The sequence below is a fragment of the Diadema setosum genome, chromosome 5 (assembly GCF_964275005.1).
Source record: "Diadema setosum chromosome 5, eeDiaSeto1, whole genome shotgun sequence".
Classification (NCBI taxonomy): domain Eukaryota; kingdom Metazoa; phylum Echinodermata; class Echinoidea; order Diadematoida; family Diadematidae; genus Diadema; species Diadema setosum.
Window position 1 is genome coordinate 45,837,017 of NC_092689.1, and position 144,179 is coordinate 45,981,195.

Genomic DNA, 144,179 nt, shown 5'->3' on the forward strand with positions numbered 1-144,179 from the left:
GTGGGAACATCGATATATGCCGTCAAATTTGTGTCATTGAAAGCCTTTCTTCTTTTCATGTTGAGGTTGGTTTTTTTTAATCGTTATCTTTCGCACTGGGAATTTATTTGCTAAATACGTCCCAACTAATAAGATTAGGTACATGAGAAAGGAAAGTTTATTATAACGGAGGTTTCAGATGTCATCAACATGGGATTTTTCTTGAAATCATACTCTCCACCCTAGCTCCACTTTTATTCCTAGTTTTGGAATTGTCAGTCTGAACATCAAGTGAGACTTTAGAAAAGATAAACTCCAAACTATGATCGAAATCAAGAACGATCGAATTACTTGCATAAGATGTGCAAAGGAAGTGACAGTTATTTGTCAACAACTTTACAGTTTGCCCACTTGGTAGGCAACTTTGCAGAATGATGTCACTAGGATCGTGATGGTGGCTGTATTTCACTTAGATAGACAGACTATTACGTTAAGTTCCGTTGACATTGTGTACTTGTTTATGGAAACATCAATTTTACAATTTCCATCATATTATCTGTAAAGATTGTATATTCTTTTCTCAAGTCCTTCCATGCCCATGGATACAGGATACATCAGTCATTTTTACTGAAACACATTGTGTAGTAGCTCTTTGTTCCTGTGCGTCGCTGCATAATTTGTACATTTTGTTTAAAGCAGATACTGATTAAAATTTGATATGTTAAAATCTATGAGTATGAGAAGTACATGCATTGAAAAAGAATCACATTATTCATAATGTTTTATCAGAGCTATTTCTAAATATATATTATATCATCTATACTATATTATCTTTATACATAGCATATTCATTACTTTGTGGATTTAGTTGCTGGTTTGTGATTATTTGCCCGCTTGTGCGTAGCAGGCGCGGCGCATCGTAAAGCAATATAACGAAAACGAAATGGCAGTCAAGTAACATTTTGAAGTATACGTGTCCTTATTTCTAGCGTTGATTTCTTTTGCAACAACAGTGTAAACAATAGAATAGAATTGTACCAAGCGAAAGAGACGTGTACAGAGTTAACCAATTTCCTCGCATGAATTTTGGTGTGTAATTCCGTTGGTATGTTAGTTGTTTCTGTGAACAGAGGTGATTTTGTTCGCATGATCAGTGGCAGTAAATCTTTTGTTGTGATTGTTAAAGCGGATTTTATGAGGTAGAGACAAAGAAACATGTCACCCAACTTCGCCCATGAGTCAAGGCACACACACACACACACACACACACACACACATACACATTAGCACACTATTACACACTTGCACACTATTACACACTTGCACACTATTACACACTCACGTGCCGAATCAGACGTCGCCATACGTTGACCACTAACAACAACATCAATCTTGTTAAGGACTATCATACGATAAATTGGTCAAGACAAACGACTGGTTTAGATATTGACAGGCTTCTATTTCTCAATAAATCGGATTTTTACACATCTTTGAAAAATCGTAGGAGTTTTCACAAATCGATCTTCGACAGTAAATGTCATCTTCAGTGGCCCCAACATTCTTCATAAACCGTAAGAAAATGCATGTGGCATATAAATGACTGATACCGAAGAGGTACGTCATTTACGGAGTCATACGAATGGATGGTAGGGTGAATTAAATTTCAATGATCCTTCACTCATTTTATGAACAATGGAACATTGACTTCATGATTAGACAATGGAATATACAAACTTTAATATACATCATCAGCCCAAGACATAAGGAAATGAGATTCCGTTGCCATATTTCTTTCTCGGTGTTGTTTCCTAACTATTTCTATGGGTCTATCTCTACATGGTCGTGCGGGGTGCTGCTCTCTAGGCCTTGTTGAAGAACCGTTTGCCCTCCACGCCCTCAAAGTTGAAGGTAACGACCATCTGTCCACCGACGATCTCCCTAGAAGCAAAGTTGCCTTTGTCACCGGTCAACACCAGCTTGCTTCCCTGCCACGACGGTGTCACGTTGATCTCCTTGCCCCTCAGTTCCTTGATGTCCTGGTCAACGAAGCTCTGTCCGATAGTAAAGGTCACCTGAAAAGAAACATAGAATATGTAAGTCATTAATATCATTCCTCGTATATAACACCAAACACTAAATTGTACAATATAGAACTGCAAGGAACGTATAATTTCATTACTCACAAACACAACTAGTATTGACATATGACTTTTCTTCAATTTGTCTCCCTCTGTACAAATAAAATGCGTTAGATCGCAACTGCTGATCTTCATTTTTATCAAATATGTCGGAAATGGAACCAGCGGGAATCTACAGCTTTCCGGATAGCAACTCTACCACCAGCACTGACCAGGCTATCCCTAGTTGCCGGCAGTGACAAGATGAACTCGGAACAAAAACCAAGCCTCGAAATTCCAACATTGCTATATTTAGTAGTCCAAGGAGGACAAGGCGTATAAGATGAAGGCAAGAAATTATTAAGCAGAGGGTTGTACCACTCTGTACCAATGAAATTTGAAAGATCGCAACTGCTGATCTACCATTCACGCTGTGACTTTTAAATATGAGAAAGAGGTTATATCAGCTGCGTAGGATAAAGATAATCTTATATATTTGTATTTTCTAGCCGTCATTTCACGACCAGCCAGTTTTCGATAAAGAGCATTGCAAATTTTAATTTCAATTTCAATTCTATTTTCGTATTTCTCGATGAAAAAACCCCCCATAAAATAGGACAAAATATGATAATACATAATGTCTAGCTTGGATATATGCAAAATATATACAAACATAGTGTAATAGCGGTCGATGTGTCTGCATCAAAGTAAAAGAATGCTATAGTGAAATACGATGGAACCTATAAAAAGCAATCCTTGTTGAGTGTAGGTCTCAACAAAAACCTATTGTGAAGAACAAGATGAGGAGCACGGGTACAATTAAAGAACAAACTAAAAAGTAAAAAAAAAAGACTATTGATACTCGGGAGTAGAGAAGATTATCTATCATTTAACGATTTAATTAATGCACATGGAGAGCTGGAATGAAACAAAAAGTGCAAAGAATCTTACGTCTCGTGTCCGTCCACCACCCACGGTGACGATGTGGAAAGTGTCCCCATTCTGCTGGATCTCGATGGTGGAGCTCTTGTCATCAGGGATCTTGGAAGGGTCAACCTTGACCTTCTCCACCAAAGCCTGCATGTTCTCACCGTGGTCAAAGACCCATTTGCCGGAGAAGTTTGCCATTTTGGTTCTGTGGGGTTGAGCGGCGACTAGATTAAATGGGGAGAAAATAAAATGGGAATATCTGATTACATAATTGTTTCACATCAAATTTCAGACGTTAGTGATAGGAGAATGAATTCATGAAACATTTTCAGAATCCTGAATGAACCAAGTAAGTTTGTTAAGGTCATTCAATCTATTCTTCTCTTCCGAATCATTTGTACCATGTGTTCTGTTTTCTTGGGAGGAAGGATTGTACCCAACGCCTCATTAAAACTGGGTTTGATATTAACCCAAACTGGTACGCATATTCCGTTAAGACGATACTTTCAGATGTCAAATCCTGAGATACTGTTTGCATACCAAGGTAATCATTTATAGCTGAGGAAGAGTTGGGAGGGTCTGATGGGTGACGAATGAAGATTTGCAAAGGGGATTAGACAGCAAGCACGAGAATGATGGCTTGAGCCAAAAGTCAAACATCAATCCATGTGTACACAAACATGCATCGAGATGGATGTGTATCGGTGTATCGAGATGGACTATAATGGAGTAAATATTATTGAAAAGCTGTATGCAAGACGTCTTTTCCTACAGTTATGAATTAGTGAGTAACATTCGAGTTATGGTGCTTAGACAAAAAAAAATGTGATTTTTTTTTTTAAAGAAACTGCTCAACTATAAAAAAAAAAAATAAAAAATCACTATTTTTTTTTCAAAGAATGAAGCGAAAGGTAAAAACAAATTCAAAGACCAGAAAGGCAAAGACATGACTGAGAGAAACGGACTACAACAACAAAGTGACAAAGATTAGGGGACATTTCTGTGCTCGAATCGGAAAAGACAAGATTAGATTTTAAGGATCTTGAATAAAATCTATTGTTCACTTAATTGTCACTGTCAGAAGAATGAAAATTAAAGATATGTTTTAAATCATCGAAGCAGACATAAATGTTTTCAAAGAGTCACGATGAGTGGAATAGAAAACATGTTAACAGCAGCTTTTTTATTAGTCAACACATAATAGAATCGTTCATGTGATCAGTTATAAGCGTGTTAAAATTAAGTCAAGTTCTGTAGGAGAGTGTATGATGATGTAGAAGAAGTAGTGACAGTGACTCACCTGAGAGAAGCAGCAAGACGACTGAGGTGCGCAAGTCAAGATTGCCTGGACAGAGGTGACGAAGAACGGACTGAAACACGGGAATTTATAGGCCTCCAAACCAACCTCTGGACTCTGGTGTCAATAAGTAATGTGTGCAAGAAAAGGGATGAAAGGGCAGTGGGTGAAGAGGTTACTAATCCACGAACCTTTTCTTTCTCTTTTCTTTTTGTTATATCTATTATAAGCGATCTTTCAGTGCACTCATTTTAGGATAGAAAGGAGGAGTTTGTGAAGAAGGCGTGGCTTAATCAGCAGTAGGTGAGAGGTAGCACACACGATTGGTTCAGCTGGATGATAGAAAAGATTACCGTGCTATCATAGACACACATTTGTCGAGTGCTGACTGCTCGTTGGTTGTTGACACCCCTTTCTTTACATTGACAAAGATTCTCGTGAGATAGTATCCCTGAGCATTACTTTTTAGGACTTATAATGTTCTTTCAATTTTAACATATCTACCTGGCAGCAACCATGTGATAGCATGATAACCTCGGAAAGCGTGACTCATATAGCTGATTATCATTGTATCTCAGATTAGAGCTCTTATTTTTTTTTCCTTTGCTAAAACATGATATTCGATTCGAACATGATGATTCAAGGCAATGGTTTCCATTGACCTGTCGTCTTAAGCCATTTGAACCTATATGTAGATACCATCAGAAGATGTTAACGTCCGGAAAATGGTCAATCGACTTTTTGAACAGAACCTTGGTTACATCGTTACATGGAATATTCTGAGCATCTCATAAGAACTTACTTTGTTAGGAAGCAAACACTAATCTTTGAAACTTCTGCCAAAATCAAATTTCTTTAGAATTTAGTGTCCATCTTTTTTCATGCACTTGTAACACCGAGTACCTTGTTATCTACAAATAAGTCCGTGCACCCCACATTTTTATGTATAGTATACCATTTGCTCGTAACAAGCACTACATTGATTGTGTTGATAGCCAAAACTTACTGATGAACAGAAAGGAGAACTCAAACAGCTCTGGGAGAATATAGCAAAAGGCAAAGATTTGGATTTCTCTCTTTGGATGAATGAGTTCGAACCTCACTGAGGATTCTCTCACCCAACTTCAAACACTCTTTATGACGTCTCTTGAAAAACCATAAAAAATCAGCTTTACTTGTAGCACCTCATTACGAACACCTCTTTATGGTACCAGTCAGACAATAGGCAAACTGAGCTGGGTATCCGGATGATATCACTGACGTGCAGCCACTCATGCTTGATGGCAATAACACTTGCCGAGCATTTGCTCAATTGGACAATAATTGTCATATAATTGGCCACTTTTATGGTTATGATTTTCCTTTTGTTTGCCTTCACAATGTTAAGTATAACTCTTCATGAGAATCAATTTACGAGCAGCTAAATTGTGGTGAATGAGCTCATTTACGACTTGATAGCCACAGCAATATGAGGATAGGACGCCATCAAACTTTTTGTGTGTTCAGTATAAAGGGCGGACTGAGCTGTAAAGACGAGGTCAACACCGCTGATAACATCGCTGGGATTTAAATTTTGTCCGTTTTTTTTTTATCCTAAAGAAATCTCAGTCGTGTGCTCCTATCCCCATTCAAATAGAGATTGTCCATCACAGCTTTCCCTACGATAACATCATTGAATTGTTAATATTTCTTTCTTTCTTTCTGTCAAATTAGAAATAAATGATTATTTAACATTACAATACACACAAATATCAATTTTGTAAAGAACAGCGGTTACTAGTTTCTATATGCCAGAGGTAGACTTTCAACCCTCTCCTTCTACCATTCATGACCCCACATATCATTTTCTTTAGAAAAAATGTCTGGAAGGACTTGGATTTCATGGAGAATGTTTAAAAGTATATTCCAGAGTAAATTGTGTAATGATGTAATACTTCTGGAATATTCTGATTGCTTCCCCATCTCGTTGAATTTTGCCACAACACCACGAAAAGCTTTCCATAGAGGCAGCTTGAATTGATGCAATATGTCTTCTGGCTGTAAAAGGATGATAACTTCACATTGCAATAGGTTGTGACCTTACATCACTCTTCTACTATTTTGTTACTTCTATATACAGGTCTGAAATAAGTTCGTTCAGTTCACTTCCCCGATACTCATTCAATAATCATTTGCGGCAAACCAAACAGTCATGTCAAGATAGAAAAGCAGTTGATAGTATGGACACAATTCGTTATAACACCTGTATGGCTTGTGATTTTACTACTAATAACTGTTGTTGATCTAGCTTTCAGGTTCTCCTCAACTGATTTCAAAAAGTGGAAAATAAGACAAATATAGACACCCAGCGATATATTCATCTCGTCACAACGATCAGCACCAGAGTGAAACAGTCTGCAAGAATCTTCAGCTAATACTTGAAGGAGCCAGATTTAACCAGGTGAAATACTCTGCAAGAATCTTAAGCTAATTGAAGGAGCCAGATTTAACTAGGGTAAAACTAGGAGTCAGTAGTGCGCACAGAATACAACAATGTTTACTCGACTCGAGTGGTGTTTCCCAAACTAATCTATCGACTTCAGACATTTTTATCACATGTGATAACGCGTTTCAAAGATAGCATGCTGTGTATCATTTACAATACGAAAGATGAAAAAAGGCAAAGCTTTGGGTTTTAATCATGGATATTGCGATATTAGTGGCTCTGTACTATTGAATAAAATCTAAAGATGAAACGATGCAATTCAATGCATTAAATACAAATACAATTTGATAAAATAATCGATAAGAATTGTTATCTTTCCTCTTAACCCTCCGTTCCTTAATGAACCATAGAGATGTACAGTAAGGTTTTTTAAACTGCCATTGTTGTAAACACATAAATGGGGCAGTCATTTTATTATATGCTGCTACAGTACCAACAAAATTGTGGAAATATTCTGCCTCGTTTTTTGTGCTTTTTTGTGTGATTTCTTCACAATCGTTTCACACATTAACATTACAGCCTGTAAATTTGACTCTGTCAGATGGCCGCTTCACATGTACCCACTGTTTCATAGAGTTTTATATAGTTCAAAAGTTTTCATGGAAGAGCTTATTGATCGCAACGATGCTTCCTGCAAGTTACCAGAGGAGATGTTGTTAGCACATTACATCTCTGCAATCGGTTTGTGCATATTAAAGAGATTACATTGAAAAAGACTACATAAGTATCATACATGAGGTTGCTTCCATTATTTTTGTCACTGTCACGTGAAAACAGGCAAAAACGATAACCCGTTTTATGAAACCTCTTCAATTCTTTTGGTTTGACATATATAATTTTGATCAGAGCTAACCTGGACATGGAGTTGACTGCAGCACTTTGATAGCCAGTCCACACTTTTCAGAGTATAGCATTGTCAAGTAGGCCTAACTATTTTCACATCTGAGTGAAGAGAGAGGAGGCGCAATGGTGGCAAGAAAAAATATCAAGTCCGAGGATAAAAACACCGCATGAATAATTACTCTCAAGATCTATTGTTTGGAAGTCCAGACCACCAACAAAGAACTGTGCTCTTATCCACTCTACCACAGTACTCCAACTTTGTAGAAGGTGTAACAAAAGGAGATTTTTAAACTTAATCAAATTTATGGACACCTCGGATTGAAATCGAAGAGCTCCATGTGTCAGCCAAATCATAGAGCGTCTTAAACATTTTAAAAGCTTGGAAATACTTCACTGTCAATACTTCACTTGGCTACTTGTCTCGAGTCAAGATATGTAAAGATGGGTTGCTTTGTAGAATTATCACAAAAAGCAACAATCGACCTGTACTTAGTTGTCATAAAAACATTACTTCATATAGGTTAGAATCAACTTGTAAGATTCTATTTTTGAGATAATGACATTGATCGACGTGTGTATTCCTTGTATGGTGTGATTACGAGCCTGTATTGATCAGAAGTATCATATTATGAATACAAGTTTTGTTTTGTTTTTTCCAAACGTATTTCAGTAGTCTGTGGAATACTAATAAATGGATAACAAATCAATAAAAACTTAGCATCTACTAAACCAAAAAGTTCCTATATGCCCCCTTCCCCCTATCAAAGACGAACATATAGTGAGCTTTCTGCCGAGTGAACTAAAAAGAAAATGAGCATGTCATGTACTACATTATCTCCTGACAAATCATGTCCTAAGCCGGGAATATCCACTGCTTCCCATTGTCTCAAATAGTGTGTCAAATGTGAGTGATTGAATTACTTGGAAAATGGTCAATCTGATTATAGTCCGAGTTGTGTCGACCCTTGAAGAAAATAGTAAGAAGAAAGAAGAAAAAAACCAACACACACAACTAACTAACGCGTTAGTCGAAGTAACTTCTCAGCTCTTGAGGGTAATCACAATAGATTTCCTACAGAGTTGGCAAACAATGGCGGATTGTGATTCGTTGTCTGCAGCAAACTATATTTGCGGACCAGAGATTAGTCTGTTTGATGTTCTCATTGATACGGATATGCATGTTGTAAACACAGTAACCTTTTCTCTGCAAGTTGCCAACCACCAAACCTATTTCTCTTTCGCCATTAAGTATCCATTGGGAAGAGATTCAATTCACTTTTACCCCATATATTACAGTGGAAAGTGAGAGAGAGAGAGAGAGGGAGAGAGAAGGAGAGAGAGAAAGAGAAAGGGGGTGGTGAGGGACTGAGGGGCTATAAAAGCAACAAAAAATATAAGAATTCATAGCTCGTCACATGTTGCACGTATAATTTCCTAGGACTAATGATAACTGCAGAAGGCTTTCCCAGGTAAGTGAGGGTATGATCACAGCATTACACAGGAAATCGATCGCATCTGTACACAAGACGGTCGATGCAGGACGGATGGACGTCACGAGACCGACACCCAAGAGTCATACAGCCAACGATTCATACAGCTTAAAGGCCGTGTCACCCCTATCCGGGCAAGCCTTGCATGCGTCTTGCGAAAAAACAAACAAACAAAAAAACAATTTTTACTACCCGGAGGTCCCCGCAGATCACCCGCACATTACAGTACCTAGCACGTATCTCACCCGTAGTCGCCCGGAGGCGCGTGGGGGCTGACAACTCAGCTACTAAAGGAATTCCTCTGAAGGAATGGCAGAAGTCCCACAGAATGTCATTATCTTGGCAGTATACGGGGACTGCGAAGTACCTGCGTGGGAGTTGCCTGCGAGGTGCTGCTGCTAAGGGCCTCCTTCTGGCGTTCATTTCATTTCATTTTTTTTTTTAATTTCCACATTAAAAACAACAATCATTACATTTTCAAGTCATAGTATAAACATATTCATTGTGGGGGACCAATTAAAGCCTTTCTGGCTTGTTGGGAATAGGCCCCAAAGTAAATACAAGACTTTTAAAACTTTAAATATATAGATATTAGATATATAGAATGGTACACAATCAAGCAGGCTGAAGAAGGAAAAAAGTGAAGAATAAAATACTGACAGAATATATTTCGCAGTATATAGTTCTGCGTGGACCTCTGCGGGCAATCCCCGCGACTCACCCGGAAAAGTTTTGGTCATGCTCAAAACTTGGCTCCGGGCAAATCGGACTTGCGTGCGTACCTCCGGGCAACTACTGGCGAGATACGCGCTAGGTACTGTCAGATGCGGACCAACTGCGGAGAGCCCCGGGTAGCAAATCTGTTTCCCCGCAAGTCAACCCGCGAAACTTCCCGAGATAAGGTATGACAAGGCCTTGAGCATGCTCAAAACTTGATCCGAGTGAGTCGCGGGGGTTTGCCCGCAGAGGTACACGCAGAACACCAGTAGGAGACTCATACCGGCAGCACCTCGCAGGCAACTCCAACGCAGGTACTTCGCAGTATCCGTAAGTCGCTCGTAACAGAAAACGGATCGGTTTCAAAGCTCTCACGCAGGTCACACGGAATACACGCAAGCAGAAGGCACGTAGCACGCGTCTAGCAGGTAAGACACAAGTGCGAAACTCGCCAACATTCTTGTCCGCCCGCAGGAAATTCTCCTGCGTGCTGGAAAATCCCTTCTCCCAACAAGCCCGCGCAGCTTGCCCGGAAAGGTGTGACATAGCCTTTACTAGTCACACAGCCCGTGAGTATACAGCTCACGAGTCATACAGCCCGTGAGTTACAGCTCACGAGTCATACAGTCTGTGAGTTCGACACTGAGCTAGCGAGTCCCACGAGACCGACACATTAAAGCCCCGTGTTGTATCTGTCGAACTCGTGAGCTGTTTTTGCCTAGTGTCGAACTCATGGGCTGTATGACTCATGGACCTGTTTCAATGTCGAACTCGTGGGCTTTATGACTCGTGGGGTAGTCGTGGGTGTCGGTCTTGTGGGATGCCCCCACTTTTTACTTTCTCAACACATCTGTAGGTTTGGTATGGCATGGTAGTTTAGTTCCATATAAAAGCAACGAAGACATTGTAAAGCAGATGATAATAGTTTTATGATAGCATAAAATACGTGTGGATGGCCCTACTCAGATCTCGACACGACAAAGTTTTTTTTTAATTTTTTAGAGGGAAAAGAAAGGGTATGGAATTTGAATGAATTTTGTGATTTGTATAGAGCTACAGAGCCTTTTGAACTTGCAATGTACATATTACATGAATATCATTATGCTGGTACAAAACAGGAGAATATTCCCGCTATCGTGAAAATGTGGGACTTACAAGAATTAATTTTTGATCTGCATCACTTTTTTAGAAAAAAAAAATGCCGGTGAAAATTGTATTGCTTTGGGTTCATTGTCCATGCTTAGTGATTAATAATTCATGTGCCCAGAAGAACGATGCGAGTGTAGTTTTAAATCAATTTGTGTATACTCCTTATGATGGAAATTTACATGGCAGCTGGAGTTGTGGAAAAAGCAACAGGCATGACAGGTGTTGAGACGGATTGCCATTGATTTTTGGTTGAACTTTTATGGGTACGAAGGCAAGAATTAAACAGCAATGTGCATAACGTTAAAAAAAACAACAGCAAAATGTTGATGCATACTATAGAATCAGCCGTCGTGGTCGGACAGCCAACAAGGGGACTATAGAAACAGGCTGTTGGTATTTGGTATAGAAGAATATCATCTTCAGGAACATCAGTTATAGTTACCAGAACATGTAATGGTAATGGTAGTGGTGGTTTATGATATTTTAGTGGTGGAAATAAGTGTCAGAGTTGCAGTACAACACAGTGATACATGTATTAGAGAACGAGGTATGTGATTCATGGCTTTTAGGGAGTTAAGGTTGTATGATAAAAGACTCGGGATGTGTCAGGGAGGTAGGGGAGCTCCATATGACTCTCAAACCAACTTACCATGCACCTCTGCATACCAGACATGGGCTCCAAACGGCTGCTCTTTCGAAACGTGGGCTGTGCTCATCTTATCTATCAGAAGACAGTTTTGAAAGATTCACGTTATAAGTCGTTAATAGTGTAGTAATGATCTGACTGTGATTTGACATTACATTACTGTATTATGCGACAATCCAGTGCTGTGTAATGAAAACTCGTTGTTTTGGTTCCCTTGAGTGTCTTTAAGGTTACTGACCTCTGCTCCCCCGTTCTCTCTCATTTCGTATCGCTCTCGTCTTCTCTTCTTCTCCGACTTCTACTTCTTTTTCTTTCTTTTTTTTCTTTTTAGCCGGAAAGTGAAAGCATAATTCTTATGCCTGCAGAACTGTCAATTTCTACACATGACATGCATGAGAAATATTTGAAATAACTATGTAATAACATGATTCCAGTTGGAAAACGACGAAATTGCACTAAAGTGTCATCTTTAAAGGTTCACCGGAAGTATGCAATCTCAGAGCATATCAGAGCTCTAAGTATCTAAGTATTTTTATGCCTCCTCCACGAAGTGTCGCCGGAGGCATCATGTTTTCGGGTTGTCTATCCTTCCGTCCGTCCATAATCAATTTTGTGGACAGCGTAACTAAAAAAACCGTTTGAGGTATCCTAATAAAACTTCGCATGTATATGTATGAGGGGGTGAAGTTATGCCTATCAACTTTTGGGTGCACATTTATTATTCAAAGTCAAAGGCCAAAGGTCAAGGTAAAATGCTCAAAATTTCTCTATTTCCCCCATATCTATGCAATGCCTAAAGTTATTTTCTTGAAACTTACTGTACACATGTACTACCTAATAAAGATTCTCTAGTGAGAGTTTCGGGTATGAGGTCAAAGGTCAAAGGTCAAGTGAAAATATTAAAATTTCACTTTTTCTCCCCATATCTCGGAAATGGTTAAAGGTATCTTCTTGTCACATAGCACATAATGCATGTACTGACTGGTAGTGATTATCTAGGGAATTTGGGGATCATGGGTGAAAGGTCAAGGTCAACCACTAAAAATTTCACTTTTCCCCCTCATATTTATGTAGTGCTAGCAGGATTTTTCTTGAAACTTGGTGTATCATATACATGTATTACCTAATAGAGGTTCTCTGCAATTTTTCTTTGCCCAAAAGATCGAATGTCAAAAGGTCAAAGGTCAAGTGAAAGTGCTAAATTTCATTTCTTCCTCCATAGCTCGGAAGTGGCTCAAGGTATCATCATGAAACTTAGTACATATCTATGCGTGTTCTGCCTGACAGTACTGTGATTCTTTTGGAATTTTAGGGTCATTGTGTCAAAGTTCAAGGTTCCAAGACCAGGTTAAAATGCTAACAATAATGCTAACTATAATGCAATGCTAACTATTTAATACAAAAATTACACATTTTCTCCATACCTTGAAAAATATTCAATGCATAATCTTATAAAGGGTCAAAAGTCAAGTTAAATCCTCAAATCCCCAAATACACCCTTTCTTAGAAAATGATATAGCCACTCATCCAATTAACCTAGTTCAAGGAAAGTGAACATTCAAGGCATTTATGACAAATATGCCATTTTATATTTTGCCAATTATGTGAAATTGTCATCACACATTGTCAAGACGTAAGCTTACTATGGACCTTATTAGGAGAATCATGCATTATCATGGCCTAGGCATTTTTTTAATCTATTATCGAAGATTGACAAATTTGGCTATAGCAGTATCCACCCATCTTTCGGGCTAAAGTGGATCGAGCTGGAAAATCTCCTCTTAATCAAAATAGCGTTAGCTGTGAATGGATAAATTTTAAGTTAAATATTTTGACAGGAGTATTTCTACACTATAGTCGTACTGACTTCCTGTGTGAAAATTAGATTAATCTGTTGAGTCACGGGTGAATGGCGCCAATGCCTGAAATTCTTTCATGTTTCTTTAGAAGTTGTGAAAATTTAGACAAAATGATGCTTTCTCCACTTTTCGAGGGTGCTGAATCCGAATCTTGATGATGCAATTTTTGTATTACGGTTTTGAGGATTGCCAGCAGAATCTGAAATTCTCTTTGGCCTATTTTTGTCTTTAGAAATGGTGGAAAACATTGTGCTCTAGCGTTTAGAGACATTTCATGTTAAAATGCGCTATATAAATATTGTGAATTATTATTATAATTATTATTATTATTGTTAATGAAAACTCATCTGTTCTCGCGTGACATGTAATTTGTATTGATTTATTATATATATATATATATGTGTTACGTTCGTTCTATAAGTTATAAGTCACAATGTGTATTTTATGTATTTTGTATTGTTTTATCGTGCTACAATTTGTATCTACTCAATGACTGACTTTCTCTTTTTTAATTTTTTCTTCGAGACGCTCAGTGCTTAGAAACATTGTAATAAGCGCTTTATAAATGATATTCATTATTATCATTATTTATTGTTATCATTATGGTTATCATTATTTTAATTATAATTATAATCATAGTTATAGTTATTAGTTATTATAGTATATTTGAGTTATGGAACCAAGGATTTGTGTTATATTTACATTTCAGTTGAGCGAATTTTCCAAATCAGTAAGAATGATGTCCAAAATGGCTTCCGCAATATAGTAGTCTCTACTCAGATATCCTAATAATGAATGTATGAAAGGATGATATTGATAATGATAATGATAATAGTAATAGTAATAATAATAATGATAACAATAATTATAATAATAATGATAACAAAAACAATAATAACGTCTTATTTACCAAGGGAAGCCTCTTCAGTGTTGCCACTGCTCTACTAGAGGGCCCTGCCATCATTCTTACCCTAGCGTTGCCAGGTACTCATTTATACACCTGGGTCGAGAGGGACATGGGGGGGGGGGGGGGAGTAAAAACATTTTGTCCAAGGATGTAAGCACTGGGCGGGATTCGAACTGTGGTCCTCCGATCAGAAGTCGGGAGTCCACTATGCCACAGGATGGCTTCATGCATATCCTGAAAAGTTTGATATTAGCATCCTCTTTAAGAGATGACTACAGTCTGACGCCTACGAAGACTTACTATGACGAATAGCTTTATTCTGCTAAAAAGACTTACAGAAAGCCATAAAAATGGTTCCCAAAATGTAAAGTTATTGGGCTATCGGGTATATAGTGTCAGCTTTGTAACTTTTTGAAACTCGTCTCGAAACTTGTTTTTTTATAAAACTTATTTATCCTGATAACATCATAAGAAATGGTTGCAACGAGCACTGACAAGTGGTTAGTGGCGATGATTTTATGTACGGAGTAATAAAAAATAGCGCCAGAAGATTTTTGCATGTATGGGTACCATCTTGAATATCTCAAAACGCTCAGCACCCTCCAAAATAGGGCAAAACCATCAAGGAACATTTTGCTAACGGCGAAATAAGGTTATAGGCTCAAATCTGGCGTTGGCATCCAGTGTTCTGTTGATTGTTGTTATTGTTGCTGTTATATTACATGTACATACTGTATTTTGATGTAATATTTTTTCGTATTAATGAGCCTAGAAACGTCAGTATTAAGCGCTATATAAGTGTTATTTATTATTATTATTATTATTATTATTATTATTATTATTATTATTATTATTATTATCATTATTGTTGTTATTATTATCATTATTATTATTATCATTATCATTATTATTATTATTATTATTATTATTATTATTATTATTATTATTATTATTATTATCATGTTCTTGATGGTGTTGTATTTATAGCAACATAAGTACGACTGTTGGGGAAAGCATGGGTTGTGGTGGTGGTGGTGGTGTGTGGTTGCTTACCCAATACATACATACTGTGTATATAGGCTTATACTGATATGTTCTGATTGGTAGGTAGTCCTGTCCATAGAGCCGAAATCTGTGTTATCTACTTTGCCACAGCGCCCCCAATTTCTTCTTGGTGTGATAGATATAGATGCAGGCACAAACTTGTGCAGCGAGCCTATCATATTCTTGATTAGATGAAAGGTAGGCCAGTGGCGGATGGAGGGGGGGGGGGGGGGTTCGGGGGTTTACCCCCCCCCCCCTTGGGCTGCCAAGTAAAAATTTAATATGAATAGGAAAACGCCATCATTATGTCCACAGACTCACTAACTTATTAAGTTAATAACCAAACACATGATAACTCTGGATATAACTGTGTATTAAAATGTTACTTGATCTAAAAAGATGCTTTTTATGGTCTCAATTGAGTGAGTAGATGACAGGAATGGAAAACATCACTTACGGGGGTTCAAATAGAAAAGAAAAAAAAAAAATCGGCGCGCCGCTACGCGGCTCACAGACATCGCCGCTTCGCGCTTTATGGACGAAGCTCTGCATCGTCGTTGGGTCAAACCCAGGGACCGCGGAGCGGGGGTGGGGGGGGGTGGGGCTGCAGTCTCCCCCCCCCCCAATTATTTGGGCAAAAAAAAGAGAGAAAAAATAGAGCACGTATGCTTAAAATCGCAAGCTGGCAACCCTTAAAATGAAAAAAAAAAAATCTCTACTGTGGGAGGGGGATACCCCTCTCCCACACCCTCCCCCCCCCCTCGCTCGCTTCGCTCGCTCGGGCTCGGTCGCTACGCCCCCTCGCAATACCCAGCTCAGCCCCTGAAACCCCCCTCACTTACAGTTGGTCTCCAGATACATCTGGGCCAAACGGCAGTGAGTGTCCTAGGTATGTACTGATCAGTGGGAAAGAAAAGCGTAATGAAAATGCCTTTTGATCGTCGTCAGGCCTAAACAGTATGGAGGGATGGCAACCTTAAAACAGAAATTGCAGTGTTTGGAGGGCTGAATATAAGGAATATATCTGGGGGGAAAACCAGTAGTTTACCTTTTCCTGCGATATGTGTAGTAGGATATGTGTAATGTAATATGGGGAAATATGGAAAAAATAGAGCATGTAAGTAAGCATGCAAGCTGAAATGAAAAATCTCCCTACTGTGGGAGGGGGATATACCCGGCCCCACACCCTCCCTCCCCCCCCCCCCCCTGAAAAAAAAAAAAAAAAAAAAAAAAAAGCTAAATCCGCCCCTGGCTACTATAGGGATGTTACCAGTGACCTAAAATGCCTGTACAGTCACCAATGACTGAAGGATTCTCGTGAGAAATATCACCCTATTATATACGAGTATGAACAATCACAACTTGGACATAATGACCTGTCGATGAATAGGCTGGGAATCCCCAGTTAACTCATAACTCGTGAGCCAGGACAAGGAGGATGTCGCTTGGAAATGTTGCCCCTCGTAGTCTATATCGTTTCAATAGGTACAACATAATTTCAGACAATGTTGCTTACGTATTCTCCCAAGATATCATTTTTACCATAAAAAAAATCATCTTGAGCTTTAGAAGACAAAAAACGTTTCTTAGTCCTTAAAAAATTATTCTTCATTTCCTATTTGGACTCATTCCAGGATGATCACACATGTCATAAAGTGGCAAAGAAAACAAGGGTCCATATTCGTAGACTAGTCTATTTAGGGAATTCCCACCGTCTGCCTGGTGCAAGCAACGCAAAATCGAACTGTATTGCGCAGTCAAGTTCCTTGTTCGCTTCCTATACTAGACTATAGCCCTGTGAGTACAACGCCTCACCAACAAACTCTGAAATTTAGAGGAGAAACTCACTTCTAACGGTGTTTTAGATTTGCTAGACAGAAAGGTGTGGCCTGTTGCTGCGTTATTTCCTTCTTGTTTCTTGTATTTGTTTTTGTTTTTTGTACCGTGGCGTGGTACTCGTCGAGCGCAACGTGTTCGCCAGCCTGCAGGTAACAACAACTTTCACGGTCCCATACCTTGGCTTTCATGCATGTGGAGTGACAGTAAGTTTGTTGTGTGATAAAATCAGCTCAAAGAGTTTTCTAGACTGTCTACAATCCTGCCGAACAGATTATTTTTAAGGAATTTACTCATTGAGTATGATTGGCTAGTATCTTAACAGCTTTTTGTCATTTAACAGGCCTAAAGGGTGTGTACAGTTCTGGTTGAGGTGAGGATTCCGACTGATTTAACATTTATTTGTTTTGTGAGATACTCAGAAACCACTCTATGACTATGAGATGTCAAAGAGCATGCAATTCTAAGAGGAATAAAAAGTTTATTTGATGAAAATCGGTTTTGAAATGGCTAAGATATCTAAAGACAAGGTGATACAAAGAGATCCTAATAAAAGGCATGGCGTGTCGCCTTTTTATTATTATCACTTTTTTGGATATCTCGGCCATTTGAAAACCAATTTTCATCAACAAATGTTGAATCCTTCTTAAATTACATGTATGCTCTTTCATATTTCATAAGAGGTTTCTCATTATCTCGCTTAGGAATGTTCAAAACATGAATCCCCACCTCAACCAGTACTGTACAGTCCCTTTAACATAACATTGGGGGGGGGGGGGGGGGAATCACAAATGATGATCTGCTGTATTTCAATAGCACACTACTTTTCTACAACCCAACTAGATGGTTCTATTTTTACAATGATTTGTGAATATTAATTTCACTATACCCACCTGGACCACAGTTTTTTTTATAATCTAAATCAGACCTGTAGATATGAACCTATAAATCTATTTCAAAGAAGAATAGAGTCTAGAGACAAGTGTTCTGAGGCTCTGCCACCATGTGACTGCTCAGTTGCTGCCTATCTGTACATTGTAGCAAGTACAAGATTAAGTGCATGCAGTACCTACGTAACCTGCATTGTATGGAGTGTTACCTTCTTTCTTTTGGTTGTAGTGCAGTTGGATTGTACACTGTGATGCAGGCTTAAAATTGCTTAATATGGTGTGCTGTGTAGAGGTCGACCCCTTCTACTGACTAATGCTCCAAAATTAATCCGTTGAGGATGAGTTCCAAGTATACTCGGGCAAGCATCTATGGAAAATGTGTGTTGTAGCAAAATCAAACCATCCCCAATGGGTTAAGAAGTTCTTTGTATGAAAGTATTGCAACCCAGCAAACAGTGATATCTTCTCCCTTGTATGCATATGTTATGTAATCAAAACATACAATTTCAGGCATATTAGTAATACCAAGATTAATTTACTGATCTTCAGACTTTAAACATCAAATGATAAGTCATTGATACACAACTTGTAAAATCTGATAGTGCAGCGTATTCGTTCAATTTCTGTCAACAGATTTGTGGAGAGAAGGATAAGGGTACAGACTGGAACCAGAATGGCAGCAGAGCCAGAAACATGGCAGTTGGATTCTGTCGGCAAAGTTGAAGATGGAGAGAAAAGAGCACTGACAGAAATAAGTGAATTGAGGAAGAATATCAATGCCTATGCTGTAATGGCCTATGTGGCTGTATCAGATCGCAATGCCATGCTGGAACGATTGAAAGGACTTGACCACCTGAACAGTGCTCTGGCCGAGGCACAAGAAAATCTAGAAAGAGAAAAGGAACGGTCAGAGAGCTTGCAGCTTGAGGTGTGGAGGAATGAAGCGTTTGTGACAAGAAGTAGACTACAGATGAAAACAAAGGAAATGGAGATACAGATGCTGAGTGAAAAGCTTGAACAATACCAGAAAAACTTGGAGACCCATGAAGGAAGAATACATGCCGAGAAGGTTGAGAGTGACAGCAGTAATGATAGTTTGGCACAGTCTGAATGCAAAACCGAGGGATCCAACTCAGAAGGATCAATGTCTACAACACACAAAGAGGAGCAAGTTAAAAATGAAGGAGTATGTAGTATGTTTATGTGGGGAATTGTAGGCCAGTGGATAAGAGCAAGGTCTCAATCATGAGGTCCTTGGTCTGGGTCCCTCCTCCTCCTCCTCCTCCTCCTCCTCCTCCTCCTCCTCCTCCTTCTCCTCCCCTCCTCCTCCTCCTCCTCCTCCTCCTCCTCCTCCTCCTCCTCTTTCTTCTTCTTCTTCTTCAGTACAGTCCACCTTTGGTGTATTGTCTTACTTTGGGTCCGTGGTATGGGTCCTTGGTCTGGGTCCCTTGTCTGAGTCCCATGGCAGCAGCATTTGTGCTCTTGGGCAAGGCATGTTATCCTCTTTGCCTATGCCTTTAGAGTGTCCTAAATTTGTTGAATTTATGGTTGCGTTCTTGCATACATGCACTTGATTACTTCTAGCAGCTTATTAAACATTATCATAGAAATTGTAGGGCTGAAACTCAGATTCACATATCAAGTGATTATCAATAACAGTGTCCTTAATTTCAATTTTTTCTAATTTTGGTGTATCTTTTTAGTCCAGCAAAATTCAATTGATGTTACACTTGAAAACATGTGAGGAAATGTGATGCTTTATATTTCAACCAAAGTATTATTGTGTCATCACACAGAATTTCAACTCCCTCCAGTGTGCCAAACTTTATGATTTATCTTTAAGGCTCTTATCATTGTTGATGACGTTTTCAAGTTTATGATTCATTGGTGATGATATTCATTGTTTTGTTTTCCAGACTTCAAGGGAAGATAGAGCAAGCTATGTCATGGGAGCAGGAAGTGTGATTGGAGTGTCGAGAGAAGTGCATGAAATCATTGTCCAGGAAAATCTACACCTCAAAAAGACAGTCCAACAACTAATAGAGAAGCAAGGTGGAAATATCAAAGACATTACGGTCAGTGCTTGTCTAGATTACCCTTTTGTGCTTTTTTATGCTTACTGAAATGATGAAATGATCCACAATTACTGAAATGATATTGCTTTGTGCACCAGAAACATACTGCAATGTATTATGAATTCATATGAACACACATACACATGCTCACAAAGACATTATACAAGGTAACTGTGTCAAATCATTCAGTCAGTTCACTGTCTCCCTGTATCATCTAGTGTATCATGTATTCAAAGATTTAAATTCCTGTCAATTTGTATGAAAGGTGAAAGGCAATCCACTGTACTGTAAAATATTTGAGATGGTGTACCAAAGTACTGTACATGTATTTGTGCAGATTCTCTTGCATTAGAATTTAGACATTGAATAAGATAAGAGATATCCTAGGAATATGCAATTCTCATACTCTCCTACACTCATGATACAAGAATTTTTAAAAAGTAAGAGAGTACATGTATTCTCTACTGACTTGTTAAGAATTCTTGTATCATGATACATTATTGATGTGAACTACAAATGTACCAATATCACAGGAACAGTAGGAAAAGATGAGGTTATCATTATCATTACATGACAATTTTCTTTCATTTAGTTGTTGTTTTTTTTTGTTTTTTTTTAGTGTTCATGACCAAGTTTTAGAGTATTGACTGACAAAGTCTTTGGGAAGTACAAAGCTCGGCAAATTATAGCTAGGAACATGGATGATATTAATCTCCATATATTGTACAGTATATGTAGAATGAAATTAAGTGTCTACATGAGGATTCCATGTTTAAGTTGCCCAAAGGTGCAAAGGATTGCATATAGTGAATCCATCTGCAGAGTGTTTGATAAACTGATCATCATGCATAAGGCCTTATAAATTGTATGGCTAGGCACTTTGCTTTGAAATCCACAATCTGCAATAGATTTATAAGATTCAGGAAGGATTGGAAGTGACATTAAACTTACCAATATAAGATTTTTTTTAATGATAAATTGCAGGACACATTACATCTCAAGGAAGTCATCAGGCAACTGAAGAGAAAGATTGGAGAGAAGGAAAAGGAGCTAGAGAAGGTGCAGAAAATAATAGAAGAAGCAGAAGGACCAAAAGAGCAGACTGCTCGCAGAATCTTGCATATGGAACTCCAGGTAATCTAATGGTGCACAGAGCTGAACTTAAGTATTAAAATAGCATATAAGCACATAGTTGATACTGAAATTTATTGCTTTGGTTTTTTTTTTTTTTTTTTAGTATAGACAAAAGACATTATACATGTAGCAGCTTGTTATTCATTTTTTTTCTATCTTTCATAAAAGAAAATAAAAGTAATGTGTCATTTGATATTATATGGTATGTCATCTTTAATAATGTTTTGAGTTTTAATTGTAAATTTTCTATTTTTGATGGACACCCTTTGGTAAGCTATGGAGCCACAAATAGTGCTAAAATCTGAGGACAAGTTGAATTACAGATGTTGTTTTTAGATGTGGCCTTTTTAGTTGCTGTCTAGGTTTTATATAATCTGTGAATGATTGCTTTTGAAATTTTTAATTGTTTTACTTCAGCAACTTTGTGATTTCACATTTTGCTCTTTTTTTTCTATTTTGCTTTTGAAATGAGAATGTAATGAGACACATTTTATAATTGTGTGTGTGTATGTGCATGTTTTGTTTTATTATTATCCTTGCTGTCATCTTAACATAAACTACGAATGTTAGGAGAAAAAAAGACAGGGTAATACAAAAGATATTGCTCCAACTTGCCCAAATAGTGGGGCAGGTATGTGAAAAGGATGCTCACATCTGGCGGAAAGCATGAAATTTTGCACATAGGGATATTTTGGGGCGCTGATTTAAAAAATTGCCGGATCCAAGAGGTCTGACCACTGGATTGGCTGCCATTTTGAATTCCAATGTGGCCGCCATCACAAAACATTTAAAGATCCCTATCTTCAGTTCTGAACAACATGGGCCATTGAAATTTGATAAAAACATGGTGATATGATGACTTCATTAATAGACCTGTTTAATATGTCTGACAAGCTACACGGCAGCCAGTTTGAATTTTCCTACTTAGTTGCCATATTGGAGTGTTGAAAATCTCTATTTCGGGTTTGTAAATTAGGCTACCTGATTGAGCGCGCCTTTGTAACTGATTGAGTGCGCGCTGCTGTATTTACATTGTGACATCAGTGAAACGTGCATTATGCTTTATTTTGCAGCACTTTTTGGCATGCCCGTGAATGTTAGTCATGATGTTTGTCTTCGCAGCCATATTGGAATTCAAAATAGCGGGCATTGGGTTTATCAGACACATCACATTATTCCATTTTTAGCTCACCTGAGCCAAAGGCTCAAGTGAGCTATTGCGATCACCCTTCGTCCGGCGTGCGCCGTGCGTCGTGCGTCGTGCGTAAACTTTTTACATTTGCATCTTCTTCTTGAAAACCCCAAGACCGATTTTCATCAAACTGGGCAGGTAGCATCCCTAGGGGGTTAGAAACTCAATTTGTTAAAATGGGCACCATGCCCCACCCAGGGGGCCCCCAGGGGGGCCCAAACCCCCCAAAATTAAGGAATCTGTAAAAATCTTCTTCTCCAGAACCAGAAGTGATAGAGCTAAGTTAATACTATGAGTTTGTACATTGATGACTGTGGTTTCAAGTTTGTTCATGGCAGAATCAGGGGTGCCCCCCTTGGGACCCAGGAGAGGGGGGTGGGGAAGGGTTCTAATGGGGCCAAAATTGTACATTTTCATCCTCTTCTTGAGAACCCCATGACCCATTTTCACCAAACTTGGCAGGTAGCATCCCTAGGGGGTTAGGAACTCAATTTCTTAAAATGGGCACCATACCCCACCCAAACGCCCCAAAATTAAGGAATCTGTAAAAATCTTCTTCTCCAGAACCAGAAGTGATAGAGCTAAGTTAATACTATGACTTTGTACATTGATGACTGTAGTTTCAAGTTTGTTCATGACAGAATCAGGGGTGCCCCCCTTGGGACCCAGGGGAGGGGGGTGAGGAGGGGTCCTAATGAGGCCTAAATTGTACATTTTTATCTTTTTCTTTAGAACCCCATGACCCATTTTCATCAAACTTGGCAGGTAGCATCCATAGGGGGTTAGGAACTCAATTTCTTAAAATGGGCACCATACCCCACCCAGGGGGCCCCCAGGGGGGCCCAAACCCCCAAAATAAAGGAATCATTAAAAATCTTCTCTAGAATCAGAAGTTATAGAGGTAAGGTAATACTATGAGCGAGTACATTAATGACTGTATTTTCAAGTTTGTTCATAGGAGATCAAGGGGTGCCCCTCTTGGGGGCAGGGGGGGGGGGGTTGGTTGGGAAGGTCCAAATGGGGACCTGAATTGTACATTTTCATCTTCTTCCTGAAAACCTCATGATGTATTTTCATCAAACTTGGCAGGTAGCATCCCTAGGGGGTCAGGATCTCAATTTATAAAAATGGGCACCATGCCCCACCCAGAGCGCCCAATCCCCCCAAATTAAGGAATCTTAAAATATTTGGGCCCTTATTGTACAGTTTCATCTTCTACTTGAGAATGCCTGGTCAAATTTTGGTAGAGCTGTGAATAATTTAGATTAGTGACTGCGTGAAAGGTGAACTTGCGATACTCAGGTGAGCGCTAGACCCGCGGGTCTCTTGTTTTAACTTAGCATGTTGAAATACCAGCTTGCACCTAATTTCGGCGTCACTCGTCACTGAGAATTCAAGATATGGATTTTGAACATTTCGTCGAGGCGACTATATTGGAATTCAAAATGGCGGCCATTCGATGTTTGTCAGGCACTTCAAATTAATCTGTCATCAAAGTCAACATGTCAAAACGTTCTTGTGTACCAAATTTTGGTGCCACAGGTCAATTAGAACTGAAGATAGGGATCTTCAAAGATGTATCGTGATGGCAGCCATATTGGAATTCAAAATGGCGGCCGAACCCGTGGTCAGATCTCTTGTATCCGGCAATTATTGAAATCAGTGCCCCAAAATACCCTTATGTGCGAAATTTCATACTTTCCACCGGATGTGAGAATCTCGACCAATTTTTGCTACATATCTGCCCTACTAAAAGTTTTGTTCCTTTGCCAGTTTGCTTGCTTGTTTCTTGTAATCTTTTATGGATATTACCTTTCTGGGGCATCTAGGCAAGAGCCCCATACTTTAAAGAGGTATAAAGTGTCCATTGATTTAAGCATTTGCTTTCCAAACTAAGTTTTAGTGGCCATTGGCAAGTGGGTTTAATGCATTTTTCAGGAGATGTTTCTGAGAAGACAGGGGAAGTTATAGTAATCGTTGATGAAGTCTTTCTGATGGCTGTGTAGGTGAAGGATGCAGAACGGACCACCAACATGAAGCATGTGATGATTGAGGCTCTGTCTAGCCGGTGTGAGGAGCTGGCTAGGGCTTTGGAACGGTCACAACAGGAGGAACACCAGCGGCAGCTCAGTGTGAGATCTACCTTCAAGTCTGCTGACAGCTTCAAGAAATCCCCTGTAAGTTCAAGGTGATTTATGCCTCCGCCACGAAGTGGTGCTGGAGGCATTATGTTTTCGGTTTGTCTGTCCTTCCGTCCATCCGTCCTTCCATCCTTCCATCTGTCCGTCCGTCTGTCCTTCCGTAATGAATTTATTGGACAGCGAAACTAAAAAACCTTTTGAGGTATCCTCATGGAACTCGGCATGTATGTGTATTAGGAGATGAAGTTGTGCCTATCAACTGTTGGGTGCACATGCTCAAGGTCAAAGGTTAAAAGGTCAAGGTCAAATGTTCAAAATTTCACTATTTCCCCCATATCTATGCAATGCGAGAAGATATTTTCTTGAAACTTAGGGTATACATGTATTACCCAATTAAGATTCTCTGGTTAATGTTTGGGGTCATGAGGTCAAAGGTCAAAAGGTCAAGTAAAAATGTAAAAATTTCATTTTTTTTTCCATATCTTGGAAATGGTTCAAGGTATCTTCGTGGAACATAGTATACATGTATATGTATGTACTGACTGACAGTGATTATCTAGGGAATTTTGGGTTCATGGGGTCAAAGGTCAAAGGTAACACTTCAAAATTTTACTATTTCCCTTGAGCATATTCATGCAATGCCTGGAGGATTATTTTCTTTTAAACTTGGTGTATTCATGTTTGACCCAATAGAGATTCTCTTGGATTTTTTTTTTTTTTTGGACCAAACAGCTAAAAGGTCAAAGATCAAGTGAAAGTGCTGAACTTTATTTCTTCCTCCATATCTCAGAAGTGGCTTAACCCTAAAAGGGGGGGGGGGGCGGAAACCGCCCCCCCCCTCGACGTTTCGCGCTATAATTCTGTAACGCGAGAAGGCCTCATCGTGAGGCTTCTTGACTTTCTTCGTTCAAGTCTCGCGCAACTTTTGAGACCAAATTTGCAACGTCCGCGCATACTTTTGCGAAGCCACGCCCATTTTTGTAACGGAATGTCACTCCAAAACAGGCACAATTTTGTGATTTTGTGTACATTTCCTATGGAAAACAGTGCTCTGTCATGAAAGGCATAAAAACCTGATTATTTTTACAATTAATCACTTTCATTGATTAATTTTGTGCTAATTATGGTAGATAAGTGGTCAGTGACAATTTCCAATGAAAAAACAAAGAAAAAACAAAAGTTGAAAAACAGAGAAATACATAAGAAATTCTGAAAACAATAAAATACATAAGAATTGAAATGAGTTTTGGAAGTTTTTGTGATGTACAATTGTTGAATATGCTAAAACAGATTTACAGATCAAAAATTAGACTCTCAATGCTTTTAATTAAGCTAAAATATCACCTTGAGCTTAATTTACATAATTAATTAATCAAAATTAGAAATTGATTGTTTCAAAAAAATCTTATAACACAATCTTGTAGATTATGACGCGAGTCTCACGCATGCGAAATTTCATCGCGATTGCACCACCGATGGCCGAGATCTCGGGGTTGGGGGGGGGGGAGGGCGGAATTCGCCCCCCCCCCCCCGGTCTGAGCATAGCCAAAAAAGCCCGGCCCCTTTAGGGTTAAATTATCTTGAAACTTAATATTTATGCATGTTTTGCCTGACAGTGATTCTCTTATGAATTTTACAGTCAAAAGTCAAGGGTCAAAGGCAAGATCAAAATGGTAACAATTTACTATCTAATACAGAAATTGCACTTTTCTTCGTACCTTGAAAATTACTCAATGCATAAACTTATGAAAGGGTCAAAGTCAAGTAAAAGTCCTAAAATCCCCAAATACATGCTCTCTCATTCATCCAATTAAACCTAGGTCAAGGAAGGTGAACATTCAACACACTTGTGACAAACATGTCATTTTAATATTTTGCCAATTTTGTGAAAATGTAATCACACATTGTCCACATGTACTATAGACCTATTAGGAGAATCATGCATTATGGCGGAGGCATACCAGTGGCCATAGCGACATTTATACAATGTGGTTTATTCTTTTGTTGTTCCAGACTCAACCGTAGCAATCAACAAACTTTTAATCCTGTCAAGATTATCAAAGTGTTTGACTGTATATTCTTTTTTTCATTTGTATATATATGTATATATCCAATTATTCATCTTGAGGAAAATCAGTTATGTGTGATTTGACATTCCCACATCAAGTGTTGTCTTAATAACAAATCATCAACTGTTTGATGTTGTCTTCTGTCTTGTTCTCTAGGGCAAGTGTGATTGGCCTGTTGAATATATCTCCTCCAAGCAGTTGGTGTTTCCATTACACCAGTGTAAATTACGTACACAAATACATCACAAATAGCACTTTTGTGTTTCCATTACCAGGTTGAGTCAGTGTTACCTTCTGTGGAGATTGTGAAGCTGACAAAGGAGAACAGTAAGTTGAAGCGACTTCTGGAGGTCCAGTCTAAAGACAACGAGACACTGACAAAAGACCGAAATGCAGCTTTGCTAGAGAAATCGGTGAGTGTGACCCCACACTTTGGTTGTACTTCACATTTATGACTTTAATATCTATTCTTTGTTGGTCTGTGAATAAAATTTGCTGTGTATGTGAGCTTTATTTTGTTTGGGGTTTTGTTGGCATTTGTATGATTGTGTCATTCAGTGTTAGATTTTATCAAGAAATCTCTTCATATTTTTCAGAAGTATTAGCATCTTTGAGCAGTTTCATTGGAAGTCATCCCCGTAAGAACATTTGAAAGAGTTCAGTGATAACTTAGACTTCATATATAGTCTATTTATGATCTAAATTTATTTCTTGATTGTTCCTATTGGTTTTTGTATTTATCTACACTGATGGCAGTTTACATATCATTTCTTTTTTGCAAATGAAGGCAACCTTTCACCCTTTCAAAAGAGATGGTGATTGATTACAAAGTTAATTTGAAGTCAAATTTGAGGGTGGGTCCTTTGCTGCCAGTAATGCTTCAGTGCTTCGGTGTTGACTGGATGGAAGAAGAGAAAATTGTTTAGTCTGATGTTGATATTCAGTCATTAAGAACATATTTCAAATGTCGTTTGAATGGTTAATGCTTCCCCAACTTAAGCAAGACCAAGGTTTAAAAGATATATCACTCTCTGCTGATTTGTGATCACACTCAGTGCAGGTGTGTTTGGTAGCAAGCATTCAGTTTTCCTTCTCTCGTACAATAGGAGCTACAGCAGCGATTGAACAGTCTCGTTAAACTGAAACTACAGCCATGTTCAACCTGTGCAGCTACGGAGGCCAAACTGAAGATGATGACTGAGAAACAGTTGCAGAATAGTGCAGAACTCGAAGCAGCTCTCCTTCAGGTAGAAAATAACCTTTGCAGCATTGACTGTATCAGTTGGTGCTTGAGTACTACATCTTTTCTGACTCATCATTTTTATAACTTTATGATTTGTTTGAAGGGAGGATGTTTATGCACCATTGTAGTTCTACACATTAAATTGATTTCCCCTGTTTTCCAGGCGAAGAATCATAAGTAATAGTAATGCTGTAACAGATAATATGCAGTGAGATTAAGTACTCCCAGTCATATCTCTATCATACACAAAGACAACTTTCTATGTTGTTTGAAAGTTTTCATGGTAATGTTAATGAGGGAGAGAGGTTTATGGTAACACCATGTGTATGTAGTCCGTGAAAAGAATTGTGTGGAGAAAGAAAACCCAACAAAGGGGAGAGTGGAGAAGGGAAGTGACACATAGAGAGCATAAAGAAGGCAATAGTAACTGTCCAAGGTTGGGGGTTTGCTGGGAGTTAAGGTTACACTGTGGAGACAGAATTCATGAAATGCCTTCCAGGAGTCCTGATGATAACTGTACCAGTCTCTTATTCTCCTATCTCCACCAGTACAACCTCAATTTCCAGGTAACCGCTGCCCTTCCATTGTCACTGTTTGCCTTCCTTACACTCTCCTTATGTTGCTTCACTCCTCCACTCTCTTCATTCTAAATCCTTCTTGTTATCAAACAATAGTCCTACATACACATGGTGATGCACCAAACCTGTCTTCCTGAAGAAAATTTTTATTTAAACAGCGATGATAACTCCTGTAAGTTGCAATCTATTTGTACAGACTAATAGAGCCAAGAGATTCCTATCTATTCAGACGATATATCTACAAATATCTCTGCTTCCTGCAGGCTGAAATGCACAAGAGAGATTTCCAAGAGCAATGTGCCGAGATGAAGAAACAACGTGAAGTATTGAGGGAAGCTGACATGTGGAAAAAGAATTTTCAGTCTCTTAGCTTACAGGTATGGCATTAACTTGTTTAGCAATGGATGTTACAGTTAGAATGCAATGTTTAAAATAAATTAAATGTCTAGAAGTAAGTGTTCCATTTTTCCAACTCAATAGAAGCATGTACCTCTTGTTTGCTTTTTAAAGGGGTTATTTGATACCACAAGTCAAAATCATATCCCTGATATTTCTTGACCTTATCTTATTGAATAGAAAATTATACAAACTGTACATACAAATACTGGCTTACAAAAATGTTCATGCATACTGTATATTCAGTCAAACTTCATAGCCTTATGTGCATAATAATGGAAGTCTGTCGGGTTCGACAATGATGTCAGTGACGGCGAAGGTGGGAGCGGAGCCCAAAGGAGGACGCGCAGATGCGACCACATGTTGGGCAAGCAACAGCAGAAGTAGGGTTTGGAATCCTCTCTTTGCGGGCTTTTTACTTCTGGTCCAGGCTCTTGAGGTGCTTTTCCTCAAACAGTCTAACACCCTTTTGGACAGCTTGACGCCAGGCGGTGTTGTCAGAGGCAAGCGATTGCAAGCAACGGGCTGAGATGCCACAGGCATTGAGGGAAGTTTTCTGGCTGTCCTTGTACCGCTTCAGAGGCCTTCCAATGTTTCTTTCTCCAGAAGCCAGCTCGGAGAAGAAGATCATCTTTGGTAGGCGAGCATCATCCATTCGGACTACATGTCTGACCCACCGGAGCTGGGCCTTCATGATGAGGGTTTCTATCTCAGGCATTTTGGCTCTGCGAAGCACCTCGGTGTTGAAGACTCTGTCCTGCCAGGAAATTCTCATGATTTGTTGCAGGCAGCGGAGGTGGAACTGGTCAAGTACGTGGATTTCACTCCTGTACATCGTGTATATATATGCATATATGCACATAAACATCATAGCCTTATGTGCATTATACATGCATGAATACATACACACATACATAATATGTATTGCATACATACAAGTTACATACATTCATATGCACATGCATACAGACATACATACATAATTGATTAAGTAATTTTTCAACTGATCCCTATCCCAAACCAGAAAGATTTGATGTAGAATACCCTTTGGGCAAGAAATTAACATTAACTAGTGTAATGTGTACCAGATACATGTTTCAGTATTGGACTGAAGACTATAAAACTTGTGTCAACTGTGATTTTGGGGTCCATGCAGTGCAAGCGATCAAATAGACCCTTACAAGTCCTCCTGATTGAGAATAGGGTTAAAGAGTAATTCTAACATATTGATGTGATGATTATTTTGAGTTCAGACAGACAAACTGAAGAAGGAGTTGGAGAAGCAGACCAGGCTAACTGTAGAACTCCAGGCACAGAGCAATTTTCTCAGCCAGCATCAGCAGCAGAAAGCTGTGGCCAGGTAAGACAAGTTTAAAAGCATTGTGTCTTATTTAAACCCGTTGAGGACGAGTTCCGAGTATACTCGGGCAGGTGTTTATGGGAAATGCGTATTGTAGCAAAATCATTACATCCTCAATGGGTTAAAGTCGAGTGCAGACTAAGCCTAATCAGCGGCAATCCCAGATGGCTGGAAACTTGCCGTAGTTTTGGAGGGATTGGTAATTTTATCATTTGTGTTCAGTCTAAAAACCTTGTCATCTGAGCCCACCTTGAAGAGAAATTCCACTCCATGTTCAGGTTAACTTCAGAAAAAAGTGTCAAGTTGCACATACAGGAGAGTGACAAGTTCATCTTGTCCCGAGGGGACAGGACCTCGTATCCCAAAAACTATAAATTTTGAGGAGAGCTAAGAACTATTTTGTGATATTTAGATATTTATACAAAATTATGTCAATATTGATATCAAATATTGTATAAACATTGATGATTGTAATGTTTCAAAACTCAATATCATTAATTTTGATAAACAAAAATAGGCAAGGGGTTTTGTTGAATATATGCTACATGAGATAAGGGATTCCATCAACCCAGGGAAGATTTGTTCTGAAGGGAACAGAAAGATTTGTTCTGAAGGGAACAGAAAAGGTTTGTAGTTTCTTAAGTTTTTACATACTTCATGCAGGTCATCTTGAGATCAGAGATAAAGGTTGAAATGATCGTAAAACTGTGCTTGCCCACTGGCAAGCTTACAGTGGCCTATAGACATTCATGTGCCCAGGAAGCAAGCTTATCTTGCCAAGCTTTTTCATCAGCATTCAGTATTCCATCCATTCTTGATTGAGTTACTGTAAAAGTGGATATTTTCGCGCGACTAATTTTTCGCGCTTGGCCGAGTAAGAAGAGTTTCGCGTGTTTTTAATTTTGCGGAATCAAGACGTCAACTACCAAAACATATGGCACACACAAATATCCGCATGCTTTTATTTTCGTGCTAGCGTCTGGTTGCACGAAATATGCGAAAATTTCAACACCGTGAAAATTTCCACTTTTACAGTATGAGGTTAGCAAGTCCAAGTAAGTATAGCAATGTGCCTCACTCCAACAGAAAGGTAATGGTGACACAGTAGGGATTAGGGGATCAGGTTTGATTTATTCATTGACTCTTAGTTTCCAGACATTAGTGTGAATCTATGAAGACAACACAGTGTAAAGAGTTAAAGGTGTTCTTGAGTTGTGATGTGTCATTTTAGGTCACTTTTTTATGTTAATGATTTTGTGAATGATCCTTCAGTGAACATATCAATAATATTCAATTATATAGGGTTACTGACAATTCTTTGCACAGTTTGCACATAACGTTTATCTTAGAATAATTCATCCCCTACCAGTTCATGTAAAAGAAGATTGATAAATGTTTCTGTAGCACATGGCATTCAAGACTGGCAAAGTAGTGTAAAAGTGGATATTTTCGAGCGAGTGAGTTTTCAATGTCTGCTGAGTAAGGTGAATTTCTTGTTGCAGTCTCATATGTTTTCAGTGTGAAACCGTATTACAATTATACAAAACAGTAATTCTCTTGCAGACAATAGGCAGTGAGAAAGCTGTGTGACATACTGTAAAAGCTGTTACTTTTGCGAGGGCTTAAATTTTCACAGATTTCAGGAATCACTGTTGGGCCACAAATTTAACAACATGCAAAAATATTGACACCTGATCTTGATTGCATTAAATTTACAGTAGCCTTAGTGTCAAATTGCAAAAACAATGTTTTGTGTAAATGTCTGTGAACTCAAATATCTGTTTGCAAAAATAACAGCTTTTGCAGTACACTGTATGCTAATCACTTTGATAGAATGTATAAGATAGATCATGAGATAAAGAGCTACAAAAATTCAAGAGGTCACATATCTCTAGAAAGTGAGTCTTCTGTAAAAAAACAAAAAACAAAAAAACAAAAAACAAAACTATCATGAACTTATAAAATCTTAAAATGATGAAATTTCATTGTGTCATTTTAAGTCATTTAAAGGGAGGTTTGTTTTTTTTTAAATCGTAATTGTTTTATACTTAATGGACATTCTTTTTTGTTGCACAAAATTGAACTTTTTATTATGAATAGGCAATGAAATGTTGCCTTCAATAAGTCTTTAGAAAAATTATAAAACATTTTCCTCTCAAATCTTATCAGAATCAGTGTCATTTCATCCTCAAAACAGTGAGTTGTCTGCAATCACCTATTAGTCTTTGTCAGACAGTAATTCTTATGCCAATCCAATACATTGCACAACAGCAAACTCCTGACTTGATTGAGAGGTTAGTAGTCATACCTTTCTTTTTAAGTCTGCTTGTAAAATCAGGCAAGTGATAGGAGGTAATGTAAACTGATGTGAATGCAAGACTATTAGCAGACATGCAACCCCATTTACAAATTGAGATATCTCTTCTTATAACTTTGTTTCATCTTCCAAATGATAAGAAACACACATCTTTCAAGTGTAAGAAGTTGCCCTCTTCTTTCTAATCTAGAAATCTGCAAGCAATTGTGATTGTGATATGAAATAACCAATTTTAGCATGTACATGTTGGATCCAGTCTTGTTTGGAGGCCTTCTATTTTGCTATCTTTAAGGTATCCCTTCAGACACGGCGCATCCTTTGAGAGTTTTTCCATGCAGCACTGTGGGTCAAAGGTCAATCCATGGCAGGAGAGTCCAGATCATGCCAGTATGCCCTCAGAGGTTGCTGTTGGCAGGGATGAATGTGATATGGTGTCCCCAGAAAATGTAAGTCATTGTGCTCAACCAGGTACTTAAATAACTTTTTAGCAGTAACTATATTAATTATATTCTATGAATGTAAGTGTTATCTTTAGAAGTTTTGGAACCTTTCTCATCATGGGCATTTTCATTTCAAATCTTTAGGCCCAAGAACTTCTCATAACAGTTTTGAAAGATATTTGATTAGTATCCTCTAACTTGTGTCTGTGCAATTTCTATAGTAATCATAATTGTAGCAAAATTGAATTAAAATCATAGCAAAATGCAGAAGATAATGTATTCTGCAAAGTAAAGAGGTACATGTAGTTCAAGTCATAGAGAGGACTGTTTGTGTTTCTTTTGGGAAGGATCATTTTGTTTCCTAAGGAAAGTTGCAAATATTTAATAATCACAATTTTCTCCTTAAAAGATTTTCTTCTTGAGTCTTAGTACTTACATGCATGGCATATTATGTGTTGTCATTGTTTTTTTTAATAATATTTATCTGGTGATTACACATAGCTTTAGATACATGAATATTATGATATTCCTTTGTAACATGCACAACATATTTTAGCCCAAGTTTAGAATTCTTTTTATGTTACACTTTGGTAACAATGTTACTATACATGCAATTGGTCAAAATTAAGTATGTATGATGTGTCAATTTTCTCCTCCAAGGAAACAAACATGATCTGTACATGTGACATAAGTTTTCACCCAATGTATCTAGGACGTTGTCAAAGTGCAAACAACAAGTGCTGAACTAATGCTTGCCAGGCGAATCCACACTGTGTTACATTCAGCTGTACTTTAATGTACTTTGCAACAAAAAAGTCCTGTATAATCTCTTAGAAATTTACTCCAGTAGAAATGTAGCATGAAGATAAATCACCAAGCAGAGAAGAAAATCAAATTGGGAAATTTCTGATTCACTCTCATCTGTGTTGCAGGATTCAAACCCCACCAGCAGACACCAAACTCTGACAACTGCCCGAACCAGGGAGCAAAAGAGATCCCCACGTAAGCTTCAATGTATTCATTGCTTCCGGGAATTTAATCGTGACAGACAAGGAGAGTTTGAGGAGCATCAGAGACGATGCCAAGATGACTCTTAAGGGAATCCAGAATACAAACAAGGGATGAGGCTCCAAATTTGAGGTGGAGCACAATGTGAAATAATAGGAGGTTACCAGAATGGGTTGTGTTGCCATGGCAATCATCAACTTTCTCATCCACTTCCACTGCCAATGGGAGGTGGTCACATACATTGTAGTACTTGTCAGAGTCAAATGAGATCATGTACAAATGTACGCGTTAACACAAGCCTAATGGTATACTGCCATTATTCTGTACAGAATTAATCTGAATTTGTTTAATTATACCAATATCTTCTTTTGTGATTCGCATTTAAGAGAATAAATCCATCCATCACATTTGATGTTTTTATCTATCATGAAAACTCAGATGCTCTGTATAGTAGCTGCATGCCTACTTTTTAATTGACATTGGATAAGAAACATACAAAAAGTTGTAAGTACAAAAAATGTAAAAATTTGAAAAAAAGAAATATTCTTGGTATGGTGTATTGTTGGTATGTTGGTTGTGCAACCATGTTAGATGTAATGTGTTTGCTCTTTTTACCGCTCTGTCATCAACGCATCCAAAGTAAAGCAACTTGAGGATGCTATAATAGGATAATAGAACACTTCGTTTAATTGAAATGGAGATTGTTACATGATGCTGTACCTGCTCCTATACAGGACGTTGAATTTCTCCAATTTTATCTTTATGTGTCATGACAGAAAGATACTTCAATGTTTTCTTTGTTACTTGATCATGTTATATGGAATGTTTGTTATATGGAAATATGTATATGCTAGGTTCAAATGTACCCTGTGTGTGTAGTTAAATGCCTGTCACAAAATATATGTTAATATTTTGTGATAAGCACCAATCATCTACAAAATGTACTTTGTATATAATGATAAACATGAATTTCTACTATTATTTCACAGTACTCGAGTGTATGTGGTTTGTTCTCTAAGTAAGCCTGCATTGTTTGTTTGTTTACATTTTTGAATATTGGCTTGTTGTGGTTACAATTTCATGCATAATTATTTTGAAAAATGATTTCTCTGCGTCATTCTCTCCAGTCAAGTAGGGAAGAGAGGATGAGTAGCTATCAGCTAAAATTCTGCTCATGACATATCAACGACAATGAAATTAAGACCATTTTAGGACAAAGTACATGTATAGATTGTGAATAATATACACAGGAGTATGAGAATCAAGAATCAAAGCTGTGTTGTTGCATTTCATGTTTTAGTTATTACCTACTACCTAGCACATAAGGTTCACTTTTGTTGGTTATGCTTGTCTTTTTTCTCTCTCTCTCTTTCTAAATCCAAGTCAGTTCTTACTAGCATTCAGATTATTTCAGCTGTCTGAAATGTGCAGGATACATGTTGTTAGAAGAGCTAAATACCCATATCTAGTGTGTATACATCAGTACAATGCTAGTACAGGTGTAGAGATGCATAAAAGGAACCTTAAATCAGTAGACTCATGTGGGAGAATTTTGCTGCAGAAATACCGGGATCCTCTTGTCATTGAATTGGCTACTAACTCTGAATTTAGATGCATATCCTGGGTAGGAGAAAGTTACAAGGAAATGGATAAATTTATTAAATCTGCTCAAAATCTGAAATAAAATTACAGAAAATTTGCAGATGTCAGACAAAAAACAGCGGAATATGTTGTTATCAATTATAAGGATCAGATAAATCTAATTGAAGGTTTAATTCTGCAACCAAAACAGCAATGATATAATATGGCCAATACAGGGCTCTGAAGAGAGCAATTTGTGTATTCTATCTTATTAAATACTAGCAATTAATGACAAAGATGTGATAATAAAGGATAGAACATCAAACCACAGGAATGTGCCTTCTAGGATCTGACAGTTGAAATTTGTTCTAAGCTTTACATCTTCTATCTGTAATACAATGTTAACTTCTTTTGCATGTTTTGGGATGATATTTACAGCATTTGCCATTGTTCTGATTTCATGTTTTCATCGCCCTGATGTTGTTCATTATAGTAAGCCAGGCAGATTAACAATTTGTGATGATATTGTGATAAACTGTATACATCCTGTACTGTAGACCTTCTGTAAATTGTATCCAAGGAAATTGTTGTTTTATGTTGTAGGCAAGTTTACACACTCATACAAACAGTCATACACATACACACGCACATACATGCATACATAGGCCTACATACATACAGCGATATAAATACAGACATAGTGCATGTTGTCCTCTGTACATACTTACATACATACATATATATACACAGCATGCCTACATTTTGATAAGAGCATTCAGTTGATATCTTTGTCTGTCTTTAAGGCTTCGGAAGATGTACTCAACAAGAAAACATGCAAGTAAAGATAAAAAATCTTGTCATATATAGGACCTATACAGACCAAGATACATGTATCACCTTTTTTTTTTTTGGGGGGGGGATTTGTATCATGTTTATGTCTTAGTGATGATGATAAAATGTCTAATGTACTCAGATGTAGATGCCTATGAAGTGAGTATCCCATTGGCTTGGAGACTAGGTGGTGACCAGGTGACGAGCTCGCCTAGTACCTCCTTGCACTTACTAACTAATGTGTCACATCCATAACATGTTATAGCAATGTGTTGATTGATCTTATACATTGATTGCCAGGTAAAGTATTTAGATCTGTAAACTGCAGCAAAGCATAATTATGTGATGGAAACGTCTATTTACACATGGCCATGTGGATTGCACACAGGGTGGCACTGGAGTCAGTATGAAATACATGTATTGAGAAAGAGATAAAATCTACTTATGCAACATGGCAAACAAACATTCAAGAGAGTGCATAGCATGATGGTTGTATGTCTGTATTATACAAGATGCTGCACATATTCTACTAAATTTATAGTAGAATTGCCTTCTATGCAGGGAAGGCTCCACCTTGTAAATTTTCTTATTTTCGTTTTTAATGACGCAAAATGTGGCCCTGTATAAAGATGCATCGGTAAAGCCCCTGTCCCTTCTAGCCATTTAACAATTCTGTCTGTCTCTGTCTAAATATTCGCATCAGATGGTGTCAATAGCAGCAAATTCATTTTGTTGTTGTTGCTAAGAGCAGTAGATAGAGAAGGACATGTCCAAGTACTGTACTGCACATCTGAGAAATGTCTTCCTATGAAGTACGAGTAATGTCTTTAATCAGCCCAGCTTACGGAACATAGAATGCCCAAGTAACATCTGCATAAGTATACGTAATAGATAAAATGCTGAAATACACATCTGAAATATGTCTTATCAGCAATCAGTGTGTGTCAAATGAAAGGCTAAAGTCAATCGGTATATTACCTCATCACAACAGTCCACATTAACAGTCCACATAAATTGTTTCTGTACTCCAAATATCTATGGAGTACACTTAATTTCATCATGAGAGAGGGGGCTGTGGGTCAATGGGGGGGGGGGGGTGTCAAGGGTCAAATGGAAAGAATCTCGGGGTAGAACCCTCTGGAGTCATTGGTTTGTTATCCATTTTTTTTTTTCTAAGAGCAAAAAAAAAAAGGGAGGGCTGCCTGCCCAACAGCAATTAAGTCTAGAAACCAGTAAGATTCTCCTTAAGTAACAATAAAAATGGCAAAAAAAAAAATAAATGAATAGTAGAAAAGCATATGAGAATCACAGACTGCAGTGGAAGCTGGCTGTTTCAAACCTTGAACATGTCCAACGTCTGATGTGGGTGGTGCTACTTGTCAACATTTAAATACAGTGTACAATGTTGTGTGTCTTTAAACCAGGTGAAAAGCAAGCCATGTTAAAAAGACCAATAAAGCATGCCTTCATTTTTCACACAGAATAATGGCACAGTGGGACAGTAGCTAATACATTGCATATTATCAGTTATTCCAGGAACAACTCATGATCATATAAAGAAGCATATTCTTGAATATATTTATACCCCCGCCAAAAGAAGTTTGAAGGGGGTATATAGGAATCAGCGGACGGTGGGGCGGTCGGGCGGTCGGTCGGGCGGTCGGTCGGGCGGTCGGTCCGTTGCAAATCTTGCGTCGCAAACTACTTCCTCAGTTTTCAACCGATTCCCATAAAACTTGGCACAGATGTGTGCCTTGGGTTGTAGATGTGCAAGACGTATTTTTTGACAGTACCCAAAAGTACGTTGCCATGGTAACGGCATATTATGGGCAAAAATGGGTACAAATCTTGCGTCGCAAACTCCTCCCACAGTTTTTGATCAATTTTTATGAAATTAGGTACAGATGTTCATCTGAATATGTTAATGTGCAAGACGAATATTTCCGCAGTGGCAAAAAGTGCGTTGCCATGGTAACGGCATGTTATTGGTAAAATATAGGGCAAAATGCTTCATGGCAAAACTGCTTCATCAGTGTTCTTCCAATTCTCATGGAATTCATATTGAATGTTTGTCTTAGGATATAGGTCAGCATGACACATTTCTTGACAGTGACAAAAAGTATGTTGCCATGGTAACAGCTCACATATTATGAGCCAAAATGATGGAAAATTTTGTGTTGCAAACTACTTCCTCAGTTTTTGCCCAATTTCCATGAAACTTGGTACAGATGTGTGCCTTTGGTTGTAGATGTGCAAGACGCATTTTTTGACAGTACCCGAAAGTACGTTGCCATGGTAACGGCATATTAATGGCAGAAGATCAAGGAAAGATCTTGCGGATTTAACTACTTCCTCAGTTTTTTGACCAAAGCTTATGAAATGTGGCACACACCTTGATCTTGGTGGGAAGATGTGGAAGACATATTTTTCGGACGTGCCGGAAGCTGCGTTGCCATGGTAACGGCATATAAATGGCAGAAGATCAAGGAAAGATCTTGCGGATTGAACTACTTCCTCTGTATTCGACTGAAGCTCATGAAATGTGGCACACACATTGGTCTTGGTGGGAAGATGTGCAAAACATATTTTTTGGACATGTCGGAAGCTGCGTTGCCATGGTAACGGCATATTAATGGCGGAAGATCAAGGAAAGATCTTGTGGATTGAACTACTTCCTCAGTTTTTGACAAAAGCTTATGAAATGTGGCACATACAATAGTCTTGGTGGGAAGATGTGCAAGACATATTTTTCGGACGTGTCGGAAGCTGCGTTGCCATGGTAACGGCATTTAAATGGCAGAAGATCAAGGAAAGATCATTCCTTGGGTAAGACTGTCGTCACGGGGCGGGGGTATTAATCACCTTTAAAAGTGATATTTTATGGATTTGCAATATCTTGCAACTTAATATGACTTCAAGGGGATATCATACAGTATTTTCATTCATCATTCTCTTCTGTATTGAATCACTAACAGGAAAAATGTTAGAAAGGATGTTCCTTTTGTGCAATTCTTAGTGTTTATGTGACATACTCCAATGTCTTTTCCACATCATCATCCTACCACAGTAATAGATTGTCTGGAAATAGGAGCTGTCTTTACAAGGCCATTTCAATTTACATCAAAATCCAGTTCATATCAGTATCATATGTCAGCAGCAGAAACAAACAAGCATGTCCATAAGCTTCACCTGTGTAGGATGGTTTTGCTGTAGAAATGGTGTAGGTGGCCAATATGTATTTCTTCACTATTACAACACCTCTTATATGCATAGCTGCTACTAGTCTAATTTTTCATATAAAATAGTGCAGCTGCTCATCTTTCCAAGATAGCCTTGTTTATTCAGCAGAATGAAGTTTTGACAGCACTAAGGATGGTTATTTCACGCATTGCCTGTATGTCACCTTTATGTACATGTCATAGCTCACAGTGATGTAGTGTGTGTTTGTGAGGGTAGGGTTGTTGAATTAAATAACATGCTATCACAGCAACACAGCTGTTGGGACACAATTTAAGGGTACATCCACAACCTTAGCAAGTGATATAATAGCATAATGTATATCTGTACATGCATGTCATATTGGCTCATGGCTTCTATAGACTTAAATCATCCTAGCTCTGTGGTTCATCCTTTGAAATTGTGCCTCTAGTCTAGGTACATTCTTCTGTCTATGGAGAATTTTTGTTTGAAATGTTACCATGCATCCATTTATGATTGAAAGATAAAGATGTTATGTTTAGTATCTTGGGCATGTTTTCCCTATTCACAAATGTCAAGAACTTCGCTCATGGAATTCCAAGAGACTACTTTCTTTATGCATTAGGATTAGACTGCAAGATCCTAACATCATTGCTAGAATTATTTTCAATGTGTAAAAGATTATAATGAGGACTTCCTTGCCCCACAAGTCTAAGTAATCGATAGAGAGCATGACAAACACATCCTGTTATAACACCCATTTACAACCTTTATACAATAACATAGTGATCGAGTCATTTTTTGTTCTTGATAATCTATGCAGTTATGTAGTAAATGTCAGTAATCTGTAATGGTAAGTCAGGTGTGATAAATCTCACGTGGGAATAGTGTGTTAGTAGGACACATGACTTCAGGCTAAATTCTGGTGAGATTAGAAACAAAGTCCAGACACACTCAGCACGTAATATTTGATTATGAATCAATTGTTTTCTAGTGCACTATTTTTGTTTTTTCGCTGCAGAAGCAGTGTGGACTGAAAGTTTGATTTTATAGAATCTGATACAAGTTGAAATACAATGTACATGTACACTGTACATGTGTCTGTATATGAAAATTATTTCCAATGTAAATAAAGGTACAACATTAAATCAAATCATCTGGACTTACTGTTTTTAGTTCTGAGGACGGTTTCACGTCCGATCCTGGACGCTTCATCAGCTCATCTGATTTGATGACGGGAAGGCGTCGTTGCCAATCGGCGCAGACGCACTACTGACGTTATTGTTCGAATTTTGACCTTTGACCTTTATTGATTGTTACCTGGATGAATCAGAACTTACACCATTTGATTTCCAGTGTAAAGTAAATCAATCTTCCAACCACCAGCAACCATTTCAAGGGAGAGTATGTTCATTTGTGTATTTTTGGTGATAGTGCAAATAGATGACACGGGTACACAGACAGGAGCACACCCACAAACGTGCACAGGTACACTTGTACACATACACTTGTACACTGTACCAATATTCACACATCACATACAAAATATACAATCATGCACGAGTGTACTCCACATTTACACACTAGCTTCAGATTTCCTGGAGAAGAGGAGCATGTTAGTGACAGCAACAGGTACAATATAACAATTTGAAGCTTTATTTTCTTTATTTACTTCAATTTATTCATTGAATATAAAACTGTAAAAACATGTTTATTAAAACAGACATGCTGTCTACATAATCAATAAATCATGAATACCTGTACTCTTGCACATGTAATCCAACATTTCTCTGCATTAACCCAGTGTATGTCTTAATAATAATACATGTAAGGCAGTCATGGAGCAGCATTATAATTTGGTTTCAATATAATTCTGAGCTTGGTCCATTAAAAAAACACACAAACACCTTATACCTGTACTACAATAAGGCTTGTTATCTTCTTATTTCTTACTTGTGTGTCTAGAGTACTATGATATACAGTCAACCTCGCATAAGTCGATTATGCCACTAAGTTGAAGGTCTTTTCAAGTCCTCTTCTCTTTATATTCTATTGTTTTTAATCCATCATAAGTCAAAATTTTCTCTAAGGTGGTGCTATTTCTCCAGTCCAAATAGATTTGACTTAGGCGAGGTTGACTGTACAGTACAACTGTACTTTACTAATGCTCTCAACTTTTCTCACTACCTTTTGCAGGTTGTATACAGTCAACCTTGCATAAGTGGAATAATCACCCAAGGTGAAGGTCTTTTCAAGTCCTCTTCTCTGTATATTCTATCAATTTTAATCCCTCATAAGTCAAATTTTCTCAAAGTCAAAGCTACATTGTATTTCTAATGTCCAAATTAATTGGGCAAGATTGAATGTATTTTAATGCCTGCAGAAAACACAACGACAAATAAACTGACAGTATGATATAAATATTTTGCTATTTGTTTTGCCCTTTTTGAAGAATTTTTTTATGAATACTGACACACAAAGTACATTTTGAATCTCAATCTGGATCTTTCCCATATGTTCGTGCATCACATGTACATGATGCTCCAAGTAGTACCAAACCTAACTGTTTCAGCATCTATATAGTACTGGCAACATTTGTTGACAATATTCAACTTAATCAATTCATTTTTCAATGTGTATATTTTTTGTATTTTGTATTTTGTATTTTTTTTTTTTTTTTTGGAGGGGGCGGGGTACTTTCTTAGGAGTGCTTGAAAGCTGATTTGATCTACCAATTTGCCAATCCCAAGATGGTGAACGAGTAACACTTTAGAGACTTTACCATGAACATTGCCAACAGTTTCGGCTCATTAATAATGGATTATCGTTAGAAGTAGCTATCAACGTGTCTTGTTTTACTGAAGGCTGAAGTCTGGACTCTTCCACAATAATGCGATATAGACAGTGAGAGAAATGTGCTAAAATGCCAAAAGGAAAGAGAGTAACTTATGCCAAAATAATTCATCAGACAGTGCTCATCAGTCACCGAATGATATTTTAGCCTTAGCACTACTTTCAAGTGATATATATATTGCTTGAAGAACATAAATACATATTGGCTAATGAGAGCACATCACTTTTGACATACATGCATGTACACATAGGTTCATGAGAAACAACAATTTATGATTCTGAGCTCTCGCTCCCATACTTCACGCATATAAATGTGTATAAACAAAGGATATTGCATGACATACATTGTAGCGTAATACAAAATCTCTCCCACACCTTCCCCCCGCTCGATAGCTTCACTCCCTCGCCTAGGATCTCACACTGTTACATAAATGTGCCTCTGTTGAGATTTTGCCCCCCAACCCCCCAAACAAACTAGATATATCGCTACGGCTACTGATATGCCTCCGCCATAATGCATGGTTCTCCTAATAGGTGGTCTATAGTACAATGTCTTGACAATGTGTGATGACAGTTTCACACAATTGGCAAAATATTAAAATGACAGGTTTGACACAAATGTGCTGAATGTTCACTTTCTAGAACTAGGTTCAATTGGATGAATGATTAAAATGTCAGAGTGCAGGTATTTGGGGAACTGATGATTTTTACTTGACTTTTGACCCTTTTATAAGTTTATGCATTGAGTAATTTTCAAGGTATTGAGAAAAAGTATAATTTCAGTATCAAATGGGAAAATAGCATTATCTAAACCTGGTCTTTGACCTTTGATCTCACAGTTCCACAGAGAATCACTGTTAGGTAGAACATGCATAAATATGTCAGTTTCATGATGATACCTTGAGTAACTTTCGAGATATGGAGGAAAAAGTGCAATTTAGCACTTTCACTTGACCTTTGACCTTTTGACCTTTGACCTTTTGGCAAGAAACTTCCCCAAAAATATATATTGGGTAATACATGCCATACATCAAGTTTAAAAAAAAAACAACCTTCAGGCATATTGCATTTTAAGGAAAGTAGTGATATTTTGAGGAGTTGACCTTGACCTTTGACCCCCTAACCTTTGACCCATGACCCCAACTTCCCTAGATAACCACTGCCCATCGGTACAAGCATATATACTAAGTTCCATGAAGATACCTTGAACCATTTGCGAGATATGGAGAAAAACATGAAATTTCAAATTTTTTTTTCACAAAATAAACTGTGACCTTTGACCCTGTGACCCTAAAATCCACACAAAGTATTATCCCCCAAGGATATACCCTCATACCAAGTTTGATGTAAAACCATCACACGGTTCTTGAGATATCGACAAAAACAAAACGGGACGGACGGACGTACTTACGGACGGACGTACTTATGGACGGACGTACACGTACGGACGTACTTACGGACGGACGTACACGTACGGACGGACGACCCGAAAACATAATGCCTCCGGCCACTTCGTTGCGGAGGCATAAAAAACAATAAACAACAAAATAAAACAAACATACACTTTTAGTAGTGCTTCATATACAGTACATAAATATGGGAAGATCATTCACACAAATCAAGACAAACAAAAAGTGGTTTTCTCAAGTGCATAGCAATAATATTATACAATGTACATATAAATGGACGGGAAGATCTTCATATGATGCTAAAGATATCAAAAACAATCATGACAAATGCCCAACACTGCCTGATATGAAGTGTTGGGTACACAAAGAGGCTTTATGCAACACATGAAATTATTGCAGCTATCAAATTGGGTAATTGCTCATCACTACATGAAGTTTTAAAGTACCACAGACTGCATGCTGTTGAGCCATGCAATTTTTGCTGAGCAATTTTGGATATTGCATGACTGATGTTACAAATTTTTATTGAATCGTAAATTATGATCATGATCAACTTGTAGTTTTTGCACCATTGCACACCTCAGATGACACAATATGTACAACCCTCTATGCCTTTCATGCAAAAAGGGTTGCCATTTCTGTACTTTATTCAAGAATCAGTGCGGACCACATTCATTGACATTCGAGGTATATACAAAGCAAATACAATGTAGCATATGGTTTTCACATGTGTGATGGAACAAGATTTCGTACTTGGTGAAAGATGGTACAGCTCTTCATTTTCCATCTTGTGTGAAATCTTTGTACCATTGCACTTGTGACCATTCACTATTAGTATGTTATCTTTGGTTTAATTGGCCTGAGCTCATTCCTTCTCACAATTGACTCAGTTAGACAGGAATGGTGTGCATCCTTTTCACTCTGTCTGGTTGTCTGTACTGTAGAAGGCATCCAGGTAGCCACACACAAAATCTGCTACAAGAGAACGATCTGGTAGTGTTTCTGCCATGCCATAGATAGCAGCCTGCAATAAAGAATGCAAAGCTAATGTTTCTCAGAAGTAGAATTTGATTTGCAGAGGAGGGTAGATGTTGGTCATACGAGAAGAGAAAGCTTCATACAAATTTTGATTCTTACTGACTGATGACTAGTAAAACTCAATCATGAGGTGTAAATTCTTTGCAGTGCAAGAATCTGCCACAGATCACAGTCATTAAAAGCATGTTTGAATCGTACAAAGTGTAGATAATCTTGTGGAAAGATAACACATTGCATCTCAATGTGTGTCTCAAATTGCAACACATATAGAAAATACAAAGTTAAGCCTACTTTACCATGATCATGATCTGCACTTTCAAGAGCAGACAACTTTTTTTATTTTATTATTATTTTTTTTTTGAATGGTAGCAATCATAACCACATAACTTCCTGCTGCAAAACTCAGGCTTGCCTTTTGTTCCATTATATGTGGCACAAAGGCAATCTATCAACACAAAGGTACTCCATCAACACAAAGGTACTCCATCACACACACACAGTGTCTTGAAACAATATACAGGTACTCGAGCCAGCACACAGGGTCTCCATCCAACACACGAAACACACAGATACTCAACCTATATATAGTACTTCAGTTCCTATGTATATTGTATCATACCCACCATGCCTGTTGCTTTAGCCAAAGGGTCCTTCATTATCTCAGCTGTGCATTCCTCAACATCAGAGAGAAGCTGCCTAGCTGTGTGCTGCTGTAGAAGATCAGTCACCACAAGGCAGAGGCTGAAAGAGGCGAGAGCCAGTCAGATTTCATTACAGTCGCAACAGATCACCTCACTCCACTCGTGGGCAATGTACGGAATGTAACAAGTTTTCTTTCTTTCTCTGGAAAGAGATTTCTTTCCTTTGCTAAATTCTAACTGAATTATCAAACTAATTCTACCTGCAGCATGAAGGTAATATGAAAATACAATACGGAATGGCATTAAAAGGGTCATTCCAACTTGAAGATAAAATGTAAGTTCAGCTGATTTTAATGGTGGTTCATCTGACTTCAAATCCGGGTAAATATACAAGTAGAAAACAATACACACACAGGGAGAATAGTAGGTGAAGAACACACACTGTGCAGCAAATAACATTAAACACATACACAGTACACAAGGGACAAGTTGCGGAATGCAGATGGAACACTTTAAAAGATTAAAAAAAAAATAAGACTATTAGTACATTGGTAGTGGATATGGGGGGAGACAGAAAGCCATTGGCCTTGGTCAACTGCATCTACACTTGTATATGTACAAATGTAAATCAAATGTTAAAACACAGACAAACTCCAAAAACAAACAAACAAACAGTTATCAGACATGTACAAACACAGATCAGGCCAGAACTTTTCTGACATATAATGTAAATCAGGGCAGTTTTCATAAAGAAAGAAATTTGATTATTTTTTGACAGTCTGACACACTACATTTAGACATATGTGCAACAAGCAATATCCTTGCAAAATAAGACATACCAGGTAGATATATACAAAGAAAGACACAAATACATTGTACATGTATATATCCAAGAAAAATCATAGGTTTATTTTAGAATAACTTAACATAGGTCACATTTTTGTAGATCTCATGGCAAACTATTCTAAATTTTAGGTCCTTGATATTGCAAACTTGCTCGAGAAACTACATGGATATACACTATACAAAAAAACAAAAAAAATGGGATGAAGAAATCTTTCAAATTTCTCCAGTATAACTGTTGACAGAGATAATTGTATGTGAAATCATAGTTTATTGTAACAGTAAGTGTACTATTGCATACCAAATACACAAGTGTCGTACTTTGTCATTCTTTGCTGCCATTTTTGCTAAATTTACTCGATAAGATGATCCGGGATGAATAAAGACCACATTATTTTGTAGTCAAAAGGGGCCTGAGCTTTTGATCCTAGCAGAATCTTCGTCAGAGGCAAAACTAGAATTATCACTGAAGGTAATTAATACCCCCGCCCCTAGTGTTGCTTTATAGTATGTGATGTCATGAGGGCAATGACGTTAATACCAAGTTTGTGCACTTGTCGAATTGGAAACAGAATAATTTTAGTTTACTGTACAATTACAGAGTTGACACTGAGTATAAAACTTATAGCAAATGGAAACATGCTTTCCCCTAGCATCACTACACTTTAAGACCATCATACACACCAAAGTTGACCTTCATATCTTGAATGGTTTATTCTGATACAAAAATGAGTGGTTACCATGGCAACACATTTTCCTTAAACTGACACATTGGTGTCTTGCAAAACTACACTTCTAGATCATGATACATACTAAATTTGATTTTAATTGCTGGAATGATGGAAAAGTTATTCGATCTGCAAGGTATGGGTAAAATTGTGGTTACCATGGCAACAGTTTGTGTGACAAACACAAAAATTATGTGTTCCACATCTATACCTCAGGGCCATAATGCCCACCAAATTTGGTTTGAATTGCTTGAAAACTGTGGAAGAAGTTCACTCCACAGGATTTTTTTAAAAAATGCGGTTACCATAGCAACGCATTGTCCGATACAAATACAAAGGACATTTTCCAAAACTACACTTAAAGAGCATCATACACACCAAATTCCACCTTCATAGATTAAATGGTTCAATTTGATACAAAAATGAGTGGTTACCATGGCAACACATTTTTATTATATCAACACATTGGTGTCTTGCATAACTACACCTCCCGATCATCACACATACTAAATTTGACCTTAATTGCTTGAATGATGTGGAAGTTATTCAATCCATAAGGTTTTGGTAAAATTATGGTTACCATGGCAACGCTTTGTCCAACAAACACAAAAATTATGTGTTGCACATCTATGCCTCAAGGCCATAATGCCTACCAAATTTGATTTCAATTGCTTCAAAACTGTGGAAGTTGTTCACTCCACAAAATTTCGAAGAAAACATGCGGTTACCATGGCAACGCTTTGTCAAGTACAAACACAAAGAGTGTCTTGCATAACTACACCTATAGATCATCAATATTGAAATTGATTGCTTAAATACTATGAAAGTTATTCAATCCACAAGGTTTTGGTAAAATTATGGTTGCCATGGCAACGCATCGTCCGACAAACACAAAAAATATGTCTTGCACATCTATACCTCAATATCATCATTTACCCTAAGTTTCATTTAAATTGCTTCAAAACTGTAGGAGTTCGCGACGCAAGATTTTGCAACAGACCGACCGACCGACCGCCCGCCCGCCCGACCAACATCGCGGTGATTCCTATATACCCCCTTGACACTACGTGTTGCGGGGGTGTATCGCGGTGATTCCTATAATACTCCCTTGACACTATGTGTGGCGGGGGTATAATGACAAACAGGCAGGGAAAGCAATCACACTATAAGGACTACACACAAGCACAGTCAGAGGAGGGCTAGGGACACAGAACAAAGAAAAGAAAAGGGAAGGGTTGGAGGTCATGGGCAAGGTCCTTAGCCCAAGAGGGGGATTAAAGCAATGGCAGATTTTATTTTGAAGCAGATATAAATCAAAATAAAAGATGTGTCGTCAGTGGTAGCGCGTCAATAACAAAATGCGCAAACTACGACAAGAACAACTAATCCATCACCTTAGCTGCCTGCAACCCAATGGACTGAATGTTTCTTTCCATTCTTTCCCCGTTAAGGAATAATCCTGCTCTCTTTATCTTCTCTGCCTCTGTGTATATCATTTTTATCTTCGTTTCCCTCTCTCCCTCATCTGCGATCTTCTACCTCCTTGCTTTGTGACGTGTTTTCTCTTTGTTCTTTGTGACGTCCTATTTTGTGCGCTTCTTGTATTTTCCCCGCCTTCCTAGTTTTCTTTGTGACGTCCTACCTTGTGCGCTACTTTTGTATGAACACATTTTGTTATGGACGCACTACCACTGACGACGCATCTTTTATTTTGATTTATATCTGCTTCAAAATAAAATCTGCCATTGACTTGACAAAGCCCTATGGGCGAAAATTCGTAAAAACTATGTCTCTCACAGAGTTTTCATATTGAACTACTGTTGTGAATATAATATATACATGCATGCATATTGACATATATGCTTTATATCTCTTCCTTTGAATTTTTTGCTTGCTGCCTGCTCAGTCCCCCCCCCCCCACCCACTCATGCTGTTGCTACATTGTATTTCACCCTTTTCCTTTCTTTATTTCTCTGTTGCTCCTTATCTTGTTTGATGTTGCCTCCCTATTCATCCTTATCCTTCACAGGTTGCCCCTACGGTCCTCCAGATCATCACTGACCCTCCTCTGCCTTTTGTCTGTCCACCCTCCAGCTTTAATCCCCCTCTTGGGATTAGGACCTTGCCCATGACCTCCAACCTTTCCCTTTTGTTTTCTTTGTTCTGTGTCCCTAGCCCTCCCATGACTGTTCTTATTGTGTGTAGTCCTTATATGTGATTGCTTTCCCTGCCTGTTTGTCATTTTGCCTCTAATGAAGATTCTGCTTGGATCGAAAGCTCAGGCCCCTTTTGACTCGCCACTATTGGATAAGCAGTTTTCAGCAGCCTTTTTTGCTACACAATATTTTGTACTAGGGAAAACTTTGAATATCTTATGTCTTACAACAGGCTGTGTTGGTATTGCCACAGAATAATAATAAACCTGAAAAGGATGCTGAGAAGAGGTTTACCCTGCAGGTTTCTGGACAGTGTAAAGTTGCCATCCCCTGGCTGTAAGACTGGCTCCTAGACGATAGATGTCAAACTCCTCAGACACGATGCAAACCTGACTCAGCTTTGGTCTGCCCAGTACCTTGAGACCAGGAATCTTTCTCAGTCTGTGGCAAAGTAGTAAAACAATAAGAATCACACACTGTGTGTCTGCAAACATGCCGACATGTGAGAGGGTACAATTTTTCATTGTAATGAAATCGGTGTTCTGTGTATTCAAAAACTGTGAGTCTTAACCCTTTCCTTGCGGGAGCCTGGTGTTTAAGGTTCCCATGGTGTCAACTGACATACAGGAACCTGGTATACCAGATTCCCAAAATCTAGACAAGAACAAGAGTGCCTGCATTCGTGGCCTAAATTCATGTTTATTTGTGTTATGCTGCCCAGTAAAATGGTTTCGATAGGAAGAATAGAAACTGTTTCTTCTATCAACATCAGTTTTGTTTTTGTATGAAAACCGTGTTTATGATTATCGCAGGATCATTTACACCCTTTCTCCAATGTGGTGTGCATTTGTTTTGATCTAAAACTCATATGAAGATGTGCATAGCAATCATGCTGAGCTCAGTACAAATTCACATTTGCTGACCCTATTCGGGTGCTTACTTTGTGTAGAACAAAAGAGTTTTTGAACCCATCAGTGCACACTCTATTCATACCTTGAGACCAATCAATACGTTCGCTGTTCGACGGCACATGTAGTTGACTGTGAAAAGGAGATACATGTACCACTTGACTGCTTTCGCACAAGTGGATTACCAACCTGCCTATTCTCCATCACCTGCAAAAAAAAAAAAAATATTGTTTTTAGAGCATTGAAGGCTCTGAGAATTGTGGGAGGATGGGTCAATTCATCTGCTAGTTACCTTTCCTCTATCATTTGTCTCCTGTTGACCACAGACTCTGCATGTTGTATGTATCCCTGCACTCCCTGTAGCATCATTGAGGCCCAAGCTGTAGCAGTAATGGCACCAGAACGGCTCCCTGTACATTAAAAGACAATAAGAGAGGAAATGTACATGTATGCCTTTTTACTCTACCATATACATAGGGATGGACTAGTTTTATTGTGCAGATGTGATTTAAAATCTATCATGTTAGACTGCAGCTAGTCAGTTTGTTTAGTAAACAATGCACTGATTTATCCATCTCCTGTCAATACATGATCAAGCAAAGGACGTGCCAAGTAAAAATTGCAATATGTAAAATTTTGTTCACCACGAAAACAAAAAAGACACCATTAAATATCAGGTTCACACTGAAAAAAAAAATAGGAACCCCAAATTTTACAGTTCTTCAATAGGTTTGTAGCTGCCAACTTTACTGCAAACAGACTTCTTCGCAGTGAACAAATTACATTTCATATGTACTCTGGGTTTACCTAAACATCAGGAATTCCAAAATTCCTACATTCAAAGTAGCTGTTATCAGTTTGCCCATATAATGGGAAAAGTGATTTTTTTTTTTTGTTTTTTTTTTGTATGCTTTGCTGGGTATGACAAAGTTTGCATATGTTTAATTCCATGGAATCAAGATGGAATCAATGGAACATTTAACATGCAAAAATATTTGCATGGCCATGCCTTTATTTCCATGCTAGTTTCTGGTCACACGAAATGAACAAAAATATGGCCACTGCAAAAAAATGTCTGCTCTTACAGTACTACAATGCCAAATTATGACTTTGACCAATGAATCTTCAAGGAATCTATTTGTTGAAGAGTCTGTTGCATATGACTTTTAAAGAGATGCATGACTTATGACAAGCCTTGATCAGATCCAGCCTTTAGTCACAGTAGTCTAACGACTTTTAAAGTGCTATACATATAATATACAGTAAAAGCATCATAATAGAATGTTCCAAAACTACCAATATGAAAAGTTGAACATGTTCAACATGATACTTCTGAGAAAAAGAGCTGTAAACTTATGATATTACTCCACCGCACTGAATCATCCATTCTTGTGTGTGAAACTGGAAAGGATTCAAAACTTTATGAAGTATTATCAGATTATCTGAAGACCTTGTACACTATTATAACCTAGATAACCTTTTTATTTCTGAATATGTCAAAGTATGAATGTTACTGCTGATTGTTTTAGAGGTTTCTGTTGGCATTCCAATTAAGCTCCCTTTCAAATAGCTCTTGAGTGAACTAGAATTATCACTAAAGGTGATTAATACCCCCGCCCCTAGTGTTGCTTCATAGTATGTGATGTCATGAGGGCAATGACGTTAATACCAAGTTTGTGCACTTGTCGAATTGGAAACATAATAATTTTAGTTTACTGTACAATTACAGAGTTGACACTGAGTATAAAACTTACAGCAAATGGAAACATGCATTCCCCCAGCATCACTACACTTAAAGACCATCATACACACCAAATTTGACCTTCATAGCTTGAATGGCTTATTTTGATACAAAAATGAGTGGTTACCATGGCAACACATTTTCCTTTAACTAACACATTGGTGTCTTGCAAAACTACACTTCTAGATCATGATACATACTAAATTTGATTTTAGAATTGTGCTTCAAAATTGTGGAAGTTGTTCACTCCACAAGATTTTGAAGAAAACATGCGGTTACCATGGCAACGCTTTGTCATGTACAAACACAAAGAGTGTCTTGTATAACTACACCTACAGATCATCAATTTTGAAATTGATTGCTTAAATACTATGGAAGTTATTCAATCCACAAGGTTTTGGTAAAATTATGGTTACCATGGCAACGCATTGTCCGACAAACACAAAAAACTCCAAAAACACAGAAAGCTCCAATGCCATAAAACCACAGTACAAATTCTCAGGCCTGGTGAAAAAATGAATCTCTGGGAATTTTGATGGGTTCTGTCATGCAGGATCACAAATGCTGATGACTTCTCTTTTCAACACCGTGTATACTTATCATGATCAAGTAGACTTACATGCCTGAATTTTGTTAGTTAGTTAATATTTCCTACATCTTGAACAACATGCCACAATATTGCCTCCCATAGCATAAATACATTGTACAGTATGTCCCCAAAAAATTACAATCAGATTTTTGCATTGATAACACCCAATATGATTAATCTGTCTAAATGCTACTTCAGTGTCTTAGAATATAACATCTTAGCTCTACTTTGCAGAAACCCCCAATCAATTTGGTTAAGCGGTCACAGAGAAATGTGGATTGTTGTAAATCATCCATCCACTACATCCACATAAATAAAAACATGATTAATTCATTAAAAAAAAAAAAAAATGTATGGACCAAGTTTGACGAAAATCCATCATGAGGTTTTCAGAAAGAAGATGAAAATGTACAATTCAGGCCCCCATTTGGACCTTCCCAACCACCCCCCCCCCTGCCCCCACAAGGGGCACCCCTGGATCTGCTATGAACAAACTTGAAACTACAGTCATTAAAGGACAAGTTCACCTTCATAAACATAAGGATTGAGAGAATGTAGCAATATTAGTAGAAAACATCATTGAAAGTTTGAGGAAAATCAGACAATCCGTTCAAAAGTTATGAATTTTTGAAGTTTTTGTGCAGTAACCGCTGGATGAGAAGACTACTGCAGTGTATGAATAACTTAGATGTCACATGCGTACAACAATATAAGGAAAATATAAAGAGAATTTCACAAAATTCCATCTTTTGAAAAAAGTACACATTCCCCTGACTCGTTACCGACAAATGTTATGGGTAATATTATTCCCCCTGCCTTTAGAAAGAGGCGAGTCAAGTACTCTTTTATTATGCGAAAAAAGTGAAAATATGTTGAATTTTCTTTTACATTTTCTTTATACTGTTGTACGCATATGACTCACAAGCTGTAGTAGTTTCCTCATCCAGTGGTACCAACACAAAAGTTTTAAAAATTCATAACTTCTGCATCGATTGTCCAATTTTCCTCAAACTTTCACTGATGTGTTCTACTAATATTGCTGCATTCTCTTAATCCTTATGTTAATGAAGGTGAACTTGTCCTTTAATGTACTCACTCATAGTATCATCTTAGCTCTATAACTTCTGATTCTAGAGAAGATTTTTAAAGATTCCTTAATTTTGGGGGGTTTGGACCCCCTGGGGGCCCCTGGGTGGGGCACGGTGCCCATTTTAGCAAATTGAGTTCCTAACCCCATAGGGATGCTACCTGCCAAGTTTGATGAAAATCGGTCTTGGGGTTTTCAAGAAGAAGATGAAAATGTAAAAAGTTTACGCACGACGCACGACACACGTCGGATGAAGGGCGATCGCAATAGCTCACTTGAGCCTTTGGCAGGTGAGCTAAAAATCATGTTTTTCTCAGACAATGAAATTATGGATGTAGTACCTTTTGAAACCGAACACTTCATTTATTTTTGTACTGTTTCCTTTTGTATACACTTTTAATAAAAGTTTATTGAAAATTTCTGGCACTGATGTGCCCGTTTATTAACTACAGCTGTAAGTATTATGGATTGAATGAACAAAGACATACAAGTGCAAAAATGTGAAGATAAGAAGAACCTGCTAATGTTGGTGATGCATAGATGCCTCCAGTCCAGTCAGTGCTGACAAAGAATTGACCTTGTCGATACTTGGGGTCACTGTACATTAAGACAGAGCTTCCCTTTGGTGCAAGTCCATACTGGAGGCAGGAGAGATGGCACGGTAAGGACAATAACAATTATCAGAGAAAATTATTACAACAAGCCTTCAAGGCTATTCCTAACCTGTTGAGGATGGTTTGATTTCGCTACAACACACATTTTCCATAGACACCTGCCCGAGTACACTCGGGACTCATCTTCAACAGGTTATGGTTACATTCAGATTTGCTAGCAACTCATTGATTCTGTGCTACAGCACAAAATCAGTGTGGTAAATGTCCTGCTATCTCGCTCTGCTACATGCCGTCAGCTCTTTTTAGATTCAGCTTATGGTGTGCCCTCTGTCACAGCATAATGCTTTCTGATAACCTTTCCATTGATATCCCAGCAATTAAGGTAATTAGAACAAGAAACAAATATTCCCTTTGGTCCAGATACCTATAACATTTATTTCATGCACCACTAAAGATGTCTATGGGTAACATTAAAGGAGAACTCTTTTTCATGTTCAAATTTTATCTGATTAAATGAAATGGTTATACACAGACTTTCTTTTTAAAACAAATCATAATATATTGAAGTAATGGGACTGTGAAAGCACATCACTTGCTTTATACATTGTAGTAAAATTGTTCATAAATCACGCATAGGATGGAAATAAATTGATGTTGTGATGATATTACCTCACAGACTTCCATTGACTTGCATTAAAAAACTTCATCCATTCCTTCTTTGTTAAAATCAAATAAAAGAATGTTTTACTATCCTACATACACTAGTAGAAGTGCAATGACACAACAATTAATGCATAGAGTTGGTGGAGTTGTAGTTTTTATTTGCAAAGTCAAACAAATGAAACAAACAAACACACAACTATTCTAAGTGCTTGCACTCCTTATCACAATATGTGAAACATGTAAAAATTTGTTATACAATATGACTATCCTCTAATGAAACTTCCACTGTTCTCTTCATTTGATTTTACTTTATTCATACAACATGAAGACAGAGTGACATTCTCCTTTAAAGATGTAGGTACACCTTGACACAGTCTCTTGCACTTTACACTGTGTGATGCTATCACTTATCAATGATGTCTGGTGAACTTTAGACCTTTCTTGTTGTCTCAAGCTTTAAAAGAAATGATTACAGTTCGGAGACTTCAGCTCATTGGACATACCACTGTAGTACTGTAACCCTATAGAGATTAGACTAAAAAATACTTCCGTATTATATACAACTGTACCTCTATGTGCAACCCTCATGATAATATAATATAGGTCAATATAGCTGCCAGGAAAAACCTACAATATCTGAAATTTCAGCATGTTAGATATTAGCAAGCTGTAGATCTGCAATGGAAATGCTAAGATGTTAATTAGGCAAAAAAATGGTGTACTGCACATGCGCGAGACAGCTATTTCCAATGTCCAACCCGGGAGGCTGCATCGTCCTAGTGTTTGTGTCGCAGAGCTACAGCTCACTATTATATGAAGGTTGAACATTTTTCCAAGCCCCTGACTTGCTGAAAGAAGTGCCATGCTCATTCTTTTCTTTTTAATTTAACATAGAAAATTGTAGGTAGAAAGATCAAGCATCCATACTTTGCAAATCAAGAGGTAAAAATATCTTTAGCATGAAATATTTACAAATATAAATGTCTCTTTTTTATCAAAACTTGCATTGGTACATATATACAAATGAACATATGTGACCCATCGCATTACCTTGAAGCCAAGAAAATTGCAGAATATGGATATTATTGTAAAAAAAAACTGCTGTCTTAACTATCTCCATTGATCAAATTCAAAGTAAAAGAATGTTTTGAAATCTGAAGTTTGAATTTCTAAGAAGCATGTTACTATGATATTATCTGGCCTCTTAATTTTCTGACTGAAAACTTCAAGGCCAATTTTGACTCTCCGCTTAACAGCTGGCTGTTTTGTACAATTTCTGTGACAGTAAAATTGGAATGTTTGAAGTCTACAGACTTGGAAAATACCAAAATCAGAAGATTGACGTTTGGCAACTGCATTATTTTTTTTTTTTATAGATCTATACAACTGTTTTGTCCATTTAAAGCTGAAGAAAATAAAGATTTGTGTATTTTAAATGCCTCTCAAATCAAGGTTTTTATCATTTTTTCTTTTCTCTCTTTTCCTCTTAATTTCTTCACTTCTTTGCCACAAATATTAACATTAGTTTACATTGTTACATCATTTTTCTTATTCACTAATGATATCTGTTTTTTATTCGTGATGTACATGGTGTATGTAGCATGTACTGCACCAATGGGCCGGATGCATAAACGCTAGCAATTGCTTGTGCTAGCCTTTTACTCGAATCTGTATGCATAAAAACAAGCAATTGCTTGCTGGCCGCAAGCAATTGCTTAGAGAACAAGCATTTGCTTAAAAACATATGCATAAAACATACCTTTTGCTAGTTCTTGCTAGCAATTGCTTTATACGATTTTCCAAGCTCTGTAAAATGAGCTTGAGCTTTTGCTTATCTGGGATGTTCCCTTTTAAGTATCATTTTCATATTCATGGAAGAAAGACAACAATTGTGAAGGAGTGGTATAAATCTACAAGAAATTACTCTTTTAAGTAGAATAAGAAATTTTTCATTTCAACAACGGGAATGTCCAGTGGTTAGCACGTACAATTTGATGAAAAACAGGTAGGATGTCTCACTTCGGTGGAGAGCAAGGAGACGTCTCTCCACGTGTGATCTGGCAGATGCGGGCTATTGTAAGCAGTGATGGGAATCAGCCAGTAATGCGAGTGTGTGTATAGTTGTGTGTGTGCGTCTGTGTGTGCATTTACGAGTGTCATTTCATAGCTCTTCTGCTATGTCAGGAAATGTTTCTGAACACACATGCCCTTTCAAATGCATGCTGCCACACTCGCCTTTGTTCTTGTGTTCGCACAGGCGTGACGTCCCTTTTGTTGAAAACGCAAGCAATTGCTTGTGCGGGACAGGCAAAAGGTATAAGCACTAGCAAAAGGTTATGCATATGGATTTAAGCAATTGCTTGAGCTAGACCTTTTGGTAGACAAGCTTGTGCTTTTGCTTGAAGCAATTGCTTACAAGCAATTGCTTGTTTTATGCATTCGGCCCAATGAAATACATACATCTCTCTCACTCTGTAAGAATTAAGTCTAGACATGTCTGGATATCTCTCCTCACATACCTTGTGAAGGTCAGCTGAGATACTCATCACACCTGGTACAGAGAAGTCTGCTGGTGGGAGATCATGGCCTGCCATCCTTAGGAAGGGGTACAAGAAGCCTCCCATACACATGTCAATGTGCACTGGTATTTGGTATTCTACACCAAGCTGGAGTGTATATAGCAAGGCCAGTCAGAGGATAAACACAATTAGTTTTTGGAAAATGTGCATGTACATTTACTCTTGCACAGAGCAGCTGTAATGACAAGTTTGAAAGAATATCATCATTTACATATTTTGTTTTACTCAGCTACATGAATACAAGATAAGAGTACAAGTAGTGACATTGCTTCACATTGTTACTTAATATCAAACAGCAGTAAAAGAAAAAAAAAAGACAAAATATATAATAAAAAAAAAACTGTTAAAAGCTGCCTATTCAATAAGGGACCAATGGAGTAGATGGAGTCAAAAGGGGCCTGAGCTTTCAATCCTGGTAGAATCTTGAGGCAAAATGACAAATAAGTAAGCAAAGTAATCACATTCATGAACTACATACAAGAAGCAGTCTGAGGAGGGCTGGGGACACAGAACAGTGCAAACAAAAGAGGTGGCTCGTTACTTGTTCAGTACCCCCCCCCCCCTTTGTTGTGGCTATTTCACTCTTTTCCTACCCCTTATCCTCCTGTTGTACCTTGAAATCTTGTTTGATGTTGCCTCCCTATTCATCTTTATCCTTCACAGGTTGCCCCCTATGATCCTTGGGATTATCACTGGCCCACCTCTGCCTTTTGTCTGTTCACCCAGTAGCTTTAATTGCCCTTTTTATGATACCTGCTTGGTTCCCTGCCTCTGATTTTAAATCCATCCCTTTTGTTTTCATCGTTCCATGTCCCTAGCCCTCCTCAGACTGTGTATGTGACTTTTGTATGTAGTCCATATCTGTGATTGCTTTCCCTACATGTTTGTCATTTTGCCTCTGACAAAGATTCTGCTACGACCAAAAGCTCAGGACCCTTTTGACTCCATAATATCAAACAAACACTTGGACATAGATAATGTATCTATGTGTATAATACTGAAAACTGTACACACAACTAATGAAAAAAGCAGGATATCAACCAATGCAATCTTTATAGTTCTTCAACTACAGTAACTACAGATATTGCCTAACTCACATTTGGGACAGTTGTTATAATACACAGCACTTTTCCATCATATGATAGTGGTACAGAGCTTAACGATGGATCATTACTTATATCAAACCCACACCTACAGGGACTGTGCACTTACTTCATGTTGGGAAGAATTCCAGTCCCACTGAAACTCTATGGCACATACACTTTGTAAATGATTTTACCATTTCATTATCAGGCTTCCTATCACATATACATTTGGGCTTGAATCCTTCTGTTAAACCTTAAGTTAACCTTCTGTTAAAGGGATGATATAGTTTTGGTTGAGATGGCCGACTTCAGATTTCCCAATCTTTTGTGAGATGAGAACCCTCTTATGAAATGTGAGAGAACATACAATTCTATTCAAAGATGAATTCAAAGTTTATTTGATGAAAATTGGTTTTGATATGGTTGAGATATGTAACCAATGCTATACTATCCCTTCAAAGTGCAATTTGTGATCCACTAAATCTCATCTCTGAAATATGACATCATTCATTATTTTTTTCTTGAAGAAACTGAAGCTTAACAGCAGTAATTTTACTTACCTAGCTCTCATGCTAAAATTTACATTTATCTTTGCATTCCTTTTTGGAATATGTAAGACCCTACTTTACTTCCCAATACGCAGTGACATTCTCCTACTGAATGTATGTTGCACTTTAAAGACATTAAAAACATATATGTGATTATAAGTATGATGAAGAATGGCTGTGCCATCACATTATCACATTATCCTATCACTATGCCTAAAAAAAAATAATGCATGGTCATAATTTCTTTCCTTTAATATCAGCTATCTGCTCAGATGCACATCACAGCTGTGGCATCAAACAAGCAGTCAAGGTATCAACTTTGAATTCTCAGCACTGTCCCAAAAAAAAAAAAAGTGACTTTCAAAGTGACTTTCATATAAACATTTTTAGGAAATTTTATATCACAAATGTTATTTTCTCACTCTGAGAGGCTGTTACCACTCAGGACTTCAAATGAATGAGATTTGCTTTAAAAAGAAAGAAGTTAAAGCAACAAAAGATACAAACTACAAGTTTCATATCCCTAAGATTTAAATTTAACGTATTTCACTCTGTACAAACCTTGGCAATGTCTTCAACAGGGTCAATGATGCCATGAGGGAAGCATGGAGCTGAGATAGCTATCATGCAGGTATTCTTACTTATCAGTTTCTTCAGGGCCTGCATAATAAAAGGATATCAATACCAAACCATGCATCAGAACTGGCATTAATGAGATGAAAGCCAGTGCCAAGCATTCTTTAATTATCATTTTCTCTCACGTGTACAAAAATACTCGCATGTTTTGTTGACAAAGTCTTTCTTTCATACAATATCTACTTATGTGCATGCAAAAACAGCGCACTAGTTGTAACAACACACAGAATTTAGAGTTAAGTACCTTCTATTCACATCAAGGGTCAAGAATAAGGTATTGCTGTGCATTGCTCAGCTCATTAGTATGTATGGCAAGAAATGCAAAAATACCTCCTTTCCTTTACTACTAGGTTTGCACAGTTACATTATGAAATGCTTTGAACAGAAATTGGTTGTACAGTTACCCAGAGCCAAGGAATAATCTGTTGAGGACAAGCTGATATTGCTAAAGCACTCCCAAGAATACTTGCAACTAGTCTTCTATGTGTTAAAGGCTTGAGGTTCTCCCTTGACATGCATTGCATAAAGGAGTACAGTAGTGGGAGTGGAGATTGTTTGTCTTACTCTATCCAATGCAGACTATTTAGATATGATATACATGGATCATATGTGGTCGTCACATTAGTACAGAAAACTTTTCAAATGGCAAATTAATGTCCCGAACCTTGACATCAGCTCTGTAAGACTCCTTTTCCAAAGGTGAGTGAACAATTCTCATGTCAAACATGTGTGCTGCCTTCTCAAATGCGGCATGTCCAGAGTCTGGTAGGAGACTATAAAGACAAGGATAAAATGATCCAAGGACCATAGACATAGAATTCATCTTGCCAGCTTCCTTCAAAGAAATAATCAATAGTTACGATGCTTCTTGAATTGTCAGCAAAAAAAAAAATATATATATATATATATATATATATCAACTCTATTTTCCTTTCAAACCAACCATAGACTTGTTCCTGTAGTGTACCCAACATATACCAGACTGTACTTTTTATAATTTGTTGCCCAGGATTTACAAATGATCCTGTGTAATATGTCTGGTGATTTCAGAATTTCACAAAAAATGTTATCATCAAATGCGGCAAAACTCAGTCTTTGACAAGATTTGCAGACAAATCCATTCTTGATAGTTTAAGACATGCGAGACACAATATTGATCATCTTCATAATGTCACACAGTGAAATGTCTCCACAAAATGCTTTCTGGTATATACTAAGGTGTGGGTCATATCAAACAATGTTTGGCTGTAAAAAATTGAAAGTAGATTGGAGACAAATGTATGAAATCAATCTCCCCAATCTGCCTCTCAATGCTAATACACAAACTGATACATTATCCAGGCATGTAATCTTGGTCAATGTGTATCATGTAGGCCTTTGTTCCCAATGTGTATCACATATCAGCTGACTGTAGTAAGCTTTAATGTCTATGATGTGTTTCTCTGTTAAACTAATAGAGGCTAATAACTTACATTTCAGGTTTGGTGATCCCTTTGGCTGCTGCATACTCTCTGTAGGCCAGACAGGCAAGCAGGAGACTCTCTGTACCTCCAGAAGTTGTCTGTCAAACACATGTGTATGATAAATGATTCTAATACCAGCTACAATACTGAATAACATGTCTACAAGCTGAAAGGACTTCCTGGAGTACCTGTACAAATCTTTCAGTACAGATTTATCCATCGAAGATGAAATAGCAGGAAATAATCAGGCTTCATTCATATCATGGTGAACTATATTCCACGGACGATAAATCACACCTACACAATTTAGAAAATCAACAATCCACAGATAGAGAGAGAGAGCGAGAAACAGACAGACAGAAATATTCGCAGCATGAAACTTTCACAAATTGGGGCTGACAGCCTTTTTTGAAGCATGCAACTCTCATGAAATGGATGAATTTGAGACTCGCATTTACAAGTAATGTATTGTGTAGACAAAAACTTCGATGCATTTTACTTTTCACGAATTCTGGCTCCTTGCAATATTCACAAAAGTTTCATGCTTGTGATCTTTGCTGTAAATATACTTTAAACATCCATCATAGCTTCATCATGCCTCTACAAGATAGAGTAAGGAAAAAAAGGAAAAAGGAGAAAGTATACCCTAATCCACAAATGGGGAAGAAATGGAGATGTATTCTTACATGTGAAGCAATGTATTAAGTTCCACAAAATTCTGGCAAATCTCCTCTCATATAACTACTCTACACTTCATACAATCACAACTTTAGTATTGAAACTTCATTACGGCCAGGAGCTGTACTTATCAGAGCTAAATATGATAGATTAACTTCACAATCTAGGCTGTAGTATTTGTCACACACATGTAAAGACATACTTGTAAACCATAAAGGTCCAATCAACTCACTGTTCCACAAGCATTAGGTCCTCCCTTGAAGAGATTGCAACACATTGCCACAATCTCTGCCTCCATCTTTCGTGGTCCTGGGAAGACACCAGGCTGTAGCAAATTGGCTCCAGAAAACATCTCAAAAACCTGGTGAATTAACAAGGATTATCATCATTCTTCTACATACACTGATGTAAGTGCCACATCTGTATGTTCTAAATAACGATAGATTGCTGTCTTATGGTTAATATGTGCAAGTTGAGGAATAACAGTTTAACAATGACAAAAAGTGAATGTGTTATAAGTTGAAAAGGTTATCAAAACTTTAGTTGGAATCAAGATATTTGTGACTGCAGTACTTGGCAAGTTGTAGAAAATATACAAATAACTCAAGTTATACAATACTGGTAATGTCTTCCATGATTCATGAATATTACTGGAATTGTTATGTCTAACTGGTTCTGACCTTTTCTCAAGTACCCTAACCTTATGGTTTTATAATTCTTTGTTTGAGTATGATGAGTTAAATCAATAAGGGGTCTATTACCTAGAAAGTTACAACTGATTACAATTGCTACTTCAGCCATATGAATCAAATGCAACTTTGCATTTGTTTGCAATTCCATGGCATGAACAGATTAAGTCTGATATCACAGATAAAATGTGAGGTCAATCAATTGCAATTACAAATCTGATGCCAAGATGTGTTTTATGTGTCATATTCAATATGGCTGCATAGATTGTCATGAAAAAAGGCACACATCGTCACCAGTATGCTGATATTTGCCCAATAGTGCAAGACACGACACATTATCATGTGAAGTGCTATTACAAAATATCCTAAAATATTGTTGCAGGATGGTAAATGCTCAATACTATACAAATCTGCAGAGTTGATTGATTGTAAATGGCACATGACCCCTAACCTCAAACAGATAGACATACCAACCATCCTGCAAAGTATTCAGGAATCTTTTTATTATTCTCATCACTACATTTATCACAATCATTATCATGATCATCATCATTACTATATTTATTATTTGGGACTGCAGTACCACTTGACTCTATATCATCCATCTATATTAATCAATTGCATTACACTTCTTCAAGAATACCCTACAATCTCTCCCACTACAGGCATACTGTGCCTGTACGGAAGCAAGCTTACTTTGTGTCTTTGTTTGCGTAGTGTCTGTCTTGTGAGCCTTTTTTGCATAAGTGTTGAACTCATGGGCTGTATAACTCGTAGGCCTATTTTATTTGATGTCAAACTCGTGGGCTGTATGACTTGTGGGCTGTTTCACTCGGGAGCTGTATGACTTGTGGGCTGTAAAACTTGTAGGTTGTATACGACCCGTGGGTGTTGGTCTCGTGACGTGCACCCCAGTCATACACATCACATCAAATTTGTATGTTCATCACACATTTCCTGTACTTCTCTTATATTGTCATTAAATGCATTACTTTCACAAGACTGCCTTTTTCTGGCAACAAAATGTAAATTAAGAATCAGTCCATGCTCATCATATAATTTCATGACATGTTTACCTTGCCCATGAGCTCCTTGTTCTCATCTCCAATGTACACTGTTCCTGATACTTTGCCCTCCTGCCATGCTATCTCTTCTGCACAGAAAAAAAAAAAAGACAGGACAAGTGCCAATGGTCAGTCCTCTATATAAATGCATTTTTCATTTTTAAACTAGTCTGAAGGATTACTGATTACATGAAATATCAAAACACAAGAATATGGTGTAGATGGATGGAACCAGGCACAACCAGCACACATGGATATGACTACCCATATTGTGTTGCACAAAGGGGCTGTCCCATAGAAAGTATTGCTATTTATAACAACATACTGCCAACATCTCATAAGAGAGGCAGAGCCAGAAAATGCTTTCAATAGAAAGATTAAAGTTTCTTCTATCGATATTTGTTATCTTTCCGTGTGAAAAGCGCAAGCATCGCAGAATTTTATGCCCTTTTTCTTACGTAGTGTGTGCTTGTTTTTTATTAAACTCATATGAAGATGTACATAACAATCAAGGTTGAGCTCAGTAGATGCTTAAAGATGCATGCAACGATAATACATGAACATGCATGCAATACACACAAAATGTCAGATAACATGTCTATTGCAGCCACCTGCCTACCATATCTACTCCTACTGTCTCCTTAGGTGGCCGCTATAGACAGACCTGACTGTACATGGTATTACGCTTTAAAACCCATACAACCACAGATATGCGGTATGGCACTGTATGTCAGATGCATAGATTACATGCCCAGCCTCTTAAAAGTAGTAGCTATGACAGATGACTAATTTGGGAACGTTTACTGTAAGAGCAGAAATATTCACAGATTGAAATTTTCGTGAAATTGGAGCTGACGACCTTTCTGGCAGGATAAAATTTTCACAAATTGTCACTGGTATTCAACGCATAGTTAAGACAAGAACTTTCCTGCATATTGAATTTTGAGCACTTGGCTCCTCACGAAATTCACAAAAATTTCTGGTTTTACAGTAACTTACTTGTTTCTGTAGAGTAATTCGATGTGCCTCTTTCTTTCTTTGCATTTCTTTGTTTTTTGGTTCAGTATAATATACTCATGATAACCTTTTGCTTACCAACATTCTTGTAGTTTTTCCTAATGCAATCCATGAGCTCATCTTTCCCCATTCCTGTCTGCGGGAGGCAGGTCTGGTAGCTCTGTCCCTTGGGAAGCTTGAAGGATGACTTTGCAATGTTGGCTTTTGTTGTGGTCAGCTCCTCTTGAATCTTGAAAATGATCACAAAAAAAAAAGGAATGACAAAATACAACAGGGCATATGACATTTGCAATCAAACAATGAAATTAAACAACTTTGCTAACCTTCAAGCTGCACAGCAAATTATTGAAAGTAATCCATATCTCTTAGAAATTACTCCATGAGAGTCTCTAGCCCTATAGTCGTCTTAATGCAAACATTTGTATTATTCAAATCTTCTGCACTTATCACTACTTTGCCCATGTAGTCATTATACCGACAAATCCTGCAATATTGCAGATAAATCTTCATTCATAAATAGTACATGCAGTAATTGTATCATTAGGTTAACTGAGGTTGCACTATATATGCCATTTATAATTATTCCTTTTGAAGTGTAATATTTTGTGAACTGGGACTTGCATGACACTTTTGCAAGTGGTTAAATTTACAATCAAGATGCATAGTGATAGAATGAGAACAACATCTATCCCTTTTCATGAAAAACAATGAAGATTTCTAAGATTGGAAAATGTCATACAAAGCATTTGCATTACTGTAGGTACTATCCTCATGAGTTGATTTTCACAAATTTGTATAAGCTGACATGCAAAATTTGCAAAAATAAAAACAGGAGTCTTGTGGGGTATTGGCTTTCAATCCCAGCAGAATCTTCATCACAGGCAAAATGACAAACATACAGAGGACATGGAACACAGAAAACAAATGGGGAAGGTTAGGTGTCAAACAGGGAGCAAAATGGGTATAAAGGGGGGGGGGGGATTAAAGGAAAGGGTAGTGCAAACAAAAGGGAGGGGTAAGGCCAGTGATGGAATCATAAAGAGGGCAACCTGTGAAGGATAAGGATGAATAGGTAGGCAACATCAAACAAGATCAGGAACAACAAAGAGGTGAAGGATAGGGAAGGGGTGAAACAACAACAACATGAACAGGGGGGGGGGGCCTTCAAGCAGAAAGCTGTACCAATGGCCTGAAAAATAAAAACATTGTGAAATATGCCATCTATACAGTACACTTTTGATGTCAGCGTCCACATCATGTTCAGGAAAATATGATTGTTGCTGTGTCATCTGGTATTACCTTTTTGCCGATGTATGGGGCGCTTCGAAGCATCCTGAAGAATTTCCTCTTTCCTCTTTCGAGCAAGGCTAAAAGAATACCAGTAATAAACATACGTTAAGAGAATGCTTTCACAAATACTGATATGTAGTCTTTCATCTGTCACGCTAAATTCACACAAAATTTGAACATTCCAAGAGGTGTATAAGATGTTACACACAATAGATAGACAGTCATAATTTGTACCAGTGGCGTAACTACGGGGGGGCATGGGGGGGCACGTGCCCCCCCAATCCGCTGGTAAAAAAAAAAAAGAAGAAAAAAAGAAGAAAAAAAGAAAAAAAAATACCAAAATAGTAATTCAAGGGTTGGTAAACTACTTTTGAAATCGACATGGAAGGATGATCAAGAAAAAAGATATTTTTCTAAGATTTCTTTTAACCATCGATATAAAGAGGTATTATAGTGAAACATAGTTCAAAAAGCCCGGAGACGACAAAAGATTGTGATTCAGTGTGATTCCTGGTTGGCATTTTGAATACAATTACAGGATGTGCGCAGTGTGCTCAGAACATCGGAATGGCAAAAAGAGTCGCTGCAATGTTGCGCAATGTGATGTTTGATAGGTTGTACACATTTGCTATCAAAGCTTGATCATTGATTTTGCAGTGTTGCTTTACATACTAGTCTATCAAATGCCTTGCATTGCCAATAATAAGACTTGGCCTTGGCTATTTCCTAACTTTTCCATCTATATGAAACACACACACTCACAAACACAAACAAATCAGGGGATGCTCTATATATAAAGTGCAGATTTTGGACATCCTTCTCCCGCTTGGTCACTTCGACGCCCCCTCGCTGGTCATACCTCCCCCAATCATGAACATAAACCGACACCCTTGACTACCAGTGGCGGATCCAGGGGGCGCAAAAGCACCGGGCGCCCCCTCCCTCCAAAGCGAAAAAAATATATATGTAGCTACAAACGACAGTTTTTGGACTGTAAAATGTCAAAATTTTCAAGCTCGCTCGCTTCGCTCGCTCGCATTTAATCGTTATGCAATTCTCCTGATGTTGCTGTCAGTAATTGCCAGCAGTTGTGCCCGGTGCGCCCAGGCCCTCTCCTTAATTTCCAAAGCAAAAAAATATAGCTAAAAACGGCAGTTTTGGGACTGTAAAATGTCAAAATTTTCAAGCTCGCTCGCTTCGCTCGCTCGCATTTAATCGCTATGCAATTCTCCTGATGTTACTGTCAGTAATTGCCAGCAGTTGTGCCCGGTGCGCCCAGGCCCTCTCCTTAATTTCCAAAGCGAAAAATATAGCTAAAAACGGCAGTTTTGGGACTGTAAAATGTCAACATTTTCAAGCTCGCTCGCTCGCATTTAATCGCTATGCAATTCTCCTGATGTTGCTGTCAGTAATTGCCAGCAGTTGCGCCCGGTGCGCCCCCTCCCCTTAATTTCCAAAGCGAAAAATATAGCTAAAAACGGCAGTTTTGGGACTGTAAAATGTCAAAATTTTCAAGCTCGCTCGCTCGCATTTCGTATTTTAATCGCTATGCAATTCTCCTGATGTTGCTGTCAGTAATTGCCAGCAGTTGCGCCCGGTGCGCCCCCTCCCCTTAATTTCCAAAGCGAAAAAATATAGCTAAAAACGGCAGTTTTGGGACTATAAAATGTCAAAATTTTCAAGCTCGCTCGCTTCGCTCGCTCGCATTTAATCGTTATGCAATTCTCCTGATGTTGCTGTCAGTAATTGCCAGCAGTTGCGCCCGGTGCGCCCCCTCTCCTTAATTTCCAAAGCGAAAAAATATAGCTACAAACGGCAGTTTTGGGACTGTCAAAAAAAATGTCAAAATTTTCAAGCTCGCTCGCTTCGCTCGCTCGCGTTTAATCGCTATGCAATTCTCCTGATGTTGCTGTCAGTAATTGCCAGCAGTTGCGCCCGGTGCGCCCCCTCCCCTTAATTTCCAAAGCGAAAAAATATAGCTAAAAACGGCAGTTTTGGGACTATAAGATGTCAAAATTTTCAAGCTCGCTCGCTTCGCTCGCTCGCATTTAAACGTTATGCAATTCTCCTGATGTTGCTGTCAGTAATTGCCAGCAGTTGCGCCCGGTGCGCCCCCTCTCCTTAATTTCCAAAGCGAAAAAAATATAGCTACAAATGGCAGTTTGGGGACTGTAAAATGTCAAAATTTTCAAGCTCGCTCGCTTCGCTCGCTCGCATTTAATCGCTATGCAGTTCTCCTGATGTTGCTGTCAGTAATTGCCAGCAGTTGCGCCCGGTGCGCCCCCTCTCCTTAATTTCCAAAGCGAAAAAATATAGCTACAAATGGCAGTTTTGGGACTGTAAAATGTCAAAATTTTCAAGCTCGCTCGCTCCGCTCGCTCGCATTTAATGGCTATGCAGTTCTCCTGATGTTGCTGTCAGTAATTGCCAGCAGTTGCGCCCGGTGCGCCCCCTCCCCTTAATTTCCAAAGCGAAAAAATATACCTAAAAACGGCAGTTTTGGGAACATAAAATGTAAAATTTTCAAGCTCGCTCGCTTCGCTCGCTCGCATTTAACCGTTATATGCCATATATAGCTACAAACGGCAGTTTGGGGACTGTTAAGTGTCAAAATTTTCAAGCTCGCTCGCATTTAATCGTTATGCCATTCTCGTGATGTTACTGCCAGCAACTGCCAGCAGTTGCGCCCGGTGCAACCCCCTTAATTTCCAAAGCAAATATATATATATATATATATATATATATATATATATATATATATTTGTATATATATACATACATATATTATTATATATAGCTACAAACGGCAGTTTGGGGACTGTAAAATGTCAAAACTTTCAAGTTCGCTCGCTCCGCTCGCTCGCATTTAATTGTTACGTTATGCAATTCTGATGTTGCTGCCATGAGGTGCCCCCCCAATGTCTTGACCCGCGGTACGCCACTGATTTGTACTATGACTTCCCTTGATGTGAGGTTGCATTGAGAGAGAGAGAGAGGGAGATCATATCTCCTTGTTGGTCAGCATGATATATTGTAATGGACTGAGGTCATCGAGTAGATAGATCAAACATTCAGCATCAATGATGGCTGGACTACCATGCACATCATCATGACTGAGATCATCACTTTGTCACTGAATGTGTATTAACTTGTAGACTAAACACCCTACCCCCAACATATAAATGTACTATACACTGAGATGCTTGTTGTTGAAGATACATACAGTGATAATGTTCAAATATAACACTTACGAGTAAAATTTAGGGGTAGTAAGTTTGGGGTGGGGAGGTTAAAAAAAAATCTTCAAAATAGATCCTATTAAATGTTGTGGTAAAATAGGAATATGCAGTGGAAATCAGTCTACTCACTCAAATGTGAGTCCCATATCCATCTGTGAAGAGAGAGAAGGGCAGTGACAGTAATGGCAGTTATCAGAACCAGCTGGACAGGTGGCCATTCCGAGAGGACATCGTCAACATGATCAAGGGTTTCGGCGACTACCAGAGCTGCAGATAACTACTGGAGAACACACATAACTTGTGAAACTTTTTCATTTATGCCTGATAGTCACAATAAACTACATGTATTCTCATTACAATTGGTGAAATATGACTCAATAAGCACCAAAGTAATATTATGGCAGGCAGGACTGGATATCAAGTACAAACTGCATCTGATTCTAACACCAGCTAGTCTATCGACACACAGTCCTATCTAAACTTGTTGGGTCCACAAGAACTGCCTTAAACAGACTCATGTCCCAAGATCTGCTTGTAAGATAAAGAAGCTTAACAGTCATTAACACTTGTAGACCTGTAGACCTGGTACTGTATTCACTAGGGACTGCCTCATTAGAGTTTGACAGTTCACCTTTCCCACTGTTCACAAGTTTTCTTGATTTCCACGACATCATCTTTGAACATACATGTATGTGCTACCTAGTGCCCTTAGTTTCCAGCGAGAGAGTTACAAACATACAATGTAACTGGGCAAAGTGTGGGGTGATTGCTGTCATCCTACACTGGTCATACCAATTTAGATTTTTTTTCTTTTTTTTTTAATTAAGTGTAGGAAATGAGAATATCTTGATGCTAAAAATATCTTTATCCGTACAAAAAGTACACTCTTTCCCTTTTATTTCTTGTCATAATTCTATCAATTTCGATTTGATCATACTCTACTTGTAATTGTTCTTTGTTTCCCTATGTTTAACTATTTTCCACCTACAGTATCATTGGCATATCCTTTGTTTTTCTGACATTATTATTGATACCCTCTTAATTCTTGCTATTGTGCCATTTGAAATTTCTCTAATCTTTCCTAATGTTGGTCTTTTTTATATGTTTGTATATCATGTCAGTTATTATAAATTTCCTTCCTTTTTATACCTTTTTCCCTTTACAATAGTCTCTCTTGATTGGGTTATCTACTTTTCGTGCATGCAGACATGAAGCTTCTGGCCACACTTGTATGAAAACAGACCATTTAGCATTATGATTCGTCGATGATTCAATGTCTGAATTCCCTTTCTTTTCCCTATCTATTTTCTTTATGATGTGTGTGAGTTTTTTCATACCCTTTTCTAGCTTTGAGTGCTCAGATTGAGCAGTAAAGGGCATTTATACCTTTTAATCATAATTACCATTATCATTCTTATTCTTATTACATGTATCATTGTTGCTGTTATCATTATTATTATTATCATTATCATTATTATTATTATCATTAATTATTATTATTATTATTATTATTATTATTATTATTATTATTATTATTATTATTATTATCAATAATTATCATTATCATCATCATCATCATCTAGAAATCACCATCTGACATCATCATCATTACTAATGCTTGTGTGTTGGACAGGTTTTAATACAACAACCACCAAATGAACAGTAATGCCACCTGGGCCAATTAGACGCAAGAGTATAAACTGGGGGGGGGGGGGGTCAAGTTACAAACAAGCAATACAAATAAGAGTCCTACTTCTTGAAACGAATTGTCATTGCATCAAAAAGAAGGCAATGGACAATGAATTATGAATGGACAACATGCATACAACATGCATGCAGCGATAATGGGGGGGGGGGGGTCTAAGATACTAGAATTCTTCGATTATTCTTCTGTGCTCATCAATCTGTGTCATGCATGCTTGCGGAAGTAGCGCATATCAACATAATCAACGTGATCTATACACTAAACAAAAAGTAAGTTCCCCCTAAAACAAACCTCTGTAATTTATGAATCAGGAACCTTTGAGGAAATCTGAATACATGATTAATTTATGTAGCTGTATTTGGACTCGGCTACCTCTCATGTGAAATTCAGTGAATATCACTTGGTCACGCTTGAGTGAGCATGACTTAAAGTCAAAATGGTCACTTTTTGAAGTTCACAAGCCCAATTTTGACATTTGACATTTCAGTCATCGAGAATGTTTCAATAAGCACGTGAGGCTGGAAACCCTTTTTGTACCCTACATAATGAAAAATTGGCAGTTTGGCCATAATCCCCATGGTAAGTTCATGTGAAGAGGAGGAATTTATGTTTTTGAAAGCTAACAATGGCTTATGCATGCAATGTGGTTTATTTTACGGTTGAATGACCACATTAAGAAACAATGATTTATCTTACTGAAATCATCCAGCAGGTGTTGCTTTAATATTCTGCATTTAAAATCAACTGAAAAACATTTCATTATTGCGTTTTAGGACCGATATAAATGTCTCAGTGATCCTTGGCATTCCTTCAAAATTTTACACATCTTAGGGTACCTGGGGCCGGAACCCCCCCCCCCCCCCCCCTTATAATCCATGGCTACCTTTGATTAAATATTGAAGTATTCCTGGGAAATTGGTCTGCCTTTAGTTTGATGACATTCCCTTGATGGGGCAGAGATGAGAAATTGTGCAAATTAAATCTCCGGGCCTTTGTCCTCGCTACTGAATACTGATTTTGGCATTTTAAAGTTCTTGATGTCTTTGTGATGTCATGAAGTCATGCATTAACTCAAGGGAAAATAAATGCAATTGGTCATTGACATGGTACCAAATTTCACTTTTTTTAAACATCAATATCCTCCCGTTCTGCAAATATGCACTGAGAGTCTGGAGACAGATATTGATTGTGGTGAGGTAGTGGCCTTTGTTGTTCATGTGGTGTTGATGATTGTGATGGTAATGATAGTTGCTTAAAATGTTGGTTGACTATTATGCGATCGTTATGGCAATAACACAGATTGGGTAGCATCTTCACTCACTTTTTTAGGCTCTATCCGCTAACACCGCCGAATACGTACGTCTTCATAAACAAAACAAATGTAAATCTTATGGGAATTTCAGCCACGAAAAATGGTTTTGACCCGCACACTTTGCTCATCTTATGTGCTCACTGAAGCATATGTCACCATGTAATTTTTTTATTGAAATGTTATTTTTTCACTGAAATCAGAGTAATTTCCCAACATTGCAACTAAAACATAAAAAACAATGAATACTTTTTTTAATTAGGATTCTAGGGTAAAACGGGTTTTCCAGCCCCACATGCTCATTGAACCGTGACTGAAATGTCGGGTGATTACTGTATGCACAGTGGTATTAAACACAATACAAAAAGCATTAAACACTTGATTTCAGTGCGCAAAATTATCGCAATTCTTACTGCACAATTTAAATTGTTATTTTTCTTTGTTTTTAATGTGCTCATTCAACCGTGAAATTACGTGAATTGTGTGTAAAAACTGTTCAACATACGAATTCAATCTCAATTGACAGAAATTACGAGAAACATGTCAAATCGGCCATTTTGGTATTTTTCGCCCCCGTGTTCACTCAACCGTGAAATTTTGTGCACAAGTCACATGGTGCGATAAGAATTAGCACATAAATTATACGTTGCATGCCTTTTTATCCTGGAAAGTTGAAATTTGTTCCGATATCACCAAATCAAAGTTGCAAAATTGGGCTTGGGAACTTCAAAAAGTGACCATTTTGACTTTAAGTCATGCTCACTCAAGCGTGACCAAGTGATATCCACTGAATTTCACATGATAGGTAGCCGAGAACATAATCGTGATATAGTCCCCACCTCTCCGTTGGGGACTATTACAATCCCACCTAGTGTACCTACCTAGTTGAGAGTGTAGCACATATTGCGTAGTGTGTACAGCTGTACCAGTCTTGCGGATTTTGACGCAACTGACGTCATGATTGGTCAATAGCCGTGAGACAACACACACTAAAGTGACACACACACTCTTCATACAGTACTGCGTATCTCCGTGTATCTCCCTCTATTATATGGTCGTGATATAGTCCCCACTCTATGGGAAACTGCGTGCGAATTACACGTGGTGGGGACAATTTCACGACCATAGAGTAGCCACTCCCCCTCTGTTATGCTCGTGATATAGTCCCCACACAACGACGAACTGTGCGTGTTTTGAATGGAGGTGGGGATTATTCCAACAGTATATATACTCGTGATATGGTCCCCCCTCCACGGCGAACCGGCTGCGTTATGTATGTCAGTGGGGACAATTTCCACGATGCCTAATGCGGATCGCTACTCAAATCTCTCTCCTTCCTTTTGCCGCCAAAACATGGCTATACCGACATTAGCAACAATAATGTTTTAGTTCATGCATAAATCTCGCGTGGATTAGTGACGACAACGTACAATTCCGATATCTCTAGAGAGATTTTGAGAGAACGGGATCGGAAACCTGTGCCCGTTTCTAAACACTTTACGTTTCAAACTTGATTTGAAAAATATTTCTCCTTCCTTTTGCCGCCAAAACATGCCTATACTGACATTAGCAACAATAATATTTTAGTTAATGCATAAATCTCGCGTGGATTAGTGACAACGTGCAATTCCAAAATCTCTAGAGAGATTTGGAGAGAACGAGATCGGAAACCTGTGCCCGTTTCTAGACACTACGTTTTAAACTTCATTTGAAAAATCAAACACAAATTCCCCAAATTGCAAGTACCATTGCGATTTATATTCATTGCGTTGCTGCGAAGATATGCGTGTGAATTCGTATGATTCTGTCGAGATAATTTTTCAGTGCCGACTGAGTTGAAATAATATGTGTGATTTTCCTTCCTTAAGTCGCCATATTTGTTTTGCTTATAAATTTCTATTGCCATACTCGGAAAATGAATTGTTCTCGCGCTCCGATTCGCAACATTTAACCGCGCTGTACGGTGCAGGCCCGTCTGAAATAAAAAAAAAACAAAAGTCAAGTTTGTTAATCTGAAAACGACAACTTTCGGATTACTAGTTCGTAAAAACAAACATCTTTCCATTGTCGGACTAATAACTTTGGACTGAGATTTAAACCTTCGGCATAGCGAACTGTAACAATAATTTGCTACCTTTTCTTTATTGACATTTCAGGAAGCAGCATGCGTTTCGGTAGTTTGAAATGTGTAAATGGTGCGATTTCTTTCCCGTGCTAGTGCAGATTAAGTTCGGTCACGGCGAAAGTTCCTGTAGCCATTACGAAATTAAAAAAAAAAATAATGCAAGTCTTTTCAACAATGTATAACGCACTTCCGCATAGACTTTTATTAGTTTTGTAAAAAAAACTGCAAGTCCGAGATTCTGCAACGCTTTTGCGTTTTAAATACAGCGTTGCGTGTGGTTTGATGGACTTGCATAATATGGACAGTTGCGTTTGAACGCAATTGAGTTTAACTGAGTTTCCTACACATAGTTTCGTATATGAATCCAAACGCAAGCCTTGACGTTCCGTGTGATTTGATGGACTTGCATTTGATTTTCAGAATGGATCTTGATTTTTAATTTTGCGTACGAAATAAAAAAAAACAATTAATACAAGTTTTTTCAACAATAACGCACTTCCGTTGATGTTTAGAGATGCGTTTAAACGCAGTTTCTATAGTTTCGTACAAAATCGCAAGTCTTCTCTGGCGGCTGTGCTCTTCCGTTGAAATACTAGTACACCGTTTCGTGTGATTTGATGGACTTGCATTTATTTTGATTAAAAAAAACAATGCAAGTCTTTTCAACAATAACGCACTTCCGTATATATAGATGTTCAGAGATGGTTTTAAATGCAGTTTTTATAGTAGTAATTAGTAAATAAAACAAAAACAATGCAAGTCTTTTCAACAATAACGGACTTCCGTATATGTTCAGGGATGGTTTTAAACGCAGTTTCTATAGTCTTGTATGAAAACCGTACATCTCTGCAACGCTCTTCCGTTTGAATACAGCGATTTTTTTTTAATTTCTAGAGTTGTCTTTAAAGGCAAATGAGTTGTGATTTCATACACCTGCTCTCTAAAAAAAAATCGAGTGAAAATTTTCACTCTAAAAAGAGTGAATACAAAAAAGAGTGAATTTCGAGTGAAATTGGAGTGAATTTTGAGTGAAAAGGGAAAATACGGCAAATGCATTTAACTGACATAATACTACAGCAATAGCAATGACATTGCATGATCATCATCATCATTATCATCATCATAAATCAATATAAATACAACGACGCTCGCACCCAACTTGCGCTTGCATGCCTCGGACGGGCCAACCGAATTCTTAATTGTTATAGGGTAATTGAAACATTTTCTTTCCTTTTGTTCTGCTAAAAATATATTATAGGCTACTTGTTTTCATCACATTGTTCAGTGTAGAATTCTGGCGGTAATTGAGTCAGGGGTTGTTTTTTTTTTCTCCCTCTCTCTCTCTCTCTCCCTCTCTCTCCCTCTCTCATTCTTCCACTCAAAGAGGAATCCGGTACAATGCTCTAAACGTGTAAAGAAGAAGAAAAAATTGAAGTCACAATATTATGTAAACAAAAATCGGTAGAACATAGAAAAGGAAAATGACAAGAAAAATGATTGACGAGAGGCAATTCGAACTTCGAGAAAGTCACACAGAAACAACAACAACAACAACAACAACAACAACAAAGCAATCATTTGTCATTCGAAACACGCACAGTTTATCGTTGTGTGGGGACTATATCACGAGCATAACAGAGGGAGGAGCTACTCTATGGTCGTGAAATCGTCCCCATCACCGTGTAATTCGCACGCAGTTTCCCATAGAGTGGGGACTATATCACGACCATAATACTGAAGTAGACGGAGATACACGGAGATAAAACAGAGTGTGAAGACCAAGCGTCTTTTGGTGAAGACAGAACTCCCGTGCGCGTTGAGGTGACCAATCAAGACGAGAGCAGACAAGCGCAAACAGTTGTGTGCAATTCGCTGTTGGGATTCTATAAGTCCCCACCGGTGACGTTATACCCGAGGTGGGGACTATATCACGATTATGCCGCTACATAATCATGTATTCAGATTTCCTCAAAGGTTCCTGATTCATAAATTACAGAGGTTTGTTTTAGGGGGAACTTACTTTTTGTTTAGTGTTTAGATAGCGGTAGCATGGCACAACAAACAATCTGCACTTTAGCATATAGGGCCTAACAAGTTAGGCCTACCGGTAAAACTTATACTATAGAGAAAAGTCAAATGTCCATCTGTATCATTATGCCACATTTTGGCCATTTGCGGCAATCATACTTACTCCATTGTCCACAAGTGTGTGAAGAAAGTCTTCCATTTTCGCCTCAACGGAAACTTTACAACATGTAGGCCGTAATGTAGGGGCTGGACAGCGGCCGTGGCTGGTGATCGCCGGTCGGGAAAGATCGGGCGACTATTGTGCTTGTGGTCTCGAACTGACGAATGGCGATTGCCTTCTCTGACGGAAAGGCAAATCATCGGTTCAACATAACAGGGGGCGATTATACGTTTAAGTACAGCCACGTCCGGGTGTTTCTGCAGCATGCAGTGCTCCTACTTCATCTAAATATTGGACTCTGACACCTCACGAACGTCAATCCAATACCTCCTTGGTAGGCAGATGAGGATGAACTTCAACTCTGTAAACTACTCAACTTACGCAATTTCTCACTGCATACGCTGCACAGTGAGTGTTAGATCAGAGTGATAATGCAGTAGCCTGCGAGTTGGTGCGAGCTGCGAGCTGTCCATGGCCATGGGGCGCCGATCGACGCATGACATACTTCGTTACGAAATCAGTCATTTCGTCGACGAAATGACCATTTTGCCGTCATCGTCACCTCGTCTTTTTTCCATATAATTCGGTGTTAAAAAACAACATTCCTCTGCCCCCAATGTAATTTATGAAGAAACCTAGGGGAAGTGTGGGAGAGTTGAGCCAGCTAGGCCACCTCACATCTTCATAGTGACTATAACAGTATAGTAATACTCGTAGCAAATGGCTGTCAAACAGTTGTCACAGGTGCATTTCTGGTCACAAAACCATTTCTGGTCACAAAAAGTGAATATCCACTTGTCAGAAATGTGATTTTCTCTCACACCTATGGTAGAGGATAATTGTGAATCAGTTAGAGTGGCAGATAATTATAGTCTGTATATACTCGCTTGTTTCTTTCAGCAAATTTCAACAGATTTGCATGATGCGGTCACTTTCGTAGGCTTTGAGGGTTAGTTTAAAAGGCGGCTGTGGGGCCGGGGAGAGTTGAGCCAACGTTTCGAGGGAGAGTTGTGCCATGGCTCAACCCTCCATTTCAGTGGCTCAGCCTTCAAGTGGCTCAATGAGTGTCATTTTTTTTTTTTTTTTTTTTTTTTTGTCAAAGAAAGGGGTCTGCAATTGGATGAGGTGATGAATATTGGAAAGGTATGTGGCGTTCTCGCCATCAGGGGTGACGCCCTATAGACACACGGGTGGTTTCTTCCTCCTCACACCCACCAGGGGCGGATCCAGGAATTCCGTAAAGAGGGGGCGTGTTTACAAAATTAAAGGGGGGCGCACGCACCCCTCCCCCCATTTTTTTTATTTTCATTTCTTTTGTTTCAACAAAAAATAAAGGGGGGGGGGGGCGTGCGCCGGTTGCGGTCCTAGCTCCCTGGATCCGCCCCTGCCAACAGTTGATTTTTCACGCAAATCCACTCAGGGTGCATCTAGAAATCCTGATCATGTGATCGTGGGTGGACCCCAACAACATCCAATGATCCATCCGATCACCCTTAAGTCGAACACACGTCCCCGCCCCCTCTGTTACCACTATACACCATCCTTCCTTTAGATAGGTTCCCATAGTCATTTTCCTTCATAAGCTTGAATTTCTTAATTTGTGTACAGGGTCTATACTCTCCCAACCCCGTGGCTCAACTCTCACACAATGCACATCCAGGGAAAGTTGAGCCATTTTGCAAAATATTTTTATTGAAGTGTTACCCCCAAGTTGTTTGTGCCTTATTGGGTTATCATATGCCTGACTAGTTGTAGTATATACCAGCGAACAAAATAATCCATAAATTATGTATAGTAATTGAACAGTATTACTAAATGTAAAAAGTAAATGTAAAAATGTAATATGTATATATATATATATATATATATATATATATATATATATATATATATATATATATATGTATATATATATATATATATATATATATATATATATATATATATATATATATATATATTGAATCATTTCTTTATTCAAGAAAATGTTTATACATAACCAGCATGACCAGGACAATTATCTCTTTAGATAATTGCAGGCATACATCGAAAGTTACAAATCACAATTTTAAGAACATACAACACAAATAACATCCGTAAGATTAATGCGCCAGTATCAATAATAATAGGGAGCTTTAGATTTTAGACGCGCGGACGTTCAAAGAGAAAAAAACATGATCTGAGTGTGCGCAGTCACTTGATCCGCGCTACTGCGCACGCTCAGACCATGTTTTTTTCCCTTTGAACGTCCGCGCGTCTAAAATCTAAAGCTCCCTATTATTTAACACTAACAATCATTATAACATTTATATCAATTCTATAAAATATACATGCGTATATATATATATATATATATATATATATATATATATATATATATATTATGTCGGGCGTTTATGGAAACTTAATACTCCGGGCGTTTATGGAAACTTAATACTCCGGACGGACCAATACTCGGTCGATGTTCTGCATTTTTTTTTTTCTGATTTCGTTTTATACGTAATCAAAAACTTCATTTACTTTCCCATTGAAAAAATATTTGTGGTCCTAAAAACTGTAATGGGCCTTCTTTCAGTGTAATCTAATTCCATATTACATATACCAATATAGAATATTACACTTATACACTACTAATTAACAAACTTTAACATTTTGCATACTGTAGAGAAAAACCCATGAGCTGGGAGTGGGGGTTGAATTCTGATAAATGTGTGTCTATATATACTTTTTTGTTTTATTTTGGTGATGACGTTTAATCGTCTGCATAAAGGGTATTGATGACATTGTGTCCGTTGAGGTCATAACCATGCTTCCAATAAATATATTCCAGGAGAGGGTTAAAACAAGGAAGAAATATATATATATACACAGGGTGGACCCTCAGAAAACTGAAACGAACATTTTTTTTTTCAAAACCAAAACAAAATTGTCCAATTTGGTTGAGTACTTTTCTTTCTAGACATGTTTTTGTTGATCATTAATTTTTTACTTCATTTTATCAAAGCTCAGCAACAGAAACTACCCAATAATTGAAGGTCAATTTTCGACAATAATCCTATTAAGCATTCTACATTGTGATGTGCGGCCTCAATTCTTTGTTAGTCTCCCAAGGCAGTGGCTTTTGTTCGATGCTGAAATTTAATTTGTTGAATTGAACTAAGAAATTTAGGCTCGACCCGTCTTTACAAAAACATCTGTATAGAATGAAAACTACTCAATCAAATCGGATGATTTTGGTGTCATTCTTCTTCTAGATAAATTCTCTATAACTCTCTGTCATTCATTTTGGCATCAAAGTAATGTAAATGTGCAAACATTTGCGAAAACTCGCGTTTCCGTTATTCTAGGCCACACTATATAATGTGTGTGCATACTCATGTAGTGCGGCAGTCATATTTATCAAAATGGACATGAAAACGAAATGTGTTAGTTCTATTCATCAACAAATGCTTGTTTGAAATCATTGACCCCAATTAGTTTCAAAGACGTCATACAGTATTTTTATTGCGGTGGCCATGTTTTAAAATGGCAGCCAAAACATAGGATGTGATGGTTGTATTATACACGAAGAGATGTATCCATTTAAATAACTGAACCTCAAAAACATATTTTTGTACCAGAATCATGAAGATGCATCCATTGGTTTTAAAGATATATGAATAGAACGTAGAGCGGCAGCCATGTTTTGTTTTGTTTTGTTTTGTTTTTTTTTTTTAATGGCCGCTGATAAGTAGGTTGTCATGGTTTTATCTTCTCAAAAATTATTTTATTGGAGTCCTTGACCCTCAAAACCTATACTTTGGTACAAGAATCACGACAATCGGACTTATAGTTTCCAAAATACACAGCATTGCTATCACATGGCGGTCATTTTGAAAAATGGTCGCCACGGCCGGCAAAGGGAGAATCAGAGTGGCTTCCATATCAGAAATGACTTGTATTGGCATCATGTACATGTGTACCAAGTATGGTGCTTTTACCATAATGTGCATGATTCACCCTATATGTGCTCTATATCCGCTGGACTAATGCCACTATTAGCCATTGACACTCCTTGAATATTCATTGTCCTTACTTGGAACTCAACATTTTCTATCTATTCACCGAAAAATGTGCACCAAGTCTTTGAATTTCAGTTTTTAAAAATGTAAAATCTCCACATCCGACCTTTGGGTTCATTAGAAAAGGGGTGACAGATTGGTCATTTGCAATTTTTCGTCTTTTTGATTTTAACCTTCGGCAGGTTGTTCGGAAAATCGTAAGTTTTGTTGTGGTTGTTACGTTGCCCTTTTTTTTTTTTTTTTTTTGAAAAGTCAAAAGTGTGTGTGTGGGGGGGGGGGGGAGGCGGCGCTGAAGCTATACATTGTATATCATGAACGCCTTGGGCCTAATTTTATTCACTGTACTCTGCTCACTGTCCATAATATAGGCCTGTCATCTTAGAAAACATGCAATCATTATCATCGCCTTCGAAAGGCTAAACGAAAGTCCATTTAGGTTATTAGGTAGGAAATGACCTATACTTACATTCTGAAAAGGATTTGGCATACCGGTATCGATATATCAGGGGATGCTTTGTGATACGACAATGGCCAAAACTATACAGATAATGTATCACGTTGATATAGGACCAACATACACTGATTTATCATACATAATTATGTACTTCATAAAATGTGTTAATTTCTATATGATCACAACCACCATATACAACATATTCAACAGGCAGCATTATCGTGACAATATTGACATCACGTACGTCGCCATCAAGGCCCTAATCTCAGTATAGTAAGGCAACTATGGCGATCTGTGAAAAAAAAAAGAAGAAATTGTGGCGAAAATCGTGCTCCATCTCCATTTTTGGCTTGCGAGGCGACTACACAACGGTTTCTCGTACGCTCACTCTGCGCTGTAGGCGATTGCCACGATTTAATACGACTCTGCCAAGTTGCCGCATTCCCAGGCCGACGAGATGAACTGCTTCTGCGATCACACCGACTGTATTGCGATATTCGTACGCTTATCAAGACCTCGCTACAACAGTTATACGATCGGAGCGACTACGATCAACGGCGTAAATCCGTACTGAGGAGTGGGGGGGATGGTCACCATCACCACGATTACAAGCCCATAACTGGACCGGGGGGGGGGGGGGGGAAGAAGCTTGGTGCCCCCCCCCCCCCCCCCCCACACACACACTTTACAGGGACCGGATGTCCCACTCTTTTGCATGAAATATAAAGTGGGAGGAAAGTGGCAGCAAAAATATGAAGACTTTTTGTTCTTGTTGCTTTTTTTTTTTTGCTTGTCAGATGACTTTCGACGGAAAATCAGACCTTAAAAGTATGAAGACATTTTTTTTTTGTTTTTTAAATATCTGTGAGAGGGAGCGAAGCGACCGAAAGGGGGGAGGGTGTGTAGGGGGGGGGGGGGTAATCGATCTCCCACACGAGGAAGATTTTGCATTTTCAGACCTGAAATTCAGCGATCTGGTGCACACTTTTGGTGAAAATTTTTTCTTTTCTTAAAAGAAAAATAAGAAAATGAAATATTCACAACATATTATTGAAAGACTAAATCGTGGTATTTCAGCTCTTGCTCCGCCTGTGCGACATCACTGGGAAGGCCTGCTAAATAATGGGATAATAAATAATAAAAGGATTTGACCTATAGGAGGAGCGGTTATGTGAGGGAGTGAAGCAAACGGGGGGGGGGTATAAATCTTTTTGTATTGAAAATTTTGACATTTTACAGTTCAAAAACTGCCGTTTGTAGCTATATTTTCGCTTTGGAAATTAAGGGAAGCACACCAGGTGCAACTGCTGTCAACCACTGGCAGCAACATTAGGAGAATGACCGCTATTTGATAGCTATTAAATGCGAGCGAGCTTGAAAATTTTGACATTCTACAGTCTAAAAACTGCCGTTTGTCGCTATACTTTTTCGCTTTGGAAATTAAGGGGGGCCGCGCCGGGCGCAACTGCTGTCAATTACTAGCAGCAACATCAGGAGAATGGCATAGCGGTCAAATGCGAGCGAGCGGAGCGAGCGAGCTTGAAAGTTTTGACATTTTACAGTCCAAAGACTGCCGTTTGTGGCTGTATTTTTTCGCTTTGGAAATTAAGGGGGACACACCGGGCAAAACTGCCGGCAATTACTGGCAGCAACATCAGGAGAATAGCATAACGAATAAATGCGAGCGAGCGAAGCGAGTGAGCTTGAAAATTTTGATATTTTACAGTCCCCCAATCTGTCCTTTGTTGCTGTATTTTTTCGCTTGGGAAATAAAGGGGGCGCACCGGGCGAAAACTGCTGGCAATTACTGGCAGCAACATCAGGAGAATGGCATAATGATTAAATGCGAGCGAGCGAAGCGAGCGAGCTTCAAAATTTTCACATTTTACAGTCCAAAAACTACCGTTCGTAGTTATATTTTTCGCTTTGGAAATTAAGGGGGCGCACCGGGCGCAACTGCTGTCAATCACTGGCAGCTACATCAGGAGAATGGCATAGCGATTAAATGCGAGTGAGCGGAGCGAGCGAGCTTGAAAATTCTGACATTTTAGAATCTAAAAACTGCCGTTTGTAGCTATACTTTTTCGCTTTGAAAATTAAGGGGAGCCGCACCGGGCGCAACTGCTGGCAATCACTGGCAGCAACACTGATCAGGAGAATGGCATAGCGGTTAAATGCGAGCGAGCGGAGCGAGCGAGCTTGAAAATTTTGACATTTTACAGTCCAAAGACTGCCGTTTGTGGCTGTATTATTTCACTTTGGAAATAAAGGGGAGCGCACCGGGCGAAAACTGCTGGCAATTACTGGCAGCAACATCAGGAGAATGGCATAATGATTAAATGCGAGCGAACGAAGCGAGCGAGCTTCAAAATTTTCACATTTTTACAGTCCCAAAACTACCGTTCGTAGCTATATTTTTCGCTTTGGAAATTAAGGGGGGCGCACCGGGCGCAACTGCTGTCAATCACTGGCAGCAACATCAGGAGAATGGCATAGCGATTAAATGCGAGCGAGCGGAGCGAGCGAGCTTGAAAATTCTGACATTTTAGAGTCTAAAAACTGCCGTTTGTAGCTATACTTTTTCGCTTTGAAAATTAAGGGGAGCCGCACCGGGCGCAACTGCTGGCAATCACTGGCAGCAACATCAGGAGAATGGCATAGCGGTTAAATGCGAGCGAGCGGAGCGAGCGAGCTTGAAAATTTTGACATTTTACAGTCCAAAGACTGCCGTTTGTGGCTGTATTATTTCACTTTGGAAATAAAGGGGAGCGCACCGGGCGAAAACTGCTGGCAATTACTGGCAGCAACATCAGGAGAATGGCATAATGATTAAATGCGAGCGAGCGAAGCGAGCGAGCTTCAAAATTTTCACATTTTACAGTCCCAAAACTACCGTTCGTAGCTATATTTTTCGCTTTGGAAATTAAGGGGGGCGCACCGGGCGCAACTGCTGTCAATCACTGGCAGCAACATCAGGAGAATGGCATAGCGATTAAATGCGAGCGAGCTTGAAAATTCTGACATTTTAGAGTCTAAAAACTGCCGTTTGTAGCTATACTTTTTCGCTTTGAAAATTAAGGGGAGCCGCACCGGACGCAACTGCTGGCAATCACTGGCAGCAACATCAGGAGAATGACATAGCGGTTAAATGCGAGCGAGCGGAGCGAGCAAGCTTGAAAATTTTGACATTTTACAGTCCAAAGACTGCTGTTTGTGGCTGTATTATTTCACTTTGGAAATAAAGGGGAGCGCACCGGGCGAAAATTGCTGGCAATTACTGGCAGCAACATCAGGAGAATGGCATAATGATTAAATGCGAGCGAGCGAAGCGAGCGAGCTTGAAAATTTTCACATTTTACAGTCCCAAAACTACCGTTCGTAGCTATATTTTTCGCTTTGGAAATTAAGGGGGGCGCACCGGGCGCAACTGCTGTCAATCACTGGCAGCAACATCAGGAGAATGGCATAGCGATTAAATGCGAGCGAGCTTGAAAATTCTGACATTTTAGAGTCTAAAAACTGCCGTTTGTATAGCTATACTTTTTCGCTTTGAAAATTAAGGGGAGCCGCACCGGACGCAACTGCAGGCAATCACTGGCAGCAACATCAGGAGAATGGCATAGCGGTTAAATGCGAGCGAGCGGAGCGAGCGAGCTTGAAAATTTTGACATTTTACAGTCCAAAGACTGCCGTTTGTGGCTGTATTATTTCACTTTGGAAATAAAGGGGAGCGCACCGGGCGAAAACTGCTGGCAATTACTGGCAGCAACATCAGGAGAATGGCATAATGATTAAATGCGAGCGAGCGAAGCGAGCGAGGTTCAAATTTTCACATTTTACAGTCCCAAAACTACCGTTCGTAGCTATATTTTTCGCTTTGGAAATTAAGGGGGGGGGGGCGCACCGGGCGCAACTGCTGTCAATCACTGGCAGCAACATCAGGAGAATGGCATAATGATTGAATGCGAGCGAGCTTCAAAATTTTCACATTTACAGTCCAAAAACTGCCGTTCGTAGCTATATTTTTCGCTTTGGAAATTGAGGGGGGCGCACCGACCGAAAACTGCTGTCAGTCACTGGCAGCAACATCAGGAGAATGGCATTATGGTTGAATGCGAGCGAACGGAGCGAGCGAGCTTTAAAATTTTGATGTTTTACACTCCAAAAACTGCCGTTTGTAGCTATATTTTTTGCTTTTGTTTGTCCCACTTTTATGGGAGAACCATCCCCCCCCCCCCCCGATAGACGTCTCTGCATATGAGGGTGCTTTTGTTAAGTGAAAGATCTGCCGCACACTCTTTGATGAATTAGGGATATATACGTCAATGTCAAAAGTGTACAAAGTTTATCGAAAATGATCCTGTATAGCGGAGCTTTTGCATGCTTATGATTGCAATACAACGATCTGGTGCATAGTTCTGGGGATATTTGGACAATTTTCCATTAAGAAAGTTCGAGATTTGTGCTCATCTCGGGAATTGCTTGGGGGATAAATGATTTGTCTGCCTAAACACTTCCAAAGGGGCGGGGCAAATGCCCCCTTTGCTCCCCCCCCCCCAGATATATTTGACGCCCCTGATCTTCCCTGGGAATGCCCATAGATGTATCCTGACTGAGTAATCAGTCACTGTCGTTTCTCAGGAATGATTCAGGAAATGGAGGGGGTTCAATTACGACGATATAGTTTTTGTTATTGTTTGTTTGTTTGTTTGTTTGTTTTCGTAAATATTTTGCAGATGATCCCGAGTTACTCGCGTCATAGCATGTTTACATGTAGGCCTATACTATTTGACGTTGTCAACGTCTGAGCCATACCTTACAGTGACTGTATGTCGATGTTACTTTCTTCGCGAGCGAGCGAAGCGAGCGAGCGCTTGAGAAAATTATGTGTACATTTTCCTACAAGATAGAATACTGTTCAGCTATGTTACCTGTCTGATGGCCGGCGTACAAACGTCATGCAATATTTATTATGTCAAAATTGTTACAATCACATTTCTGCTTCCTCCATTTTTTCCTCAAAATTCAGGGGGGGATGATTGTACAGGCCATCCCCCCCTCCTCAATTTCAGCGGGGGATATATCCCCCCCATCCCCCCCGGGATTTACGCCCATGACTACGATACGTTAAAACTGGGCTCATGCTACGATCTCAAGCGATCGGAGTATAAAATGGGTTTCATGATTGAATTTCTTCAGTCTGATGTCAGTGTCAAACCAAAATAAATTTGCAGAATATAGTTTCGGTTACAGCTCGTTACTCCGAAGGTTCGTTATTCCGAAGGCTCTTTATTCCTAAGATTCGTTATTCCGAAGGTTCATTGTTCCGAATTTCATTTTCGGATTAACCAATCTTCGAAATAACGAACCTTCGGAATAACGACGCAAATTTTCGGATTAACGAACCCCATTTCGTTTTCGGATTAACGAACCCTATTTCGTTTTCGGATTAACGAACCTGTAGGGAATTTGCGTGTTTCGGATTAACGACCCTTCGGAATAACGACCCTTCGGAATAGCGAACCTTCGGAATAACGAACAGCACCCTATGGGTTCACCCTTACATCTTATAAGGCATTCTAAGAACACAATATAGTTAGAACCTGATGCGAAATTGCACTATTAGTTAAGTCATCCATTCTATTAAAAGGGTGAAATGTGTATGAAAGAACTGGCTTACGAGCAAACTACAAATCGAATCCTGCAATGAGCCAATAATTTCATGAAGATAAATTATATTTAAAAATATTGCAACTTCATCTTCTACTAGCATTGACTTGCAATGGTATGTGACATACAAACAATTCAACAAACAGAGTATAGATTCGTACGGAGTGTACGTGGAAAAAAGAAATTTTATACGCTTTTCTCCATATCCACCTCCTATAGCTGATCTGGTGGATCACTCTCTTTCGTCCATGGTTGGTGCCTGGTACGTAGTACTGTAAAAGTGGTAATTTTCATGAGCGATGGGGGCCGCTTTCGATGCTCGTGAGTTACGCTTTACGCGTTGCTACCCCGTCAGAGCTACGAATATGGCGCTTTAAATGCGCTTGTGAGACGATTGAAATTGTAATACGCTCTAAAACCACGGCGCTCTCGCTACGGAAGTTTGGGACATGCTATATAGTTCAAAACTTCGCGGCGACCATGGCGATGGTGGCGACCCTCCGCGCTTCTGAAACGCTCAAGATACGACGGAGAGATTTAAAGCGATCAAGCCACGATCCGCCGCGCTTTGTCGATTTCTGATGATCGTAGCGGAATCGCCGTCTAGTGAGATAGGGGTAATACAGGACATGTCTATTACACCACCGACATGATACAAATTAGGCCTAGGCCTATCTGCTCTCATCACTGAATACAAACGACTATCACATCAGATTCTGAAGACGCCTGATGGACTTTGAAGAGAATGAATAATACTGGCATGTAAGCAATAAGAGCGCAGACGCCAACAATAACACTGAGTTTAGGATAACCCACATCCTGAACAAGTTGTTCAGAGAAGACAGGGCCAACTGCGTATGATACTGAATGCAAGATGCGAGCAATGGCACAGACACTCCTTAACCTATGTAGTTCGCCCAGATGGCGAGCGGTTGAGAAAAGGGAGGAAGTGACCAATGCACTGCCGAAGCCGATGCCGCAGAGGAGTAACGTTAATGTCCAGAAAGTTTTGCAAAGATGACTAAAGCAAGAGCTGATTCCAATGACCGTTGTGCCCATGACTGTCATCTTCAATAGCCTTTGAGACGATTGAGTTGCCAACTTTACACTGGTCGAGACGCCTATGATGTATGGGAGGAACGTTGGTAACCAAATTATGCTAGCCTGCCAGCTTAGAGCACGCATGGTGTCATCCATCCAAACAGACATGGTGGGTTCCTGGAACGCTACTGCGACGTTCGACACGGACAACGCCCAAGCGGCAAAGGCGATGTAGGGATTCACGATATACTTGAAGAATCGCATTGCCCCCGGTCTTTGCCATTTGTCCTCTGTGCAGTGCTTACAGGCCAAGAGACACAAAGTACCCCTAGGAACGGGGACAAATGCAATAATCAACAAGGAGGAAAGCATTCCTGCCAAGAACAGCAATCCTGTAAATGGTTGCGTCATGAGGAATCTAAACAACGTAAAAGTCAGTCGGATTCCTACGGCACAAACCAGACTTATCCCTACGACGAGGCCTCTTTTTGATCTACAGGGGTAACGATCTATTACCATAGCTAGACCCGCCGTGTCGATAAATGCAAATCCGATACCCTGCAGACTCCTGGCGACAAACAGTAATCCGTAACTCTTTCCGAAGGAGAAAAACATGTTCGCAAGGACAGTAGCAACAAGTCCGATCATCATAGGAGGAGTGTAGCCAGTCTTATCGATCAGGACCTCCGAAACAGGGTTCATAACGAGCTGAAAGATGGCTTTCGCAGCAAACAGGATCCCGAAGGGTTTACCTCCGTCAATGTTATGATCTAGTCCACTGTCCGAGACGTACCACGAGTCACTGCGGTTTAGTCGGGATGTGACATCCACTTCCTGCTGGAATGCTTCTATAGATCGAAGATAGTTTGGAAGAATGGCATGAACCACCATATAAAGTACGTTGTCCATGACTACAGCTAAAAAGATGGCAACCACAACAAGCCTCTTGGTTAGCCGGGTCTTTGGCTCCATCATCAGCTTCTCCGTCGTATCCATGATGAGATTACCAAAGATGTCTCACTTTTGTGCTCGAAAATCTGCCTAGTATGTTGGTCACCGTCTAGAGAGATATCTACACACCTGAAGAAGTAGAGGAAATTGTTTTGGAAGTTGTCTCTCGAAATGGAGAGTTTCAACAATGTCAACAGATGGACATGGCATACATTTGATTTTTATGAAACCCTCGTCTGTTCTCATAAATGGCTTGCGAGTTCCTGTGGACGGAGACATATCTCTGCTCTATTGATATCATGACAATATTGCCCAACCCCTATCGTAATATTGGCAACTTCTTCAAATCCGTTGCATAATTATGATGACAATACCCTTTTACTGTTTAAGTCTTGTCGACAAAGTGTTGCGAAACTGTGATTACGATTGTACAGAACACTGTCCGATGATTTTATGCATAGTAACCTATATAGGAACTCGTAAGAGATACACATCTTCGTTGCCATTTGTGTCTCCGTCAATATGGATGTCAATAAGATTATGCGTTGAAATGCATGTACAATACAATACTAGTAATGCAAGGCACAATATAGTGAAATACACAAGACAGATAAATTCTGTCCCTCCGTTTTGTCGTCTGTGTTTGTGATTAAATTCCATACCAGCGTTCATTTTAGGGATTCAATGAGAAATTAACTCCTTCTTTAATACAAGACAAGCTTGTTTTTATAAAGTACACTTGTTATTACAAACATAAACAAATTGGTAATTTAGCTAATTGAATTGTCCCAGTTAGGTAACAATGCAGGACAAAATGAGAAAAAAAAATTCTACAGAATCAGTATTTCATATAACTCTATAAAGCAGCTCTTCCACCACAGACATTTCTACCAAAGAAAAAGGAGGAAACAACAATGGCATAGGATTATACATTATACCACTTGATCAAGAGTTACTCACAAATCACAGCTTGGTAAGAACTGAAGATACGGCCCAGACAGTTAATGGAGCATATCGTCAAGTAATTCTATGACTGAAAACAAAGACTCCGATTACAGAGCGACAAGGCAACATCTCTTGAATTTGATGCCACTGATGAGAACAAAGGCACATTTCCTGCTAGATCATGATAAATACAGATACCTACCAGCAAAAAGGAAAGGAAATTAAAGAAAATATAAAATGGTCAGAAAGTCATTAACAAATCCCGGTAATTTCAGCACACTTGACAAACTTGTCACCTTGAAAATGGTAAAATGACACCATACACACAAATCTACACTCACACTCCAAGCTCTTCTCAATGGTGGTAGCTGGCTGGAAGTTTTCGCACATCACAATGCTTATTAAACCGTTGAGGATGAGTCACGAGTATACTCGGGCAAGTGTCTATGGGAAATGCGTGTTGTAGCAAAATCAGTCCGTCATCAACGTGTTATGGTATTATTAATTCCAGTCATGTCTCCACAACACTTTCTTCAATGTCCACTGCATGACTAGCAATATCATTGTTGCACATGATACAATGTCAAGCTATTGGACTGACAAATACTACAGCTTCCCTGACCTTTGAGAATTAGGTAATGACAGTATGCAAGGATGAAGACAGGCATGAAATACATAGCATTGGAGCAAAGAGTCTTCCATATAAGATCTCGTTTCTGTGAGCATCAAAACCTATAATTACATGCAGTGTCCTTCTACACCAGCTACTTACAAAAATAAGAAGTGTTGTCAATGTACGTATATGCAAGAACAAAACAATAAAACAAGGCAAATCAGAATATAATCCTTTTCTTCATTCAACAGCTTTGATTTACTGAAAATACAAAATAAATTTCACAGTATACCAAATGTAATAAGAACTTCCATCACTCGTAATTACCATGATCTCTGGTGCTAAAGTAGAATGATACCCATGCTTTTCAATTGCACAATACACCAAATACCTTTGTTTTTGTTGAAACGGCAGAACACAGGATATTTCCCGTATTCATGTAGCTTGCCAGTATATTGGCCTCAGTATGAGGTGAAATTGGCCTAAGCATGAAATACAACTGTATGAAGATAAACAGACATGGGAAACTCTGTCTGCAGACTGTTACTAGCAGAAGATTAACATTCAACTCAACAGCTTGTACGAATGATTCCCATGCTTTCTTGTGTGAAACATATGAAACAAACTTTTTAGAAATTTCTGGGGCTTTATAAACCAATTTCTGTTGACTGTGAAAAAGCAGACTTTATCGAATTAGATGTCAGATTAATTCTTACACCCACAAAATCATTACAGAATTCACATTCAAGACTACCTCTTCCATAGACATCATTTCCTACATGAATATCACTGATGTACAAGACTTTTATCACTCTGCACACAAGTGGTACTAGTACATTGCACAATTAGCATAACACATTTTGCACAAATTTTTGTTCCCTCTGATCCAAAATATACAGACATATCATAATATTATGTGCATTTTTATATATGAATTTCATTCATGTATATTTGAGTACACGTATTCACATATTACTTAGGAAGATGTTTTAAAGAGTTTCAAGGTATCATCAGGAAAATAGAAGTCAACACTGCAAAGTTACACCAAAGACAAGTAATATTACAAAAATAAAATTATAATTTTGATTCAAAAGTGCTAGAATGATCATCATGTACAACACCTATGTATGGCACACAAAAGTATTAGTTGTTGTTCGTAGCGTAAGACTAATTAACCCTGAACATGTACACTGATTGTGAATCACATATGGAAAGATAAGAGAGAGTTACACAGAAGACCTAGCCACTGCATCTTTTCTCAGCCATGTAGAGATGCAAACATTTGTACAATTTGTGAGTGATCTCATCCACTTCTTGATTTCACAACTTGTTACAGCTTTACCATGTAATACAATATATATATATATATATATATATATATATATATATATATATATATATATATAATCATCATAATATCCTGGACAAAGTGAGATTCTAGCATCAGTGCAGCACCTATGATTTATCAGTGATGGTTCAATTTGCTCGTACTGAATATTTACTTTCTACAGTCAAACCTGCTTTAGCGGCCACCTGTCTACAGTGGCCATCTGTTGTATTGCTTCTAATAAAAGCCAAGTTAAAGACCCTGTGCACAGTGGTCTCTTATCGTGGTGTGGCGAATGGGCCACCAATTTTGTTTCTCATGGTAGATTTTAACCTGTGTATAGCAGCCACAGACACTTTATGGAGTCACAGGAAAGCTGATAATTTACCATGTTTTGTCTTGTTACCTCCGCCAAGAGAGGAGGTTATGTTTTCATTACCGTTGGTTTGTTTGTTAGTTTGTTTGTTTGTCCGTGTGCAAAATACCTCAAAAAGTTGACCATGGATTAGGATGTAACTTGCAGGGAAGATTGAGAATGACACAAGGAACAGATGATTAAATTTTGGTAGTGATCCGGACATTTTTATGGATTTTTTCAAGGATTTTCAATATTTTGGCAGGTAGGGTCAATGAACTTGAGAGTTCAAGCTGCACATTTTTGAGGTTTTCATACGCGCACTAAGGTGCGTGCTCTAGTTTCTGCTAGGGCGAGGCGCGCCACGCAGCTGAGCGTTTATGACGTAACAAAGGCTTCTATATTGGGAAATCGGGCGATTTGTTCAGCATGCATACGTACATGTATAGGTGGAAATCACTGATCTCTATGGAAGAGCAAGATCATCGGTGGAAAGTAGAGCTGCTTGGCAGAGGTCTGCGCTCTCAGAGTGCTTTTCTAGTTTTGCTTTGTTTTCTGTTTTTGTTTGTTGTTGTTGTTTTTTGCCTTGTATTGGTGCCAGGCATGGCAAACAGGCATGGCAATAAACTCATGAAGAGCTTGCTTGCTGTATGCACACTTTTGAGGAATACCTCGATCAATAACAGCACTGCACTGCATGAAACACGTCTGCACATAAATTATACACATACAGTATATGATGCATCATTTGGTACCCTGGAATACCAAATGAAAATTCACCATTTTGGTGCATTTTTTTTTTCAGTGCTGTAACCTGGGTTACCAAAAATGTGTAAAAATAATTTATAGTATCATTATGCACAAAAATGTTTTCTCATTTTTGATTGTGCAACAACTAATGCATGCAAATAATATTTTTTTTTCTCTCATTTACATGTTCTGTTCTAATCTTCACTGTTTAAAAGTTGACATGGAAGGAAAATCGGCCTTGAGATCGTTATCGCCACACCGATTCATTCTGGCGCTGATGATGAGGAAATGGTCGTCATGACAACATTGCACAACCGTATGATAATTGAAACAAGATGGCTCAACACAACACTGTACTCCGGGTTACAACAGTACCCCAGTGTACGGCGTGCCGAATCATATGTACATAAAGCTTCTTGTATACAACAATATAAGGAATATGTATGTGATAATTATACATGAAATGTCATAGAACCTGTCAATAGCAGTCATTGGTCTTTAACAGCCACTCTTTTCATCTCTGTTAGGTGGCCGCTACAGACAAGTTTGACTGTACCTCTAAAAGCATAACTCTCATGTTCTCAATGCATTGTAACTTGAATAAGGATTCATTCTCAATGTATGGTACTAAATAACTATTACTGTGTCAGAACATATACTATAAAAGACCTGGATGTTTAATTCTAACCATCTTAGATACTGCTTCCTTCATGTGACTGTAGTTTGAATAGATGTCTGTTTTCATTTTAATTCACAAGGTATTCATTAATGTCTTTGCAACCAATAAAACTGTCATGGTTACTTCAGATGTACTCATGAACCAAAAATGCATTCAAATCTTTAACGATAATGTACAAATAGTGACTGTTTGGAGGGGCATGGTTAAATCTATATGCCTAGAGGTGATTTCTCAACAGTGTTATACCAAGAGTGAAGTCAAGGGGTATAGCACTGTTGAGAAATCACTGAGGGCAAATAGTTTTAATTGTGACCCAAAAAGAAGCAGTTAATACTTGTTTTATAAACTGCATCCCACTTAATTTGCTATAGTTAAATGTATGCTAAATCAGAAAGCTCAAATTCCTAAAATCCTTAAAGGGATTGTATAGTTTTGGTTGAGACCTGACTTCAGGTTTCTAACATTTTTTTTTTTTTTTTTTTGTGAGATAATGAGCAACCTCTGATGAAATATGAAAGAGCATGTAATTCCAACATGGATTCAGTGTTTATTTGATGAAAACTGGTTTTGAAATGGCTGAGATATCCAAACAAGAGCAATCCTAATAAAAGGCGAGACCCACCTTTTATTAGGATTGCTTTGTTTTACTTTGTTTTTGGATGTCTCAGCCATACTAAAATCGATTTTCATCTAATAAACTTTGAATTCCTCTAGAATGGTATGCTCTCTTTAATTTCATCAGTGGTTTCTTGGTATCTCGCAAGAGGTTAAAAGCCAAATCCTCATCTCCACCATTACTATACTATCCCTTTAAAAGGTACCTATGCTTTGTCAACTTATCGAAGCATGTGTAATAGTGACCAACTCCAGTCCTAACATGATCCAGTCATCCAGAAAAATTGCTCAATTCTTTTCAGAACTCTACTGATTGTACTTAATATGAGTCTATGCAAGCACTGGAGTGCATCAGGTATGAATTATATTTGTAGTTGTGTCAAAGTCAAAGCTCATAGAAGGCATATATGCTAGAAGTTGAAACTGACAACCAATGGATACATAGGGAAAGTGTGATCAGCTTTACTGTATCACAGTGATCTCACTTTGATACTGTCAAACTGTTATACCTACATGGGTGGGGTTATATTATTTAACTTAGATCACATGCAAGGTCTTGAGGCAATTGACTGTGCCAACAAAATTGCAATACAATCCATAACAACTATGTGCATGGGTGAATGATGGAACATTAAACCACATTGCAATTTTGTGTGCATTGGTGTCATCTTGGGCTACTGGAAGGTACTACAATATGAATCAACTTGCTGCTTCAGGTTACTTTACATTTAGACTTTAGATCGATTGGCACAATGTCCAATTTACATGCAAATTCTGTAGATTTATTAGCAAACATAAGAAAGTACACAAAGCAAAGCCATTCAATCTCTTGATGTCAAAGGAAACAATTCATGATGTCAAAATGATGAGTTAGATTTGCACTGGGCATGCCACAATCGCATACAAAATTGGTGGAAATGTGCCCTAGTCTTTTCTCTTTTCTCTCTTTTTTTTTTTTTTTTAGGTGATCCGAGTATCCTCTCGGATCACCTTCTGTTTTTGTACGGATTCTTTCTTCTTCTTCTTCTTTTTCTTCTTCTTTCTCCCCAAAAGTTGTGCATCGATTAGCTCAGAAAGTCCTCTTCCTATCAATTTCAAACTTATACCATATATGTATCGTGTCCAAAAGACGACAGCGCAAGTAAAATCATAGTGATCAGTCGACCGTGACGTCACTATGACGTCATTATATGAAAACACATTTTCATGCATATCTCATTAATAGAATGGAATTCTTCAATGAAATTTACGTCACATATATTTTAAGTCAAGCGGATTCTACTCATATTCTCAGAATTCATATTTATTCTAAAACGCGCGCGTACGCGCGCGTTGAAATATTTGTATGCTCAGATCGAGCTCAAATTTTTTTTGCACACGTTTCAGACCATTTAGAGCATTTTTTGAAAAATTGAAAAAATTTTACGGACGCGTACGCGCGCGCGCATATACGCACGCACAGCTCATATGCAATAGAAATTTCCCGTTTTTTTCACACTTATCGCCTGCCTGAAATGTCAGGGAATATGTCTACCAAGTTTCAAGTCAATCCGACTCAATATGACGTCATACGGGCCCGTCAAAGTTGAAATTCCGCGCGCGCGTCAATGGCGATATACAGTGCAACAATGCCAAAAAACCGCCAATTTTAAATCCGATTTTACTCGTCAGGATGGACGGTGACCCCCCATTTTCTTTACATATTCTGAAAGCTGATGAGTTGTACATGTCATTTCATGGGTTGGCGATGCTGGAAGAATGATTAAAAGATATCAAATTTCTTAATAAAATAAAACGAGCAAATTTTCAAAATGACGTCATCAAATTACAAGTTCACTCGAGCGTATCTCACTTATCCTTGGCCAATTTTCACCCAGATTTCAGTATGTTGCAGCTTACTAAATGTACTTTCATTAATATAATAACAACATTTTGATTTGATGACGGCATCACCTCGTAATATTGGATTGAAAGTAATCTTGTCAAATTTGACCAGTTTACGTGTTATCTTAATGGGAGTGCAGTTTTTCTGGAAATGAAAATTGACATGACTTTCTTTTTCGAGCACTAGCTCACCTATGCTTCGGTGAATTTCTCTAAGATTTTTATATGTTGTAGCTGAGACTTTGGGCTATCGTAATATGGCCTTCATTTTTTCATACGGTATCGGGATCACGTCCAAAAACTTGGTTTAAATCAAAGCCTATCTTCGATATATTTTCATATTTCTTTCTTTTTCCAACTTTCTTTGCAATAACTCAAGAAAGACATACTCTATCACCACCATATTTTGCACATGTTTAGTTCATGTTACGTACATTATTTCATAAAATAACAACTACTTCATCAGACGCCATCTTGGGTATGTAAATTAGGGTCAAAGGTCATAAATGTTTCATCCTGTATCTTGGTGAATACATGTTCTATCTTCCCCATATTTTGCACACGTAAAGACCGTGTTACAAGGATCATTTCACAAAATAACCACTTTTCCTCAGATGCCATCTTGTCTGTGCAGATCGGGGTCAAAGGTCATAATATTATGTACTTCTTTCTTTATCTTCGTTATGACGTGTTATCTCTATGGGAGGGAATTTTTCTAGATGTGAAAATTGACATGATTGTCTTTATCGAGCACTAGCTCACTTACCCTTCGGTGAATTTCTCCCAGATTTTAATATGTTGTAGCTGAGACTTTGCGCTATCGTACGTGTCCCCCTTGTTTTTTATATAATGTCGGGATCACGTCCAAAAAAGTGGTTGAAATTAAAGATTATCTTCAATGTATTTTCATATTTCTTTCTTTTTCCAATTTTCTTTGCAATAACTCAAGAAAAATAACCCCTATCAACCCCATATTTTGCACATGTTTAGTTAATGTTACGTACATTATTTCATAAAATAACAACTACTTGATCAGACACCATCTTGGGTATGTAAATTAGGGTCAAAGGTCATAAATGTTTCATCCTGTATCTTGGTGAATACATGTCTTATCTTTCCCATATGTTGCACACGCAAAGACCATGTTACAAGAATCATTTCACAAAATAACCACTTTTTGCTCAGATGCCATCTTGGGGGTGCAAAGTGGGGTCAAAGGTCAAATATACTTCATTCTGCATCTTTGATAGTGTATACGGAATTCGGTACCCAAGATGGCAGGTCTGACTCCCTTTTCAAAATGAGAATCCAAACATCACACGACCAATGTCCCTAATCTTAGGTGAAAACTCGAATCATTGATTTTAAAAAAAAAAAAAAATCGGATCACCTAATTTGTCAGTCTTGACAAATTCCGAGTCTAGTTTTTTTTTTAATCTGCCACAACATTCAATTTTCACAACTATCACAACTTTTTACACATGCAAATATTGCAGTTGGAATAATTTTCTCTGTCTCATATGAACATACCATTCTACAAATATACTGCACATCCTATAAGGAAACATCAAGAAGCAGATAATGAATTCTGATTTGATTTTAATATGATTTTTGTATAAACAAAAGCCTTTTGCTGGACCACTGCATTGCACAGATAATGCAAATAGTCTTGTGAACTAACATGCAAGTTTTGTAGGAATGCTAAGAAATATACTGTACTTGACTAACTTCATTATTCTATGGCCTTCACAATTTTATCGCCATGTGTGCTGTATAAGTTGTGAAAGTATGCTTATGATGGTAAATCAAGTTCCTGCTAGAGTAAGTACCACTAGAGGATGCTGCAGGGGGTGATGATACATTAAGAGTCCCCCTAATCCAGTGGGTCGGTAGAGTAGTAGGCATCAAGGTATCCCTTGGCTAGGTCGGAAACCAAAGACCGATCAGGAATGGACTGGGCAGTGCCATACATAGCAGCCTGTTGAAATAAAGTGAAATGCATATCACACATCAGTTCAATCACAGCTAGAGTCTATCTATTACGTTACATCAAAGCAGTCTTGGCATTTGAAATATATTTCTAAACAAGCAATCAAATTGATGTCCACAAGGAGGCGAAACGATTCATACCATGAGATACCACAAACTGGACAACTGATCATTTGCCACATACAGAAAACTTCAGCAGAACATGAAAACAACTAGATGTGTTGCTATTGCGATTGGTATGCCTCCACTATAATGCATGGTTCTCTCTGGAGGTCTAGAGTACATGTTGACAATGTGAGATGACAGTTTCATACAAGTGGAAAAAAAAAATGAAATGACATGTTTGTCACAAATGTGTTGAGTGTTTATTTTCTTTAAACAAGGTTTCATTTGGATGGAAGTCTATATTGTTTATTAGAGAGCAAGTATTCAGGAATTTGAGCATTTTCACTTGACCTTTGATCCCATGGCCCACAATTCTTTAATATCCACTAACTGGTAACATCCACTTTTATGGCAATACCTTGAGTTTTTTTTCAAAATATGGGGAAAATTGTGACATTTTACCATTTTCACTTGACCTTTAACCCCATGGTCAAAATTTTCCCTGCAGAATCATTGTGCAGTAATGCATGTATACACTAACTTTTATCAAGTTTATGCATTGAGTTATCTCTAAACAATGAGTAAAAAGTGCAACTTTAGCATTAAATGGAATTTTAGCATTTTAACCTGACCTTTGACCCTTCACCTTTGACCCCAATCACCCAAAAGCTCCAAAATGAATCAATGTCAGGCAGTACATGCATATGTACTAAGTTTCACAACTAGAAATGTCGCTTTGGCGACTGGTATGCCTCCGCCATAATGCATGATTTTCCCAATAGGTCTAGATAGTACATGTGGACACTGTGTGATTACATTTTCACAAAATTGGCAAAATATTGGAATGACCAGTTTGTCACAAATGTGTTGAATGTTCACCTTCCTTGACGTAGGTTTAATTGGATGAATAGGAGAGCATGTATCTAGGGATTTAAGGACTTTAACTTGACTTTGAACCATTCATACATTTAGGCATTGAGTAATTTTCAAGGTACAGGTGTGGAGAAAAAGTGCAATTTCTGAATTGAATAGTAAATTGTTACCATTTTCATCTGGCCCTTTACCCTAAAATTCATGAGATAATTACTTTCAGGTAGAACATGCATAATATGTACTAAGTTTCAAAGTAACTTGAGCCACTTCCGAGATATGGAGGAAAAAGTTAGTTCAGCACTTTCAATTGATCTTTGACCTTTTGACCTTTGAGGCAAAAAGAGAGAAAAAAAAAAATTCCAGAGAATTTCTATTAGGTTACACACGCATACACCAAGTGTAAAAAAGTAAACCTGCTGGCATTGCATAAATATGAGGGTAATAGTAAAATTTTGAAGTCTTGCACTTGACCTTTGACCCCATGAACCCTACATTCTCTAGATAATCACTTCCAGTCAGTACATGTATATACTATGTTCCATGAAGATACCTTGAACAATTTTCCAAGGTACAGAGAAAAAAAAGTTTTAATATTTCTACTTGACCTTTTGACCTTTGACCTTTGACCTCATGACCCAAACTTTCACCAGAGAATCTCAATTGGGTAATACATGCATACACTAAGTTCCAAGAAAATATCTTCAGGCATTCAATAGATATGGTGGAAAGAGTGAAATTTTATGTATTTGTCCCTGACCTTTTGACCTTTGACCTCATGACCCAAACTTTCACCACAGAATCTTAATTGGGTAATACATGTATACACTAAGTTTCAAGAAAATATCTTCAAGCATTCAATAGATATGGTAGAAATAGTGAAATTTTATGTATTTGACCCTGACCTTTTGACCTTTGACCTTTGACCTCATGACCCAAACTTTCACCAGAGAATCTTAATTGGGTAATACATGTATACACTAAGTTTCAAGAAAATATCTTAAGGCATTCAATAAATATGGTGGAAATAGTGAAATTTTATGTATTTGACCCTGACCTTTTGACCTTTGACCTCATGACCCAAACTTTCACCACAGAATCGAAATTGGGTAATACATGTATACACTAAGTTTCAAGAAAATATCTTCAAGCATTCAATAGATATGGTAGAAATAGTGAAATTTTATGTATTTGACCCTGACCTTTTGACCTTTGACCTCATGACCCAAACTTTCACCACAGAATCTTAATTGGGTAATACATGTATACACTAAGTTTCAAGAAAATATCTTAAGGCATTCAATAGATATGGTGGAAAGAGTGAAATTTTATGTATTTGACCCTGACCTTTTGACCTTTGACCTCATGACCCAAACTTTCACCACAGAATCTTAATTGGGTAATACATGTATACACTAAGTTTCAAGAAAATATCTTCAAGCATTCAATAGATATGGTAGAAATAGTGAAATTTTATGTATTTGACCCTGACCTTTTGACCTTTGACCTTTGACCTCATGACCCAAACTTTCACCAGAGAATCTTAATTGGGTAATACATGTATACACTAAGTTTCAAGAAAATATCTTAAGGCATTCAATAAATATGGTGGAAATAGTGAAATTTTATGTATTTCACCTTGACCTTTGACCTTTGACCTTGAGCATGTGCACCCAAAAGTTGATAGGCACAACTTCACCCCCTAATACACATACATGCCAAGTTTCATTAGAATACCTCAACAGGTTTCGATAGTTACCTCGTCCACAAAATTCATTACGGACGGACGGAAGGACGGACGGACGGACGGACGGACAACCCGAAAACATAATGCCTCCGGCACCACTTCGTGGCGGAGGCATAAAAATAACAAAATGTTTTCAGAATCAAGAACTATGAATGACTAAGGTGAAACATAATCTTGTAAGATTTCAAGACAAACTGACAAACAGGCTTTTTCTTTTATTTCTTTTTTTATCTTGGCCTCCTCACATATTGTTTGCGGGGAAGAATTTTGCTGCAGAGGTAGAAATGTTTTCATCAATCCTTCCTACATGTGTGTCTCCTAGAAAAGTCCTTGAAACAACCAAAAAGAAAATAAGTTAATAGCTTGATATGTCAGATGGATGGTTGAACTATTTGGTGGTAAATCATTGCCTGAGTTTTTTGTTTATCAATGGATATCTGGATAATACAAAAGTTATGTTTTGACCGACTGATGGATGGATGCATGAGTAGCAAGGGAACAGATGGTTAAGATAATAGATTTGGTTGCAGGAATGAATACATGATGTCTTTATTGATACTGTAGATCCTAAAATGCAAAGGAGAGGACAGGTCAGTACATTCCTGGGTACCTAGTCACAACAGTCAAAAATACAATGATGTTTCAATGTACATTGTTGGCTTTTTATGAATTCAAGAAATGTATTTTACTCCCTTTCCTTCCACATTTCCTTCTCAAGTAATCATTTACAGCACACGCAATCATTAATTCAAAACTTTTCACGATTCCCTTGTCATTATGCACTTTCCAAACAATCATTTTGAAGCACTGTCCTTGTGATGTTGTACTACATGTATATGAGTGTTTCCTATCTTGAGTAATTTGAAATATTGTGTTGAAACAGCTTTTTGTTCCCTAAAAATGATTGTCATACTAAATCTAGATTCACACAATAAGAGAATTTCCAACACTGCCTTTCCCCCTTTGTGAGTGCATAATAACAAAGACACTACTTACACACAGCTTATGCATTTGTTGGGCTAAAACATTTCACAAACTGATATAAAAGTTCCATCCCAACCTTGTGAATAAACAAGGGCATTGTATACACAATGGAGGGTACATGAGTGGATTGAGTAGCAAAAACTACAAACTCACAGTTCCTTGTGCCTTCTCATTAGGTGTTTTCATGATTTCTGCAGTACACTCTTCAACATCTTTGATGAAGGTTTCTGCCACTCCTGGGAGGGTTTGCCGTAGAGTCACACACAGGTGAAAGCTGAGAGCCAATATTAAAGGATAATATTATCATGAATACAATAATTACAGATGACATCAAAGGGGTTAACATACAGGTAAGATACAACACTGTCATCATTCAAGTTGGACAGGAAGCCAAAGATATCATGATATTCTAAAGCAAGGGCTTAGCGAGGGGGGGGGGGGGTGTTTTGGGTGTTCAAACACCCCCCCTTTGCCGAAATGGGGGTGTTTGAGGTGTTCAAACACCTCCCTTGGGCAAAATGGAGGTGTTTGAGCTGTTCAACACCCCTCTTCAACAATGTTTAGATGTTGAAAAAATGAAACAAAAGCTGTCTTTACCGCTTTTATTTCCGTTTTGAATTCCGCCTTTCCTTTCTTTTGTGTTCATTTTCTTTCTCTCTCTCTCTCTTCCCTGTTTTGCTTTCTGGCCGAATCGCGAAGATACATTGCGCATAATGTTCACCGTTTACCGGTATTATACCGTACGCGGTACCGCAAAATGTGTATGATGCATAATTATTATGTGTGTGCAATGCATGCTATTCCGATTCTGTAACGCGCTTTGTGTATTATCGAAGCATCGACGTTTCTACTTCCTCTCTTCTTTCTTTTCCTCACCTTCTTGTCTTTTTTACTCCTTTTTTTCTTCATGTTTTTTCTTTTCCTTTTTTTTTGCGTTTTGGGGGCGACCACACCCATCGTCCCCCTGGCTACACGGGTGTGGTCTGGGTCAGGTTCTCCCATTTGTTTATACACAAAATGCGTCGGTTACTTATCCAATGCTGTTTTGCGCCCTTTTCCATAATTATGCATGGCAGGCGTTACACCAAAAACGGCGATCTATCCGGTCTTCCCCTCTCCATTATCTTTTGTAAAAGTAATTCATGAAATCGGGGTCTTAAGTCTTAACTATACTGATGCTTCATACATTTATTACTAGTAGTAACATTGGTTATACGACCACAATTTCGCCGGCGGAGGGGAGGGGAGCTGAACCTTTCGGCTTTTTGCCAAATTATCAACTTCCTTATTTTCCCAAAATAAAGTGAGAAAAAACGCTACACAATGCACTGCCTCAAATTTTGATTTTTTTTGTTCTTAATAATTGAAGTTAATTTAAGCTAATTTGTGTGTGTGTGTGTGTGGGGATCCAGACTATTAACACTAATATAAAAACAAAAGCCTTTAGCTGCCACTTCCATTTCCGGAAAGTGAATAATTTTTATTCCTCCAAAGTTAAGCTACTATTACTCTGTCTCATGATTTGACCACAAATTTTGAAGATAAAATGATATGCAATAATTTGAATGAGTTTTGATAATATAATTATTAGACCCATTCATATCCGGGTTTTATTCTTTTCTCCCTATTTTTTTTTTTGATGGCGGAGGCGCACAAAACTAAAAGTTCCTAATTTTTTCACGATCGACACTCCTAATAGCCCTGTCATGACGTGCCAGTATCAGCAGACCTAAGTTAGTTCTGTTCTGTAGTGTCTGGTGTGGGAATATTTTATTCGCCAACGCAGTGCATCTGTGCAAGACGAAAATGGGAAGTTGTTGCAATGAAAGATTTTTTGTAATGATTCAACTAGGTATCGACTAAGATTTTACACTTAATGTCTAAAATCATTTAATATCAAATTATTTGCATCTAATGCCCCTTTTTGAACACCTCCAATATTACCGGGGGATGCATGTATGTTCTTGAGGGATGCACATTGCACCGTGCATTGCCCCCCCCCCCCCCCCCACACACACACACACCATGGGCATAAATCCCGGGGGATGGGGGGGGGGGATATATCCCCCCCCCCCCCTGAAATGGAGGAGGAGGGGGGGGGGGTGGCCTGTACAATCACCCCCCCCCCCCCCCCCCCCGAAATTTGAGGGAAAAAATGGAGGAAGCAGAAATGTGATTGCATCAATTTTGGCATATTGCATGACGTTCGTACGCCCGCCTCCAGACAGGTAACAGAGCTGAATAGTCTTGTAGGATAATGTATACATAATTTTCTCAAGCGCTCACTCGCTTCGCTCGCTCGCAAAGACAGTAATATCGACATAAGATATGACCCAGACGTTGACAACGTCAAATAGTATAGCCCTATAGGCCTACATTGTAAACATGTAAATCCAAAATTTCACCAATAGTGTGCACCAGATCGCTTAATTTCAGGTCTGAAAATGCAAGATCTTCCTCGTCTGAGAGGGGGGTATCCCCCTCCCACACCCTCCCCCCATTCGGTCGCTCCGCTCCCTCGCACAGATATTCCAACTCCAAGTCCCTCCCCCACCCACCATCATTACAGAACGATGCCTCTGGGATGATTGCTTTATTGACTTAAATCAAGAAAATAGAAAAATACAATACCTACAGGAAGATAATACCGGTACGTTATTACATACAAAGAAATGGAGATCCATATTACCATTTCATTGAATATATTTGGGCATTATTCAGGGCTATGCTACGTTTTTAAAGGGAGGGGGGGGGGTCAAAATCACCTGTCAGTCAAGAAGAAAGAAAATCAAAAGATAAGAGAAACAACAGCAAAAACTCCTCGTTCTTTCAAGGTCTGATTTTCCACCAAAAGTCGGCTGACAAGCAAAAGAGAGAAAAAAAAAAGTCTTCATATTTTGGCTGCCACTTCCCTCATACTTTATATTTCATGCAAAACAGTGGTACATTCGATCCCTGTTAAGTGTGCATCCGCTCGTAAAAAAAGAATAAAAAACTTACCAAAATGGTAATTCAAGGGTTACTAAACTGCTTTTGAAATCGACATGAAAGGGGGATCAAGAAATAAGATATTTTTCTAAGATTTCTTGTAACCATAATTAAAGAGGTATATAACGTGAAACATTGTGCAAAAAGTCCGGAGCCGACAAAATATTGTGATACAGCATGATTCCTGGTTGGCATTCTGAATATAAGCAGGATGTGTGCAGTGTACTCAGAACATCCGAACGGCAAAAAGAGTCGCTGTAACGTTGCGCAATTTGATGTAGAATGTACACCTTTGTACCTTACGCTTCGTTTATTATATCAAAGCTAGATCATTAATGATTTTGCAGTGTTGCTTTACATACTAGTCTATATCAAAATGCCTTGCATTGCCAATAATAAGACTTGACCTGGGCTATTTCCTAACTTTTTCATGTATATAAAACACACACACACACACAAACACAAACAATAATATTAGAGGATGTTCTAAAGTGCAGGTTTTGGATATCCTTCCCCCATTTGGTCACTTCGACGTCCCCTCGCTGGTCATACCTCCCCAAATCATGAACATAAACCGACACCATTGACTACCCTCTCAATTTCCAAAGCGTAAAAATATAGCTACAAAAGGCAGTTTTGAGACTGAAAAATGTCAAAATTTTCAAGCTCACTCGCTCCACTCGCTCACATTTAGTTGTTATGCTATTCTCCTGATATCACTGCCAGTTATTGACAGCAGTTGCGCCCGTTGCACCCCCCCCCCCTTAATTTCCAAAGCCAAAAAAGTATAGCTACAAACAGCAGTTTTGGGACTGCAAAATATCAAAATTTTCAAGCTCACTCGCATTTAATCGCTATGCCATTCTGCTGATGTTGGTACCAGTAATTGCCAGCAGTTGCGCCCGGTGCGCCCCCCTCCCCTTAATTTCCAAAGTGAAAAAATACAGCTACACAAACGGCAGTTTTGGGACTGTAAAATGTCAAAATTTTCAAGATCGCTCGCATAATAATCGTTATGTCATTCTCCTGATGTCACTGGCAGTAATTGTCAGCAGTTGCGTCCGGAGCGCCCCCTAATTTCCAGAGCGAAAAAATATAGCTACACAAACGGCAGTTTTGGGACAGTAAAATGTCAAAATTTTCATGCTCGCTCGCTTCGCTCGCTCGCATTAATCGTGATGCCATTCTCCCGATGTTGCTGCCAGTAATTAACAGCAGTTGCGCCCGTTGCCCCCCCCCCCTTAATTTCCAAAGCGAAAAAATATAGCTACAACTGGCAGTTTTGGGACTGTAAAATGTTAACATTTTCAAGCTCGCTCGCTCGCACATAATTGTTATGTCATTCTCCTGATGTCGCTGCCAGTAATTGCCAGCAGTTGCGCCCGGTGCGCCCCCTTAATTTCCAAAGCGACAAAAATATCGCTACAACCGGCAGTTTGGAGACTGTAAAATGTCAAAATTTTCAAGATCGCTCGCTTCGCTCGCTCGCATATTATACTCGTTATGTCATTCTCCTGATGTCGTTGCCAGTAATTGCCAGCAGTTGCGTCCGGTGCGCCCACTTAATTTCCAAAGCGAAAAAATATAGCTACAAACGGCAGTTTGGGGACTGTAAAATGTCAAAATTTTCAACCTCGCTCGCTCCGCTCGCTCGCATTCATTTCAATTGTTATGTAATTCTCCTGATGTTGCTGCCAGTAATTTGTCGTTTCACACCGTCATTCCATTGTAATCCATAAGGAAAAAAATGACTGCGCAGTGGAATGTATCATATTCCGTTATGTATTGCAGTCCCCATTACAGTTTCCAGACTGACAGCACACGCACATACACACGCATGCACGCACAAGCATGCATACACACCCTCAAAATTACTTTTCCACGAGGTGCCCCCCCCCCCCCCCCCTGTCTTGACCAACCCGCCACGGTACGTCACTGGCTGCACCCGTCCGGTTATGGGCTTGTAATCGTGGTGATGGTGACTATCGCCGATCACCCCCCCCCCCCACACACACACTCCTCAGCACGGATTTACGCCGTTGACACACACACACTTGTTCAACGTCCGTTGGCAAAAGCATACGGATTTGGGAGCCCACAGACACGACGTAGCAATTTTAGGCTACTGCATGAGAAACTTCTGCTGCGTCCGGGCTGTGTTTGGGCCACGGATTCACTCCCCGTATGGATGATGCGCGTGCTCTCTACAGCCATCGAGCGCACAACGAATTGACACCGTGCGTCTTTTACGAAAAAATATAAAAGACGCCCGGTGTCGGGGGGGGGCACATTATGCCCCCCCCCTACCAGATTTTCATTTGCCACTCCTTCGCCCTTTATCCGATTTCAACCAAATTTGGTGACTTTTCCTAAAATCTTATTGCGAACATTTTGATATATAATTCAGCTATATTTGATGTTGCTGGTTGCCATGGCAACCATAAACTGACAACCATGTCAGTCAGATTTTGCATCTTTTTTCTGTTCCCATTTTATTTAACAGCATTACAGTGGATGAAATGAGTGTTTCTTGGCTGAAATTTGTTGAACGAGTAAAATTTGAAGTAATTATGGTCCTGGAAAGTTTTTCTTATTATTTCCTGTGTTTTTATGTGACAAAGGCATAAAACAATAGATATAATAGAGATAATTGAAAACAATAATACTTTCTAAAGATTGCCCTTCTATTTTGTGATATTTTGATTCCCTCACCCAAGCTATGCCTCTAACATCATTAGTTCTTCATATTTTCAATTTGTAATCTTGAAATTCCACTATTATGCAAATATGAAATGTCATAACTGTACATGTACCCATCCCAAACATTTCATCTCAGGTCTCATAATGTATTATTATGTTGACACGAATAGCGCCCCCTTGTGGTGACCTTGAGAAATTTCAACCATAACAAATAATAAGATTCCACTTGTTTATCACTTGTGACAAATATGAAAATGATTGGTCTATGATAAGGCATATATAATGGGGATAAAGAAATTATGCAGAAAATTCATGTTTTTAGCACATTTCCTATGTATTTCTTTATATTTTGGAAACTAGCGCCCTCCATGGGTGACCTTGAGAAAATTCAAATGTACAGTCGTGTAGAGTATGAGTTACTCTACCCATGTGCCAAATATGACAATGATACATCAAATAATAAAAAAGTTAGGGGGGCACAATGTGCCCCCCTTCCCCCCCCCCCCCCTCCCCCCGGGCCTGCGAGGGGTCAAAATAGCTTGGGCTTAATAGGGTTAAACACCCCCCTCTAAAAAATCCTGGCTACGCCTATGTTCTAAAGTCACGCAAATCTAGATGCTTGAACATACCTCAATTGTAGGTATCATGCAGTTAGTACCAGATGATGAGTTCACTCTTGCAGGTATTTTTTAAAGGTAATAGTCTACATTATGAGGCATCATAAAAAAATTATTTGAAGACTTTCTCCTTGACTAAAACACATCTTTAATGTGATGCATAATCACGTAGTTAAAGCAATATTAACCTCAGATTTGTATGACTGGCAAAATCTTATGAAATGATTTATACATAGAATGTGAAAAATACATGTACAGGTATATGCCAAACTAGAAATGTCGCTACGGCGACTGGTGTATGCCTCCGCCATGATACATGATTCTCCTAATAGGTCTATAGTACAATGTCTTGACAATGTGTGATGACAGTTTCACACAATTGGCAAAATATTAAAATGACAGGTTTGCCACAAATGTGCTGAATGTTCACTTTCCTAGAACTAGGTTCAATTGGATAAATGATTAAAACGTCAGAGTGCAGGTATTTGGGGGAACTGATGATTTTCACTTGACTTTTGACCCTTTTACAAGTTTATGCATTGAGTAATTTTCAAGGTATTGAGAAAAAGTATAATTTCAGTATCAAATGGTAAAATAGTATTATCGAAACCTGGCCTTTGACCTTTGACCCCACAGTTCCAAAGAGAATCACTGTTAGGTAGAACATGCATAAATATGTAAGTTTCATGACAACACCTTGAGTTATTTTTGAGATATGGAGGAAAAAGTGCAATTTAGCACTTTCACTTGACCTTTGACCTTTTGACCTTTGACCTTTTGGCAAGAAACTTCCCACAGAATATATATTGGGTTATACATGCATACATCAAGTTTTAAAAAAATCCTTCAGGCATTGCATAAATATAAGGAAAGTAGTTATATTTTGAGGAGTTGACCTTGACCTTTGACCCCTGAACTTTGACCCATGACCCCCAACTTCCCTAGATAATCACTGCCCATCGGTACAAGCATATATACTAAGTTCCATGAAGATACCTTGACCCATTTGCGAGATATGGAGAAAAACATGAAATTTCAATTTTTTTTCACAAAATAACCTGTGACCTTTGACCCTGTGACCCTAAAATCCACACCAAGTATCATCCCCCAAGGATATACCCTCATACCAAGTTTGATGCAAAACCACCACACGGTTCTTGAGATATCGACAAAAACAAAACGGGACGGACAGACGTACGGACGGACGGACGGACGACCCGAAAACATAATGCCTCCGGCCACTTCGTTGGCGGAGGTATAAAAAATACACACCAACAATCAAAATCAAAGGGAATAATGAGAATATTGCAAAAATTAATCCTTTTTGATATAGGCGAATTGTTTACCTTGAAGGAAACTGGAGTGAGTTGAGGTTCCATCCCCGTTTGGTCAGATCACCAGACAGACGGTAGATGTTGAAATCCTTGGATCCTACAGCAACCACACTCACATCAGGCTTGCCATACACAAAGATGCCTGGTATCTTACGTAGCCTGTACACAAATAACGTTGAATAGCTCTTCAACAAATATACTTGAATTAAGCAAACTGTTTTGGGTTCATTCATATCTCAAGTATCCTTTGATAGAATAAATCCATATGTTCACATTGTCTCTTCCAGACAAAGTCAACAGCAAAAACCATCAAACACAATTGCAAAAAGTATAGATGCAATTATGCAAGGAATAAAATGTAAATATCTTAATTTTGAAACAGGCATTTGATGCAGATGTATCACATATCTCATCTCTATTGGACTCATATCTTGACTGACTATACATGTCAAGTCTTGCCTTTTGGCTGATTCTAATCATAGCTATTTTATTCATTGTCTCATGTAACTGGATGTGACACCTATGCAAACTGGACAAGGCACTCTCATGTCTTCTCACAATAGAGGCTCAACAAATTGGCCAAGACTTGACTTCTTTTTTCTTTCTGGGCAATTCCGCAGTTAGGTGGACATGACATGGATAAAAGAAATGTGCCTCTTTATCTTACCCTTTGATCTAGGTATCAACTAATGCTATGGATGTTCACCAATCATTAGGGTCTTTCAAATTCAGTAGATTTTATTTTTTCGTATTTATTGATTTTGCGAGATCTAAAACCATCATTTAAAATGTACATATGGGACTGGGGACGCTGAAATTCACTTAAATGCAAATTACAGTGGGTTCCTTTGAAATTTTTTCCTCAAAGTTTTGCTAAAGGGTAAAAGATGAATACATTTAAATACTCCAGAAGTCATGTGACATTTTGTCAATTACAAAAGGGTGAAATGACCTGCGGAATTACTCCGGACAAATGTAACGTTACTAACCGTAACGTTACTAACCATGCTTTTGGGGTTCTAGCTAAAAAATTATCAGTCGAACTGCTAAAAAAGTTTGCATGAACATTTGTCATGATGCAATAATTGAAATTAATGCAACACTTTGTTTGAAGTAACTTGAATTTTTGCACACTTTTTGTTACAAGACATTGATTTTTTTTGTCATGTCCTTTTTTTCGTAACGTTACTAACCAGCCCTTTAAGTTGCTATAGCTTTTCTAATATTTCTTGGATTGTGTTCATTCTTTTCTGTATTATAAACCTGGGAAGGATGAACATGTTTTTGACATAATTTTGACTTGAAATGAATAAATGGTAATTTAGTGGTAAAAACAAATATCTAAATTTGTTCAAATGTAACGTTACTAACCACGGAATTGCCCTTCTGCAGAATATAAAGCATGTGAGCACAAGACTGAAAATATATTGTTTTGTTTTTATACAACAGAAGAAAAAAAATCATGGAGGAATTGACACTCAGTGATGGTGTTGCAACTTAAAGACAAATACCTCCCCCCCCCCCCCCCCCCCAGCTATTTGGGATATGTAAGAGATAATGCATAAATGTGTGCAGGTTTGTACTTCTTTGAACTACTACTGAATGAATGGGTACTACATGTACAAATGCATAAATCATTTGACTAAATATGCACTGAGTCAGAATTCCATTGCATAACACGTCATCAAAAATATTCCATTAACAGCAGCATTACAGCAGCATTACACTGGGGCCCAAAATTTATTACTAGTACCCCTCAAGTACCTCTTTGGGTCATTACTGTGAATATCATGAGAAGCTCACATGCCCATGTGACAGAGTTAATGAGAGTGTCTATAAACTCCTTACTACTTCTGGTTTTGGAATTGAAGAGCTGATGAATTTCAAAAATCATTTTGGGTCTTTTTGGCCATGCCCCTTGGCCCCAACAGAGGCAACTTAACCCTCCACCCCCCCCCCCCCACCACACACACACACACACATAGGGCAACCTCATCTGTATTAACTTCTCTTTAATCCTGACACCTAAGAATGATTCCTGCTAAGCTTGTTGGAAGTCTGATCAATACAATATCAAGGAAAAGAATAATATATCACGTTTAGCCCTTGGTCCTCACTTCAACTTTTCACTCTCTCCCTCTTATAAATGTGGGTGCTTAATCCAGCTATGTACTACTGCCACTGTCATGAATACCTTAAATGCTTTATACCTTAAAATCCTCATGTTTAAAATCTTAATGCAACAACTTGCCTTCCTACTGATAGATCTGGAGAAGATCTTTGAAATCATCTCACTTTTTGGTCTTTTTGACTCTACTTCTGGGTCCTGCCTCTGGACCATCATGTGGATCACCTGAATCATTTGGATATTTGTTGATCATCTACCCCTACAAATGATTCCTGCTGAAACAAGTAAGAAAAAAAATGAGACTGTGCATTTTAAAGATGAAAATATAGTAAAAAAAAAAAAGTTTATGGATAAGGCACAAGGAATATAAAGTATACTGCAACAGTTCATTTGAGGTTTTGGGTCAGGTGAGCTGAACTTCAACCCCCTCCCCCCCCCCCCCAAAAAAAGCAAATAAACAAACAAACAAACACATACACACACAAGGAAAGAAAGAAAGTAAGAAAGAAACCAAATAAATTCAAGTTACATCAAGCTTTACGGTAAAAACCAAATTGTGATTCCCATCACAGCCAATAGGACAGTGTGAGGTACAGACACTGTACTAGATAGTAAGTAGTTCCTCACCCTTCTTCAATCTTCTTTGCAGCACTGACAATCTTGCGAGTATTTTCAACATAACCATCTTCACCCATGAACATCATGGTTGCCCAGCAGGCTGCAATAATGGCTCCAGCACGGCTTCCTAATGCACAAAGCACATAAAACAACATAAAAGTGATCTTACTATTTAACATATCATATTTTTTTAAAACATATCTGCAGTATTGAAGAATTACATTGTTAATAATGATAACAATAATAAACTGTATTTGTACAGCGCATATAAAAAAAAAATAGATTAATGTCTCTATGCACATTTGCACTTTGAAGGAACATTGTTGACTGAAAGGCATAGTCATACCTTGTTGTTTTGGCCCACATATTTTTGGTGTGTACCAGTCTGACCTAAACAAACTGTGCAAGCATGCTAATTCTTACGTCAAAGCTCTTTAACTTTAGATCTATATTTTCAGTTTGATGAATACAATTTTCAGACCATGGAATTCAGTATTTGCTATTTAAAAATCAATGAACAGTTGGAAAGTTGAAAAGACATTAAAGATATAACCACTGACACATCCAACTGAAGGAAGCTGCCCGTCTCGTGCATCTGATGATGCAGAAGTTACGAAGTGCAAGTGAGCAAATGTACAGCAGTTGTTTTCACAAACAAACACATTGGTTATTCACAACACAGCTCTCCATACTTGTTTACAACCTACAGCAAACAGGAATACACACTTTGATGTGCAAAGGCACATCTATACCCTAGGGAGAATTCACACATCGGCACACTTATTTAACAGACAAACATCCTAATCAAGAGATACAAACTACAAGTCTTTCTTTTCTCACCTCCAATTGTGGGCGTGGCATAGATGCCTCCAGTCCAGTCAGGAGAAACAAAAAACTGAGGGTGACGGTATTTCTGCTCGCTGTACATGATCACTGAAGATCCTTTGGGGGCATAACCATACTGCAACACAGGAAATGATGAATAAAGAAACAGAAACTTGTTGATATGTCAACACAACTACATTATAAGTCCTTAACAACACTGATTGCAGTGAGTATTTTATCAATGATAAAATAATGGTGATGGTCATCCTCATACATCTTATATTAATATTATTGAATACATTGTTGCTTATATTGAATGTAAGAATTATTGTTACTTTTGAAAAGAACCCGTGATATTCCTATCAATATCACCTTGTCATCTGCACCATCCTGCCAACCACAGAACATGATAGCATAAATGATATTATTTCCAATTTTCCTAATTTTGGGCATATCATGCATTTTTGCCATCAGTCCATAATGACCATACAAATGAAAAACACTCAACAGAGGAATCACTTCCTTGTTTTATGTCAGGAGGAAAATTTTAGTACATACATCAAATAGTTGAGAATCATTAGTTCATATTAAGCTTACGTCAGATTTGTGAGGGCTTTGAAGGAGAGCTTTATGATCTGCAAACAAATTTGTTGGACTGTGAATCTGTTGGTGTGTTTACCTTGTGTGTGTCTGCTGAGATGCTGGTTACTCCTTTGAGTCTGAAGTCAAAGGGAGGCAGGGGGAATCCAGCCTTCTCCATGAATGGGATAAGGAAGCCTCCAAGGCATGCATCCACATGGACTGGTATGTTGTAGTATTCACCTAGCTGTGAGTCCAATGGTTACATTGCTTTAGTTCTTTAAACTGTTAATGAGACAGGACTGAGAATCCACAATCAAGGCAAAGAGGAGGAACTGTAGCCATGTCTCATCACAATGAGGCTAAGAGAATTATAAATAGTACAGTCTTGTATTGCACTTTTATCCCAATATGAAAGTTTGACAAATTGCAATAATCATTATCATTCTCTCTCTTATCATGGAGAATTGACACACAAGAATGAACAGGTTCCACAAGTAATAATGACCACATTAGATGTGAGTCTGGAAGAGGATTGATTTGGATACATATTTTCTACCTGGTGTTAAAAAGAAGCACACATACAAAGTGGTTTTCATTGAAACAATGGCAAAGTCGACACAGTTTAACCACAGGTCCAATTAAATACTGACAAACTTAACAAACATATTTGATCTAAATGGTTTTACAAAGGTACTTTTTTATCGTGGGCTTGATTGTGTTTCCAAACATTTTGAATATTTTATCTAATCATACTCCAAAACCTCACCTCTGCAATATCCTTGATTGGATCCATGATACCGAATGGAAATTGGGGAGCTGATCCAACAAGAACAGCTGTTCTCTTGCTGATTTTTCTTTTCATTGCCTAAAGAAAAGGAAAATAGATTTTCAGATGCAAAAAGACAAAAGAAATTTTCAAGTCAGACAACACTCCTTATTTGCAAACTTCCTTGTTTGATGGAGAGTTTCCACTTTCAATAATGTAAAAACATGAAGCAATGAGCCTCCAATTTGGAAAAGGAATGGAATCCAGGCTCCATTTCTACTTATCTCGAGCAGCTGCATTATTTTGACTGAGAAACTGCACAGTACAAAGATACAAACACATGAAAAGAGCAGAAACAATCAACGTTGCCAGCTCAAATTAAGCTCTCAACAAAAGACAGTGTAGAAATGAAGATTCACCATCTCTGTAAAATCAAAGAAGCTTTCAGAGCATTCTTTGGTTTCTGTTGTAATTAAAGAGATAAATCTCATGAGAACACACTGTCTAGAAGGCTCTACCATTTTGCTTCTTCTCTGGGAATGGGGTGAAAGTAGTGTCGCATTGAGGGTGGTACCAAATTCAATGTATGACATTGCTATTAGTTAGAACTGTAACTTCTCATAAATGGCTGACATTCTGTGCCTGACACAGACATGTTGTTCATTTAAGCCAACTTGTCACCTTTGATTGAGAGGTTGTTTTGATACATTCCTGCCATTCTCTCTGCAAAAAGAACCATAGTAGTGGTTTTCTCACTATTTCACTGTTGCATATTATCATTGTCATTTGGGTCTAGGCATTGTATCATTTTAAAGTATGACATGGATGATTGCTGATATCTAATCACACAATGCAACAAGGATGATATCTTACGAGCATGACGTACATCATACAATTACTAAACCATATCAGGATAGCAGTAAATGTGAGGTCTGGTACAGTTGGTGTTTGTAGGAAAGTTTATATATTCTCACCCTTATGCTGACTTGATGTGTTATTGGATCCACAGGAAGATGAATCAGCTTCATTCTGAAGTAGTGAGCTGCCTTGTCAAAGGCTGCATGGGCAGTCACAGGTGCAAGGCTGTATGCACATTCCAAGAAAGAAATACACCCAATAAGAACCATTTCATCCCCATGAAAGGCTAGCACACACTAAAATGTGGACATACCAAGTTTTACACGCAGTCTATCCAATCTAGCATTTTAAGCACCTATTCTTTATAGTGAAATCAACTTCTTATCATCAGGCATGCAGATCTATCCCTAATGAATTCAAGAAACTACAGAAATACATTCATATTCCCTTACACAAATTTACTTGTCTGCATCAACCTTCTCCAGAACATCCCCACAAACATGTTGTATGTGATCAATTAAGTGCCAATGGTAATAAAAGAGTCGTACTATATCCGCATAGTGTATGTATCATCTTATAATAACTATGCCTACATCTGGCACTATTATGAGCACTACTTCCACTATTTGTACCACTATCACTTACCATTCCTGCTACTAAAACAATGCTAATACTTGTAGTGCTACTTGTATCAGCTACCTTAGAGACATCCATTACACAAAGGAAAGTCATTATAAAGAAGTCAAATATGACAAAATGCTCTTATAACAAGGTGATTTTGCAAGTCCCAACTCTGTATATTTCTTTGTTGTTGTACCTGATATACATGTAGTAAGAAGCCTGATATTAAAAGGCAGTCCCTATTACACAGTTTTGGGGGTTTTTTTTTAGGTCCTTGTTATAACACGGTTCTCCTGTATCTCACTATTTCTTGTTGGGCCAGAGCCTCCAGTTCATTTCAACTTACATTTCTGGGAATTCAATTCCTCTCTCTGTTGCTAAATCTCTGTAGGATGCCATGGCCATTAGGATACTCTCAGTCCCACCTGTTGTCATCTGTGTTCAGTTGAAGACAGGGAGCACCAAGTCAGAACCATTGAATATATGTCATATTATGTATCAAATTCTTTGTTAGAGGAAGAAAGTCCATTTTACATTATACACTTAGTGATGGTTGTCTTTTTTTCCTTTTTTTTTGCACTCATCTTCTACAACTTTTTTTTTTTCTGTGTCCATACATATTCTGATACAATATCTGTGAGGTGGGACATACTGTTTATGTGTCAGGTGGCACTAACTGATGAAATGGCCATTAAAATGTGCATATTAGCCAATCCCTTTCGGAGACTAAAGGTCACCTTCATCATAGTCCAGGCTAGAAGGCACCCAACCTTGTTTTTTGATATATACAATGTTTTTTGATGGTTTCTTGTCAATTCGAGGGTGCTGATTCCAAATCCGATTGATGCCACTCGCGTAACCTTGAGCATTTTCGGCAAAATGCAAAAATTCAAAATGGCCGCCAGATATGCTAATTCGGCCGTGATAAACACAATAATGTGCATTATATGACCAATTATTCCACCAAACTTTGTACATTTCTGCTCCTAGAGTTACTCCATCTGCATTTGCGAGAGAATTTTCATTTCATATAGGTTTATTTAGTATTTAAAGCTCATTTTTATTCAAAATGGTCGTCATTCCTATGCTTATGTACTATGTGAATGGCAAAACATATGCATGGAAATATAGAACAAATTTACTGTATTTCCAGTCCCGTACCTATGCTGTCATAAAGTGTTGCATACCTATGTAGTTGGGTGTCACTTACAATATAGAGGGCCTACACTGTATTTGACCATTTAATATTCATAAACCTTACGATGTTTCACACAATTTCTTATATATTTCATTTTGTCTCAACAACGAATACACGTTCACTAAACGTCTCGCAAAAAATCAATATACCATCATATTTTACATGCAGATTGAATATACAAGTGTAATACTAACACAATATATTAAGAAGCCAAGATGCATGGTATTTATCAAATAATGTTGAAAATGGAGGGGAAGTTAGAAAGCGAAGCTTCTAATATGCATTCCCCTTGAACCATATTAACAAAGTACAGAAAAATCCTATACAGTAAGTGCAGAGATACATGGTTGCATCAGACAAAAAACACATCGGACATTGATGACACAACTAAAAACCCTTTACATTGTAGATTTTTTTTTTTTTCCAGCGAGGAGTTGGGGGGGGGGGGGGGAGGAGGAGTCCTGAGGCGAGTTTGAAATGGATCATAACCTCCATCACTTTGATATGATATAATTTAGAAGTACCGCCTTGATATTATCGAGCAAACTTGATTTTCTTCTTTAATTAAAACAACAACAAAAACTGGCGAAGGCATAAACGAAACTGTCCAAACGCAATACCGTACAAACTATTCATTAAACATCAACCAAGGAGCAATGTGAGATACATCTTTCAGTTCTCTCACAGTTCCCAGGTGTTGATTATATACACTTTGACATCATGATCTCTTACAGTCTTGTCTTAAAACTAAAACTGTCATTTCTATTGTCTTTAAAGAACCCTTTAATTGGAAGTTTGGCAGCAGGCGACATCACCCCCAAATTTGCAGAATTCTCAGGCTAAAGATGCATATTGCTTTGATTGCAACCACATCTGGTGATGTTCAGCACTTCCTCAGGGGTCAGAGGGCGATTATTTGCCATAGAAACGGAATGAAGACATGAAGACTTGCTTGATCACCACCCGTTGAAGCTCTATGGCTTTGTTGCCAGGCCAGAGACGTTGTAGGTAATTTGGGTGGTATCAGAGATGACATCAGACCAGCATCTGCACCAACCTGTTTTGGGGTCAAAGCTTTCAAGTTACGGGAGGGAAATCTAGCCAAAACGCTTCATGAAATGCCCCCATGCTATCGTGTTTGGAAGGTCAGGGTATGCGTTGACGGCACTGGTGACACTTGCCATCCTTTCCTTCCAGCGTGAGGAAGAGTGATCGAGTGCCAGTGAAGGAGGGTAGAGTTCCTTAGCCTATGCTTGGAAGGCTTGCCACAGCGGAGGGCTACCTTGAACACAGCGTTGGCAAGATGGTTACTAAGATGGAAGGCATGGGTCTGATGATAATCTTATACCCCTTTCAGGTAATCGTGGATGCGGATAATAGGAGCACCAAGTCGTAAAATTTCGATTACATGAACGGGAGAGGAGTAGAAAAGTGCGCATTATTTTGATGCTGCTATTATGCGCATAATTGCAGCATGAGGAGTAGATCGAGAATACATGAACGCGTTTTACGACTTATCCGCACTAACATTCCACAGTTCGGTCAAAGGTCACTCGATTTCCCGCACAACCGCTGATTGCTGAGCTTGAGCGCGCGAGAGGTGTGCATATACGTGAGGATATTCACCGGAAACATTACGTCATTATAGAGGCGTGCGCCGTAACCATGACAAATAACTCCGTCCTTCGCACCATTATATGAACGGGTGCTCGTAAAAGTAGTGCGCACTTCATGGGATATATGAACGCGATTTTGACTACTTCATCCGCATTATTTGGATGCGGATAATTGAACCGCGATTACCTGAAAGGGGTATTATAAAGGTTGGGGCAAAGTCTCCAGAAGGTGAATCAATTTGTCTTGAGATGGGTCAATACTCGGCTCATGTCATCCAAGGACTTTCTATGAGACGTAAAGGCAAGATCGTCTGCAAACTTCCTATACGTGAAGTGAATGTTATGTCACCATGTATATGTTAAAAAGAGCTCTAGTGGAGTTAGTTTACAGCCACCATTAAGGAGGCTATCATTCAGAGTCCTAACACAGCTGGTCAGGTTACCTAGAGCAATCCTGAATCTGCAAGTGCTGAAGATTAAAGACAAGCAGTGTGAAGTTGTTATAACACTGCTTTCAGAATAAGGCAGCACTGTACAGATCTCAGAGTCTCCCTTGACATCATATACGCAAACACATTCACTCCGGAAAAAAAAAATGGTGGTAAAATAATCATCTACCATATATAATTCATCTGGGTTAATATGAAAAGTTTTGGGCATTGTTTTCCTTTCAGAGATTTGAAGACAGGAAGTGAGGTGGTCCCTTTTTTTCCACTTTTCCCTGCCTCACTGAAAAGTTTGTATAGTATAGCTTTTAGATAATGTAGAACAGGACGGGTAATTGGAAATTTCATTTGTGTCATCATCTAGAATTCAGCCTTTTAATTTGGTAAATCAGAGTGAATATTATGATGTTGAACATCTCAAGGCAAGTAAGTATCAAATGTCCATATAAACGATCTTGATGTTGGCGTCAATTCCAGCTTTGGTGGATTTTTCCAAATTCCTAGGGAAAAATTCAGATTGACCTAGTAAATTTGTATGTTTCCATCAAAAAATAAAACAGCTTTTGTTACTAACTACTTTCTGATTTATAATCAGCACACAAATTGATATACAGTTTTCCTGAGTGACAGAAAAAAAAAATAGAAATTTTGTTTATTTCCATGTACACTTTGCCGTTCGTGTTGAGCAGGGGTATATGAGTGGCATCCTTTTTGAAGTTTTGTATTAAGAGAAATTATAATAAGCCTAAAAAACAATAAATTTTCTGTTTGTTTGCTTGTTTGTTAGCTTGTTCTGCTAGTGGCACTCATCAGATTTGCATTGCACATGCAAAACTTGATAAAAGCGTAGGTATGTGACTGAAAATTCGTCTTCTATTTCTATGCATATTTTTTTTGCTATTCGTATAGTACATGAGTATAGGAGTGGCGGCCATTTTGAATTGAAAATAAGCTTAAAATACTAAATGTACCTCTTCAAATGAAAAATTTCTTGCATGTGTAAGTAGAATCACTCAAGGAACAAAGATTTAAAACATTTTGATGGAATAATTGGTCATAAAATTGACATAACTGGGATTATCATGGCCAAATTAGCATATCTGGCGGCCATTTTGCATTTTTGCATTTTGCCGAAAATGCTCAAGGTTACGCGAGTGGCATCAATCGGATTTGGAATCAGCACCCTTGAATTGACAAGAAACCATCAAAAAACATTGTATATATCAAAAAACAAGGTTAGGTGCACTTTCTATGGAGCCTAGCCTGGACTATCATTCTTAATACCCAGTCAAGAGGTGTGTTTTTTTTTTTCTTCTTCTTCTTTTTTTAAATCTGATATATCTTCTGGCACAAGTTAACTGAGTACTGCTCTGAATATTTTTGGGGTATGATTATAATGACAAAAAAAAAAAAAAAAATAAAGAAAAAACAAATACTAGACAGAAGAAACAAATTAAAAACTGATCAAAGTGAAACATCGCCCTTCTCCCCTTTCAGAGAGACCACTATAAAATCATATGACACTTCAACGATAAAGCACTCATTCCCTAAATTGTCTTTGTGAACATCAAACTTAACCCTAAAAAGACTGGGGGGGGGGGGGGGGCCTAAAAGGCCTCCTCGTCGACATTTCGCGCGATTACTCTGCAACACGCAATGCTCTCGCCGCGATGCTCTATGACTTTTTTCTTTCGAGTTTCCCGCACATTTTGACACCAAATTTGTTTTCTGAAGTTACATAACTTTTTGTACATGCACGTGAGGCCGAAAATGGCTCAAAAATGTGATTTTGTGTACAAAGTCAATGCAAATTGAGTTTTTTCAAATGGTTCATAAAAATACGCTTATTTTTACTCTCAATGGCTAGAATTAATTTGTTTTAGGAGTATTATGCATCAAAAAGTGTCTGCCACAAATTAAAAAAAAAAACACAACAAAATCAAAAGGTCAAAAAACAAAGAAATACATAAGAAATTCATAAAACAATAAAATAAATAAGAAGTTAATTTTGATACCGAATTTTTTTTCAACTACATTTGCTAAGAATGCCACAAAGAATAATTAGACCAAAAATGAGCACTTTTGGAGCTTTATTTACTGATTTAGATCAAAGAGTCTGATTTCTCGCATAAATTAGCATAATTAATCAAAATAAAATAAAAGAAGACTATTTTGTAAAATCTAAATATACGATCTTGTAGATTACATCGCACACTACCATTGTGCAAACAATTGCGCGATCCACGGCCGAGATCTTAAGGGGGGCCCCAAGCCCCCCCCCCCCCCCCAGTCTTTCGAGCTACCAAAATAGCCCAGTGTTTTTAGGGTTAAGACATCATACACTATGATTATGACAAATCATATCAATATCAAGTTTTCTGATACACTCACCGTTCCACATCCAGACTTGGAGGCATTGAACATCTTCAGTGTCATGGAAACGATCTCTGCCTCCATCTTACGTACATCAGGAAAGACATCTGGGTGCAGAGGGTTGGTCCAGGCAAAGTCCTCATACATCTAGAACATGTAGAAGAGAAGAGGAAACATTATGAGAAAATATATAAATTGACTGTAGATGCATGAAACAGAATAACTACAAAATGAAGCGCCATTAAACATATTTGGGGAAAAAATGTGAAAGGATATCATACATAGGGAATAAAAGATTAATGTTAACCCAACACATGCTTTTACATTACATACTGTATGATAGTGTGTATGTGGTGAGTAGGTGGCTTTAATAAAAAAAAAAAAAAATCTACATTTCACACTTGAATTATTGCAGGTAGTTCACACATTAACACACAGAGCTCACATGAGAAACCCGACCTATGCCATATTCTTATTGGGGAAGCATAGAGAAACATGTATTGAGAGCTAATAACCTCTTTAAACAGGTTTCATCATGTTTATTTCATACCTGCACAATCAAGTACATCCTGAACTTCTGAAAAAGAATTGCCACTGAAGGAATGCAGTGGAAAAAAAACCAAGCGCTTTGTGGATATGGTATTCAGTGTCTACTTACAGTGTAATTACTTGAGTTCACACGACAACTATTGTTACTAACCTGTGCAGCTAGAGAGGCCATTTCATCTGTTCCGGCATACACACACCCAGAAACCTTGCCTCCTTTCCAATCAATGCTACCTACAGATGTGATGGTGGAAATTAGAGTTCATGGTTTGGTAAATCATATATGCTTTTCATTTCAAATGGTTTGCAGACATTTGTTTTTACCTCTGCAAAGAAGCAACATATACCATGTCTGTAGTTTACATTACAATCCAGTGCTGAAAGACAAGTGAGGTCCTTTAACTCTTCACACATGAAGTACTGAATCTTTTGAGTGGCCTAATCAATTTGAGAGACCAGCACATAGCTGATTGTCTTCGTGCAAGTTGTTTGTTTGTGTGTGTGTGTGTGTGTGTGTGTGTGTGTGTGTGTGTATGTGTGTGTGTGTGTATGTGTCTGTGTGCTTAATGCATCTACAAAATGTACTTCAATTGCATGAAAATAAAATAAACCAAACTGTCCAGCAAAGTCATAGAACTTTTACAAGCTTTCTGAATGTGAATAATTGCTGTATCAATGAGCATAATTTCTTGCATATACAGAGCAATTACAACTTTTCATATCGTATAAGCAGGCATAATGCAATATTCATAACATGTCCTCCTACTGCATTTCAAATGCTAGAATTATCAGAAAGTGTAAGGATTTAGCAGTACACATCAACAATTGTAAGTGACAGCTTTCTGTTCATGCAAGAGTACTGGAAAATCTAAAAGTATTACTGTACATCAAAAGTGCAGTTTGGTGACTCTACTAGTTTCAGGCAGGCAAAGATTTCCTGTTACTATGGCAGATATGGAAATACTTGCATCAAATTCAGTTCAATTCTGTAGATTCCTTCATAACGTCACAGTGGGAAGAAGAGCAGCCTTGTTTTAGGAACTAGTAGACTGATTAGATTTACTGCCCCACTGTCATGATCACATGCCATAGTTATTTACAGCCATAATTATAAATACAGTATCTCATGAATATTCACAGACATAAATGCAGTGTGTTTCTTTCCCTGGTTTGAACAGATAAAGAGTAAACCTATTCAAACCTTGAAGGCAACAGAGGTAGAAGATTCTTATGATAAAATTCCTCTTCCCTATAAACAAATACAATTCATTTAATCCTGAAAGAAATCTCAGAAGTTAATAATCTTACAAAAGATAGTCATTACAATTTGTACCTCTCTTTGATAGGAAGTTATACTGCATCATAACAATGTATATATTAAGTGAAGCAGTTTAATCTGTATACCGGCAATCATTTTTCATCACTCATATACCGGTAGTGTGTTTATTTTTCTGCTTACTTTCCTTCTACAAACATGTGCAATATTTCCCTAAGGATGCAAAGTATCTATGAAATCAGTCGGTAAGACTTACTCATAGGTTTGTAGGACTTGTTGACCTTGTTCATGATGTCCTCCCTGGTCAGTCCCTTGGCAGGAAGCTGAAGGACATAGCTATCTCCTGGCTTCAAGGGAAACAGATCCCTTGCAATCCCAGCAATGTTCTTGTCAATCTCCTCTTTGATCTTAACAGTCCGATGAAAAAATGAATGTATAAAATCGAGGATGACAAAAGACATGTTAGAGTGATTCCTCTGCAGCAGGCAATTGACTGGAATGCCTCAAGTTTCTCACGCAATCACTACATTCTGCCATAAGTATGGCCCCCTCACTTACACTTAACCCATTGAGGACGGTTTGATAATGCTACAACACACACTTCCCATAGATGCTTGCCCGCGTACACAGTATACTCGGGACTCGTCCTCAACAGGTTAAACTTTTTGTATGTCAAGGTGTAACCCCCCCCCCCCCCCCCACCCCATCCCATTCCACATTATTCTAAAACCGCAATGCACAAGCGCTTTTGAAAAACAATCCCTTTTTCAAAGCCATCTACCTCTTTTAATTCTTGGAGTCAAAAGGGGCCTGAGCTTTCGATCCTAGCAGAATCTTCATCAGAGGCAAAATGACAAACAAGCAGGGAAAGCAATCACATATAAGGACTTCACACAACAAGAACAGACAGGGACAGGCTGGGTACACAAAACAAAGAAAACAAAGGAGAGGGTGGGAAGTCATGGGCAAGGAGCCCAACAGGTAAAGGGAGGGGGATTAGAGCAGGAGGGTGGACAGACAAAAGGCGGAGGAGGGTCAGTAATGAACATGAGGATCAAGGGGGCAACCATTGAAGGAAAGGATGAATAGGGAGGCAACATCAAAAGAAGATAAGGAACACCAGAAGGATAAAGAAAGGGAAAGAGTGAAAAAAGCAACAGCAAGGGAAGGGGGGGGGGGGGTGGTCTGAGCAAACAGGGAGCCCTTAAGGTGTACCAGGAGGAGGCAACAAAAGGAAGTAATCAAACATATCAAAGTATATACACACACAGTAATGGCAAAAATGACAATGAAATAACAGTAATGAAAAAAAATTAGAATATATATATTTTGATAAAAGAAAGGAAATAAAGCACATGTGAAAAACTAGGGGAGAGAAAATTGTATACATGTATGTAGATAAGCAGGCAGGGCATAATAAGCACAAGTATATGTATAAACAAACAAACCTAGTGTGTGTATGTGTAGGCGGAAAAAGGCTGTATAAAAGAGACTCGGGCTAGAGGAAGGAATCAATAATTGGGAATATGATGGAACATGGCCTCAACATCCAGGAGGGAAATGACTGACCACCTTTATTTTTTCATTATTATTACCACCATTATTATTCTCTTTTTCATTTTTTAATTAGGTGATACGCTATCAGCGTATCAGCTATTGTGATTGTCAAAATCTCTCTTTATTTCTTTTTATTCTTCTTTCTTTCTGGACAATTTTGTGTCGTCAATATAGAATCTCAAGAATGACATTACGGAATAACATGACATTTTCAGTCAACATGTCTCATGACAATATCTAGCCACAATAAGGTTTTCATGACAGTAACATATCTATGACGTCATCTAGGCGCCATTTTGTGATTTTCGGACCATGTTACATGATCGATCATAACTTCATAACGAAAGGTCATTTCTGTATCATTTTCGGTGGACATAAAGTTCAGGTTACGCTCTATCTTACTTTTTAATGCTAATTACCTAGGACATCATTACGCGCGCGTATGCGCGCGTCAAACTTTTAAAAGGCTCAAAACAACTTTCCAATGGGAAATCTCGAAGTTTCAGACAAGCGTTCCGCGCGTACGCGTCCGTCCGCGCATTTTCGCGTAAGCAACATGAAAATGCACATTTTTTGACAGATTTGGATTCCTGATACATTAAGTAACAATATCCACTGATTTCCGATCAATTTTGACATATAACAAAGGAATGCACTGGCGTCAAAGTTGAAATTTCGTGTGCGCGTCTATGTGCAAATATAGCGAAAAACATGTCTTTGTTTATTTCGCCATAGCTCTTTAAAACATCCGGTGACCTTATGTTTTTATTGCATATTACAAAAGCATATGAATTGGAATTAACGTTTCAAGTATCAATATTTCCATAAAACATTATGACGTCATAATATCATCATCTGAAATCAAAAAAGTGGAATTTTTTTGAGGTACTGTTTCTGACATTCATTTGCTCGTATCTCTGTTGTTTAAGCTCAATATTATTCCAAATTCAGATACACAATATGTTGTACTTTGAACATTTGCCTTTCAAGTCCATGTCATGGTTTTGAAATTTGATGACGTCATCATACTTTAAATTGTGATTAAAGGTAAAGAAGCAAAATCGGACAAGTTTATGTGTTATGTCTATGGGAGGTGATTTTTTTTAAAACCTTGCATTGACTTGACAACGTTTAAGCACCTTTATCTCAGCTGATTTTGCTTCATTTCCTCTGAAACTTAAGTATGTGGTAGCTGAGACAATAAGCTGCAGTAATCATGCATTTTATTTTTTGAAATTTCCTCATCAGGTTGACAATTTTGCAGTTTAAAACTGAAAATGAGAATGGAATGTGGACGAAACGATTCCTGATTCATCTTTCACATACATAAGCTTACGTTCCTCATATTTTCTCGTCGAGACGTATGGCCGAGTGGTTAAAGGCGACGTCTCAGAGACGTGAGGTTGCACACGTGCGGGTTCGAACCCCACATGAGCACGAAAGAAAATACTTTATTTTTTTTTACTTTTTTTCTTAAATGGAATACTACACCTTCGCCCATGTAGAAATCACGTTCGCATGTAAACACACCTATACGCACACACACACACAGTATCCCTTTGTTTTGTGTTGGAGATCGCATTGCTTTGACTGCTGCAAAATTTTGCAGGCTGGGTTTTTCAAACTGATCATAGTATATTGTAACAAAATGATATTTATTTTGTGCAGATAAAGCGTGCATTTTATTTGGAATTAGTGCAACTCCGATGTTGTTGTTGTTGTTCTTTTGGATTGTGGAGCTCTCTGCCGGGTGGGCAATTTGCTCCAAAAAATATAATTTATTCAGATATGCCTTAGATTAATTATAAAAACCTAGAATACTTTAGATTATTTACAAAAAACCTAATTACATTTATTTTTATATTTACAATGATATATATACATCGGAAGGAAAGGGGACAGGGTTCCGGAAATGATGTCATCTGCCTACTCCTGCATCGAGAGAAATGCAGGGTTACGCCGTTCCCGTCGGCAAAGCAGGTATAGGACCCGCCCGCCGACGCCGGTGATGTCTTGGCCTTTCCCGGGGTCAGGCGCCTCTAGTTGTCTTATCGGCCTAGGTGTTAATTATTATTAGCCTAGTAGGCAGAGACATCGTGGAAGAGAAGTGTTGATAGAAGAATAGCGGAAAGGGTGAAGATAGAACGAGAAGACAGACAGCTAGGGGGGTGGAGGGTGCTGAGCTCCTCTCTCTGACATAGGGTCAGCCCGTTACCAAGGTTACATGCATGGGATGTAAAAATGGATCACAATTAAAAGAAGCGTTACCGTCGGTCACGTGCCATTGATAATGTTAACCTGAGAGAAAAATGCAGATCAAGTGTAGAAGAAGAGAAAGAATAGAGATATAGAACTAAGGATGGTGTTGAATATGACGACGGTATCGGAATAGAACAAAGGCGTATTGAGTATATCGATGGTACATGTATGCGTATGGAGTTCTCCCTTGCACGGAGACGTTTGAGATATATGCAAACATCATACCTAGGTATAATTGATGTTGGTAGTGGCATAGAGATAAAAGGGAAGAGATATCAAATTGTGAAATACTGGTTTGTGTCTTTTACATATTGAAGCAGGTGGTCCATGGACTGCTGGTTGGAGAAAAGATCAGACAGCTGCAGGGTAGATTTATGTAATCTTTGAGCTAATGTTGTACGTTGTTTTAGGAAACGTGAGCAGTATAGCAGGTAGTGCCCTACAGTTTCCGGGGCGTTGCAGGTGTGACAAAGGCCATTAGGGTGTTTGTGAATTAAGTGTAAGAAAGCAGGGAGTCGAGCACGACCCATTCTGAGTCTGTGAATGATAATTTCGTCTCGGCGGCAGGTACAATCGATGGAGAAAAGCTGTTTGACATTACTATGAATGAAGTATAGATGACGACCATGGGTGGATGTGCGCCAGGTCTCGTTCCAGGCGTCCAGACATTTTGTCGAGATTAAATGTCTAATCTCAGAAACGGTAGGAGGGATCATGATGGTTATGTAATCTTTTTTTAGACTTTTCTTCGCGAGAGAGTCTGCACAATCATTACCTTTTAGACCACAATGTGAGGGGATCCAGACTAGGGAAAGGGAAAATCCATTAGATAATAAGTTTGAACATTTCAATAAAATATCACAAGTTAGGTCGTGTTTATTTGAGGAATAATTTTCTAACAAAGACAGAGCGCTGAGGGAGTCTGAAAATATTGCAGCTTTCTGTGGAGAAGAAGTTTCTAGCCAAGTTAGAGCTTCTAAAATTGCAGTGAGTTCAGCACGGCATATGGAAATGCGGGAGATTCTTTCGTGGATTTTTATTTCGTGGCGGGGGATATAAATCCCAATACCAACCCTGTTGCTGGTGGGGTCGTGAGAGCCGTCTGTGTAGAGATGAAGGTGTTTAGCATAGGTAGTGTTGATTATCTGGAGAGCAGTTTGTCTTTGCATTTCAGGGTGGGACGTCTTTGTGCAGTGGTCATGAATGGAGAGATCGATTGTTGGATATAATATTGACCATGGCGGACACGGGCAGTCAGATAGCGGGATGAGTTTGCTGAAAGTGGGAAATAAATATGAAGTGCGGAGGGCAAACGGTTTTTTGTGTTCAGGCCATTTGACAGTGGCAAACTGCCAGCAGTCCGAGATGGCGGCCCGAGCTTGATGAGTGGTGGAGAGAGAAAACAGATAAGCACAGTAGTTGAAAGCGGCCCTCTCACGGCGTATATCTAAGGGAGCTTCATGGCATTCCACTTGGAGAGAGTGTAGTGGGGTGGAGGGGAGAGCACCAGTGGCTATACGTAGGGCGTGGCCTTGAACTGAGTCCAGCTTCTTAGCGAGTGTTGGGGAAATGGAATTGTAGATTTCACATGAATAATCAAGGTGGGGGCGAACTAATGAACGATATAATAATAACAAGGTTTTAGTATCAGCGCCCCAGGACGTGCCGGATACAGACCGAATAAGGTTAAGGCGTCTATTACATTTATTCAGTATATAATTTACATGAGATGACCACGATAACGAGGAGTCAAAAATGACGCCGAGGTATTTGTAATTTTGCACAATTTCTAAAGGAGTATCAGATACATGTATATTGAAATTACTGGCGGCAACTGATCGTGGATAAAAAATCATTACTTTGGATTTATTGCTTGATAAAGAGAGGCCCCATTGTTTCAGCCAAGAGGCGATGTTGTCGATGTCCACCTGTAATTTGAAATTGATGTATCGTAGGTTGGTGGAAGTGCGCCAAATCGCTATATCATCTGCGTAAAGAGATATACTGGATCTGCTGCAGTAAGAGATGTCATTGATGAAAAGAGTAAAGAGAATTGGACTAATAACGCTTCCTTGAGGAAGACCGATATTTTGGTGATAAGTGTCGGACAGAGAAGAATCAATGCGTACTTGTATAGTCCGCGAGTCTAAAAAGTTGCGAATCCACTCAAGAAATCTACCTTGTAGTCCGATGGATTGGAGTTTGGCAATGAGAGCGTTGTGGTCGACGGTGTCGAATGCTTGGCTGAGATCTAGAAAAATAGCTGCGGTGTAATGTTTAGTGATTAAGGATTTACGGACATCTGATTCAAGAAGAAGAAGGTTGTTGGTTATTCTGCGATGAGGTAAGAAAGCGGATTTGAGTGTGAGATACCAGATGGTGTTTGTTTATGACATAGGTTAACCTGCTGGATATCATTCGTTCCATGATCTTGCACAGGAATGGAGTCAGAGAGATGGGACGATAGGAACGTATGTCATGCTTATCCTTGCCGGGTTTCAGAATGGGTATAACGATAGAGTGTTTCCATTGGGGTGGTAGGGTGGAAGTGTCCCATATGTGATTTATTATTCGTAACAACGAATGAATCATGCTATCAGTCAGGTGGGATATGAGAGCTTTGTTGATCCCGTCAGCTCCAGGTGAGGAATTTTTGGCTATGCGGATGGCTCTTTTTAGTTCCCTGAGTGTAAAGGGGGAATTTAATGGGGTGTTGTTATCATGAATGATATTCGGTGTAGCCGTAGTGGGTAGTTCACGTGTTGAGAAATGTGAAGAGGTGGACTTCTCACAGAATGAGGCTGCTAAAGCGTTGGCTATAGTTAGAGGGTCAGAAGAAAGAGAACCATTGATATGGAGAGGAGGGAAAGTCGTGCCATGCTGGCGGTTATTAGAAAGTATTTTAATCTTACGCCATATTGTAGAGAGAGGGGTAAAACGGTTTAATGTATTACAGAACTGTTCAAAATGAGCACGTTTGGCAGATTTAATCGTTTTCCTCGCCAGAGCGGAGGCTTTGAGATAATCACAGAGATCAGAATATAAGTATGAGCTTTCCAATCTTCTTTTAGCTCTGTGTTTAGCCTTGATAACCTGGGTGCATGTTGAGTTCCACCACGGATTAGGAGAAAGTTTTTTTATTTTATTAGTTGGAATGGCGGTTTCCGCTGCTTTCTGGATGCACAGAATAAAAAAGTTGTAGAAATCATAAATGTTTTCAATGTCAACATTTTTCATCTTGTAAGTATTGTGTAATTCCTTTTCAAACAGCTCCCAGTTGGCCCTGTGGAAGGATAGGGATGGTTTAGGTAATCTGAAATCAGTGGGGGTGATGTTGGGTACAGGTGCATTAAGTGCTATATCACATTTGATCAGGAAGTGATCACTTCCCATAGTGGTAGTAGAGACAGACCAGTTGCATCGTGCGGCTAGAGAGGGACTTGAGAGAGTTAAATCTATCGAAGACGATGCCCCGCGTGAAATATTGATTCGTGTAGGGGAGGAATCATTCAATATAGATATGTTGTTGGATAATATATAATCAGCTATCAGTCTCCCGTTATGATCTTCCGTGGTTCCGCCCCACATAGGATGGTGAGCGTTAAAATCACCTGCTAATATAAAATTTGGGAGGCATTTGGAGGTTAATGCTTTGAGGTTATCTGATGTAAGTTTTTTTAATGGATTGTAAAAATTAACAATAGACAATTTAGCGGTGCCTAACAAAACATTAACTTGTTGCGCCTCGAGCGAGGGGGCGCAGTTAATGATGTCGTGTGCGATACCGGAGTGTAAGAAAATGGCGCATCCTCCTCTACGGGAGTTGGGACGGTGACGCCAGATGGATACATAACGAGGAATAGAAAAATCAGTGTGTATATGACCCCAAGTCTCTTGAATCAAAATGATGTGTGGGGGATCGGTTGAGGTGTTAATGTGGTAAACTAATTCGTGTCCGTTGGACGATATTCCACGGGCGTTCCACTGCCAGAGGGTGAACTGCATAGTGAACAGGGGAAGGGAAAACAGTATGAAACAGAGCAGCTGTATATCCATTATTGAGAAATGGATGTTAACAGCTCATGGATTTTTTCAGGAGGTATTATAGTGCCGAAGCAGGTGTTGGCGGCCTGTACTGTTAGCTTTATTCTGTTGCTCTTCGAGTTGGCAGTCTCTAGGTTATTGATAACAAAAACAAGGAAGGTGACCAGGTTTTCGACTGTAAGTGGAGAACCAGGAGAGCATTGCGAAGACTGGTTGACCTTATCTACCTGTGTAGAAGCGTCTGAAGTCGAGGGTCTTGTGGGGGGAAGATTTGGGGTTGGGAGGACTTGAGATGAGTGTTTGGCTGTAGCGGGAGGATGTTGAGGATGAGGGGTGGCAGACGATGTAACAGTAAGGGATGGGTTCGTATGGGAAGAAGAGGGTTGGTTAATCGGCGTGGGGAGAGTGACGGGGTCTGAGATGACTTGAGAAGCTGTTGGGTTTTCGGGCGGAGAGTTATGGGCAGGTTGTGTTGAGTTCCGTACTTGCTGGACCGCATCTGCATAAGATAACTTGTTTAGTACTTTAACTGACTGTATTTTCCTTGCCTGTTTGTACTCAGGGCAACCGGCATAAGCGGCACTGTGGGGCCCTCCACATCTCAAGCATCGAGGGGTACCTTTGATGGGACACTGGTCAAGTTGGTGGGGCTCACCACACCTGACACATCGCAGCTTGAACCGGCAGGTGTCGATGCCATGCCCAAATCGTTGGCATCTGAAGCATCGCGTGATAGGGGGAATGTACGTCGATACTTCGGAACGTTCGTACCCTAATGATACAGCTGAAGGAAGAGATTTGAGATTGAAAGTAACAATGACAACAGATGTGGCAGAGCGAGTATTATTGATCTTTTTGTAAATACGGCGTACATCGGTGACTCCCTGATCCCGTAATTCTTGATGAATTGAGTCGTCTGATAAATCAACTGGAACGCGCTTTATTACTCCCTTTGTTAAGGTGAGGGGGGTATTGGTGTTGGTCACGGAGACTGAAGTGTTGCAGAAGTTGGTTGTCGCTAAGAAAGAATGTACTTGTTTTGAATTGGCGCATTTAATCACGAACGATTTGGGGTGGCGTTGTACTTGTAGGACGTGTCCTGCTATGCGGTTGATTTCCCTTGCTACTTGGATAGGGTTGGATTGAGTTATGATTTTATCAACTCCGGTTATTGTAACAAAAAGTGAGATTGACGGTCGTGAGGGGGTGTGGAATTCATCTTTGTTGTCTTTGAGTGATATGGTGTCTTTTCGGGATCGTTTTTTTCTTTTGACAGGAGTGAACATAGTGTCATTGGGGTCAGGGTCAGGTTCCGTTTCTGTGTCCTCCATATTTGATGGATTGGATTGAGCTGAGCCTATGTTTTGTAGTGATTGTATTGGAGTGCTGGAAAAACACAAAGAAAATGAGAGAAAGGGGACTGTGACAGGTGCACAGGAGACGACCTATACTGCTACCACTGATTGGACCTATAATTCACGGATGAAGGGATTAGGAAAATGCGAGGAAGAGAGTGTGCTGAAAAACGGATTGTTATTGCTAAGGGAAGAAAAGAAAATCCCCGAGAGTTTCAGAGGAGCTTGCAGTGAGTATCTGGGCTAATCTCCGTGCTTAGGAAAGTCCACTGTTCGGTGAATGAAAGACAGAGTATATAGCTATGGAGTGAAGCGAAACTGTACAGATCTTAGTGCGCTTGACAGTGACCTATGGGTATGTAATAACAACTATGTGGGAAAGGATAAGAAGCGTTGTAGTTATACCGCTCTCAAATGGAAACTAGAAAAGTTGATAATAGGTTGAAGAGTTGAAACTAGAAATAGTTGAAATACAAAAAAAAGAAAAAAAGAAAAGCAATGCGGGATGTGATGGAAACTTCCCCACCTTAGTCTGCGAAACCAAGATTGGTGTAATAAGCACCGTGATGTGTATGCAGATAATCGATACAAACAAAGATAAAAATGAGGAAAAGATCGTGCATGGGTTTGTATATAGATAATCGATACAAATAAAGGTATGAGGAATAAATCGTGTATAAGTATACAGGTAATCAATACAAACTGAAGATATGAGGAACAAATCGTATACAGGATATGAGGAACAAATCGTATATGAGGAATAAATCGTGTGTATGAGTATACAGGTAATCAATACAAACTGAAGATATGAGGAACAAGGCAGAGTGTTCTATTGCAAAGTATATACAGTATACAGCAGAAGCAAATTGACGAGATGTATCACTCTGAAACCGATGAGTAAATAAAGTAGAACCGTGAGTATCACGGAAAGCACAAGTGAAGAGGAGGGAGAGGGGGAGTGAAAAAAAAAAAGGTTTGAGTGAAATTTGTTCATATCAATTCAGTAAAGCAATGTAGTTGTGGTTACTTTGTGCTGATTTATACATGTAACAAGCTATACATTGTAAAAAAAGGTATTTGAATTGTTCCTTTAAGTCAGTCTTCTGTATTGATGATTATTTGTCATTTAGTGGTTTTTGTGGAGATTCAGATAGTGATCAAAAGTATGGATGATAAGTGCAGCGATAATTCCTACAGTTAGTTCAGAGTTGTGTTACAGAGGTTTGATACATACATTTAGCATTGTGTGTGTGTGTGTATATACGTGTGTATACAGGTTGGCCATATGACACATTCTAGACAATTAATCTTAATTAATTAGCAAACGTGATCAGCTTTGGAACTGAATAAGGTATTGATGAATAATGTAAATAATTTCAATCAAACTGTGATGAGTTTAAAGGGATAACTTAACTCTGTGTAAAAGTAAAGCAATTATAAGGAAATTTTAGGGGAATTTGATAACCATGCCTATAATAATTTCACACAGGTACTAGTGGCTGCCTCATGTTCTCTGTCAATATATCATTGTAAATATAAAAATAAATGTAATTAGGTTTTTTGTAAATAATCTAAAGTATTTTAGGTTTTATAATTAATTTAAGGCATATCTGAATAATTATATTTTTTGGAGCAAATTGCCCACCCGGCAGAGAGCTCCACAATCCAAAAGAACAACAACAACAACATCTGTCAATACCAAACTGACAACATATGATGAATATGTTACCCTTTGAACAATTGTCTATGAAGTCTATGTCGATGTTATCCGGTGTGGTGACGTCATCATACTAGAAGTTGTGATTAAAGGCAAGATATCAAAACCAGCGAAGATTATGTGTTATGTCTATGGGAGGGTTTTTTTTTTTTTTTTAACCATGCAATGACGATAACGCTCAAGCAACTTTACCTCACTTGTTTTTGCTTCATTTCCTCTGAAACTAAAGTACAGTGTATGTTGTACAGCTTAGACAATAAGCTGCAGTAATCATACATTTCCATTTTTTTTTCAAATCTTCTCATCAGGTTGACAATTTTGCAGCTTAAAACTGAAAATGAAAATAAGGTGGACGAAACGATTCCTGATTCATCTTTCACATACATAAGTTTACGTTGCTCATATTTTCTCGTCGAGACGTATGGCCGAGTGGTTAAAGGCGACGTCTCACAGACGTGAGGTTGCACACGTGCGGGTTCGAACCCCACAAGATCACGAAACAAAATACTTAGCCATTTTACTTTTTTTTTTTCTTCAATGGTGTATTACATATTCGTCCATGTAGAAATCACGTTCGTATATAAGGCCCAAAACCACTATTTCGGCGCAATTGGTCAAAAAACGTGTCGCTTATGTTCCTACTCACCTAGGAGAGATAAAAAGCTCTTTCAAAATGCCCCTGTGATTTTATGTGATGCCAAGGGACATATAAACAAAAACTAAAATCATTTCGAAGGCGAGATTATACCACTAAGCCATTGGTGGAGGGTTAAGTTCGGCCAACAGGCTTAAAAGTGCATGTCGCCAACGATGATTTTTTGTGTTTTCTCAACTTTGTGGGAAAATATGAGCATAACGAGGAAGCTTACTCACAGTTTCAGAAAAGTGGCTTAAGGTTCTATGAAAACCTAACACAACTTTTTAAGCTAACCATTCTTTAACAACAAAATACCTGATGGAAATGTGTCACCAGATCTGCTGAAACATACGTTACCATCTTTGTACTGCAAACTTGGTTATCCTATTACAGTGAGTACTACAAAATTGTATTGTTTTTCTGACCAAAAGGGGTCTAAGTTTATGTTAAAAAAATATTTCATCACTCAGCTTCGACGGACATGCGACTGCTAATCTCGCAAATATAGATTTTAAAAAGGTTGATTTAAGAGAAGTAACATACGTTATTATCTTTGTAAAAAGTATGAAGGTGCATGGCTCTGAATGATTGTTCTAGAGTTGAGACTAATGGAGTAGATTGTCCTCATACCCATGGGTGGCAAAAGATTCATTATTATGTTGCTAACTTATACGATTTAATCCACAAGTGTAACATACGTGATGTAACTTACGTTACTGCCAAATGACAAAAAGCTTTACACCATCAATTACCATCTAAATGTACATTTCTCGAATCCGTGCCGTGATTTGAGGTCATGGGATAGCTCAGCAACTTCTTTCACTGGCATCTTGTGCATTGACAGCGCGCAAAATACCTTTACATTATGTGTTGAAAAACTGAGTAGGTATTCGATTGTTGGAAATGTGTTGTTGTTTTTTATAGAATCATGCTTTACTTCTGTTTATTGTGTGTTTATTAAGTCAGTAGTTTCCACCGTAAAAATCCAGTTATTACTTTGCTGTACGGGTTTATTCTTTTGAAATAAATCACTCAATTTATGAAGTAACGTATGTTTCAAATTTTGGTAACATAAGTTTCAAGATGTTGTCATGTTGATAACAGACTATCCACGGAAAAGCCCATTTAATTTGAGACAATTTAATTGTTGCAGTTATGATGTTGATGAGTTTCTCCATCAAAAACACATCAAATTCATTTACAGCCGTATGTTCTTGTTTGTTTGGAGGACACAGTAAAAGGGGACATAATCATAGTATCTTTTTTTTTTTTAATTGTTTGGTGGGCGTTGATGTTCAACTTGGGTTTAATGTCATATTCCAGGTATAAACAATGAATTTAACATTGTTTTAAGAAAATTCAATGAATAGCAAATAAAATTAGAGATTACGCAGATCTCTACTTCAAAACTAGTGGATCATGTCCCTGCATTAATATAGTAACGTAAGTTTCTAGTTTTGGTAACGTAAGTTTCAATTCATGTCATTGAAAAAGGATATTTTAGAGAATGTGCGTGGATAAAAATAACATTTAATTGTTCTAGAACTATCGTTGAAGGAATTCCGGAGGGAAATACGTATTTCATTATATTTATCTCCGGTTATCATACACCAATATGGTGACTTACTACCTGACTATTTTTAACGGAGAAAATTAACTCAAAATTGTATTGTAATATTATCGTTGATGATCTCAAAGTGAAGAAAAACATATTTTGAATGAAGAAAAGGTAACAAAAATACAGTGCATTAAAGAAATGTAATTTTAACTATTACTGTGTATACCATCATAGATCAGGACTACATGATAATAATGATGATAATGATGATAATAATGATGATAATGATGATAATTAAAGTAATGTATGTTTCAGTAAGTTATGTTTAAGGCATCAACATTTTTTTGTTCTTCCTTCTCGTTGAAGTTAATACAGTTGCAACGGGGAAGAGCAGTGCTAAGATTAAAACCCCCATATATAGGGAACGTATAAGCTGCAATCAGATTGGCAAAAAAGCATATTTCTAAGCAAATATTCCAGAAAAAAAAAAACATGTACCCGTCGCATATATAGTTGACAAAGAAAAGAAGCAAAGTCACACATCTTTTTTTTTTTAATTTACCCTACCAGGGTAACTATAGGGGAGGGGGTTCGGGGTCCCCCGCCCCTTTGCTTGCAGTCAAAATATAAACAAAAGGAAATAAAAAGAAAATAAAATGAATCGCGGAATCCTCCTCCCCCGTTTGAAATAAATAAAAAAAAAAAAACACATGAAATTGGGCTTGTACTGACTGCAAAAAATGGAGCTGAGGCCTTTTTTCAAATTTCAATTTTCTTTTCTTTTTTTTTTTTTTTCTTGCTTGTCAGTCGATGAAACCCGGCAAAAGAAATGAAACAAAATAAAAAATGGCACGGAAGCTTTTATTTTTCTGCCTGTCAGGTGTTTAAAACTGGAAGCGGTCGATTTTTCTAACTCTGACCCCATCCCCCACCCCATAAAAATCCTACTTACGGGCCTGCCTGTAATCATTATCAGTACCTTTGTTGTGCATGTATAGCAACTTGTCCTTTTACTTTTCTTTTGAAAGATTCAAAAATATTTTTCCAGGAGACAATTTCAAGATACGGCAAGAATTATTAATGGAAGACTTGTTATTCTTGTTATCGTTGTGGATTATACTGTCTTATGCATACATAACAAGGAAAATCGAGTACATCATTTTACTAATGACAATTTCATTCATCCTACCCAGTGTTGTGCTAATGCAACTGTGTAATTTGACGTTATTTCATAGACCTCATTTTCCATAGTTAACTTAGTAAAGTGGTCATTTATCTAATTAACAAAAGAACATTTCTTGGTTCCTTCTTTCCCTATCTCTTGTTTACCGAGTTCAGACATTTTAAATACAAGCAATACGGCGTTATTGTTCATTATGAAGCACAGAGTAACCATCTCGTTTCTGCCGTTTCTTGTTTCATACAAGTGTTACAAATTTTGTGAATACTATTGCATTGCAACTGCTATTTTTCGAACTATTCCTGCATATAGAGTAACTGTTGCGACAGCAAAGTTATGGAGTCTGCAAACTTATGGATTCGAAACATATCTTTCAACAGCATGAAGATAACAAGTTACAAGACATTATGAAGATAACAAGTTACAAGACGTCAAGCATACGAAAACTTTCATTATGATAAAATTGAAGTGAAACCTACGTTACCCACCACTTGTTTTACATTACAGGTACATCATGAGAATATTTTCGTCCGTGAAGTCACGAAACAGCATGTTCCCAACTCTTATCATTTCAATGCCATAACTTCATAAGTATGAAGCCAATTGTCTTCAAAATATTAACAGTTACGGATTACTGTTCTACTCCAGAGTTTATACGCGGACATGTTATAAAGTCTTGCAGTTTTAAACTATTTTAATTGTCATTTTTGCGAATTGTATCACCATAATATTGCGACATCGTGTTATAACATGCGTTCACTTAGAGTTGACGAGAAATTATTGTATGAATATATACCAAAACCAGAAAGAAAATGTACCAAAATCAGTTGCACATGTAGTAGTATTATCTTTGTAACTTACGTTACATCAACGTGAAACATACGTTACATGGAATCTAACGAATATATTTTTGAGCACATAGTTTCACATGTTTCATTGATGATACTCAAGAATTGGCTGGCAATTTGGGACTGATAAATGTTGAAAATATTTTCAAAGTCTGACATCAAATTATCGAGAAAACAAATGAACATTATATGAAATAAGGTTTAAGACAATAGGACATGCTGTGTTCAGTATAGCATACAGGTCATTTGCCATCCTTTCCATCTGCAGGCACCATTTACAAACATGATAGCCGATGGTATACTTCACATCTGACGCATAATTATCTCAATCATAGACTGCAGTCACCAATCTTAAAGCATTTGAAATAGAATGACATTGGTAACGTATGTTACATGATGAAATTTACGCCCCATGAAAGAAATTATCACACCACAAAAATAAGGCAAAATTATGTGTTCATATTTTTCAACTACAAACTTTAATATTTGTGTCGTGGATTGGTATAAAAATGAAACCTATTCTAACAACTTTAATTTTCCCGTTTTGTGATTGTCCAATTGTGCCGAAATAGTGGTTTTGGGCCATAAACGCACCTATTCACACACACACTCACACACACAAAATATCCCTCTTTTTTGTGTTGGAGACCACATTGCTTCGATTGCTGCAAAATTTTGCAGGCTGACTTTGTCAAACCGATCATGGTATGTAATGACGACTACGGAGGTGTTGTACTTTGAACAATTGTCTTTCAAGACCATGTCATTGTTTTGTACTTTGATGACGTCATCACACTGAAAATTGTGATCAAAGGTAAAGATGCAAAACCATGCATTGACTTGACAATGTTTAAGCACCTTTATCTCAGCTGATTTTGTTTCATTTCTTCTGAAACTTAAGTATGTTGTAGCTGAGACAATAAGCTGCAGTAATCATGCATTTTATTCTTTGAAATCTCATCAGGTTGACAATTTTGCAGTTTAAAACTGAAAATGAGAATGGACGAAACGATTCCTGATTCATCTTTCACATACATAAGTTTACGTTGTTCATATTTTCTCGTCGAGACATATTGCCGAGTGGTTAAAGGCGACGTCTCAGAGACGTGAGGTTGCACACGTGCGGGTTCGAACCCCACAAGAGCACGAAACAAAATACTTAGCTATTTTACTTTTTTTTTTCTTCAATGGTGTATTACATATTCGTCCATGTAGAAATCACGTTCGTATAAACGCACCTATACACACACACACACACACACGCACACACGCAATATCCCTCTTTTTTGTGTTGGAGACCACATTGCTTCGACTGCTGCAAAATTTTGCAGGCTGACTTTGTCAAACCGATCATAGTATGTAATGACGACGACGGAGGTGTTGTACTTTTAAAAATTGTCTTTCAAGACCATGTCATTGTTTCGTACTTTGATGACGTCATCACACTGAAAATTGTGATTAAAGGCAAAGTATCAAAACCAGCCGATTATAGGTTTTATGTCTACGGGACGTATTTTTCCCAAATTGCCAGAAATGGCATAGCGACATCAGTCGTTACAAGGCCGCATTTCCGTCTAGCAATGCAATACATGTTCACGCGGCCACGTTTGTTGAGTGGGCATTGACTTTTTCCCCCTGTAATATCTATACATTTTTTTTTTCCTTACCATTTCCGTGGATGTCCCGTGGCCGAGTGGTTAGAGAAACGGTTTTGCATGCACGCTCAATATAAATTCAAGGTGCCTATATCACATTCTTTTCTTTGTCGATCACAGATGACCGACATCTGATGACCCCAAACGTATCACCTAACTCGTCCTCAGTGTGACGAGTTTCATATCTCGTGTCATTTTGTTCTTTCTTTGCGCTTTTTCTATTTGCAGACCCTTTTATTCCCAATTATTGATTCCTTCCTCTAGCCCGAGTCTTTTTTATGCAGCCTTTTCCGCCTACACATACACACACTAGGTTTGTTTGTTTATACATACTTGTGCTTATTATGCCCTGCCTGCTTATCTACATACATGTATACAATTTTCTCTCCCCTAGTTTTTCACGTGCTTTATTTCCTTTCTTTTATCAAAATATATATATATTCTAATTTTTTTTTCATTACTGTTATTTCATTGTCATTTTTGCCATTACTGTGTGTGTATATACTTTGATATGTTTGATTACTTCCTTTTGTTGCCTCCTCCTGGTACACCTTAAGGGCTCCCTGTTTGCTCAGCCCCCCCCCCCCCCCTTCCCTTGCTGTTGCTTTTTTCACTCTTTCCCTTTCTTTATCCTTCTGGTGTTCCTTATCTTCTTTGATGTTGCCTCCCTATTCATCCTTTCCTTCAATGGTTGCCCCCTTGATCCTCATGTTCATTACTGACCCTCCTCCGCCTTTTGTCTGTCCACCCTCCTGCTCTAATCCCCCTCCCTTTACCTGTTGGGCTCCTTGCCCATGACTTCCCACCCTCTCCTTTGTTTTCTTTGTTTTGTGTACCCAGCCTGTCCCTGTCTGTTCTTGTTGTGTGAAGTCCTTATATGTGATTGCTTTCCCTGCTTGTTTGTCATTTTGCCTCTGATGAAGATTCTGCTAGGATCGAAAGCTCAGGCCCCTTTTGACTCCATTTTACTTCATTGGCTCGCCTTCATTGGATAAGCAGTTTTCAGCAGCTTTTTTTGCTACTCTTTTAATTCTTGCTAGAATTGCAGCACAGCAACATTGTAGAGAAAATTGCAAGTTTTGCTGTGACGTAAATTTCATGACAAAGCTATGGCTAGGATGGTGTCAGTGTCATGGCTTAGAGCCATTCATCGATCAGTTTATGTGCACTTGTGCATTTGAGCAAAATATGCAATGTTGGCAAGCCATCGACTGAGTTTGGCATGGGAACGTGGCACATCATTTGTCTTGACCACTAACCTAATGGATCGATCTTTCAACCTCTTTGCGCGGTAAAAGGAATTGTTATCATATCGTCGGTTGAGAATGATAAGGGCGTTAAGTTGTCACAAAACCCATAGTGTTCGAGACAACTTAACGCCCTTCTCATTCTCAACAGACGATATCTTTTTCAAATGAATTCACTAATATACAATTTACACAATGGAAAATTTAACAGCAAATAACAAAACGCTGATTAGACTTTCTTGCTGAATTTACAAAGGCTTTGCTTCACGCCTTTTCTATCCTACGGAAATGCTGAAAATTGCATGCACACAAAAATTCCTGGTTTTAAATTAAATTTCAATCAATGCACTGTCAGGAAAGTTCTTTGGCACTATGTTGCATGGCACAATTACTCTTGATAGTGAGTCATTTCAGAAGTTGTAATTAGCAATGTCTAGTGGGTAGAAGAATAGAAAAACAAACCTTGCCCTTGACATATGGAAGACTTCTAAAGAACTTGAAGAAGTTTTTGACAATCCTTTCCTTCAGAGCTGCAAACAGTGAAATGACATGTACATACAATGTACTAAATATGAATATAACCACAGTCTCAAGGCTATACAGGGATAGCATGTACTGAACTTAATATTTCCCCCATTTAACAAAATGATAAAAACTAAAATGATTCATGAAGTGTCACTTTTCACTTTAACTGTAGTAGTATTTTATTCTTGACTTAGTTTTTTGCTGCTCTTATCCACCACCTTTTAAGTAACTAGATCTATCATAAAAGTATGTCAAAACTCCCCTCTCTTAAAGGTTCTGTTTACCACTGCGGGCAGTTCTTTGAAAAATGTTCAAGTTATCACATTTGATGCATAATAGTATGTATAGGTCAGTTGTATCACAAAATGTCCTACCAAATAACAATTTTGCAATAAAGCCTAAAATATAAAGAGATATCACTATTTTTCTCACTATACCATAACGGTAGATGGTTTAGTCTAGGAACAGTTATATTATAACTATTGTTCACATTTTGTATAGTTAACAATATTTTAATATTGACTATAATTTATTAAAATGTTTACAGTGGTTGTTTCTACCCCTAACTCACATTTCAAAACAATTCTGAAGCACTAAAGCTGGGTTTTCATTTCATCTGCAAATGGCAAATAATGTCATTAAGTGTCAAAGTTCAAGCAAAATGTCTTATGACACAGCCTTTGTAACATTTACACATCAATTGATTCATCTTTTCACCACAAACCCCACTGTATGTAAACTTGCATCATGAATAATACAAGAAAGTTACAAGATAGATATTTTTGTGTGTAGGCCTGATTTTCAAAGGAGAAGCATGAAACTGAACATAACTCATCAAAATGCGATGTTCCCATCAAACTGCAAAATAAGTGATCAGAAAATGTAAGCTCTGTGAATATTATTTTGGAGAGAAGGAAGTTTGTAGTTCAGCTTCTATTGAAGTAAACTGACTCAGCTCAGCAGTGTACACACAGATTTTTTTTTTTTTTTTTTTTGCGCTGAATATCACTGAGCATGTTCTATTCCATTTTTGTTTTGTTTTTAAAAGTATTCTGACAAGTAAGTTCCTGCAGGGTTATCTGGTACCTAATGGGTGCAATACTGAGAACAAGAATACAAAATGTACACTATTAAATAGGAAGAACACTATTCTCACTTAATTACATTTACTTGTGCATGCTTCCAAACTTTAGTTTTGATAAAAGAATATTTACCAGGTTCAGAAAATAAAAAAATAACTTAAGCCTAGGTGAAAAACAAAATCTCTTCAAAGAATTATCAAAGAGACAAGTAATAATAATCAAAAAGAAAAAAAATGAACTTGTGAAATAAAAATTTCAACAAGAACAGGCTTCCATAATATTTAAATTGTCAAAAGACAAGGCAAAATCAAGTAGACTCATAACACATTTCTGGCTAGAAAATCAACCCTGCAACTTTTTGGGGTCTTTGTGATACCAAACAGCATGTGAACATTGTTACAATGTACATGATACTATATACAGTTAAACTGATATCGTGATATGTTTGTATGGAGCATAATACCATGCTGCTTGTAAACCATGCTATTTCAAAGTTTTGACAGCAAGATATGTAACTTACTGAGTCTGGGATGGACAAGGAAACTGTAGAGCCATGTTAGAATCAGGGTAATGCCAACTGAATAGGCAATGACCTGCCATGCTTCCAGTCCAGAGCATAGTTCATTGACCTGGTACCTTGCTTGGTCAAGGTACAATAGTACCACCTCCTTTAAGATCAGACAAAAATTAATAAAAAGAAAAACAATTAGTAAAACTGAAGCAATACTCTGGGTTAAACTGCATATGCTGGGATTTTGCTACTTATGATAAGATTAAGCCATCATAAATAAATCATAAAGCCATCATTGTAATATATTGTAGACAAGGTTTCTACATGTTACACATGATTGATTGAACACAGCATGGAAGAGTTTGTTGTTGATTATTATACATTTTAATCTATACCCACAGTCACACTGGCAAACCTTGAACACACACACACACACACTTTGCGATAAACCATGAACCAAAAGGAAATTAACTTCCATGATAGTGACAATCAATGGTGGGAAATAGATTTGAGTCATCCTGTAGGTCTAAAGTTACTGACTGCTTTATTAGCTTGAACTACACTGTATAAAAGTGTCACATTTATTACCCTACACACATTGTACAATGTACAGTATGTGTACATAGTACAGTATACTCTGGTTTGTTTTTGTTTGTTTTTCTCTCTCTCTCTCTTTCATTCTTCCTCAGGCTGTTTCCTATGTTGTACATTCAAGTTTCTGAAATCCCCCTAGACTTCAATTCATCACTTCCTACATATGCATTGGGTTAATGCTGAAGCTAAGCTACAGTGTACTGCATATAATTCCAGTATGAATATCACACAGTGTAAACAA

The 144,179-nt window shown here is 38.3% G+C and overlaps 5 protein-coding genes across 5 annotated transcripts in view; 1 reads left to right on the forward strand and 4 right to left on the reverse strand.

The window, feature by feature from the left end:
- Positions 1 to 1,417: 1,417 nt before the first annotated feature.
- LOC140228362 (fatty acid-binding protein, intestinal-like) lies at positions 1,418 to 4,443 on the reverse strand. The gene is made up of 3 exons (XM_072308589.1): positions 4,327 to 4,443; positions 3,048 to 3,250; positions 1,418 to 2,051 (listed from the first exon to the last, which is right to left on the reverse strand). The coding sequence occupies exons 2-3, from the start codon at positions 3,222 to 3,224 to the stop codon at positions 1,839 to 1,841; spliced, it is 390 nt and encodes a 129-aa protein (XP_072164690.1). The 5' UTR covers positions 3,225 to 3,250; positions 4,327 to 4,443; the 3' UTR covers positions 1,418 to 1,838.
- A 12,842-nt stretch (positions 4,444 to 17,285) lies between these two features.
- LOC140228363 (uncharacterized) lies at positions 17,286 to 37,636 on the forward strand. Its single transcript, XM_072308590.1, has 11 exons — positions 17,286 to 17,505; positions 18,823 to 19,375; positions 20,106 to 20,264; positions 21,249 to 21,398; positions 24,597 to 24,767; positions 27,076 to 27,213; positions 27,907 to 28,047; positions 28,885 to 28,998; positions 30,271 to 30,377; positions 32,987 to 33,140; positions 34,067 to 37,636. The coding sequence occupies exons 2-11, from the start codon at positions 18,863 to 18,865 to the stop codon at positions 34,229 to 34,231; spliced, it is 1,812 nt and encodes a 603-aa protein (XP_072164691.1). The 5' UTR covers positions 17,286 to 17,505; positions 18,823 to 18,862; the 3' UTR covers positions 34,232 to 37,636.
- A 6,502-nt stretch (positions 37,637 to 44,138) lies between these two features.
- On the reverse strand, positions 44,139 to 76,676 carry LOC140228960 (sphingosine-1-phosphate lyase 1-like). The gene is made up of 15 exons (XM_072309222.1): positions 76,641 to 76,676; positions 69,440 to 69,587; positions 66,081 to 66,148; positions 64,860 to 65,010; positions 63,777 to 63,853; positions 62,244 to 62,372; positions 61,343 to 61,431; positions 60,535 to 60,643; positions 59,796 to 59,894; positions 57,542 to 57,688; positions 54,263 to 54,383; positions 50,621 to 50,738; positions 49,715 to 49,861; positions 45,676 to 45,793; positions 44,139 to 45,038 (listed from the first exon to the last, which is right to left on the reverse strand). Exons 1-15 carry the CDS (start codon positions 76,674 to 76,676, stop codon positions 44,931 to 44,933), a joined length of 1,665 nt encoding a protein of 554 aa, XP_072165323.1. The 3' UTR covers positions 44,139 to 44,930.
- Positions 76,677 to 87,368: 10,692 nt separating this feature from the next.
- LOC140228961 (vesicular acetylcholine transporter-like) lies at positions 87,369 to 88,859 on the reverse strand. Its single transcript, XM_072309223.1, has 3 exons — positions 88,380 to 88,859; positions 87,930 to 88,163; positions 87,369 to 87,425 (listed from the first exon to the last, which is right to left on the reverse strand). Exons 1-3 carry the CDS (start codon positions 88,857 to 88,859, stop codon positions 87,369 to 87,371), a joined length of 771 nt encoding a protein of 256 aa, XP_072165324.1.
- An 8,547-nt stretch (positions 88,860 to 97,406) lies between these two features.
- Positions 97,407 to 144,179, reverse strand: part of LOC140228963 (sphingosine-1-phosphate lyase 1-like) — a 49,444-nt gene continuing 2,671 nt past the window's right edge. Inside the window, exons 2-15 of the mRNA XM_072309224.1 lie at positions 143,354 to 143,501; positions 141,689 to 141,756; positions 123,426 to 123,576; positions 122,048 to 122,127; positions 121,366 to 121,494; positions 116,061 to 116,149; positions 115,210 to 115,318; positions 114,236 to 114,334; positions 113,567 to 113,713; positions 112,903 to 113,023; positions 112,072 to 112,189; positions 109,329 to 109,475; positions 101,831 to 101,951; positions 97,407 to 97,960 (exon numbers count right to left, since the gene is read on the reverse strand). Of these exons, the coding sequence (XP_072165325.1) occupies positions 97,856 to 97,960; positions 101,831 to 101,951; positions 109,329 to 109,475; positions 112,072 to 112,189; positions 112,903 to 113,023; positions 113,567 to 113,713; positions 114,236 to 114,334; positions 115,210 to 115,318; positions 116,061 to 116,149; positions 121,366 to 121,494; positions 122,048 to 122,127; positions 123,426 to 123,576; positions 141,689 to 141,756; positions 143,354 to 143,501 (1,632 nt within the window). The 3' untranslated portion in view covers positions 97,407 to 97,855. The remainder of the gene's footprint in view (positions 97,961 to 101,830; positions 101,952 to 109,328; positions 109,476 to 112,071; positions 112,190 to 112,902; positions 113,024 to 113,566; positions 113,714 to 114,235; positions 114,335 to 115,209; positions 115,319 to 116,060; positions 116,150 to 121,365; positions 121,495 to 122,047; positions 122,128 to 123,425; positions 123,577 to 141,688; positions 141,757 to 143,353; positions 143,502 to 144,179) is intronic.

What these genes read in the sequence shown, in the direction of transcription:
- LOC140228960 (XM_072309222.1), bottom strand. Translation starts at nt 76,676, where the DNA reads ATGGAAGACTTTCTTCACACACTTGTGGACAATGGA. An exon ending in ACAAGGAGCTCATGGGCAAG is followed by an intron (nt 62,373 to 63,776) that starts GTAAACATGTCA and finishes TTAATTCACCAG; the next exon opens with GTTTTTGAGATGTTTTCTGG. An exon ending in CTGTTGAAGACATTGCCAAG is followed by an intron (nt 57,689 to 59,795) that starts GTTTGTACAGAG and finishes TATACACTCCAG; the next exon opens with CTTGGTGTAGAATACCAAAT.
- LOC140228961 (XM_072309223.1), bottom strand. Translation starts at nt 88,859, where the DNA reads ATGGATACGACGGAGAAGCTGATGATGGAGCCAAAGACCCGGCTAACC. An exon ending in ACACGGCGGGTCTAGCTATG is followed by an intron (nt 88,164 to 88,379) that starts GTAATAGATCGT and finishes TTGGCCTGTAAG; the next exon opens with CACTGCACAGAGGACAAATG. An exon ending in TCATAGGCGTCTCGACCAGT is followed by an intron (nt 87,426 to 87,929) that starts GTAAAGTTGGCA and finishes CTATCTCACTAG; the next exon opens with ACGGCGATTCCGCTACGATC.
- LOC140228362 (XM_072308589.1), bottom strand. Translation starts at nt 3,224, where the DNA reads ATGGCAAACTTCTCCGGCAAATGGGTCTTTGACCACGGTGAGAACATG. An exon ending in GTGGTGGACGGACACGAGAC is followed by an intron (nt 2,052 to 3,047) that starts GTAAGATTCTTT and finishes GTTTCTTTTCAG; the next exon opens with GTGACCTTTACTATCGGACA.
- LOC140228363 (XM_072308590.1), top strand. Translation starts at nt 18,863, where the DNA reads ATGGCAGCAGAGCCAGAAACATGGCAGTTGGATTCTGTCGGCAAAGTT. An exon ending in TCTTGCATATGGAACTCCAG is followed by an intron (nt 21,399 to 24,596) that starts GTAATCTAATGG and finishes ATGGCTGTGTAG; the next exon opens with GTGAAGGATGCAGAACGGAC. An exon ending in TTCAGTCTCTTAGCTTACAG is followed by an intron (nt 28,999 to 30,270) that starts GTATGGCATTAA and finishes TTTTGAGTTCAG; the next exon opens with ACAGACAAACTGAAGAAGGA.